Source organism: Lagopus leucura, unplaced genomic scaffold (assembly GCF_019238085.1).
Source record: "Lagopus leucura isolate 7727_CA_CO unplaced genomic scaffold, USGS_WTPT01 Super-Scaffold_100157, whole genome shotgun sequence".
Classification (NCBI taxonomy): Eukaryota; Metazoa; Chordata; class Aves; order Galliformes; family Phasianidae; genus Lagopus; species Lagopus leucura.
The window spans coordinates 33223806-33367984 of NW_024962334.1; the positions used below are offsets into that span (position 1 = coordinate 33223806).

General features: G+C 39.9%; 2 protein-coding genes and 1 long non-coding RNA gene across 4 annotated transcripts in view; 1 reads left to right on the top strand and 2 right to left on the bottom strand.

Moving 5' to 3' along the window:
• The window catches only part of MLLT10 (MLLT10 histone lysine methyltransferase DOT1L cofactor), a 112626-nt gene extending 104835 nt beyond the window's left edge, over positions 1-7791 (top strand). The window contains exons 18-20 of one of the 2 annotated variants that reach the window (XM_042889074.1): positions 2924-3026; positions 3761-3973; positions 6141-7791. In XM_042889074.1, the coding sequence (XP_042745008.1) occupies positions 2924-3026; positions 3761-3973; positions 6141-6209 (385 nt within the window). In that variant the 3' untranslated portion in view covers positions 6210-7791. The remainder of the gene's footprint in view (positions 1-2923; positions 3027-3760; positions 3974-6140) is intronic. The other variant, XM_042889073.1, reaches the window with a different exon arrangement.
• Positions 7792-10731: 2940 nt separating this feature from the next.
• DNAJC1 (DnaJ heat shock protein family (Hsp40) member C1) lies at positions 10732-104678 on the bottom strand. The gene is made up of 12 exons (XM_042889075.1): positions 104538-104678; positions 71604-71705; positions 71075-71121; positions 63849-64014; positions 62862-62956; positions 61685-61778; positions 52642-52732; positions 43490-43656; positions 25757-25876; positions 13746-13794; positions 11947-12428; positions 10732-10946 (listed from the first exon to the last, which is right to left on the bottom strand). The coding sequence occupies exons 1-12, from the start codon at positions 104676-104678 to the stop codon at positions 10878-10880; spliced, it is 1623 nt and encodes a 540-aa protein (XP_042745009.1). The 3' UTR covers positions 10732-10877.
• Positions 104679-123850: 19172 nt separating this feature from the next.
• On the bottom strand, positions 123851-140171 carry LOC122189879. The gene is made up of 3 exons (XR_006182004.1): positions 140125-140171; positions 138295-138411; positions 123851-123917 (listed from the first exon to the last, which is right to left on the bottom strand). It is a non-coding gene; the product is annotated as an uncharacterized LOC122189879 (long non-coding RNA).
• Between the last annotated feature and the right edge of the window lie 4008 nt (positions 140172-144179).

The window sequence follows — 144179 nt, forward strand, 5'->3', positions numbered from 1 at the left end:
TGATCAGAGACCTTTCAGTGAGGAGCAAAAGATGCAAAATTTACATTCCAGACCGATCTGATTTGGAGAAAGCTCTGTGGTGAAATGCAGTGAGCTGCCTCTTCCAGGATGCTCAGGAGCCACACAGCTATTCTTCAGCAACGAGGTTTTGTATCTGGATGTGTTTCGGCTGCTACTTGTGGGTAGTTCTCTTAGGTGCCTCTGTAGAGCAGGAAGGGAAGGCAGAATGGAGAAAGGATGACAGCAGCTGGGAAAAGATAAGTGCTGAGGTAAAACAGAAAAGGAAAAAAAAAAAAGTTTTTTTTTTGAACAGTGGGAGAAAAGAAAACCCAGCGGAAAAGACTCCAGTATAGAAAAAATGAGGTAAAAAGAGGAAAACAAAGATCATACTAGTCAAGCAGAAGATACTTATTTTTTGCTGCTGTTACAAACATTTTGGCTACAGTTGAATTTAAAACTGAATGATTTCTAATAATTGGTGTTGCCATTTGGAAGACAAATACATGTGGGGAAAAACAGTGGTACCTTATTCCTCTTAGATGGTGTGCTTTATTTTTTCCTGTCACACTCAGGAGGGAAATCTGAGAGTTTCCCTGGAGAGGTGAAAATAATCTAATAAACATAGCTTGAATTACTGGGAAACAAATAGAACACCAAATGGTCTCCACCATTATGTCACCTTAAATCCCTGGCATGACTGCAGCTTGAATGTTGTGTACACTTCTGATTGTGCAGTTTCTTGAAAGGATACAGTGCATCTGTGAAACCGAGGTTAATCAGAGGCAGAAGGCTCTACAGAGCACACGAGATCAGGAGAACTGATTTCTCAGCTTAGGGAGAAGACCATTGCAAGAAGAGCTTTGAGAACTTGGAGAGAGTAATGAATGTTGTGCTGGTGACTGTGGGAAATGTAGTGCAGCCCAGCGTTTCCCACAGCTCTGAGGTCATCCAGTGAAACGCGAAGCAAGGTTGATTTGTCACATGCCCTGTTCCAGCAATAGAGAAGGCTATGCTACTGCTAGTTAGCTGGTTAGCTCCAAGTAAAAGGCAGAAACGTCAAGGAACGGGGCTGCAGTGTGCTGATGCTGTGGAGAGTCAAGACAGAGAGTGTGCCCTGAAGACTTAGCAGCCTGACTGTGCAGATGCATGGCTGACTTAATTTCTTACTACTGATCACAGCCAGCAATCCTCTTGTCCTGCTGGTCATCCTGCACGCAGCTTCATGCTGGTACCAGTGCTTGTGCATTCACACAGTAACCTCCTCCACGTTAACGGATGATCTTGCAGTGCATTTTGTGTTGGCTTAGGTTTCAGCTCAATTCCCATGAGATGCAGCTCTTTGTGCGAGAGCAAGGGCAAGGGGAGGGACCACAACGGAGAGCTGAAAGGGAAATACTTAACCTTTCAGCAGCAGGATAAGCTTAGTAAGATCAGCTTAAACCAATCACAAAACTACACCTCCGTAATGTGGTGGGTGTTTTAACCTAGTAAAAACTAACGCTGGTACCAAAAGAATAAGTCCAGTGTCTCCCTGGTTGTCTGTTCCAAAACCACCCTCATGCTGCTGGTCCCACAGTGAACTGGCACAGCAGCAGAAACCCTTCGTTTCCAGAGCAGTTGTCAGCTGGATCAGTTCCCTACCTGATTTCCTAAATTGCTGCAGAAAGTTTTGTAGGGGCAGAGAGAGGAATGTCACAGCCAGGTGCAGATGCTGCCAGCTTGATTCCATGGCAGCATCAGTTGATCCACTTCAGGGCTGAATGTGCTTGCTACATTACAGACAAGGTGTAGGCAACAGTGATAGATTTGAATATGGTAAGAAATGAGAATTAAAAGGAAACCTGGACAAAGTAAATCTTAGCTTGTGTGCCTTTAAAAGCAAACAAGTGCATGTGCACACACAACTTTATTGACTATTTTGTGGGTATCTAATAATGCTTTCAAAGAGATTGGGGAGGTGATGAATTTGACGAGTGTCGGCTCGTATGAGGACGCACAGAAGTCTGAGAGGAAAAGGCAGCTTACACTAACTGAAACGTGTGCGTCCTAAGACAATCCTGTAGAACCTGTGGCTTTGGAGCAGGCATTTGGCAGTTCTGCACCAGAGTGGGACAACTTCAGAGCGAGGACAGCTCTGTACTGGCACTGCTTGGCTGTGGTCGTTTTCACTGCAGTTTAGGAGGTTACGAAGGCCAGCTGCCTGCTCTGCCTCTGCAGCACAGCAGCAACAGCAGGCTGAAGGAAATGCCTTCTGTGTCAGGCTGCCACTGGCAGCACTTAATGATTTGAGTACTAATCAAATCGTTGATACAGCTTGCTGTGTGGTAGACAGCGTGTTTAGAAAAAGTAGAAGATTGCATTAGAAGAGGCAGATTGAGAAGCGGCTTGAGGGATTTGAATTTGATGAGAGTAGGTCAAAGAACTAAGATAGGAGAAAGGGCTTTGCTCTAGCATGACAGATGGGTGTGAGCCCGGCAATCCTTCCTTCAGTTGGGAAACAAATACTAGTTTCAGTGGCAGACATACAGCTTCTGGTAACAGGTATGGAAGTAGTAAAGGCTGGCAGGAGCTGTCATAGGAAGGCTGTGTTCCAGGTGATTTGAAAAGTGGTAGTTAGTGTCCAAGTTTAAAATAATATGCACATAGCAGTGTTAGGCCTGCTACATCTACTGAGCTGCCTGACGTACAGGCAAGGTGTTGCTGTTGCTCAAAATAAATGAGAAGAAAAGGTGCATTAACTAGATTGATGGTGTCTGGGTATGTATCAGAAATGCAAATAATCACAATTGGACGTTACAGAGTCAAAATGCTAAATAGGAACTGTCTGTTTGTATAAAGATTTTCTTTGTTTCAATGAAATGCTCGAGTGAAAAATTCCCATGTTTTCATATGAGCTACAGTATCACTCTGTCATACCCTGCAGTGCCTCAGGACTAGGATTACTTCCTGACCAACAGAGACAACTTCTGCTCCATCAACAGCACCAGCAATTCCAGCAATTACTAAGTACTCAGCAACTCACATCAGTAAGTTTTCCAGTTAATTATAACTTATTCTTCTTGTATAGCCTAAGGCATGAATAGATTCCCTACTCCAAAACAAACATTAGGAATGTGTTTAACTTGATATTACAGCTTTTGAAAATTTTCAGTTGTTTCAGTCTTTTAGAATGTCAGTCACACTACAGCTGCTGGGCTCCATGTATTGCTGTCAGAATTGCTCCCTGACCCCTTCAGTCCCGTTTTGCCCCTTGTGGGCCTGGTGCTTTGTGTCTCTCAGCATTAGCTGTGGGCAGTGGGGTCTGAGACCATTTGGTGGTTCTAACAGTATGCAAAGTGAAGCTCTGTCGCCACTAGGGCTGCAGTGTGAAACATGTTGGGAATCACCACGAATCGTCTTTGCTCCCCTTTTCAGTAGAGGCACGTCATTGGTAACTGGTTTTGCTATTTGTGCTGTCAGTTGTGCACTCTTAGTACTGGTTTAATATTCTTCTCAGATTTGTTTCTTTTGATAGGGACTTGCTGAAGCCAGCAGGCTTAGCTGAACTTCTGCTGAGCAACTGATTTCAGGACGTTTATTAATAGACACTTTCTTCCCTTTCCTCCAGTCTTGTGGAACCTCGTTAGTGTAAAATAAATCAGCTGGGATTAGGTTAAGGGTTGTGCTGATGGAGGATACGTAAGAACCCAACGAGAAGCTGTTACTTAGTAACTAATTCTTGGTTATTCCCCCTCCCTCTTCCCCCATCTCATTCCTCAAGGAACAACATCAGGCCCTTCTGTATCAGCTAGTACAGCAACACCACCACCACCAACACCACCATCAGTCCGAAGTACAGCAACTGCAGATTACTGGAGGAGCACAGATTCCCATAAACAACTTACTTTCAGGCACGCAGGCATCACCACTTAATGCAGCTTCTACCAACCCATTCCTGTCAATTCACGGAGATAATGCAGCTCAGAAGGTGACAGTAAGTATATTTCTCACCTCGTTTTCAATGGAGTATCTCCATAACGTAACTAAGTGATAGGAAGCAAGTTATGTGCATGTTTCACAACTCAAGGATGTGGATTTTTTCATTATTTTTTGTTTTTCTGAAGCTTTGAGGTGCAGTTAATGAGCTTCAGAACTCATCCTGTAGGTGACAGACATCTTGTAGAGGCCTTGTTGCACGCTCCTGCTTTCTGAATTAGGACTCCAGTCCAGTGACTCCTGCCTTCCCCTTGTAACACCATAACCCAGTCCTCAGCCCTCCTCCTTCCCCAGCTTTGCATGTCGTCGTGTCGGTCCTCCCTGTTACCACTTCACTTGGAGAACTTTTCCTCACTGGGCTGCAGGGGTTGGCTGACAGCTTGAGAGATGAGGAGCCCATTGCTGGGACAGTGAAATATGTAATTGGAGAATGGTTATGTGTGTCTTGGATCTGGCATGGGAAAGTGAGTCTGTACACTGGCAGACTAGGCAACTCCTCCTTTGCTTGTTACAGCAATAAAACCTTTCCTGGACAGAAAAAAAGGCAAGACATTTTTTCCAGCAAAGATGTTCCATTTTTTCAACTTTTGCCCTGTAACCTCCATCCCCAAGGGACGAATTCTTTCTTTATTACTCTTCAAGGAGTGAAAGAATAGACTTCATTCTCTCAGGGTCATGCAATTAAGATAAGAGAGGATGAAGGGAAGGAGCATATGGAACTTGTAAAATCAAGAGGAGTAGAACAGGAAGACAAAGTTCCAGTATTTCTTGGAGGACTCATGAAGTGGCAACAGTAGCAAGAAAAAGGAAGCTTGTCTGCAACAGTAGGTGGGAAGAATTTGGGGCCGCATTGGCTGCCCCTCTGCTCCCTGCTCACAGAGCCTGAGAATACGTTAGGGGCACCGTGGGCAGCTGGGCCTCGGATGGTACTTACCCAGAAGGAGGAGAGAGACAAAAGATGATGAATTTTTGAGATGGTTTTCCTAAATTCAGCTCCCTTCTGTTCAGAAATAGGGGCCTTTGCTTTTATTAAGTTGTGTGGGTGTCATCATTATTGCTTTCCAGCCTGGTCCTTTACTGTGGTGCTGCAAACCATAGCGCAACCCACAGTATAGGTTAAGGTCATCTTTCCTGGTCACCAGCTGGAGGAGCAGAAGGGCTGTATCACAGGACTTTGCTCAGTGCTTTGGCTCCTCTTGGAAATGTAAGAGTTGGTTCTTGTATGTTTCAAATTTATCTCCATTTTATGCAAATGGGTAGTGAATGAGGTTGAGACCATCCATTTGCTTGGCACCAGAGCAAACCATTTGATGTGATGTACTTGCTTTGAATGGTTTGAAATGGCTCTTACTGGCTCTGGAGATGGTGGCCAGGCAGCAGTCATTTTACCAACATGCTGTTATATTTTTTTTCTTATAAGATTTAGCTGTAAACAGTTCAAGGAAATCTGACAACATCTTCTAACTGAAACCCTTAGAAATATATACGTATTTTCTGAAATTGCTTTTTTTTTTTTAATTTAAAGTTTAGGTTTGAGAGAGATTGCATCTGATTGTTGAAATATTTTAATCCAAGAATTTAAAGTAAACTTTCTGTCTGCAGAAAGTTTGGATGTTTGAACCTCATTTCAGATTGGAAGAGAGTTTTCAAACATCTCTGAGTGCTCAGAAGATGAAGTGAGGCTTTTGCTCAGTTGGGTTCAGTATTTACAGGAAATGTCTTTCCCACAATTTGTGAAAGAAACTCAACCGTGGCAGGGACAGAATGGAAACAGCATTTCTATGCTCTTGGAAAAGGATAGATTTTAACCCTCTAGGGGAACAGCGAAGGCCACCTGTTTTTCTTGACCATCATGGGGACACAAGGGCACACCAATAGCTGGGGCAGAAAGTCCTGTTGGAAATGAAAGTGCAAGCCAAACTTGAGCATTGCAGTGTGAGCTCCAGCTGTGAGTTTTGCAAGTGTAGAACTGTTCCTGTAATTATTCTTTCCCACTTCTTACTCGGATACATAATTAGTCTTTGCTGTGCAAAAGTTCCCAACCCACTATTTAGATAGCTGAATTCAGTTTACCTCATCTGCTTTGCGTGCTGTGTATTTCATTTCTGCTTTATTTGCAGTTTGGCTTTACTTAGCTCTGTATTTTATAATCTGATTTTTAGAAGTATTTTCTCTTACACAGAGGCTCAATGATAAAACTGGACCAGTTGCATCAGAGAAGAGTTGACATTTGAGTGATACTTGAGAACTGCACGTCCTGCTGTGATAGCACTTCATCTGCCTGCAGACTGCAGCTTTCCTTTCTGCAGATGCGAAGAAATGCAACAAGGAACTCTTACTGCACAGCAAAAGGTTAATAATTTTCATAAGGATATTTTTGGTAGGCTTTGATTTGCTTTCTTGTTGCACTAAAATGGATATAATTTTTAATGTTTGACTGTGAAATAGATAAAACTGCAAACCACAGTTATTTTGTCAGTCCAAAAATGGTAGTGAGTACAAGTTAAACCACAGGAAAACGTACACATGACTTATCAGTGCTAATGTTAAACTCTAGAGGCTAGAGAACTGTCTGCAGGCACACGTTACCTTGATTTTGGAGCAGGAGGGTTTCTTTGTTTTGTTAATTAAAAAGCTCCACAGAAGCCCAAACGTAGCGTCTGATCTCTGCCGCAGTTGCAATCTATCCTTCAGACTAAGCTGGCAATGGCAGTCTGGACTTGCTGTTTCTTGTTTCCTTTTACACACACACACTCATTTGGAAATCTGACTCACGAGGGAATCTATTCTGAACTTTTATTCCTTTAAATTCCTGTTGTTATATAGTGGGAGTTTTTCCTGAGTAAGAATTACAGTATGGAATCCAAAGTTGATTAATTTTGGCGTAGGTTGTAGAGTGCTGAGGTTTTTGAAGGAACTGGTTTGGTTCCAGCAACAAAGTTTTCTTACCAGATGAGAAGGCCACACTGGAAGAATTAGGAGTAGTGTTTGGCCTAAACCAAGTGCCTGTTGCTACCTCCCTTCGTTGGAATGGCTGCCAACAGCTGACGATGCACTAGCCGTGTCCTTGTGAGCAGCAGTAAGAGTCGGTGTTGCACCAGCAGCCTTGTCCTTCTGCCTTTACTCCAAGTGTTTATACCACTGTAGATAGCTCAGGCAGATTGTTACCTGGGTCCTTTTCACTAATGAACTACCAAAAAGTGAGTGAGGGTTTCCCACTACAATTATCAATGGTCGAAACGGACGGGCTCGCATTCAACGGTGGCTGATGCGATGGCGTGACTCGATGCAGGGTGGTGTTCAATTGGGGTAATGACCACTAATCAGTGCTACGGTGGGAATTATTAGGGGAAGAGACCCAGCTGTATTTAGACCTCCACTGTGTACTTATTTGGAAGAACATGTTAATTCTGCAATATGTTTCTTAGTTAAACATTGCACAGTTCTTACCTCATTTCTGTAAATAAAGTTTTGTGAATCTGTTTTGTATTGTGAAGAATTCATAAGAAAACATTGATATTTTGATTTGTAATATTTCTAATTAGTAGATTTAATTGAAGAAGTAAAAATAATTTATTTTTATATGTTTGGGGGAATTTTTTAAAAATGTCACAGATCACTTTTGTAGATACTTTACAAAAGTCAAACCGGTGGTTTATTTTACCCTCTCGCCCCACCGGTGAATATTCTGTAACAATTTGTACAAAAGGTAAGATGGAAATGTGGTGTTATTTTGACTAGGTGTAAAATTCCAAGTGTATGAAAAGATATGTACAAAGCTTTTGTTAATAAACTTTAATAATGTTTATAGTTGCACACTGGTTGTGTGAATGTGAGTCTTGCAGAAAACTCCTCCGCTGTGGCTGCAGTTGCACCGGCTGCTACAACTCCATCCAGCAACTCTGCAAAGACCTTTCTCAGTTTCAGCTTTCAGGAGCCACGGGTGGAGCTCCTTGCAGTGCTGCTTGGCTGCTGGCAGCCCTTTCTTCTTCGCTCTGCAGAGAGTAGCTGCTGTGAAACTGCACAAGGGGCGAGAGGTGAGCTGATGGCCTACGCTGATGCTAAGAGCTCCGTAGTGCCTGTGCTAAGATGATCAAGCGCTTTGGTCATTGCTGGAATTGCATTTTCTATACAATGAGCTCACTTCGTTCCAGAAATTTTGTGTGCTGTCCATGCAGGTGTTGGTAAACACAGCAGGAGCTGCACTGAAGTTCCTTACAATTGTTCTTTGTGGCCCAGGCCTCAAACTGACACAGCTTTTGGGACAAGCAGCTCTGAGCTGCTGCTGTAGGCTGTGCCACTTGTATGCTGCCTCCTCTGCTCCAGTTCTGAGGAGCAAACATTCCTATTTTCAAATGCAGAAAAGTGGAGTCCTGAAAGAAGGCTGGTAAGTGAACAAGCTCAGAATTAATAAAACATCTTTTTGTTACAGCTGGATCACCACTAACCTTTGCCCAGCTCAGTGGCTCTTTGGCAACAGAGCCTTCTAGGAAAGTTTCCCTTGTTGCTAACTGTTGATTGTGACTGTTCTGTGCAGTTGGGGCAGAGGCTGAGGAACAGTGGTTGTCACAAGCTCCACTGACTACAGACTGACAGCTCTAGAAGCAGGCACCATCTGCCCCCCTTGGGGAAGGGCACTGCCCTTGTGCTTCTGTTGGAGCAGTCGGTACTCAGTGAGAGTTGTGGCATGTAAACTCTGGGCCGCTACATTTATGCTTCTTACTGCCTGAGGGAGGGGGAGAACAGCCCAAGGTGCACCCACGTGCTTCCAAGTAATCCTGAGCACCCCTTCTACTGCAGTTGTGGAAGTGAGCATTAAGTACCCGTAGCTTTATGGATCCTTATGGCAGAGATAAGTATCAGCCCCACAGTATCTTTTCCCTGCATTTTCTTCTAGAGGGACATGGTCAGGAGGGCAGTGTCCTTGCCTAGAGCAGGGAGTTGGAACTAGGTGATCTTAGAGGTCTCTTCCAACCCAAACCATTCTATGATTCTTTAAGAGGGCCTACCTCATTTCTGCCATCTGTTTCCTGGTCGGATGCAGAGTAGCATGAAAACAACAAAGGTGGAGTGAAATTGCCAAATTCAGGGTAGTCTCAACTTCTCAATGTGTCAGAGGCTGGTGTCACAAGCCAAAGATGGTGGTGGATATTGTACAGTGCTTGTATTTCTGATGGACAGAAAATCAGCAGGAAAGTAATGAAAAGGACTGTTCTGACATTAAGCAAAACCGATTTGCTCGCCTTTATAGAAGGAGACCACATCAAAGCCAAGTTCACATGAAGGCCAGATGCAGTCAAAAACCAACCTTGTTTCAGTGACTTTGCAGATCCTGACATCAAAGATGCCGGTCTTTGGCAGCAGTTCAATAGGAACCATTCCCCATGCAGTGACACAAGAGCAGACCACGGGGCAGTTAGTTCTGCCAGCAGGATCGATGCACATCCCTTCCCCTGCCAGCTTGCTGCTACTTCTGCACCTCCATAGGCCTGTGCTGTGTGCAGGGTGTGCTTCTGGCCTGATGGCCACCATCCATCACTTCCATCCAGGAATGGCCAACACCATGTGTCAGCATTCCCACTCAGACCAGTGCCACGAATGCTGTGCCTCTATTGCTTCAGAGATTCAACCTGACAGGTGTGACACAAGGAGGGGCAGCTGGGCCACGCCATAAGGGATGTGCCTTCAGATAAACTGTGTTTGTCTGTCACACTGGCGCTAACAAAACAGTTTTTTGTCAGGCGCACTGCTTGAAGTATCCCAGTAAGAATGGGCTAACCAACAAAAATGTTTCTTACCCATAAGAGGCGTGCACTTCCTTGATGTGTGCCTCCCTATGCAGAAGCTCCAGGGCTCAGAGAAGCTGAAGGTGTTGGGCACTCAGTGTAATGCAGGCAAGTCTCACACAGAGCTTGTATGTGGGTTTTAAAGATTTCCACTGATAAAAGCATCAAGTTCTTTCCAAGTCCGTACTCCTTTCCCTGTTATTTATTGTTACGTTCCACTCTTTCCTTACAGTCTAAGCTTAATTTCCATCTATTACGAAAAAACATTCCACATGTTAAAGAAACAAATACAGAACACTGCCATCTTTCCTCATCATTTCTCCCTTACAGTTTTATGGAAGTGGGAACAAATGTGGTGAGATGCCCAGCATCTGTCAGCAGCAGCACAATGGGCAAACTGTCAGCAGGGACAGTATCAGCACAAAGGCTGGGACAGCAGTAAGGACTTCTGGCCATCAAGCTCCAAGTCCTGAGTTCTGATGTGCTCTTCTGATTTTTCATTTAATTTTAAGTTGAAACTCAAAGGCTCCTCAGAACCCTGGCTTAAATCAGAATGGGGGTGGTAAATAATTCTTTAAAGAATCTTTAATGTTTTCTGCAAAATACTATAATCAGTGTTCTGATTTGCTGATATTATTTTACAGCCCATTAAGTACCCACCGCCCCCATTTTTAAGGGTTAGCATAATTTTTTCAAAGTTAGTTATGAAATACAACATAGCAGATAATGGCAATTCTTACTGCCTGTGCTTCAAATGTGAAATCAAACCGAATGCAGCAGATATAAATACCAAATTACGAGGGATCTTTAATGTCCTTATATTCTGTACCCACACTGGCTGTAACCAATGTTGCAGTATGCAGTCAGTGGGTTACCTGAAGGCCCACTCCTCTTTTAGACATCAGCACCTGTCCACGTAAGCAGCTCCTACAAAAGTACGCCTCCGTTCTGCAACACACAAAAGAGTTGGTAAGATGGCAAAAGATTTATTGATACTTTCTTTTACTAAGGCACGTGACGTATAGAAATACCGAGGTACAAAAATGCAGTTTCCTGCATACAAGTTTTACAACCCCATTTTGACAAAGATGATGTAGATTCTTCTGCTCAGAGCACTCAGCTTTTGGCCATTTTTTTCTTTTGTACCAGTTCAACAAGCAACTTGTATCTTGCTATACACTCCTCCTAAAAGGAAAACAAACGTTAATTTGATAAGTTAGAGGAAAAGAAAGAAAACCAGAGTGTGGCACTTTTATAATGCAGGTAAAACTTAAAGCAATACCAAAGTTACTCATGCAGTGAATTTCAGAAGGATAATCTACATGTGTGAAAAGTGGATTAGAAAAACAAACTTTTGATTGACGTTTCTTACTGGGTAATTTCTCTCTTCCAAGAGCACACCACACCAAGAAAACCCCTGCCTGCTATTTCTATGCAATGCCTGTAAATGCAGCTGTACAGTTGTACTGTATGAGCCCTTCCAGAACAGTTACTCAGGTGTGAGCCGCACTGCAAGGCACTTCGCTCTACTAAAGATGAGTTTCTGCAACCATCTCGAGCAGCACCAGCTGCCATCCCTGCTGATGCACAGCTTCAGAGCCACAAAGTGCCTGCAGCCCCTGCCCACACCTCTTGCTTCCTCACGCTGTTTTTGGCACAAGTAAAATAAGGATTTTCTGCAGCTACAATGACTGAGCACACAAACGGAGCTAGCACAGCTCTATCAATCACAGCCAATCCTATTTTAAAAAGTACACTTGCAAGAAGAGAGCATTTACAACCTGCAGCTGGATTACTTAGTGTGCTGCTGAGATGGGACGAGAAGGGTACGGTAAAAACGCAAGCAAAGGGGGTCATCAACAACTGGTTACCAACTCTGAATCAAAATTTGTTTCAAAATGTAGTTTGTCTGCAACAGAAAATCTGGAAGGCATAGGAAAGGGAGGTGTTCTGAATGAAACAGGAGTTACTGCAACATTTCTGCAACATATTAAGCAGACTGATCTAATGGAAAATACCTTCAATAATCAGCAAATGTGACAGTAATGCTTTGACGTCTTGACTGATGGCTACAGGTGAAGTAATGCCCCCACTTTGCTGCACTGCCCTTCAGTCTTTAAGATATTCATAAGTGGGTAGAACAAACATTTCCTCTTTATTTACGTTCTAACAACAGCAACTGTACCTTGCTTTTTCCAGGAACGCATTTTGCTATTTTGTCCCAGCGGTCCGACGTTCCCTTTGGATACTGCTGCAAGGCCATTTCCAGAAGCTTCTGTTGGTTCTGAGTCCACAGTTCTTCTAAGGCACGGCTCTTCTCTCTTTTTCTGCCCTCGTCATCGCTTTCTTCCTCCTGTTCTGTGTTATCGAAATCCTTCTGGCGTCTTCCTCTGCCCTTCTCCTCCAATCCCTCTTTTGTTACTGCTGGCACCATTTCGGGTGCTTTGGGAACCTTCCGCCTGCGATGCCTGGTCTCACCAGCACTGCCCTCCTTGGGATCCGTTTGGGCATCTGTCTGTTCTGGGCTGTGACTGAAGTTCCCCTCCTCCTCCTCCTCTTCCTCCTCTCTTTCCCTCTGCGTGATGATGTGGTCTGGTAGATTCATGGAGACTTTGGCATTCTTGGAATTCTGGGCCAAGGTTTTAAGCTCGGAGAGCCTGGTGACACCTGTTAAAGCACTGCTGTTATATTTCTAAATAAATAAACCATAAACAAGAGGTTCTACAAATAGCAGGTACTTGCAACAGCGCAGAGAGCAAGTGAAGCCCTTACAGATCACGCTAAATTCCTCATGTTTATCCAGAAATCAAGGCATTTGTATGAAGCAACGAACTTAGTCAGTTAGGAGCTCATCTGGTACATGTGAAGTAACAAGTAAATTAGCACACTGACAAACAACAGAACAGCATCAACAAATGAACAAATCACAGAATCACACAATCACAGAATGGCCAGGGTTGGAAGGGACCTCAAGGATCATGAATCTCCAACCCCCCTGCCTCATGCAGGGCCACCAACCTGCACATTTAATACTAGACCAGGCTGCCCAGGGTCCCATCCAGTCCGGCCTTGAACACCTCCAGGGACGGGGCATCCACAACCTCTCTGGGCAGCCTGTTCCAGCACCTCACCACTCTCTCTGTAAAGAATTTCCCCAACATCCAACCTAAATCTTCCCTCCCTCAACTTAAAACTATCTCCCTATGTCCTACCGTTATCAATCCTTTCAGAGAGTTGATTCCCCTCCTGTTTCTAGGCTCCCTTTAGGTATTGAAAGGCTGCAATGAAGTCACCCTGCAGCCTTCTTTTCTCCAGGCTGAACAAGCCCAGCTCCCTCAGCCTGTCTTCGTAGGGAGTTGCTCCAGCTCCCAGATCACCTTTATGGCTCTTCTCTGGACCCTCTCCAACAGCTCCCTGTCCTTCTTGTACTGGGGGCTCCAGACCTGGACGCAGTGCTCCAGATGGGGCCTCACAAGAGCAGAGTAGAGGGGGACAATCACCTCCCTGTCCCTGCTGGCCACCCCTCTTCTGATGGAGCCCAGGATACCATTTGCTTTCCGAGCCGCAAGGGCACACTGCTGGCTCACGTTGTTTTTCATCCATCAGGACCCGCAGGTCCTTCTCTGCAGGGCTGCTCTCAAGGACCACTCCTTCCAGTCTGTATGGATGCCTGGGATTCCTCTGGCCCAAGTGCAAAACCTTGCACTTTGCTGTGTTGAACCTCATCAGGTTCACCTGGGCCCACCTTTCAAGTCTGTTGAGGTCCCTCTGAACAAAGCCCACACTAAACTGAATAAGGCTGGGAGGAGGTATCTACAAAGGCAGCATTCCCTCAGAGTATGTCAGGTCTTCTCCTTGTTTTTAGCAAGGCAGGCTGTAAGAGTCTCTGCACAACACATGCTGAAAGTGACCGAATGCACCCGTGTGCATGCAGTATCTAAACACAGTGCTCCCTACAAGTGGTGAGGAGTTGGCAGCACACACCTGGTGTATACGTCACAGAGTCCTTCACCTGTTTGGCTTTCATGGTGACCTGCACAGAAGACGGAGAAAAAATGGGACTATTAAAAAATTACATTTATCACACGAGAATCCATATATGCAGAATCCCTGCTTTGTCCTCTCTCTTAATATCTAAATCTGTGACTTGGGGAGAACTAACAGCACAATGAGTGTTTTCCTCACTGAATCACACAGAATCACAGAAAGGCCTGGGTTGCTGGAAGGGACCTCAAGGATCATGAATCTCCAGCCCTCTGCCACAGGCAGGCTCAACAACCTCCACATTTAATACCAGGCCAGGCTGCCCAGGGCCCCATCCAGCCTGGCCTTGAACACCTCCAGGGATGGGGCATCCACAACCTCTCTGGGCAGCCCCACCAAGAATGTGGAGCTTTGCCAATGTGCAGACCTCAGTGCAGATCACATAGAACACGGACTCAAATTAAAGTACTTGGATTCTTAATTGCTTAACAAGTGTGCTGTGTCAATGACCTGCAGGATTCAAGTCTCATGTAAAAACATTTTAAATGTCTTTTTTTTAAGAATGTGAGCGAAGCTATACACTGAAATTAAGCAGTCTGAGCCACCCAAACAAAAAATAAAACAGGGCACTTACAGAGGTAACAGAGCACACACGTGCAATGGGGACACCCCGCTGTCCGTAGCCAGGGCTGCAGATGTGAACAGCCCATTGGACTTCATTCTGCACTGAGCAGCACACTGCCACTTGAAGTCAGAAATCCCCACGCGTGTTCCCATTCAGCCTCGAATGAATCACTTCTGGAGCCCTGCACAGACCTCTGCTGTCCTGGCTGACCATGCTAAGGGCAGCAGACTCCTCTCCCTATGCAGAGCAGCGCTGGGGGAGAACAGCCCACACTGTGCAGCACTCCTCTAAAGAACAGGAAAGATCTCCCCCATAAATTAAACCACATTTTCAGGGATGATTAAATTTAAATGAGAACTCCACGGACAAAAAAAAAAAAATCCTTGCTCTAATTAACCAAAGTCTTTATCCAGAGATAGACATCTGGCATAAAAAAACCCAGTCCCTACTGCTGCAGTGTGATAAACTTTTAATCGTTTGAAGAGGAGAAGCCTAAGAACACCAAGATGAGCACATGATTCGAACCAGCACCAAGCCTTCTGTCATCTGCACGGTGCCGAAAACTGATGGACCCCCACTGAAAGGGACAACCCACTAACAGAGAAAAAGCAACTCTCCTCAAAGAGCTGAGAGTCTAAATTCATCCAAACCTAAATATCCGAGTTCCCCTTCCGCTGTTAGCAGAACAGCTCTGTGTGCCCGCACTGTAAAAGGCAAACTGGAGGGGAACCCATTGCTGATTGCTGAACACAACTCATCCTACGCAGTGGCCTGTTACGCATCTCCGAAATTATCTTCATCTAAAGCAGATTATAATGATTACTTTGAAAAGTGAGGAGAACTGGTCATGTGAGAGCGCAGTGGGTTGTTCAGAGCTGCAATGATGCAGGGGATTCACCACAAGTACAACGAAGCATTGTCTGTGCTCACATATTCCAGACAGCTGACACTAACCCAGTCTGCTATTTTTAAACTTCCTTCCAAGACTTGCAAACTGCTCAGATGACCAAGAAGAGAGGAAAAGAGACAGGACATTTCCCTGAGCCAAAGAGAGCCAAGCAAGCAGCCAGCAGCCTCAACGCCACCGTTCTGCCTTCTGCGTGCTGAAGCACCGATGTCGCAGCAGGCTGCCAATTACTGCCTCGTCCTTCAACCTGGGACTACACATGCAACAGAAACTTACATTGGAAGTGGTGCAAGTCAGTATCCTGGATTTGAGTGCCCTTTACAGGATGGATGTTCCCAAATTAGGCTAGTGCTGGTATCCAGCAATAGACACAAGTTTTGCTGCATGTTGCATCCAACTGAATTAGAATCTAAAATGGCTCTCTCCACTGGAGCAGTGAAGGCCTTCAGCTTACTCCAAGATCCTGACAGTATTTCACATTCCTCCATATGTGAGAAATACCAGCCTCACCTCAGCCTGTCCTTCTTTGAGTGACTCCAGCATCAGTATCTTTGCCGGCCCAGTTTTACAATCTGTAGTAAGTTACTGCATCTATTGCACAGGACTTTTGTAGGCATTACGATAATCGTTTATGGACTTTCAATTTGAACATTCAGCAGGCAGTCCAGAAACAACAGCTATGTGTAAGGTTTGGATATTGAGAATCTACGATACCAGGTCCTGAACAAGCTCTGTCAAACACCAACTGCTGACATAACTCCGACAGCTCACCAACAGCATCACTACCAGCATTCCCATATTCCATAAGATGATTTAGCTATTATCTATTATCCTTTCTTCCTCACTTTTTTTTTTTAAATCAGCTTTCTTCTTTTCTAGTTGTTATGCAAAATCCTTGTTTACTCCAGCTCCTCTCACTCAGAGCTCAGGTACCATGTATACAGACTTAGGACTTATTTGTCCATCAGCTCCAACTGTCACTGCTGTTACAGATGCTGACACAGGTAACATGTCAGCATTAACCTATTAAGGATTATGAGGAACCCATCCTATGGAATGTATGAAATCTGTATTTCACTTTGATCTGTTTGAGTTTAATCACTGCTCTTGCCACTCACATTTGCAGTCACCTCTGGTGCCAGCTCCTCCATACAGTGACAGCCCTAACATCAATCACTGCTTACCAGTGCTGAGCAGGGTTATCTACTGGGTAGCTCTTAGCAGTTATTTTGCAGAGCAGAAGTTGCTCTGTTGCATTCTCAACTCTACTTCTTATCATAACTTGCTTCGATTTATTACTTTCATTCAGCAGCAGATAACATACTCGGAAATACTATTATTCAAAGCATGAAGCAGTTGCAGCATTATGCTTCTAATTATTACTGACAATTGCAATGGATACTGCACTGTGAGTTTTATCATTACTGTAAAAAGTTGTGCTAAAAGCCCGCTGTTATTTGACAATGGCTTTCATCAAAGTATTAGTCAGCTCTGAAGAAAACCTGGCTCTGGGAACACCTTAAATAATAAACATCATGACTCTGAAATGGATTTAAAACAGAAGAGGGCAGTTCTCCTATTTTCACAAATAATTTTACTGCTGGAAAGGCATACTGCATTATCTTAGAGGAATCAGCTTCAATCTTTGCTGTTTCTACACCCAAACAAACCAGGCATCCTTGTAGTTCTCTGGGGATAACACAAGTCACAAATGAAGTCAGGTAATCAAAAACACAATGAAATATTTTCTTAGACAAAGGAAGATGAGAAAAAATGTTTGCTACAAGCAATCATTACTGAAGTAGACAGTGAACAGTCTGACTGTGGGACATACAGAAAGAAGCCACAGGAACAGTTTGCTTCTGTGAACTCCTGTCTGAATTCAGTTTCAATAGCACTCCAGCTACAGAAAGATCTTACTGAAAGCTCAGATTAGCGGGATGATTTTATGCAATGAAAGCCAGGCAGAGCTGGCTTCCTCTTGTACTCCTGACAATTAGTCTGGATCACAAGACCAGTTGCTACTCAACAAGACACCTAGCAGTAAAAACATTCCTCATCCTGACCAACCTGATGTTAAATCTCGTTACCCTGGACACCTGCCACCTCTTTCAGATGGGACAATCAATGCATCAGAGATGTATGGGAGAAAAAAGTATTATTCAGAGTCAGCTTAAAAGGCTTTTGGCAGCATAGGCAAAATTTAGGTTTGCTATCACATGGGTGAGAGGCTACACTTTTTGTCCTGCCGGGAAGGCAGGCATAAAAAAGCACAGAATTGTGACTGGCCTAGGGGGAAAACCCTGTAAAGTCAGGTACAGTGATCTTACCCACACTGAACAGCCAGAAACAGCCCATTTGCAGAAGGTGAAGATCAAATTCCCCATTCCCACAGCAGCAGCCACAAAATAAGCTGGTCCCTCCACAACCATGGTCAGCCCCCCTTTGCAGGGCTCTGCAGTGGCCAATGAGGCTTTGAGGCCTTTCCCACCCTGCTGCCCCCAGGCACTCCTCTTCTGGATACAATACTATTCTGATCAGGGCTGCCAGGTAAATACAGAAGTACAAGTCTCCTGCGTTCTGAAAACACTGAAAAACACGAGTAGACAAAGAGATAACTCATGTCACTTGGCTCCCAGATATATCTAACTTTGCAAAGCAGGACGACATGCTGGTGTGCTGCTGCCAACCCAACACACTGACAAAGCTGTTTACTACTCTTAGCATCTTCCTGAGCAAAAGCTATCTACGACGCTGCCTCAATTTCTCAGCATCATCTACCAGAGACCTGCTGTCTCCTAGCAGTGTTCTGCACAGCCAGTTGTTACCTTTCTGCTCTTCATCTATTTACGTTGAGCAAAAACATCCAAGATCTGTGGAATTACAGAAAAAAGGATAGGTACAGCCTGGAAGTAGTGAAGCTAATATGCAGCAAAGTGAAATTTTTTTGAATCTGTGAGGCTAATTTGAGCCAAAATCACATTGTTCTCAAAAAGGAAAGCCAGATACAGAAGGACATCAATTATTTCCTGCTCTTGTCCAAGAAACAGACTTTGCTGATCTTTACAAACAGTGCAGAAAAAGCTGCCAAATTCGAGGTTCACTCCTTATAGGCAAAGCATTACTTGTTGCACTGAATTGATATCCCAGTCTAGATCTAAACAGCTTATTCACAGCAACCATAATTGCATCAAGAATGGTTTGACCCAATTCAGCAAACAATAGTGACTCACTGTTTTATTTTCATGTGGCAGACTCAAAATTTGTCGCTTTATAAAATGCCTTCCCGTAAATTTACTAAAAGATTGCTAGAACTGTCTTCCAGCTTTAGCAGACTGGTGAAACATCAAGCCAAATCATTCTGCTGCTTTTCTTTTTAAACAACTTATTTCCAACTTAGTAGATCTCTAGAAATGAAGTAGTATAAATTAGAAGACGTACTTTTGCTCTGGCCCTGCTTCTAACCATTTGCTTAGTAGATTGTTACCACCTTTTCCAAAAGTGTGCAATATAACCAGTCAATGAGGCCAACAAGCTTTTGTTCTTGAAAGTACTAAGAGACAAATTACGAACTGGATTTGCTTAGATCAGCCACTGCCAGCCTGCAACAGTATGGCTTTCTTATGGTTACGACCTCTGAAGCTGTGTGTGATTGCAAACCTTGCCACAGCCAACAAGAGCAGGCAGCTACAGCAGAAACACCACAGCTGTGTGTTTAGTGATGAGGCAGTCTAAGATGCAGCCTAAAGCACCGCATTTAGAACATCAGTTGCTCTTTAGGTGCCCGAAGAGTTAATTTAAAACAGAAGAATAATTCCTCCCTTTTTTCAGGACTAAGAGGAAGAACTCAACGCCCAGAACTGTCATGACATTGGAGACTTCAAACTACACCTCTTTTTTCTTTGACAGTCAAAATCTACGTTTGCATTTTCTTCAGCTCAGTACTGTGGAAACTCAGGTAACACAGAGGAGCTGGGCTCAAACGCCCTTTGCAAGAATTGCTTGGGCATTTTATGACCTTTGGTGCAAAATGCATTACCTTTCCTAAGAGCTGGAAGATTTGAATTCTGCAAAGGAATTTAAACTCAGCTTCTCAGGATGTATATGGAATGTTTTGTTATTCAAGCTACACTGCAAAGTTATAGCAGCATTGTCCTGAACCGCTGTATAAGACATGTATTTGAATTAAAGTTGGTGTCCCACTGGCTTCTGCAAATAGCTTTCTCCTTTAAGTGACAGGAATGCTCTTGTCATGCCTAGCAAGAAGGAAATGAATCTGTTTTGTATTTGGGTATAAAGTGCTCCACGCTGCCTGATTCTACAAACACGGCCGGGTCAGTTGTGACAGTGCAGACAAAAACTGTGCAATCACAGAATTGTGAACAGCAGCCCTCGTGCAAAGCATCCCCAGGCATGTTGGTGTGCCTGCAGGATCACACAGCTGTTCTGAAGACTTCACTCTTAGACTGAAGGATCTCCACGACCTACATACCATCTAAATCCCATCTCAGATATTCATAAGTGCTTTCAGACCTTGATCCAGAGCTAGATCTTTATACTCCAATAAGCAACCAGAACAACTATTGATTACATAAATACACGCAAGCTGCTGAGAGGGACTGCTTCACAACAACCACAACTGGAGATCACAGTAACCAAGTTAACACACACACAGTATACCAAATGAAACACAAAACAGACTTAGGAAAAGCTTAATCTCCAGAAACAAAAAAGCCCTAATAAATTCATTAACTTCTGCATATTAATTACTTCTCATGTAGATGTTTTCTTGCTGGCAATGTAACAAGCTTGCACTTGCCAAAAATGAGAGGTGTATCATATAATGGCATATAAACATGCAATGAGTGTGAACTCACACAGTTAGACTTAAGGCTGAAACCGTTGCTTGGAGAGATGAGAAAACACAAAATAAGCACTCCCCCCCAGTCTTGTGCTTTCAGGTTTCACCATAATTCAGGATGTCTGCTCCAATACATACACCTGTCTATTGTTTTGCTGTCTGCCTTGTCCTTTTCTATACAAGCAGCAAATCCCTATCACTCTGTTTTTGCAACACAAATGCATGAGATTAGTGACTGCAGGAGCAAACAGAATCAGTTTAAATCCTGTAAGACAAGTGAATGATATTACTTCACAAGTATGAAATCTGAGATCTCTTTGCCTTTAATTTAAAAAACCTGTACCTAATAATCACATTAAAGTCTGTTTGGCATGCCAGACAGCTTTTACTTCCTCTGTTATTTTTACAATTTGAATGTCCTTTGTAGTTACTGAAATTAATTTATGCCTTTCAGCAAATATTTTATTTTTTTTAATCTGTAAGGGTAGGCATTGTCAAGTAAAATATGCTGCTATAATTCCACACGTAAGTGCTTTTCCTCAATCTGAGTTCAACAAAAGCCAGCCATCATTATAAATCTTCATAAAGCACAGCATTTGTCAAATCAAGGAATGTAATTTTTGCAGAAATAGTCACCTTGAAATTCTATTCGTAATTTATTCTATGTTTTAGGGTGTTCTCAGTATTTAGGAAATTCAAACCTAACTTTTTGTTTTGTTTTAAAAGGTCAATTATTTCCTTAAGTATTGGAGGACAGGAATGAGAACTAACCCTGGAGCAACAAATTCAGCAAGGAAAATGGGTCAAAGAACAGATGTTCAGGGGATGGCAGAGAGCAGTGGTACAGGTAACCAGGTCAGCCGGCAGGAACTCTGATTAGAGTTAACTGAACTCCATTTCCCTTTCATAATCAAAATACTTGAAAATCTAATTCATACCACCAGCCAACTGCAGTAAAAATGACTTAAAAAGCTGTAGCAGCTTTTGGTTGTGAAAGCAGTAAGATTTCATTATACTAAGCTGGCTGAAAGTCATCTTTATGGGAAAAGGTTGATAAATCCCCCATATGCACATATTAAAATGTCAATTAGCCATTTAAATAATGAAACATACTGATAAAATGAGCACAATTGCATCCATTTTGGGTTGACTATTAATTAGCTGTTGAAGGATGGTTTCCAGGAGAGAGACAAGATAAGAAATACCCTATAGTTGATATGACCAAAGTTAGAGCAACACCCTTCTCACAGCACGCCTACACCATGGTAGCAAGCCTAAAGTAGCTGAGCTGAAGGAATACGTTGCAAAGATATTTCTGCTGGTATCACAAGACAGCACAAACAGAAACAGTACAGCTGCATGAGTTCAGATGCACTACAGTATGGACACAGCTGTTTATTGTTGGATTTTGGCTGGCACTTTCCCACTGTCCTGAATCACATTGTGTAGAAGCATCTGTTTGGACAAGGCATCTGGTAGACAGATCCATATAATGAGTCTTATTCTTGTTTGTGAGATATTTTGGGAAATAACAAAATTAACAGACTTAAATGCCTACAAAATAAGAAAACAATCCAAACTCAACTGATTTTAGTAACTGTATAAAAGAAAAAGCATGTGAAAGATGACTTTGCAAGGAATTACTGAATGTAAGAACCATCAAGCTAAGGTACATGCAGTGATTAATAACCATCTTAGTGACTATCTGGGTTTAATTTTACATTTTTTAAAATGAGTTCACACATGCTTCCAATTGTAGGAACGTTTTGTTTCCTCCCCCTTTCCTCCTAGATAGCTTGCACTTGCTAGTCTAATCACAGACCATATGAAGAGAAGGACCTAACCTGAGGCAGAATCTTTATATCGATGTCGTTTCTTGCAGATGTTTCCCTAACCCGTTTTTTAAAGACTTTCAAAGGTGGATACTCCACAGCAGCTTATTCCACTGCTTTACTATGCCTTTTAAATCTTTGCCCCTTCATGGCTTACTCAGATGTGTATGTTCAAGTTCAGGTAACTACTTCTTGCCCTATAAAGCTTATATTGAGTGCAAACAACTTCCTTTTTGCAGTTCTCTCTTCAGATAGTTGAATGCCTACATCATATCTTCTTTCTGTTCACAGCCCATAAGAATTCCTTCACAATCTTTTCCATTAGATCTCTAAAGATCAGCCACTCTCCTTATTCTCTTCTGGACTTGTTACACTGAATCATGCTTAAATGTAATACTGAAAATTAGACACAAACTAGAGAAGTAGATGCAGGTTTACCATCCTCCTGTGTTTTCTCATTATGATGTTCCCCTTTATCACAAAAACTTGCTATTTGTTGACCTGTATTATCTCTTCTAGTCTCTGCATTTCTCCTGCACTTTAGCTGTTTGCCATCTTTTATTTGTGAACCCTGTCATTATCTTGCTGCATGTACTTGCATACTGTTTAATTTGTCTATTACAACCAATACTCCTACACTTGCATATTATTTCTCTAATTTGTTCTGATCACTTTGAATTCTACTCATCTTGCAACGTATTTGCAGTTCCCTCTTAGCTTTCTAAGAGTAGGTTAAGAAGTTAGGCTATTCCATCATCTTTCATCACTCAGGTCAGCAAAGGTGCAATGCAATGCAAAATGTAACTTGTTGCATTATTTGGTAATGCCCCTCAGTTGGACAGTGAGCCTGTAACAACTTCTACAGAACCAGTGGGACAGACACACTATGGTGGGAAGCACCACAGCACTGTCAGATCCAGGAGAGAAAGAAATGACAAACTAAAAAGGACAACTTATTGCCAAATTGATTTTTTTTTTTTGGTCATTAATTAATGCCTGTTTATCTTCAGATGAGAAACATCTTAAGGAAGTTCTGCTAACACGAAAGGTTCAAAAGCAAAGCCTCTACTCAGAAAACTGTTTCAGAAAGTGCAAAGTGGGTTTTGAGGTACCAAATTAAAAGAAAAAAAAAAAAAAGGAAAAAAAAAAAAAGGATGACTTCATATTATTCATATTATTCATATATATGACTTCATATTATTCTTTTAAAAGTACTGCAATATTTTTCTCACATTTTTGGTAAGGAAGAATGAAGTCACAAGCAGCAAAGGAAAGATAATTTTGGATTGCACCATGTTAAACTTTTTATTAACACCTACTTATCTATTCTACAGTCAAAAAGGGACACACTGCACTCTTTTATACAGTTCTCTAGCTGTGAAAGGAAAGCCAGCACTTACTGCTCCTCATACTTCACAGGACAAAAAACAAGCAGAAAACTGTCTGAAATTTTTAAAAAGTATTTCATATGTCCTCAAATTTGACCTTGAGTATATCAGTCCTTTTTCCTTGATAATACTTTAGCCAAGAGAGAGTCCAAGCCAAATGAGATGTAAAGAAGGGAACCCCAAACCGTGCTGCACGGGCCATTTCAAAACAGTCCCTCCAGCACAAAAAAAAACCCCTTCTCTCCCTGCTTCTCTTCAGTGGAAACAGGGAGCAGCTGTTTGGGCAGGAAACACTGACTGCACCTTTCTTCTGCATTACGTTCAACACTGAACTAATTCCTGTGGCTCTCACACAACATTTTTTTATTCACTTACAGTGATAAGTAAGCAAAAGAAACTTAGGAATCCCTACCACAAACATACGTCCTATTGTCTGTCTCCTGTAACAAGTATAAAGGATGCTGCAGATATTGTTCAGAAGTTGAAAGGATACTCCTGAAGTTTCACTGTCTCTGCTACTGATCTAATAACAGTTTGAGACAGAAAGTTCCCAGGAAAGTTTTGTTTAAGTGTTTAAGTGTTTCTTGGACCTTAACCACTGAAACTGTGCGATGTGATGATGAAGGGAAGAGAAACACTACTAAGTATTCTGTATTGGGAAAGCGGACCCAGCATTATCAGCAATGTGAAATTTTTAGAGAAATAAAAGATCGTGCAGAGCACACTCAAACTAATCACATAGCTGGAGGCCACAGGAAGTAAAAAGGATTACCCTCGGACTTTGCCTCACACCCCAAAATCCCTGAAATTTCCATTTTTCATACAAGAAAATTACAGCTCTTAGATCTTTCCTCAACGCCATTCACAGCGCTGAGGTCTTCTCGCCTCAAAGAAGGGAGTAAGCTTCATTTTTCTTCCCAGCCCTGCCAGCGCATACGCATGGTGTGCAAATTAGTTATTAAGCATCCTTCATGCAGTGTATGCTTTTATAATTGTTTCAAGGAATAAAGCAGAAAACGGCTGCAAGAAGTCTCAAGTCGATGTGCTAGTTTAGTGACGGGCAGAAGTGGAAGCTATCCACGTGTTTGTGCTGTCAGTAAGCAGCCAATTCACCCTTTCTGAAGACAATCTCAAAGATCCACCCCATGCGTACTGCCTATATCAAGTCATGCGAAATATTTTTGCTATTAAAGTCTGCTTAGTAAAGTAAATCAGCTTTTTAATATTCACCCCACCTCAGTATTATGATGAACAACACTGAACAGAAACTAGCCAGAGTAAACAAACAAAAAAAATCAATTACATTCACATAGCAGGTTTATAACTTCTTGTTTACATTCACTTATTGTTTGCAAATAGTATGGCTTGTTCTAAAATGACAGGAACGTAAACGGCTTGTTTTCCAGTACAAACGAGTAATTGAGCAAAATAACTCTACAGATAAAATCTTTAAAAAGCAACTTCTAAAAATATCTTTTTGCGATTCTATCAACGAGGATGGAAAACAAACCATTATCCAGACTGCCCAGAGGGTACAGCGGGTTACGCTGCGCTCTGGCTGGAGGCCGTGTTTCCCATTATTTAAGATAATTCCCGAAATACAATAAATGAAGAATATCTAATCTCAAAACATACATCAACAGCTTTAAACATTATTCTCATTAACCCCTCCAGAGCCTATAAAATAGGGTCAGCTGAAAGGGCTTTCAAAGGGTCCTCAGCAGACACTACATCATGTTCCAGTGATCTATTGCTTGAAAAGGAAAAGTCTTTTACGGCCTGGTCCCTGAGGGTTTTAAGATCATAACACTTAAAATCCATAAGTACAAGCTTTCTTTGATATGTGGTACAATACTATAAAATATGAATTAACAAGGATATTAATCATTTTGCACAGTGTTATTACCCAAGCTATAATCCAGAAAAATGGACTGAAATAGTATCACATGTATAACTTGTTCTAAAGTTTGCAGAGATACTTCAGTTTAATTAATGGAAACCATCTGTCTAAACACCATTAGCTCATCTATGTTTTGAAGGGCCGGCTTAGAACAGAAACGTAATCTTTAACCAAGTCCCACAAATATTCGCTCGCAGTTAAAAGGGTCCCTACAAAACCCAAGTGGCATTGTTTTTCAGTTATTGGGTTACAGTAGCGTGAGTCTCCCAGCACCAGAATCCCCCATACAGCTGATCAGTTACAGCTGCTAATTGCGGAGCGAGAAACGGGCTGACATCTGCTTCTTGCATAGTTAGTTAATGGTTCACTTCCAGGTCCTAAAAGGATTGTAGCCTCTCTCAAAAGACAATGTCGGCCCCCATATATGTCTGCCTTCTACACTGCCTGTCTTGCTCTGGTTTGTCACTCTCTCTACAATGCAAATCTGAGTGAACTCACATCTGCCACTGATCGACCCAATTCGTGAGCAATCTTTTCCCATCGACCTGGGGTCCCCCCTGGGAACTTAACCATACTTCTTGTCAGCTGGCTGAGGTCCTCTTCTGTCCATTCAGGTGCCTGTAAAACATTTGTAAAACATTCATTACTGCGGGGATATTGGACATATATCTGTGAGGTAATATACTGGAAAAATTCCTCACGTGAATTAATCAAGTCTTGGAAAAAAAAAAAAAAAAAAAAAAAGAAAGTAATAGTTGACATATCTGGGCACGATCTCCCTGCTTTATGGCAGAAAATGTGTAGGAACAATAGACCAACAGTGAGGTACTAGAAATTCCTAATAGGAGAAAAACATGTTTTGTACGTTACATACAGGCATCTGTTTAATTCACATTAGCACATCTATACAGTGTACGTAGCACCAGAAAATTGCAGTAAAGAGCAACAAGACTTTTATTAAAGATTAAGCTGCAGCTTAAGATACAGAATTTTAGACATTTCTGTCATTTCTCACACAAGATGGTGTCAGCAAAGATAAATATTACTTTTGTATTTAAAACATCCTCTGAGTAGAACAGAAAAGTCATTCCAGCTTTTGGTCACCGCAGCCATCACATGTTTTAGAATTCTTGTGCGACTCAGGAATGAAATCTGTTGATTCTAATATTCCACTAAGAGCACTGGCCACCACCCCACCCCTGCAACAACACACCAGTTATACCACGAACAGGATGCTTTGCAATCCAATAACCAAAATACATGACACCGCTGTACTCTAACAACACCAGACAATCTGATAGAAATGGCTGTCTTCATAATGGCCAAATAAAGTGAACAAAGCCGGGGAGCACACAATTACGGCAGCTTAAGCCATGAAATCCCGCTTGCCTCACAAGGCACAGTAACCATCCCTGACATTTGCAGCATCCTTGGCGACATCTGCAGAGCCCAACCTTTGTTACGACCACTAGTTTGCCATTTTATTTATTTTTAAGGAATTCCTTATGACATACCTCTTCTAATCACCATTTCCGATAATGAACAGCACATATCAAGCAGTTTGCATTACAGAGCCATCAGCACAGAACAACAGTCAGAGGTGAGTGACCCCAGGGACCATCTCCACAACTACAGCAAAGCTTCTCCCTGACACTAATCCTGCCTGTCATTCTCCCACTGTGCTCTAACCACACTGACATCCGCCTGCCGCACTGCGAGCTTAACGGGGCCCTTCCTGACTTTTTACTGTCTCCCCCAATCAATGGTTCAAGCGTGCTCTTTTCACCATGTCCAAATGGCAGCTTCACTCATAATCAAAGTGCATTGCTCCTGTTAAAGGGCTTCCCGAAAGGCTCCACCATTTGCATTCATTTGCAAAGCAAACTACTTTTATTCACTTTGTTCTGCTATCAAGAGTGTTCCCTGAAGCAGATAAATTGGCATAAATACAACCTGCCACTTAAAAGACAGTAAATAATAGCCAATAGTAGCAAGGATTTCATCAATCGTCCTGGTTTGGATCCATGTAGCCCTTTATTCAGTGCTGAAAGCCTCAGACATTCATATTCATATATTTTTAATACAAGTGTAATATATATTTGAGTCACTGCAGAGAATTCGAGATGTTTAAATAACGTGTGTACGTGAGAGTGATCTCATGCACATTACATGCACACCCATACAACTTGGCTGAAGGAAGACAGGACAAACACACAGCAGATCCCTACACTGCAAATAACCTTTTTGTTTTTATTTTATCGAGCAAGTTAATACATTCCATACCCTCTTTTATGCTAAGATCACCCTGAGATTTTTAGAAGGCAAGTTTAGGGGGCAATGTTCTACTTATGAAGTAGAAACTAACTTGCTATCATTTAAATAACAATTATTCCTATGTTTTAGTTTAAATAATTATGTTCAAAACATAGTCAAATTTCATACATTAAAATCAGACCTTGATATGCAGTTAACTGTAATTTCTTATTTAACTTATATCAAAACTGTTTTTTGGGTTGGTTTGTTTGTTTTTTTTTTGTTTGTTTTTTTTTTTTTTTTTACAGATCCACAGCTATTTTTCCTTACCACATCCAAAGCATATCTAAGCAATTACATACGGAAATCAAGATGATCTTCTCAGTGATGTAGATGCTGTGGAAGCCTTCCAGTAAGAGTCATTTTCAGACTTCTTTGTAAGCTCTGTATTTTCTCTGTGCCCAAGACTCTACTAAGCACTTGTAAATATTAGAATTAATTTTTTCTTCCTAAATAGAGGGTAAAACTATAATTATTTTGTAGATCTGAAACAAATTATATAGCTTATTCAGAGCACAGGAGTTCATTAGCTAAATTAAAACATCAACTGATTAATCTTATTTCAAGCTGGCAATTTTAGAATGTAAGATCTAAAACATCTATAAACTTGGGAAATCTTTGAAAAAGCTTTTAGGAAATCTACTCGGAACCCCTAAAGCTGTAAACAGCTTTTGTGAATTTGCAATTCCTCAGCAACAGTTAATTGTGCCTTCAGATGCAACAGCGCCTACTGTGATCCAACTACTACAAACAGCTACGAGGGTGGTCACGGCGTGAATGCGTTCTCCCTGTTCTAATCTGTAGCCAACTGTAACTGTGAGAGTCAAATAAATGCATAAACATACCGCCCCGTCACCTAGAACCACGTGTGTCCAATACTACTGAAACGCTGGGCCAAAATTCATCTCTACAGTAAAGCAGTGGAAGACACCACATGGTGAGGGGACAGCTGTTGTTACTACACAAGCATTCAGATTTTGCATCAAAAAAGCTGTGTTCTGGGATTACCTTTCCATATTGAATACAAAATTAGAAGTACAGAGTTACGGTCTGCAGTCTTGAAAATGAAAATAAACTGCAAGTGTAAACATAAAAATTCATAGCGTTCTCTTCAGTAATAATCCCTTAACATGGTTTATCACACTTAACTGGCAGTACTGGAGGATTAGTTCACCCAAACCACAACGGACCTTCCATTGCAAAGCAATAGGAATGTGGTTTATTGTTTACAGCATGACTCTTTTGCATGCATCCTCACTTCGCAATTCCATCCCACCTCTTTCATTACAACAGAGCTTACACTATAGGATATATATTTAAATTCAAAAAGCTCTAATTTCAGTGCTAAAAGCAAATTTTTAGACAACTAAGTATTTGTTATCAAGAAAACAGTGTAACACCTTTATACCTGTTAACATTAGTAAGTATAAAGTACGTATCATTTTACCAGTAAGGCTGGGAAGTGGTTAGTATTTGAGAGTTTATAAAGTGTAAAAGATATTTATATTGACAGTAAATTGTAATTTCATTTTCTAGATTAAATTTTAGCTTTAGGCACTGCTTTCCTGCCATCAGTAAACTGCACATTCTCCATTAAAAACAGAAGTTTGGGCAATGTTTTCAATCTGGTCAGAATTTTGTGCTATGCATCATCTAATTCTGGTAATTTATGGACTTAAGCAGGCTAGGCAATGATGGAAACCTCTGCAGTACAAGGGTCCTCGTGAACTCCCTAACAGTTCTGCAATTCAAGATAAAATTAACCTACAAGTAGTGCTTCTATCCAGTAACCATACGAATGGAACAAAAAACATTTCTGATTCACTTTCTTACCCACATTAGTCTGACTTTTCTTACATTTTCCTTCCATATTCTTAAAATTTTGTGATTTTCACTGTAAGAAGTCTGAAGTCATTCTTGTTATATCAAATCTCATACATGTCTGGCTTTGTGATCCAGCTTTTTGCTGAACACTAAAAATGTAGGATTCTGAAGACCTGTTCTGAAACTCTAAATATCTGCTAAATTTATCAACGATCTCAACTTTCTTGGTCCTTCAAAGCTCTTAGTCAAATCCAACTTCCAGCAGAATTTTTATTAAGTGAAACAATAAAAACAAAGGCAGCCATCAAGCCAGGCCAGTAACTGAATTAGTGCTCAGGGAGTGCAGCTGGACAGAACTTTAACATACACTCTGTGATAACTTTATTCACTGTTCATCCTTTCCAGTCCCACTCTAAAAAAAAACCAACAGGGTCATATACAGACACCACCATTAAGAGGAAAGTGAGTAAATATTTTACCCACACCTTACCTAACATTTTCCCAACCTCCAATGATTTTCATTCCAAGGAATTTCTCCAGCTTAATTTGTTTTATCTACTGAGTAACTCAACGAATCTCTTTTTCAATGGCTTGTCCAATCCTCCCTGAACTATGTAAACTTTCCATATTTGCAGTGTTTCCTTCATGAGGAGCTGCATACATATATTACCCATTATGCAAATAATTGCACTGCTGTGTCTGCTCCGAATGGCTCTTGCCTGATTTAACAACTAGCTCTCGGTTTTGAGTAAAGAACCAGCAGCTACTCTACTTCTATTCACCTCTACAGTACTCACTCGCCCATAAGTTGTTTCTTCCAAGCTCGAGTCCAGCCTACTCAGCTGGTTTTTCATGTAAAAGCCATTTCACACACAACACCGTTCTTCATGCCTTTTTCTAAAACTTCTCAAATTCCAGAATAATCTCTTTGAAATCAGATACCAAGCTGCACATCGTAGTCAAGCTGTGTGATTAATCATAAATCACAAATTCATGCAATAAGGATTCTTCTGTTTTATTTTCTATTCCCTTCTTAATAATTTCTTCTTCGTTGTTGTTGTTTTTCGGGGGAAAGAGGGGCAGTGGGATGAATTATAGCAAGCTGGTGTTTCCAACAAAATCGGTACTGATAAACATAAAGACGTTTCTTCTCAAGAATAACGGCCGACTCAGTTTAGAGCTCATCACCTTGTGCATGAAGTTAGGACTGTCATTAACTACATCAAGATTTGCATCACTCTACATTTACCTGCTGGGAAGCTTTTCTGCCATTTTGTTGTCCTATTCTACACTTCTTAATGCCTGTTTTCATTTTCACTATTCCAAATAATCCTGCTATTGATACACTCTCTAACCTCAGTGTTTACCCTTTGTATTACCATTCATTATACCCTAAGAATACACCAAGCAGGTTTTTGCTAGTTTTTCTGAAATGTGTATCAGATACACAGGCTTATAAAGGTCCCCAATTTCCACTGACAACTTAGAAAATAATTAGAATGACATATCTGTTGCTTTGGTCCTCAGACATGCATGAAAATAAAGAATTAATTCAATTATTTCTTCCTTAAATTTTCTTTAAATTTGTGGTTGGATATCTTCTGACTCCAGCAAATTAAAACATTAAAACAATATATTACATAGTTATAAAAGAACATTGGAAACACACATTACTAATTCCAGACTCGTTTAAAGCTACTCTCTGTAAATTCGGAGGTACAGTTTATTAGCTTTGGGTGGTGAGGCACTGGCACAGGCTGCCCAGAGAAGCATGGGTGCCCCATCACTGGAGGTGCACAAGGTCAGGCTGGATGGGGCCCTGCGCAGCTGGACTATGAGTGGCAGCCCTGACCCACGACAGGGGGCTGGAACTGGATGGGTTTTGAAGTCCCTTCCAACCTAAGTGATTCTATGCTCTTCATTTCTATCATAAGCTTGTCAAGGTAATATCCTAGCCATAATCATTTTTGCTTATACTGTTCCTCACACGATGGATATCTGAGACGCCGGTATTAAAAGCCTTGAAGTATTTAACAATATAAATTAGGTAAGTATTCAACAGCTCGCAAAGAAGGCTGAGAACCCAAGAGTAAAAGTACTCATCTCCCTCAATGCCAGGTTTTCTATTGAGCGCAGCAGCAAATGCTTCCTCAATGGCTGGCACCAACCAGGGATTTCCTAAGAAAAGTCAAGTTGAATCCATTTCTCTGTTATAAAGTCAACGATGAAGTCTTCTACTCTCCCTATCTCATCTTTGTTCTCATTCATCATCATAACTATTTCTACATATAAATATATTATTATGTTTATTGTGTTTTTAACCTCAGCAGAAAACCATGGATAGTTTACATGATACTGCCATGTTATTTACAGACATTTAATAAGCCATGCCTTAACACTGAAAAATTTGTATTCTCATAGACAAAAACAAGGGGGAGAAGGATGAGAAATCAAGCTAAGCAGCAGCTACATGAAGCAGGAAGACAATTTTTAAACTTCTTACTGCATGCAGCAAGTTGCAGATACTCCAAAAAGTAGTAATTAGTCATCTGACAAAAAAAATGCCTTAAAAATGACACACACAGGTGAGCTATTAAATCACAAGATGATTGCTATTCTTTTGTAGACTTTCATTTGTAGACATTAGCCCCACATTTCTTCCTTCTAGACTGACCATCCCTTTAACACTTTCAGTTTTCTCCCATGAAGCCAAAAACCAGTAAATACACCTTGCTAGAGATAGGTACTTTACAGCAATACACCGCTGACAAAAGGCAGCTGCTCTACAATTTGTTTTCACATGTGAGGTTCTACCAGGCTCAGATTCTAGATTTAATATGAAGCTCTTTTTTAAACACGGAGCACAAAATACACACAGGAACGTTTTCCAATACCTACCTGTATTTTCATAGTGCAATCTGAACATTCCCCCTATGCAACTGAGATTTCAAAAACATTAAAAATAATTCAAATTATGACATTTTATTGGCTTTGAAATTAAAATTTTCTGTAGTATTTATACAAAAACCAGCTTATTAGTGCAAGTTTTTTCCTATACATCATTACAGCAAACCATGGGGATAAAAGACTTTTTAAAAGGTTATTTCTTGCTATACTCTCAAAATCAAATCTACTTTTCCATCAAGCAAGCCAGAGGAAAAACGTCACAATTAAATGGTTCATAAATATAACACTAAAATTACTACTTAAGTCAATGTAATTGAACAGAAATTAAAATGTAGTTTTTAATTGCATATTACAACTTAAATGGTAGCACTTAGCAGAAAGTGTTAACTCATTTATTTTTTAATTGTTAGCTGCTTCAAGGCAATTGTTTTAATGCAGAAAAAAAGTGAGAAGCTCTTCAGTAAATTTGATTGTAGGACACTCAGGCATGCAGATCAAATAACGTATAGGCTGAATAGGTAATTAGGTTTGGCCTGTGATACATTAATCTGTGGACAAACTCCCAAGGAAAGGGAGCAAATGTTTTTAGTTTAATACCCTCTCTGAACACCACTCTACTTGGGTACTTAAATGTGGTTTTGAAAGTATTTCCATTTCATAGAGAAGATAGCACTGCACTGCAAGTCTTCCAGAACACATATGTCTATTAATTGTTGAGGAAAATAATTTTGCAGCGTTCACAAGCTTCAATAAATAAGTGTGTAAGGCAGTAAGTCCACAACAGACTGCTGGTGGCAACCTTTCTGTAACTGCTTGATGCAAGCAAGTCTTTGGTCATACTGTTAAATTTGCTAGGTAAGATGAACCCAAAGCCATGCAGATACACTGAAGCACATGATTAGTCCTTATTCCTACAGAGTGTTTTTCCTTGCAGGATTATTATTTGTCTCCCAAAATACCGGGCAGACTAAGCGAGTCCAGAACACTTAACAGCTTTGGGCAGTACAAAATACACTCTTACTTAAAGCACCTCGGTACACTGCATGGTACTGGGATTTTGAAACTATTAACAGATGAGATTAAAAAGCATTCAATATTTTAAACCATCCTCAATCTAACTTTTCTGACATGACACAAAACAACTCTGAATTCTGGTTATGGAGAATACACAGAAAGAAAAATAATCTACTGTCCCACCGGAATACGTCTGCAAGAATTAGAAACAGTACCTTAGGACCCCAGGGAAACTACCTGGAAAACATCACGAACATGGCCCACACTAAACTTTTTAGCTCATACAGTCATACAATAACATAGGAAACAAAAAATCTGTCAAGCTTTCATGAATTCACAGATCATCCATGTTTGATGACAACTTCATGCATCTGCATTTCCAAAAAAATCCAAATTTCAAAGTTGTTCTTAATTATCATGAAATAGTGTACAACTGAAAATAAGGGCAACAGCATTTCAGCTGCTTAACATGTACGTATTGAATCTGCCCGTCAAATTACCGGATATAAAAGCAAATTGGGCTAATTAAAAAAATCAAACTTAACCTCCCCTTTTCTCACACATGCAGATTTTCCCTCCCACAGTTTGTGGCCATTTCAATTCTTGTTGTTTTCTTAGTGTTTTATCACTAAGCAAATCTTCCAAACAAGGCAAGCAAAGAAAAAGCCCAATGCAGCAAAACCTGCCTGGATATCCATTAGTATCAGTCGAGACATGCATAGCTTAGTTTAAAAAAATAATAATACAGAAAAACCCACAACAAATATTACGTCAGTAACTTACTACCTAGACTCTCCACTGAAATTATTTCCTGTTATAATCCAAATTTCCAATGTGAATTAGCAGCACCACCTAAAAAAAAATCATAAAAATCGAAGCACTGTTGTTTTCTTTGTTGATGTGTGCATTTTAACAAACGAACCCAGGCCCCGTTTCTCTCACACTGAAGATGACAACACCACTGTAAGGATGCCGGATGGTCAGAATGCTGGCCATCCAGCATTCCAGTTAATTCCTTAACCAGCCCCACGTAAAAGAAAATCTGATGCTAAACACCACATAAAAATCTGCTGTTTTCATAAGTAAATGCATGCTGTGAATGCATGCTTACTTTGTGGAAGTTCGAGGGCTGCAGCAAAACACACATTTTCCTTTCACAGAACAGCACTCAGTTGCAAATGATGCACGAACCTTCTCTCCTTCACAACATGCATCTTGAGTACAGGCACCATATTTTTTACTGAAAATGTTGGAAGTGCCTCAGCTAACATGGAAAACAAACCTCTATCGCAGTGTGCAATTTCTCATAATCAGTAAAGAGTGCTCTCCTTTTTTGCAGGTTTGGGCATGTAATATACTACCCAGTAACATTTTATAAAGAATTGTTCAGGCCAACTCATTTGCATCCCAATTCAAAGAGCACCTAACTTCAAATATGGACACAATTCCTATTCATTTAAATAGAATACAATTGCATGCTTAAGTGTGCTCAATGGAGGGTTCAAAGACTAAAGGTGATATATTCAAGACTGTATCCTGCCTGTCAAAAGCTATACAGAAAATGGTTAATAACCAGATTGAGACTCTCTGAAAATCTCTAAGAGGCAGAATACTTATGACAGTAGCATTAAGTCATTCCTCAGCAAGGCAGGATTACTTATTTATCTTTACTAGATAAACAAAAGCCAAACAACTCGCATCGCTTATTTAGTTGCTGGAATTTACCCTAGATTATAATTTCTGAGCAATTTCTATGAATAAACGTGACAGAAGCCATTACAGTCATGATCTTCTAGAGAAGAGGAGAGAAGCATCACTGTACAAGAAAGTAAGATGCTGAATCTAATCAGATTTTTTTTTTAAACTGATTTGTTTGGAAAGGACAATACAAAAGTATTGGGAAATTAATACGTATTTTAAATTATAAATTAAAACTGGATTTATTTGAAGCTACCTTCTTTCTCCAATTTAAAAACAGCCAAGAACATACCAAGAAAAGTAACTATTTTGCAACAGTCTGAACACTTTAAATTTACATCAAAATGCTGAGAATAGAAGCAGTGAATTGCACTACAGAAATTAATGCCATAAACAGCAAATTCTTTCTGATCCCTAAGTTGTGGATCCTATGAAAATCCCATTTCAGAGATATTTATAGATTTACAGCCCCCGCCTCTCATTTTTCTGGTGAAATTTCAAGGATACAGTGTGTCACAGCTGAACTCCTCTCCCTGTTACATTGGAGGGGCAGGAGCAAACCAAGCACACATTTACTCAGGCTTCACCTCTTCCTGCAGTTTCTACCCCATATGGGCACAACTGTAACCTCCTTCTTACTCCTCCACTCTTCCTTTCTACATTAGAGACTGGAGTGACTGATCATCAAGGGAGATGACAAGGAGGGAGCACTGACAAGGAAAAACCAGGATTTCCAGTGCTCCTGGCCTCAAATGGGCCAAGCTGGGCAATGACGACTAACATTTACAAAATCAACAGCTTCTTGTGAATTTATGTAAAACGGATATAAGATTCAAATCAGAAGAGAGACTTCCAATGACAAGAGTCAGAATTTCAATGTCTAATTGGAAAAGATGAAATCCCAATCACTCACAGGTAGGTTCAAGGTTTCTCTTATGTCTGCTATCAAGTCTTTCTACAATAGACAATGACCATGTCAGCCTCAGAAAGGAAACAAGACTTGGGACGTGCAGCAAATCAAGACACCAAGTTCTAGAAGTTAATGTAACAGAACTCACATTAGCCCTAGAAATTACACAGCCCTCGTTTGGACACAAGCAGGTGTCTACACAGAGGTCATAGTGCAGCCTAGTGCTAAAACAGAGCTGCAATTGAAAAGCCCTACACATCTGTCTGCACAGATTAACCCTTTGAACAGCTAACTTCAACTTTTGGGTGCTTTTCAGGCTCAAAAAACTGAGGTCCAAATATATTTATATATATATTAAAAAAAAAAAAGCATGTGTATAACTGTGGTCAGATTGAATTATGGCTACAAGGCACATAAATCACCCCTGGAAGCTATAACTTGACACCACACAGCAACAGCATGTGGTGAAATCAGACTGTATTAGTCTGTACAGTACAAGCACCTACGTTGCTATATTTGATTAGACAAAAAGATTAAGAACTAAATCGAGATCAGGAAATATCAGAAAAAATCAATTGTATGGCCTTAATTTAGTACGTATGCATGGCTGATCATCTTATTAATATTTTTTTTTTAATAAAAAGGTTGCATGACAGTGTTTATATGTCATACTGTTACTACACATAATGAACATGTCCTTACAGAAATACGTATTTTGCCTGTTTGTTTCCTTTACACACACTACCAGAATTGTCTGGATTGTAAATAGGTACTGTTCACACAAGGTTTTTCCCTTTCATATCAAATAATTGATATTTTGATTTTCTATAATCTCCTAAATGGTTCACAGTGTAACTTTCCTGCCTGCATATGTTACAATAACTAGTTTGAGGCAGCATGAACGTGGTACATTTGAGAGAAGATTATTATTGACTTGCATGTAATCACACCAATGCATTCTATAAACGAATAAATACAGAAATAAAAAGTTTCCTATGCTTTGTTAATCTATCCAACCTAAAATAATAGGTCAAGGACAAGAAGACAGAAGGAAATGCATAAATTCCACATTCTTACATTAGCAGTGGCTCAGCAGGTATTTATTTCCAGTCTTTTTCTATTTCTGAAATATTTCCCAACTCTCCCAACTCTTTTGTAAGCCACTTCTGGCATTAATACCAGCCATAACAACTTCATTTTCTCTGAACCTACCACTGGCATAATTTCTGTTTTTTGTTTTGCATTCACAATTGCAGTTTGCTTTTTAATCTCTGTTACACCACTAAAGAAACCAACTTGAGATATTAGTCGTAGAATTTGTCAGAATCATCCTGCAACTTAATTCTTCCATAAAAAAAGCTGAGAAAATTAAAGGCACTGCACATTTAATATAGCAGATGAAATGTGGGACCTTGTACCCAAGGAAAACCCAAAAATTAATAAATACTATTTTAGGGAAAAAAAAATAAAATCACTCTTTGCTCTTCTTACAGGCATTCAAGTACAAAGTGAAGTCCATAGAGGCATAAATATTTAAGGTACAAGTCTGAAAGAAACACTATTTTCTGTATTAGGAGAAAGAAGATTCAAAAGGCAGAAAATTGTATTTCTTCTCAACAAAACTTTTAAAAATCCACTATTTGGCCAGATATTTGCAAAGTGTACTAATTTTGCCAGAAACAAACTGCTCTGTTTCAGCAGTCACAGAAATAAACAAAAAAGATCAGTCATAAAATCAACAAGCCATTGGCTTGAAAACTCTGAAGTTTTTCAAGTATTCTTTTGTCTATTACAACCGGGTAGCTTGTAATGAGGAACAAAAAAAGGAAGAGAATGAATGCTATGCGTGTCTGGGATGAATAAAACATACAATTTTTGAATAATTGAGGCGATCATCGACTGCATTGGTAAATAAAGTCCTATCACCTGCTCCGCAAACACAGTAACAGAGGAGTGCCTTCCCCTCACCATCTCAGTTGCTACCATGAATGTTTCACCAGTAGCTTTCTGCTCCACAGAAGAAAGATGTATATTTGGTTCTGCACTTGTTCACAGGGCTCAGGCAAGAGCCTCAGTATGTTCTATAGGTAGGCATAAATACCTACGTTCAGCAGTATGTGTTTGTAGGACACAAGTAGCTATTTCATTAGCTCTAAAGTAAATACGAAAATTGTAGGAGTTACCTATAGGACGGGCACTGAAGAATTCTTGTAAAATGTAAAAAACAATATTCTACTCAGGCTGAGTCTGCTTCCTCTGCAGAAACACAAAGCATAATAAACTATAGCCTAGAGTCTTCTGACTTAACACTTTCAGTACCGTGCTAATGCAGATTTTTCTTTTTTTTTTTTTTTTTTTTTTAAATGAAGTTATCTTTTCAGTGAAACTAGAATGCTTAAGGGTTTGGTAATAGAATACTGGGATTTTCACCTCAGGGTCACTAAATTCGATATGGCCCAGATCAATAGTGACTCAAAGTCATCACCATTTGATGAGAGTTTGGAGTTCAGGTTAAAATGTATTATGAGCTCAGGCTAGCTCCTAGTGAATAGCATCATAACTGACACTAACAGGTATGGTTGCTGGCAGTCTCAATATAGAGGCTTAAATTCAATGGGCATACAGAGTGATTTACTTTCTCAACCTACAGCAATCTCTCTGGGTCAGGGTCGAGGCACAGCAGCAGGACACCAGGAGCAACCTCAGACTGCCACTTGCTCACATTTATCTGTCCCATGAATAAAAGGGAGTTAGAATAGAAACATGCTTACCACATACTATATATGTTTCACTGCTTAGAAAAAGAAAACTGAGTATTTCAAAACTAGATGACCTCAGGTAGCACACAAAAACAGTATAACCCTTCCCCTAGAAGGCCAACTTATGAAAACATCTGGTTTATACAGCACCTTAATCCTGCTAAGATACAAACTACTTGCTTAAGGCATTAACATTTTTTAAAAGCCTGGAAACTGCATTCAGGTAATCCGTCATATGATGTCTGATTAGAACAAGCACCATGTTATTTGCTACTAAAGAAAAAGCATACTCAGATTTCAAAGCAGCACAGATGTGGGAAGATTCAAGGCAGAAGAGAGCAGGTGGCAGGCTGGCTGGCAATTACACAACGCGCAAGGTTATAAAATGACTAAAATTTAATTGTCAAAACCATAGTCTTAAAGCGAACAGAATGATAATTCAGCATTTGTACAGCAGTTTGCCTTATAAAGTTATGAAGCGGAGAGGTACTTCATGCAGGTAAAGTTTGGTTATTTTACAGCATTGTTCCACAGTCAGCTTTCAAGTAAAACTTTTCACACTCTTTATCAGCACCCCATCTATGAAGTACAGTGCATGAATGGTCCATAGGAAATAAAAGTACCAAGAGCATATTAACCAGAAAGAGTCTGGAAGTGTGGAAAATGCAGGAGATGCACCTTATCTAAGCTTCCCATCTTTGTGCACAAAAATAGTTGTTACTATTCTTACTTCAGTAAAATCAAGCCAGGTGCTCCAGCAATATCAAAAAAAACCCAAATGCCAAGAAGTGCTGCAGGATTACATGAAAAACAAAAATAATGAGAAACATGATTTTTTAATCGATACATCTGGCCCAGCTGGAAGGGATCAGGCACTGTCTTTCTCCACCTTTATTTCCCCTTAACAGAGCAAGCAAATATCAAAAGGTCAAAAGTATTCATCCCTCACCGAGGAAGAACTAGGAAACCTATGTTCAGAGATGAATAAAGAGTAGATTCCAGCGGGAGAAGATGAGGAATGTGTAAACCAAAAGGAATTATAATCCTGGCCCCACTCAGGACCATGATAAACCTCCCACTGATTTCTCAAGGGCCAAGATTTTCCTGCAGCATCAACACATTATTCACATAGACAATGGACTCTCATGAAAACGTGCATCACAAATCATGTAAAATCTGATCAGAATGAAGATTACGAGAGAAATCCCACTTGGAGAGAAATTATTTTGAAATGATTCATCAATAAAATGAGTCCAGAAATGATAAATACATATATTTTTGCATGAACATGTGCAGAAAGGACAGAACAAGTTCAAATGTAACATACCCAGATGCTCTTTTTAATTCCATCTCTACATCTACAAACCTCTGGTTGCTCCAGAGGAAAATGAAGGGTTAAGCAGCTGCAAAGTAATGCAATACTTAACAATACATGCAGGCCAACAAAATAACACAACCAAAAGGAAGACCTGGTGAAACTTCTCATTTTCCTTACCTCTTAACAAACATACACAGAACACTTTACTCTAGTCCATTTTGGGTGACAGATAAATAAAAATCAGAAGCTAAGAAGTAAATTTAACTACTTATATGCTCTTAATAACTTGGAAGAAGATCTAATCTGGAAGTATTAACATTCAACAACCAACGAAAATAGCTTTAGGAATAAAACTCTTAAAAGTACAGAAAGAATTTTCCACTGGTATGAGAATGAGCTTTTAGCAATTCCTCTCAGCTTTGAGTCATGCAGTCTGCACGAATAGTGTAAACACAGTTACATGAATTTGCAACTTAGCGCTAGCTAAGTACACGGTTTTTCTCATATAGAAGAAGTCTCAGGAGTCTCACTGCACCATTTCCATGCTCTCCAATACAATCAAGCCTGCTTGCACTACTTTCAACAGAAGAAGTTCAGGAATAGGTCAGGCAATCAAACAAAGGTTTCAAACGTGGTGAAGGTAACATGCTCTAGTTACACTTCTCCCCCTACATGTGCTTCCAGATCTGAATGTAAATTTGTTTGTTTCAAATAAATCTTTATATATATATTTGTGAAAGGCTGTTAGTAACAGGACGCGATAACCATTCTGCATAGAACAGCCTGGAATGGACTGGAACAGTCACTTAGCTTAGCTTTTCAGGGCTAGAACCCAACCTATTCAACTTTTCCTATTTAGTATATATTATTTTCAAAATTGACTTTTATTGCTGATCGATTCTTCCTGTTCGTTCATTCTTAGATGAGTACATCAGAGAAAAATCCAGACTACTGCTGAAGAAAGAACAATAAATATCTAAATTTTCCTGTTATACAGCTTCAATGCATCTAAATTCATAAACCTAGTTTTCCAAAGAGAGCAGATACAGTGTTTCAAACTGTGCATTTGTCATGATACAGTACTTTCCAAAGAAAGGAGTAAAGAAAGTAAAGTTCTCCTCGAAGGAACCAAGGACAACAGAGCAAAGAAGCTCATGGACAATGTAAAGCCAGACATAATCACCTAGACCTGCGATAGGAACATCAGGGACAACTCCAATACACTATTTATGGGTGGATGACATAGTAGCATACTATTTTATCTAGTCAGTTTGATCTTTTCACATGGGTAACCGCTCCCTGGCCTCGCGTACTCTACACAGTGCACATCCTTAAGCCAACGTAAGGAAAAAAAGCCCCGCAAACCCAGGAAGCTTTCCTATGAGTGAAGCATGATGATCCTAAGAAAAAGTCTGATGGCCAAACATTTTATGGAAGAGAAATTTATTCCTAAGACAAGCAAAACTTAGATACCAATGTTACACACACTTTGTTATCTGTCTATGAAAGAAGTGATAGGAGGTAGGAGGGGGATGCTCTTCATGCTCACATCCGTGACGTGTAGCAGAAGAAAACGTACCTTTCCACAGCAGAAAATCCACTGAATGACAGTCAGAAACAATTCACTTGTGGTACAGTCAGTTTCCCAGTCAGCTTATTACAAATAAAATGACACTAACATCCTTATATTGATATACAAATGACTCCTGCAAGCCACTACAGCCAGTGAACAGACATTCTCCAATTCTTTGTACGTTTCATGGATCTGCTGTTCAGTACTACTATACCAAATGTTGCATTGCAGTTTAGCTGTTAGCTGTCAACCACACCTCATCACAGCTTGCTCAGGCCAAATACCCTACCTACACAGTATACTTTCAAACTGCCCAACAGTCCCCAGAATTTTAACCCCATTTGCAACAGAATGCAATTCTGAAAGTAAACTCATGAGTCAACTTTATCAGCACTGAACCTCCGCAAATGAGCGTAGAAAAACAAGTTACTTACGTTCCAGTAAGAGTTCTTCAATATGTTTTCATTTCTTTGACTCTTATGTCTGAAAGGATGAACAAGGATACAACTTTTGTTCCCTTAGCAGTGTCTCTGAAGACACAACTTCTACTCACTCTGTGTGGAAGGTGCAAAATTATAGACGGAATAGGCTCAGTCTCATTCAATGAAAACCCAAAGAAAGACTTTCATGGAAATCCAAGGAAAGACTCCAGCCACAAAGACTGCTTGCATTAAGGAACACAAAGCAATGACTGTGAACATCAGTTCCTAACTCCCAGTCAGCTTATCTCAGAATTAAGGACAGGAGCTCTTGCTTAGAGAAACTGGGTGTGACTATGCTCCACTGTGTATGGATTCAAAGTTTCAATTCTTTACGCAGAAGTCAAAAGCTGAGCTTTCTGAGGAAAAAAATTGTAACAGAAATACAAAAGAAAACAATGTGTGTGTGTGTGTATAAATATATATACATATATAATAAATATAAATAAGACGGAAAAAGAGAATTAATAGGCACAAAAACACACAGCAAGAAACTTGGCAACTGAAAAGTCATGAAGCCTAGGAATACAATACTGGAAGATGATTAAATTTGACATGCAAATGTAAATTATTTTAGTAAAAAAAAATAACGTCTGCCTAAAAACAGAGATGGTGATTTTCACAGGCTTGAAAAAAAACCAAAGAGTAAGAAAATCTTCAGCACACAGTAAACAGGCAACAGCAGCAACTTCTTTCACTGTTTTTGACACTGAAGTCAACATGTTGCCCTAACTTCACCCTGAATACAATCCTTCTCACCTCAGTCTGTCAGGCAAGACAGATTTTCAAGTAAGGAGATCAGTTTACAACATCTTCGTTCTTGTCATCTGTATAATTCAGTACTAAGATGAAAACTACACATTCTCAAGCCAGTATGTTTTAATAACATTTACCAGAAGTTTATTACAGTAACTGCCAGTAAGAACCCCGACCTCTAAGCAGCAAGAGTCTTAACAATAGGCATATATCATATTCTAAGTCAGACCAAATATACAAAATACATAAGGAGTTTCATAGTCAAAATGTGATGCATACAGATATTAAGAGCATAATAAAACCCTTTTTTTTTTTTTTTTTTTTAAAGCATAGAAGTATCAGTTCTGGAAAGTAAAATGTTATTAACTGCAATTAAGAGAGAGAAACAAGCCTTAGGTAACCTGACAACAATATTTCTACTAATTTCTAGAGAAGGAAAAGAGTATTTATATTAGAAGCCATAGAGAGCTTTCATATGATTTAATCAACTACCTCCTATTTTAACATTTTCAGTGTCATTACACAAATTACACTGAACATAATCTCTACCCAACAACTAAAATTCCTCTAGATTTCACCTATACGCAAATATGGTTGCACCTATGACACCCCATTTTCTTAATAGGAAAGCAAATGAAAACAATTGAAATATATAACTACATTCAAGATTTTGAACTTGCCTTCTTTTTGTGTGTTCTGCTCCTGTTTCCCAACCAGTCATCCATCTGTTCCTCGATCTCTTCTATAGAAGCTCCATGGTCATAGGATGGCATGTATGCACTTGATTCCAGAACAGTGTATACAGGGAATTCAGATTTTGGTTTCTTGACTTTAGGCTTCTTCTCTTCTATACAGAAACAGAAAAGAAAAAAGTAATGCTTCAAATACTGCAGAGAAGTATAATTCTGAAGCAGGCTTAGCTCCTCAAATCTGAATGCTATATCCAGTTTTCATTTTGGAACTGTCTTCAGTTTCTTTGTGAAATAGATACCTTAGAAAGCTGCATAATCATTTTATTTGCTTTTTGTTTTGTTTGTTTTATTGCTTTAAATAGCAATGCATATACTTAGCACCTCTTCTACCTGCAGCTATGACTTAAAGAGTGCCAAATGTAGAATGCCTCAAAAACACAGCTAGCTCCTGTCCCTACTACAACATCTGATAATTAAGATTAGTAGAAGCAAAAGCACAGGGAGCAGTTACAATACCTCCAAAGTCTTGCTAGCTTTAAAACAAGAACAGCAAAGCCAGAAAAGTGAGTTTTAGACAGTTCTGTATTACTTTGTGGTTAGCTGTGTTGTGAAAAAACTCCCAAGCCAATAGATAGCTTCACTGTTCTCAGATTTCACTAACTACAAATAGGTTTGTTATCACACCTTTAGGAATATTTAAATGTTGCACCTCATTTCCCAAACTGACAACTCTTTTCTGCTTCTCACTGTCCTTCAAATAGTATTTGAAGTATTTGAGATTAGCAAACCAAGGGACACCAAGGAAGGAGGGACAACAAGAGCAATCTAAAATCCAATAACTGAAAACAGACATACTACACTACATGACCTACATGAAAGAAAGCCTCAAGATTGACTGAAAATTGCCAGAACTCTAGGAAATAAAAGAAGAGGATCAGAAACAAAAAGAAGCTAGAACACCCAGAAGCACCCAGAAGACTCAGGTATATCTGAGTGTTTGTTCTTTTTTTTCCTTCTTCTATTCCCATCTCCAGTTTTAGCAGTCCATGATGCTTCCATTTTTCCACTCCCTACTGCATGCCTGTGTGCTCCTCTTTTTTTTTCTGCTTTGACAACCATTCAAACATTTAATAAAGAAATTCAATTCACAAATCTAGCAGGAATTTACATTCACACTCTTAACAAAAAAAAAAAAAAAAATAGCCAAGTCAGTTAAAGATGGTGGGCAAGAAAGAGGAGAATCACATTTCTCATTAGGAGCGAGCCACAAGATCAGCATATCTACCTGCCTCTGCAACCATCTCCCAATCTTTTCCCAAGCAGATAAAAACAAAATCTATTTTTCATGAGCTTCTTTTTAAAAACAATTCCTAAAGAGGACAACTGCTCCCCTACAGACAGCCACAGAGAATTCCTTTTCTTAACACTCATGTATACAAGGACAGCACTGGGGGATGCGTTTCATGTTTCCAACACATTCCTGGGAATCAAATACTTACAAAAACAATGACTGGAGCATGAATAGTCTTGACAGTACTGGTGCAAAATTTTTTGCCTATTTCAAAAGATAATTTTTTTTACAGCCAAGTAATATAAATCAATTGTTATCTCATTTTTCTCCAAAGCCGCTACATGCAGTAGCTTCCGAAGTCAGTGCTCAGATTTACAAGGACAAGTAACAACGACTTCACAAACTATTCACTGCAAATGCATCAACAAAAATATTCTAAGGAGTTACCTTAAATGACAATTCCTATCACTGCAAAACCACAAGTGGTCATGTGGAATTACGTAACAGTAATTGGGGGTTGGACTCGATGATCTCTGGAGGTCCCTTCCAACCCCTACAATTCTGTGATTCTGTGATTTTGTGAACAGTGAGCACACTGATATAGTTGAATTTTCATGTATTTTGCACCTCATGAGTTACTTTTTGCTAATTTTCACTCTCAAAAGATGCAAATAGCTAATTTTAACATCAAAATTTAGAGCCCAGTCTCTAAATAGATTACCTATGCTCCTTCTTTACTTATAGAAGTAATTCTGTAACAGTATTTCCAGAGGGCACTGCATCCCACTTTAAAATCCAGTATTAAAGACAGCATGTGGTCCTTCTTCAGACAGATGAATGAGAGAAGAAGACATGAAGCAGATAAGACATCCTTCTGTTTTCAACTACCAAAGGAAAGAGAAATCTCACCTAGAGAAGATGGCTGTATATTCTCAAACAAGCACACAACTAGAACTAAAAAACCTGTCTCCGCTTTCTCCTATGCAGATACTAAAAGATGAAAGAGTTCAGCATATCCTTTACATATCCTTTACAACGTAAAGGCTGCCATACACACCAAATTTTAAAAAATAAGCAGAACTGAAATCACAGCACCTTACACACAGGACTTCCCAAAACTCACTGACAAGTTTCAACTCAGAATTTTCAAAAGCCTGGCGAATATTTAATGTTTGAAGATAGATGAGGAGTATTTATGATTTGAAAATAATGGCACATCAAGACTTCTGCTGGAATGGTAATGGGCTTCAAGCATTGCCAGTAAAAACTCGGTGTATGCACACTTCTAAAGAATGCTGTTCAGAAGTAATGACACACAGTACTAAGCTTCGACTTCAGGCAACTGAGCACTGTGCTTCTTTTCAGTGGAGAAAAGAAAACAGATCATTGAAATTTAATTCTGCTGAACATCAGAAGTCACAGCAGACACTGAGGAGGAAAATCTATCTGTTTCTATGCTATCTTTTTGTTATCAGTACTTCAGCTGGAAGACCAAAAGATACTCCTGACCTGACCTGCTGCTTTTCTCTGAAAATAATAAGGTTTGGGCTTTCTACGTATTAAATGATGCCTAGAGAGCTGAATCCTGTATCAGCTAAGGCCTGTGGACAATCAGGCCTGGTGCTGCTGCCACAACTAGCATCTTAAGATGTGACACAGAGTTTTGAAACACAAGGTATTCCCTTAATATAGCCATTTCCTAATGGTGCTGGGTTTAGAACATGCAGCTATCAGGCCTATTAGATGCCTATGTCCCATGTGGGAAACAATATCCAGTGGATCTGAATTATGATCAGAGTTACAGGTGCTCACATGACTAAATGCAGTGGAAATGGATGGTCTTGGTGAAACCAGAGCCAGATTTCAAGCTCAGCAGGGTAAACGAATATCTTACTCTCACTGCTATATTCTGTGAATATTATATACCTGAATTGTAAAGATACAGTGTACTAACTCTTCTAGTTTATGAGGTAGAATTAAAAAAGGTAGCAGCAAAAAGTAAATGGATAATCCCATATCATAAACACTATGGATACTGTTTGATTGCTGTATTCTCAGAACTGACTTCTATATACTACTGGTCATTCTGCAGTAGAAAAAATTAATTTCTCATTTGCTGAATTCATACCACAAGGATATTAAGTTTCCATATTTTCCACCAATACAACTATAAAGTTATTCACTAACAGATTAAATTTTACTGTGCATTTGTATCTTATGGTTAACAAAAAGAGATGTAATTTGTCTGCTGTGTTTAAAGAGTGTAGAAGATACCCATCAATGGGATCCTTAACACATAAAAATTAGCTAACTGTTTTACCCGTACAGTACTCACTATTTCTAAAGGCCTTCACCACTATTACAGAACTGGCTAAATGTTCTGTTGGTTTATGGCATAATGATTCAGGTACTGAAGTCTGATGAATGACTTGCAGATAATTTGGATTTGTTAGTCCTTCTGCCTTGTTAACACATTAATTTTACTGTATCAATGGCAGAATTAATAGTGTCCGGCTAATGGTCATTTGCTTTAGAATCTATCAGCTGTCATTTTCAGAAAATAAGGAATCACCCAGCATTTTGGACTGACCATGTAAGAATAGCACCTTTCTAATAAAAAGTATCAAGAATCTGTATTTTAAAGCTTTTTGAAAACTATACTCTAATTTTACCTGTCAGATGATGGAACTGCTAAAGAATTCTAAGAGCATTTAAAACCTTCAAAGAAAAAAGACTACTCCATATAGGAAAGAAGAAAGAGGAGAAAAAAGTGCTGAACTTCGGTGTATGAGAGATGAAGCTGGAGTTCCTTCTCTCAGCAAGGCCTGTAAGCCTCCCATTTCAGCATCAAGAAAAACTTGCTGAAAAAAAGACACCAACATCTTGAAAATCATAGAAAGCAAGGATATTGACTGTTATCCCATGCGTTGGTAAGGAAGAACAAACACAGGCAGACAGCAAGCTTTGTTGTAGCATGTCACTAAGATACTGCATCGCGATCTACTTCTCTTTCAACACTGTTCACTTACCAACCTAGCTATAAAAGATAAACAAGCACTTATAGCATTAAAATTCACTGAAACATGACACAAAAAAATTGCCATGTACAGCAACACAGTCAGATATACAACAGATCCAAAAGTCTGAAAAAATTGTTGGCCTAAAGTTTAGACTGTCTGTTGAAAAAAACAAAGCAAACAGATTCAATACTGAAATTATGGGGCAAATACTTCTGTTAAAAAATTCAAATTTTTGTTTTCACAATAAAATCAATGGGATTACATGAATGCATCAGAGTCACATAAATACACGTGCTGCACAGAGACTGAGAAGTTAGCTTATTTTTGAACATACAGACTAAAAGCTTCCTTAGTGATGGATATATCCTCAACTTCACAAAAATGCCCCACAAAGGCTTGATGCCTTTCACGTCTCCTCTGAACACTCACTGTTCCCCATGTTTCTTGCTCTCCTCAAATACCTCATCCGATACAAGAAAGGGCTAGGTTAAGAATCTAATACTTAAGAACTAACTAATCTGCCTTGGAACAAACAAAAAATGAAACGTGCCTTTTTTAAGCAAACCTCATAAAATTGTCTGTGAAGATGAACTTCTTTTTTTTGTGTGTGTGAAGTCTGAAGCAAGTTTTGCAGGGAGAGGCATCACACTGACTAGCTACAACTGATACAACTGGAAAAAGCACCTGAGCTGCAAGTTCAGAATCCCTTCAGCAGGCCTGCAAAAACAGTCAGTAAAACAAATGATACTTATTTTGCCTTAAATAGGCTTCAGAGGTAACAATTAAGTGATCAGAACATTCACATCCACACTAACAAAAAAAACCCCATGCATTATACGAAATAATTTTCTCCAAACCTGCTGTCAGCAACTTATTGCTTTTTGGCAGGGATTAATACTAAACACAATAATTCAACATGCTTATCAATTATTTGGAAATAAATGAAAAGTCACCTTAGGTCTATCGGTGGATTGCATAAACTTGGGCAAAATTGTTCACAGTGAAGAGGAAACTACAGTAAGATTTAGGAACATGGACTGGCTGACAGTCCGGGATTATTCAAATCAAAAGCATTTTGGATCACCAATAAAATAAATTACACAGCTTAGGACCTTAGGCCATATCTGCACTTAAACACAACGTGTGCAGGGAGCCTTTGATGTAAGAGCTTAAAGTTACGGTAGCACAAGTGATCAGAAATGAGCTACCAGAGCTGGAGAGCTAATGCAATCTGTGATTCTGTAAACAGAACACTGATAACACTAGAAACATGATTTTATAATCAGAAGATGGCAAATATTAGAACACTACGTACAAAGCCAGGGACATATCTGCAGCTATACTGAAAAACAATTTAGTACAGAAAAGCCGCAGTAATTAAGGGCTAAAGAAATGCTTTTATATAAAGAAAATCTGTAGATACACACAAGTTCTTATTCTAACCATGGACAAATGCTAATAATAAAAACCTGAAAGCTAGAGAAATCCACACTGAAATTAAGATACAACTATATAACACTAAAATTATTATTTAAACAAATCCCCTCGTGCAGAGCTGTAGGCCACAACAAGGCTTCCTCTCCTCTGGGCTGAACAAGCCAAGAGACCTCAGATCCTCTCAATTTAGCATCATTTGCAAGCTGCCTTAGTATGCATTCCAAAGTCCTGCATCCAAAACACTGATGAAAACCCTAAGGAGAACTAGTCCCAAAATGGAGCCCTGCAGAACCCCGCTACTGATTGGCTAACAGCCTGATACAGCTCCACTTACTAGAACACACTGAGTCCAACCCATCAGTCAATTGCTCACCCACTGCATTTGTCTAGCTATATGCTTGCTGGGTATCTTGTCAGTGTTGAAAGCTGTGCTGAAATCCAAAATGATTACATCAACTGGACTTCTTGGTCAACGAGGTGGGTAATACTGTGATACTGATAATCTTCCTACTGGGGGGGGGGGGGGGGGGCCGGGAAAAAAAAGTTAGAAAATAAAGAGCACTACCAGGGTTAAGCACAGAGAAATAAAAATAGATGTATTTTCCACCAAAATGGACGCAACTGAATGCACTTCATACTCCAAGAACAGCCAGTACAACTGCTAGAATTGGTCTTGATAGCTACTGAAACTTCGTGATTTAAGTTTAAAAACTGGCAGAGTCATCTGTCCTGATAATATACATTTACATCTTTAGTTTAACGATTAGCTGTTTCAGTTAATATATGTATATATATATATATTTTTTTTCTATTTCACATCCTATGACTACAAAAAACAAGACTATCATTGCTAGATGCAGAGATTATATGCAACTGTGACAGTACTGGAAAGGGAGAAAGTAATAGTTATATCAATTAAAGCACTTTCATTTTAAGAGAAATAATGTGTTCAGGTATACAAATACAAAAAGGACAAAAAAAAAAAATAGGCAAAGTATTTCTATTTTGGTGGCTAAAACAAAGATATCTGTAATTGCACACAAAAAATACATATATTTCCTAGGAATAAAGACTGTGCTATTAGTTGCTTTATTTTGCAAGTAAATTGTAGAGGTGCTATATGCAGGAGTAATGAGTATTCTGAATGGACTGAGAAGTGATAAAAAGCGCAGAAGTACTGACAAAATCAGTCAGAATTATGCACAGTTTTGATACACCAAGAAAATACTTTTTCACCCTCGTTCCCAAATATAGTACTTTAATGACATCTCAGTATCATCCTCTTTCTCCTACTTTGCAAATTATGTTTTCCTCCCCTGATACCCTTCTCTGGTTGTAGTTCAAGGTGCCTACAGATGACTGAACATTTTCAGTAGGAAAGCAGACAGACATGGAGGTAAACCAGCAATTAGATCATGAAAAAACAAGCACTGTAAAGCAGCTATTGCTAATCTGCATGAGATGCATTTACTCAATTAGATAGATGGAAGCGTTATTAGGAACTCACACTCCATGGACAGCCTCTAAAATTAAGAACGGGGACAAGTAACCACCAAATGCACATTTGACGATTTACAACCTTGTTATGCTATTCCAAGGAGGACAGTGAAGAACAATATAATGAAATAAACAATGTTAGCAGATGCTTTGCATGCAGGCTTTTGGAAAAAGAATATTTGCTCTTATTTTTTCCCCTACAGTGACATAGATGGATCTCTTGTTTTTCTCTTGTAAACATCATTTCTTCTAGAAAAAGCAACTGATGGCTGTTACCCAGCAATAGCACTGCTACAGTTGACCAAATTAATTCCATGTCCTATTTCAAACTCCACTAATTACAGGTGGTGACTACTAATCTCTCCTCTTGCTCCAGATGTGTGACATCAGGTCTCCTAACAGACAGAGGGGTCAGATGCCAGGTGACACCCTGGTGTGACAAAGGACAGGGTAGTGCTTCTGCAACAACTCATGGGAGATGTGGAGGGGGCAAGGGCACCAAACCTGCACCTCTCAGCATGAGTAGGCAGAGGCCCACGGAAGTCGAGATAAAAGCAGTAACTCTCACATGACACCTGGCAGATCTGCACAGAGAAGAAACACTGAAAAGTTCACAAATGGCAATTCAGCAAAACACAGGAGCACAAAGAGTACAGTTTTAATGACTTGACAATTTCATCTGCACTTCTGTTTTCAAAATTCATCCTTTTAAAACAATATACACAAAATAGCCCATGGACTTAAATGAAGAACGTGTCCCATTTATGCTGAACAATGCAAAACATCACTATCTGTCAATTTAACAAATTTTTAACATAACGGAAGTCAAGACCCATTTCAAGGGCCCATTTTTTGATTGGTGTCTCCAATATAGCTGCAGACCTCCCCAACGAGCACTAAATGCACTATCCTCCTAGATTGACTAGGATCCACAGTGTTCAATGGGATGCTAAATATTACCTGTATTCTTAAAAACAACAACAACAACAACAAGATTTAGCTACAGTTGAGTTAGGAATTACTGCTGAAGCTTGATCTTGTTTCTGGTTTTATAAAATCAAGCTATTTTGAAAATACAAATAATGCAGCTGTATTTTAAGTGCCCAAAGACTTATATGTATTTAAAGCTAGTAAATTATTACAGAGGACTCAACGCGCTTGGCAGAATAGAAGAACTTAAAAGCATGCACTTAAGTATAGAAAATAAAGCAAGCACATAAAAACACAAGCAAAAATCTTTTAAAATTGTCCTCAGAAGAGAGCAGGTTTAATCACTGTCTAAAGGAAATAACTGAAAGAAGAAAAGGAAGTCACATATAATTATTCTGAATATTTTATTACGGGAAATGCTAATTGCCTTCTCTGGTCTTCTATGAAAGTACAAAGACTTTTAAGACAGCAGTAAGAATCCCTCTCCTAAGACCGCACCCATGCATTTGGAAATTCAAATTATCTTCACTTTCAATTTGTAATATGAAAATAAACTGGATTTATATAAAAGAAGTCCAAAGAAAATTATTTTAAATGGTTATTTATAAAAATAAAAAAATAAAAATGCAGGAATGCTGAAAAAGCAGAGGTCACTTCTAAAAATTTATATTTCAAGATCTACGCTTTTGAGATTTCCCTCTCCTGTAAAGCAACACTTCTAGCAAAGCATGCTTTTCTGGATACTACCTAACTATAAACTGAGTTTATGCTTCTACAGAAGCAAGCCAGCAGCATACTGTGAAATTACAGTCACAAAATTAGAATCTCATTTAAATTTAACAGCAGCACAGAAATACATAAAGCACATATTGTAGAAGATTATAAAAACATTTGTTAACATACATCTCGCTGACTAGGTAGATTATATTATATCTTTGTTTATTAAGACAGTGGTAAAAACTCACTCTGCAGTGTTTCAAGTTCAGCCTTAGCCAGGGCATCTTCTTTCTCCTTCATTTTTGTTTCTTTATATTCTACATATAATTGTCTGGCATCCTTTAAGAAAATGTTGCAATGACATTAGCATCCTTATACAAACAAGTTATTGCAATGGCTCTGTTTTAATTTCTCATTTAACCTCCCCCAAAAAATATTAAGATACATTTACTTCCTTGAAATACAGGATTTTTCAGTACATAAACTATTTGCTTAGAATGTAGAACTTTTTGTGTGATAAAGGTTTTAATGTAATAGCGTTGATATTATAGGTTCCAATGCTTACTAACAACCTAAAAAGGAAAATGGTTAGGAAAACATTTCTGATCACTATCTACAGCTTTTTAAAAGTGCATGCACTCACTTCACTCACATCAGCAATCTGGAAGTTCAAGAAAGCAAGCAGTTTTTAATGAGAGCAGTGTGTGCAAGACAAACCAAGGCAATTGTCGGGCAGCAATCTTCTTGCCATGGACTCATTAAGGTAACACTAACTCTTTTTAACTCTTTTTTTTTTTTTTTTTTTTTAAAACATGTTTTAAACTGCTACTGAAGTGCTAAAAAATTGAAAACCAAGATTCCCTTTTCTCCCAAGAATTAGATTCTAATCTCAGATCTGTTTAGCATACTTACACATAAAATTAGAAGTCCTGTCACAAATCTTGCAACAAGCTTTACATTTCCAGTATCTGATCAGTTAGTAATTATAGATTTGTGCCCAAAGCTTTCTACATGCGAGCAACCAGATTACTGAATGAAGAGGTATGGAGTGCTTTCTTACTCTTGCTTAAACTAATAAGATACTTCTGTATTCATCCAGAACCAATGAAACTATAATACAAATACAGAAATAGGCAAATTATTTATCCCTTCCAGCCAGACAGAACATGTCTTGTATTACATCAAAATCAATTATAATGGTTAGAATAACTGAAATTCACTTCTTTAAAGTCATTCACTTATTCTTGTTATTACATCACAGACCCACCTTACGTATTAAAATGGTGACCTAAATTTAAATGTAGAAAGTACTGTAAATCTTGGAAAATATTTACTGAATTTCCACTACCATCCCATAAATCTGGATAAAACTTGCTCTCATTAAATCAAGTTTAAAACTAAGTTAAGCAGTCATTCCTGCTGTATCTAATTGCAGAAGTTATTTAGAGACATTGCTTACTGAAAAGATACTACAACACAACCGCTCTTTTAATTATACTGCACTATATAGCTACCTCTTCAAAGTCACATGTGAGATGTGGGGCAACAGGGAGCACAGAATTTTGTTCTGAGCAGAGCACTGTAATGCTTCAGAGAAACACCACTGATACAAGACAACACTCCACAATTAGGTTTTCTCTTCTTCCAAAATACTTTGTCTTACCACCTCGCTTTTTACATTTGGGTTTGGGAAACAAGAATTCATATTTCCCTGCCAGGATTATGTAGGAGAACACCCTTTGCACAGAAGAAAGTTTAGAAGTTCACATAACTTCTCACTTCTGGCACACAGCATCCCACGCGCTTATAACTTTGTTTTGGGGGATGGGGAAAAGGTGCTGTTTTTCAGTAGAAGCAGGGCTAAAAATGTGTGGACGCCATGCAGGAGGACTACCATTTACTATACTAGGTATTAAGGCCTGAAATAAATACATTCAGGTTGAATGTTTAAACACTGAATCACAGAAGTGCCCTCAGTTCTGGGTCTCCTTTTGGTTCACTTGACACATACAGAAACCTTGCTTGCATTCTCCAGATTTGGACTATTTTTCATTGCTAAAAAATAGAAACAGTCACAAATGTAATGGTTAACTTCTGCTGCAAGTTTGAGACATTTGGATTGTGCGGCCTACACAGAACTTAGACATGCTGATATCTAAAAAATGCTTTTTTGTATAAGGATACGATTTCAAAATGACTACAATTAGCCGGTATTTAAATTTAACCCATTTGACACTGAAAGCCAATATTTGACGCTAAATTCTGGAGTAAGATCCATTATTGCTTGTGGGATCTCCAGACAGCAGGCACTAGGGGGTAACTGTCAATCTCTCCAGCATGTCAATCACAGAACAATTGGAAATGTGGCTCAGACAAAAATGAGACACAATAGCTGAACAACAAAGAAAACTAGTCAGAAGCACGTAAATGAAATTTGCTAGTATTGCTGCTTTAAAGACACAAAATGGATTATCACTGAAATGATGTCATATGCAGGTAACAAATGCAACATTTGTTTTTTATCTTATTAATCATATATTTTATCTGATACTATAATGAGAAAAAAAAACAACCACAGGGATACTGAGCATTCTGAAGCACATATAATGATGTATACATATAAAGCAAATCAACAAAATGAATCAAAGTGGATTCTGGAGAATTGAAAATCAAAATCTTCCCACCAAAGCACAAGAAATAGCTCTACAGGTTGTGAAGAAAAACTGGAAGACATACCTGAAGAGAGTTTTTAGCCAGACATAAACTATATGAATACTACACGTGGTAAGTTACAACACAATAAACACTGGAGAACGTATAAAAATAGGAGTTTCTTTGGAGAAAACTTCTGTTTTTACATGAATAAGCACATTTTGAATAATACCAGTCTAAGAAAAGAGTAATGAACACTGGATTATTATGCTATGATTCAAATATTCACTTTTCAAGAAGGAATAGAATGAGAAAAGAATGTTTTAGAGTTTCAAAATTGCACAGCTAGTATATCCAAATCGTATGTCAACTGCTCTGTATACGAAGCTCTTGTCACTAGTCTTACATTTAATTAAAAATTTCAAAAAGTACTGCAGATGAAAAACAAAATTGACAGGTAAGCTATTCACTAACATATTTTCAATATTTTAATCACAAATAAGAATTAAGAATACAGTAAAATGGTTGTGTTTCACTTTTTCTCTATAGGAGTCAATAAATGTGAGTTTCCTGCCAACAAATTTGAGATTGCCAGGACAAAGCTGCACTTATTACTGAGTTATGTACAAGTACAGAAATTCTTGATACTGGACTTTTAAGGTTTTTGTTTGCTTGTTTGTTTTTCAAACATAGCTGAAATATAAATAAACTGCTCTAATCCCGTAACTAAAATCTTAAGTTTTGAATAAGACTCAGTGGCTCCAGCCTCTCCTTGACTTTTGGGGAAGGAAGGTGATGAGGTTTTGTTGGTTTGTTTGCTTTGGGGGAGGGGGAGGGCAGAGTTGTTGGTGGCAGCTTTCTTTCATCCAGTTGATCTTCCTGGCTTTCTGGTCTACCTCAGAAAGACAACAGATTAACAGAAATAAGGCAAACAATAGAAACAACTTGCATTGTTTAATCATACACGAATCTTCATTATAGATTCTGTGACAGAACCAACTTCACATTCTATTTCTCTGGAGTGAGGAATTAAAACAGAAAAACCCACACCTCCCTCTTTGAATTCACAGTTAACTGCAAACTCCGTTACAAGTACATTTTAAATTGGTGCACCTAAATCATTTTCTCTGCATTAATCTTAAATTAATCTATCAACTTCAATATTTGCATGAAGTTCGTGGACTAGTTTTTGTCTTTGAGCACAGCATTCTGGTACAGTTTTTACAAGAGTGACAAAAGTCACAGAACTATGTAACTACTGATGATAAAGTAGTCAAATTAAAATTGTTGCACCATCCGACCTTCAGCTGGCTACTTCTTGGCAATAAATATGCCCATTATAATGCCACAGAACTTTTTGATGGATTTATATACTGTAAGAATCAAATGTTATGGCAACAAATAGTGTAAAAAAAAAAAAAAAAAAAAAAAGCTGAACACTGTGATTGAGATTTATTTGTAATTTCTACATGTTTACTCAAAGGCAAAGCAGTAAATAAATGTTCTATTGAATCAGGAAATTATGCTTTGACCTTGGAATAGCACCAGGTGTGGGCAGGCTCTGCAGCTGTGTATAGCTTGTGGGCAGTCGAAGCAAGCGTCAGATGCACCAGGTGACCAGCAGCAGGCTGTGCTAATGCAGGATCTGATGGGTATTCCAGATCCACAGCGAGAAAACAAAGGCAGCCAGAAGGGGGAACTGCAAGGCCTCCCCAGGAACCCCATTCATGCCCAGTGAAGCCTCCTACCCCAACAGAACAGCCCAATTCACTGAGAGCCAACATCACCTAGCACTCACAAGCTACACTCCTCCAAAATGCTGAGATATGCAGGCATACACCAAGGGACTGTTTGAAGGAGCAGAACAAAACTGGCCACCACAGCACAATACACAAAGACAAGTTTATTTTGTGTCTTATGTTCACTTAAAATTTTTACTATGCAACAAAGCACATTTTTTCACTTGGGTATCAGACAGTAAGCACCCTTTTAGAGGTAGATTATTTTTGCTCACTTGCATACACCCAGAATACTTGTTTTATCATCCACTCTCCTCTGACCTTTATCTAAGCTTCTAATTGACCTCAGGGTCAAGAGCTTCATCCCCACTTTGGTTCTCCCAACCGCTGCAAAACAGAAAGAAACAGAGCAAATGGGCAATCGCTCGTGCCACACATCCTGCATCTGCTCACTCCCCTCAACTTATACCAACATCAGTGCTGTACATTAGGCTGCAACAACTCAAAACTGTGTATCCTACAAATTATGGAGATATTTAAACCTTGGCACTTGAATAAATCCTTTCAAAATTCTGTTTTTTTAAAGACTTAACTAAACTCAATAAATTTTATTTTAATCTCACCTTCTGATTTTATACAAAAGTCATATGTGATGACAAAACCAACCCACTTAAATGTTTGCTGACCTAATCAAATCCTGCTTAAAAGCTAACTTTGCCAAAGGAGATGCCCTGCTGGCAAAGCCTCTTGAGTTTAATGACACATTGCCAATCCGTTTAAGGCCAGAGTCTGAACCATCTCTAAGCAGGTGTTGAAATGTAATCACGGATTAAAAGAAAACCTGAGGAAAAAATGCCAAGAAATTAAACACCTCTGGGTCACTAGTTTGAATCTATTCCAGGCTACTAAATCAGCTACAGTAATTACCATCTGGTAGTCTACATAAAAATAAATTACTAGCCTTTTTGTTTTAATTCACTTCATACTACGCAAAGGTCTTTACAAACAAAAGTTTCAATCGTAACTAACTGAAAGCTTTGTTCATAATCTTGCTAGGTTGTACCCTCTGCAGCTACATGTGAGCATGAACTGCCTTCTCACTGCTGGAGAGCACCAGAAGCTCTTCCAACAGCAAACCGAAAGGGTCTGCAATACACCTACCTTATTACTGACAGAAGATAAAAGGGAAGTTTATTTTCTTAATAAGAATCAATGTCTGTATGAGACAAACAAACATACTTCCTGCTTCATCACTCTCCTAACAACAGTAGGAACATAATTCAACTAATAAAAACCATATCCTAGTGCTGAAGTTGGTGTAAAAATAAGCACATTTGTAACTAGGCTTCACCACAAAAAGCTGGAAGAAATGTAGCTGTCAGCAACGCAAACAAACATGCTTATCTTCACTTTTTGGAATAAAATATTTTGTGAAGAACAATTAAGAACGTTTTTAAGAAATGCCACCTCTTAAGTTGTATGTCTGCACATCCAAGAAAAAAACCTCTCATCAGCTATTTTGGGAACAAACTGCATTTCACTTGACTCTTCTGCCACAAAGAAAAAAGATAATTAGCAAAACTGTCTATTCTGTATTACATGCACCATTTGAACTGAAATTCTTGCACACTATATTTAGCTGCGTTATTTCTTTGTGAGACCAATGTTCAGTTCCAACAAGCATTTTTATTGAGTTTTTTGGTTTTTAAGTAAATAGCCTTCTTCCAGGTCATTCTCATGACCCTAGAAATAACTTGCATTCTTTGTTCTATCTTTTTCTTGTGTCTTCATTAGAAGAATTAAAATCTGTAATAGCCAGTGTAATTTACTCTCAGCTTAATACTTCTTTCCCATCACAGATATTTGATTGATGATACATTTATGTTTTCTTTTCCCTTCACTTCTTGAAATAAGCTTTAAAATGTTGTTTTCACCCTGAAATTGAACCACACTAAATGCAGGGATATAAAAACCTACATAGTTTTCCTCAAAATACAATTTTCAATAGTTAAAAAACCAATCATTTCTGAGTTTCTCTCATTCTCCTCTCACTCATTTTTCTTCCAGTTTCTTGACATAAAATGCAGACTACAATAAAATGGCATAGGCCATCACAGGGGCATGCAAACAAAGCATTTTTCTTCAGTAAAGGCCTACCTTAATTATTTTAAGTGCCTCCTTCTGAAATTTGACATTTTGAAGGAGGAGGGGAAGTAGGAGAAAGACACTCAATTGGATAAATGAGAGTCAGGCATGGGCAGAAGCTCAGCAACCTGAATCCTCAGAGCTGTACTAAGAAGAATATTCACGCTAATTGGGGGGGAGGGAAAGGGGGGTGGATGCTAAGTAAAATGAACCAATTTGAAAAACGGTAAAAAGTTTGAATTGACTTCTTTACTTACAGAGAAAAAAAGTTTCCTCTGAGGAAGATTTTTGTGTACACGGACAGGTAGTTTTGTTTTCTTCATCTCAGGAAACAGTTCAGCTATTCCACTGAAAGACTTCAGGGATATGAAACTGAGTGGCAGAAACTACATCTAATTATAAGCACTGCTAAAACTCAGCCTTTTAACTCCCAATCGTGGTATATTTAAATGTGGATGATATTTTTAGAACTTATTCTATGACTGAATTAGTTGTGTATGAACGAAACCAACTTTGAAAATAACTTATTGGCTCTTAAATTAGAGAAAAATCATTTAGATTAACCCAATAAAGATCTAGAATCTGCAGCAGATATCCTTATGTCAACTTCATAACAGTTTGTTAATAAATAATTAGCATGTGTAACTAACACTGAGTATCTGTTGGTATCTCACCTTCTAGCTAACCTGCCCTAGTGACTCTACTTACCCTAAAAGCCTAAATACTCTGAAGTCTCAAATCTACATTAGTGTACTACTGAAAGTAATGGCACTTGCATTCAAAGAGGATCTCAGTACAAAGGAATACAGTTGTTTTATTGCTAAAACCTTAAATAGAACCCAATAGCCCAGAAGTCTCCCTGACCAGCCAGGCAGAACATAAACATTTTCTTTTGCACTGTTCTTCTCATACCCAACACGAGGTCACAGCTATCATGGTTCTTCAGAAGAGGTGATACTCAGGTAAGTATTTGTAACTAATTAACTGCAATAACTCAGTTATCTGAAATCCTGAAAATTCTTAACATTGAAGCTTACTTGTACTTTACTGCACTTACATATGTGGCAGGTCATGTTAAAGAACAAGCAAAGCCCTGGAATTACGCAGCAGCATCACTTAAGTATGGGACGACTCACTCTAGAACCCCGTATCCTTACAAACTCCTTGCTCTGAAACCTTCCTGCACTGAATTCCTGTAAATCGTGCTTCCCCTGCTACCATATCCCTGGCTTTCTGGTCTCCCATTTTCCATGAGTTATTGGATGCCTAATTTTCCACTATCGTGAATTTAATGGATTTAAAATACAAAGCAGAAGTGATCAGCTAAGTGCCCACAAAGTTCAAAATATCCCTTTTCTGGCCAGTCTAGCAGAAATGCTGTTTGAACAGAAAATCTGAAACCCCTACTGCTGACTTGCTAACGGACTATGTCAAGATGAGGAAACAGACAAAATGACAGCTTAGAAACATTATGAGACATCTTAGTTTAAAAATCCTTACAATTACTACTATATTCTGTAAGCCTGAGGCTATTTTGCAATTAAAGGAAAAGTACTAGAATTATAAAGTAAGTTTCGAAAATGCAGCTGCAACAATTGGTGAAATTTTTTTTTTTCTAACTCATCTCAATCAAGAATGAACACTGAAGCTTAACAGTTGATTTAATTATGCAGTCATTTTTACTTTAAAATCATGCAAAGAGATTAAGAAAGATTGTTTTAATAAAACAACCACATAGTCCTGATGAAACATTTAAAAGATGAAGGAATATTAATTTTGCATCTCTTTGTAGAAAAGTTATAGGCTATAAAAACAGAAGCTGAAACACCAGACTTTTCCTTATTGCACAAGTTTTACAAGCCTTTTGGCTAACAGATTAGGGGTTATGAATTACATGAAAGAATTCCAGTTTGTACTCAGACAAATTGAATATTTATGCTAGTTATGATTCAGCATTAATAGTATATTAATAGTACAAACCAAATGAAATCCACCCTTATTTCCTGATCTATACCCATTAGTCAGCAGCGAATTGAAAACAAATGGATGTGATCACGGGAAATCAAGAGCTTCTGAGATTTAAAAGGTTATTCTGATAACTGACATTTTTACAATACCTGGCTGAACATCAGCTGAATTTTACAATTACAATTCATACAATTTTACAATTAACAGTATTCATATTTAAAAAAAGAGAAAAAAAAAAATCTAAACCAAAGCTGTGGCCAGCTTTCCCATGTTTAAGTATCTAAATTACAAACACAAATTTGTTACTTTACCTTGCTAATTTCAGGCATAAATTTCTATCATTATCCTGTGCCTCAAAATGAAAGCTCACTCACATAGAAGTAAATGCAATGTTCTTTCAAATTTAAATACATAGTGTTTGCCTATTTGAGATAAAAAATATCTTCTTAACAGATTGCTTAAAAGATGTTGCGACTTGTAACATAGGTGTCTGCATATATTTTCCTCCTCTTAACGTTCCTGTATTTGTGTTCAGCAAAAACTGCTGCTGAACTTCCTAATATAAACTTTTATATACTCACATTTGTATACATTTATGACATTAAAATTATCTCCAAATAATGTTATGTGTGTATTTTATATAATGTAGACAAGCGTGCATATGTTTTATATATATATTATATAAGAGATATAAACTTGAACCAGGAAAATAATATAAACAAGTGCAGTACGTGATTATGCATAACACCATCAAGAAATTTAATAGTTTAAAGTTACAGCACTTTACCTGGAATAGCTGAGGCAAAGCTTTCACAGTGAGACAGAACCATATTCCCAGCTTGCATGGAAGTAAGTCATGCCACTGTGGTTTGTCCAGTGCTCTACAGTCAAACAAAATCACAAGGTTTTTCCACTATTACTACACAATTTCAGAACTCTCCCAAAAATTTCAGAACCCTTCCACTACCCTTTAAAATGATTAGCACTTGTCAATTCATAAGAAAATGCTTAACTACATAACACAAAAGATATGTTCTGAATATTTATTTCAAAATACTTAACACAACGACCAATTCTAATCATCTCTGTATTTCAGTATCTTGAATGGCTTTTCTTCCAAGAAAATAAATTCATAAGCCACATAATCACTTGAGTTTAAAAAAAAAAAAAAAAGAAAGCAAAAAAAAAGCTCAAGCCTCAATCAAGTGTTCACAAGTGCTGACAACCAGATATGAAGACCGTAGCATAAACAAAACAATACATAAAAATTAATGCCATTTGCAGTTCACTGAAGCATTACTCACTGATGTCATCAGGAAAGACGACAGGCAGAATGGTCTCTGATCTCCATCCTGCATTGATCCAGTTCATGCCCCTGCTGTGTGAACTATTTAAACCCTTTATTTCTTTCTATGAATCAATAGAAGAAATAGTGGTATCTTTTGGAGTATCCTGAAAGTCACTATTTCCCTATGCGTTTCTTGACTGAAAAATAGCATTATAAGCCTTCACCAACATGCTTGTTTTCAATTTAATCAGACAAAGGCATTAAATCAGACATGCATTAAAAAAACCCATAAAAACTCCTGATTTGTTGTGGTGATAAATTAAAGCTTAAATAAATTAAAATTAAGAAATTTTAATCAGAAGCAAAAACCTTCAAAGACGGAAGAAGCTGTAAAATCTTCTAAAAAAACCAACTTGGAGGAACAGCACCTTTCTACATACAAGACATCATTAATTCAGCCTTAGTATTTCCCTTACTGTTCATCTGTTGAATAAATACCACGTATTTGTTTACGGTATTAAAAACTGCATACACGATGACACCGGGACACTTTATAGCAGAGATGAATGTTATAGATTTGTCTCCTGTACAAATACTTCAAAAATGCAAGGAGAAAATAAACAAAACTAGTAGCTGACAAAACGTTTTAAAATGCAGAAAACAAGTTTCTTCCCACCTTTCATTTTTTTCAGGAGCAGCAAGTTTTGCTTCATCACTTCTGCCTCCCGTTTTTTTCTTCTTCTCCCTCTTTTTTCTGCTAAGCAGTTCATCCTTGATGTAGAAAGAACTACAGTTACAGGTTATCATTAACATGTAAACCACAAATGTTACTGGGACTCTTCTGTGAAGGGTAAACATTAGAGTAGCATTTATGCAAATGTATCTAGGGGTCCTACATGATTAAGTAAAATGATCTATCTTAACAATAACTGTTGCCATGGCATCCAGTCTTTAAACACACATGAAGTCCAGTTCTGTCACTCATGTGTATCTCCATAGCAATCAAAGTTTTCTAAGAGGAGAAAGCATTCAACTTGCCTCCTTTCTCATTCATCAACTTCAATAATGCAATGGAAAATAAAAAAGTAAATAGATGCTAATGTATGAGTATTTTTCAAGTTATGCTTAGTTGTTTTTTTTTTCTAGTTTGATAAGTGCAATAGACTTTTATACGTAAAACCCCAAAATAATCCAACAGAAATTTGTTTGCGCTGCTGATCAATGTTAACAAAAACCCAAAACAAAACCAAAAAAAAGCATTTAGCTAAGAACAAAGGCAAAGCAAGGATGACTTCTAAATGAATAAAAACTGGTTATTTTTAAGTAACGTTTAGGAAAGTCATAAAGATGACTACAGGAGCTTATGCCTGCATCAATAAATGACAGAAGAGCTTTTATTTTCCTCCTTTCTGCCAACCATAAACCTAAGAACCATCTCTGATCTACTACCAATTCTTTGTAATTCTTGGGTTTGGATTACTATTTCTGACACGTTGAATATCTCATTCTATATTTATTACCATTTTAAATGTAATAATTTTAAAATACAAAAAAATTCAAATTCAAAACAGGGGAAGTGGTAGGGATCCCTATAATATGCAAACTTTAGCAGAGAACTCAACGCTAATAATTGAAGCAAGTTTGATTTATTACCAATACTTACCAGCTGTTTTTCCAGGTAGATTGACCAAACCACAGCATAATGACCCACTGTGAGTATAATGAACAAGAGTAATGCCAGCTCAGCATTGCTCATTTTTCTCACCCGCCTGTAGTAGAATACAGGCTGTCGCCAATCTGGTAGTCCATTGATCAGAATATCATCATACCTACAGTAGCAAATATAACAGGCTTTCATGGAGAGCTACAAACGAGACCAGCCCAACCATCCCATCATAAAGCAAAACAAACGGTAATGCACAGACTGCTCGAGCAAAGCGCGCACAAAAGCTCATTTAGCGGTTTCTTTCTGTAGTACAGCGGCGTGCCCTCAGCCGAGCGCCGGGCGCGGGGCCGGGCACAAACTGAACCCACGCGGAAACGCGCTTTTTTTCACAGCCGGACGTAACCGCGCCGGCAGCGCAGCAGCCCCGCTCGGCCCGCCGCAGAAACGGCGCCGCGGGAAAGGCTAACAGCGCGGGCGGGAGGGGCGAGGAGAAACGCCTCGACCACCATCGCCCCGTCCTCCTTTCCCAAATTAAAAGCACAAGTGGTGGGGGATGGGAGGATCGCCTGCGCTTTTGTTCCGCTCTGCGGCAGCGCCGCAGCCGCGGGCCGCGCTGGCAGCGCGCGGTCAGGAAAGCGCGGCCTGGGCGCGGGGCCACCCAGCTACGAGCTACGCGCACCGCGGCCCCGCCTCGCTCGCTGCTCGAAAAGCCGCCTCCGAAATCAGTCTGTTCTAACGCCGCTTAATTTCGCCAACCCCGCCGTCTCTGCGGGAACCCTTTTTACGACGACTCGTCGGCTTTCCTCCTAACGAAATTCTCCAGGCATCTCTGTATGCCGGCAGCATCTTTTAATTACGGCGCGCCGACGCCATGGATCTGCCGAAGATGGAGCGCGGCCGTTCACGACCGCCCTCGTGCCACTCCGTACCTCCTCAGAGCAAAGTTTCCAACACAGAGCCCTACGGTAAACCCACAACCTGAATGCGCTGGCGATGCACAACCTGTTCATCTGGAACCGAGTGCAACTCATTACACATTCTGATCACACCGTTTCCAGAATTAAATCTGCGCTGAAAGGCCTAATTTGGTGCAACACATTGACCAAAATATTTTAATTAAAAATATTCTGAGTTAGTTGCGGGCCTAATTACAGGAATAGAAATAGGGCCTATATTGTCATGCAGGTCAGTAGAACTCAGTAGTAGGTTTTTCTCAAGTAAATTGACCGATCCAGGAATAATAGCGCAGCTGCTAAACTGCCAGTCTTGACATGTAAATCAATTTAAATGCAACAACTGCACTAGCTACTTTGATAGTTATTAAATTGATACCTTGGAGATGTACTAAAAAAAAAAAATCCACTGCCAAATTCTTTTTTTTTTTTTTTTTTTTTTAGGCAGAAAAAGAAGCAGTGGTTCTAAATAAAAAATACCCTTTAATTCGGCGCATCCAGAAAAGCTGACTTTGGATACAACATTTGCTCAAGCTGCCGAGCGTTGCTAGGCTCCTTCTGTGCAAAAGATTTAACGCTGCGAGATTCCGCAGTGCTTTAAGTACGTAAAACATGTATTGCAAAACTGTACCTTCCTTGGCAATGACGAGAGTACTAGGATTAATATCTGTTAGCACAAATTTTGTTGTAACAACATTTTTGCTTTCCCAATAAGTTAGGAAGAGTTCATTAGTGCTGCCTTAACACAAACTCTCTGCTCAGATAAACTGCTTAGCAAGCAGTTTCAAAACTAAAACTTATTTTTGAAGAATATAGTAATGTTTTAGCATTTAAAAACAATAATGTATTTGCTAAAACATTCCACACTTTTATTCTAGAATAAAAACCAAATATTTTAGAATCAAAACCTCTTTTTAAAATTAGACTGATAAGACTCTGCAAAATATGTTCTGCCGTTGACAGCTTCAGAGAAATAAATATACAAAAATCAAGAAAAAACAAATTGCTTTAATACTACTATAAATTTATTAAGCATTTGTTTCCTTGTACAATAGGAAATGTTAATTGAGGCACTGAAAATTTGTCCACAGATTTAAATAGGGTCCATATACGCTAATGGTTACAATCTCGTAATACTCAAACAGGGCTGGGAGAAAATGTTTGACAACCGCATTCTATTATAAACTATCTGTTAAGAAAAATAAATTAAGACAGCAGAGTCTCTTGCATTAAACACTTTAAACAGCACTCTGTATTTACTAGGCTATGTCCGCTGTTCGGAACAACAGTCTCCAAGGATTAAGTCTCAGAATCAATGCTCTATTGATTTTACTATCAATGAGCATTATGGCTCACACGACTGGCCATTTTAAGGGAAGATCGCTTCTATTATAACCCACTTTTTATAATATATACTGTTAAAAGATAAATCACTGCTTTCAATAGTAATTAAGCTCTGTATTTGAAAAATAAGGATACCAATGATATTTAGGTTTTCAACTGGAAAATGATCCTACTGAAAGTCAGAAGTTTCCCTTAATTTTTAAATCTTCCCTTCCAAATTTAGGATGTGGTTTAATTAAAAGCAGGTTTCTCAATAAATGATTTATGTATGGAAATCTATATTAACTGTGGAGGATAGTCAGCTAATCCGTGTGTAGAACTACACTCATAATTGAATTACAAAGCATTCTTCTTTTGGTGACGTATATTAATTGCTACTCTCGGCAAGAAAAATCAAACTGAAAAGAAAAACTGTATGTGCAGTACTTTTTCTCAGACCAATGCACGCAGAACACAACAAATGTTCTGCACCGGATGTGCTTATCCGTTATCTCTGACACGTAGCGGTCAGCAAACTGAAAAACCACAGAGCACCAGTACATGAACAAGACGACAAAAATACATTTATTAATATTTATTTATATAATACATGTTTATAGCTTACGTTGAGTCTTTGCTTAAAAACTCAGGACTCTGTGTTTGTACAGGAATCCAAGTCTTACAAGCAACCAACTGCACGAGTATTAAAATTCCATTCTGTTGTAAAGTTTCATTTTAGAGCTCTTTGTGGAATCAATTACATTGCAAGAAATATCCATTACCTGTTGTAGCTAATTACAGTATCATCTATTTTAATATAATTATAATTTACTCCTCCCTTTAACACAGCCACTGCATTTCATATTTCAAATTATTTCAGAGATCTGATATATTTCATATACTGTAACCTTGAATTGATGAGATCTGCTCTGAGCTACAGGAATACTTCACTGATGTTTTTTTATTTGGGGGTTTTTCTCCTTGTTCTGTCAAAGACACCCAGTGCAACATCAGCCAGAACAATTTACACCTATGCATGCACACATATAATTATGATGAGAGCAAAGACAAACACCTTTCTTACTCTAAACAAGCATATCTTGATTCCTTTACAAATGCTTCTTCTAATCAAGTCCACATTGTTACAGAGAATAGGCCTTGTAGGTAAAAAGCTCCTTAAAATGGCAACAAACAAAGAAATTAAAATCTAGATTTTTGCCTAATTACAACTAATAACAACTAATGAGCCGTGCAAACTTCTTTGTGAATTAAAAATAATCCAAAAGGTAATAAAATATCATCATCGATTCTATTTACCAATAAGTGACTTAAAATATATTTCAGGAAATGAACCCACTTCTACATATCCTAAAGAAACTTTTCTGTAGAGATTCATATACTCTGCAATGTGCAGAAGGCATAAAACATTAAACAATGCTACATGAAACAATCTGCATGCATGTCTCATGTTAGAACATCAGGATGTTTTAATTATGCAGCAGTTAAAATGTGTAAGTGAAAAGCACTAGCATGGCAATATTATTATTGTATACTATAGTACAGCTAATAGCATTAGAATACATCACAAACAGCTACGAACCTTTCTCAAAAAAAGCAAACTAAATTATAAAGTTCTATTAGCTACTCTTTTTTTTAATAGAAGAACAGCAATATTTTAAGAAAGGCTTCTGTCATCAGCTACAGCAAAAATCCACCGATAAACATAAAAACAGAAAGGCTCTAGAACAACGATTACATTTAGCTGGCCAACAGATCTGCCTTTCTGAACACCCTTTCTGTACACACACAAACAATTAACGTCTCTGACATTCACAGAGACATGGAGGAAGGGTTTCATTAGACAGAGTTCTATTGTTTAAAAACGGGTTTGTCGCTCGCTCACACAGGGCAGGTCCTTTTACTCCTATTTGTACCGTTTCTGCCCTCTGCGTACACACCAAGATCAGTGCTGGATTACATCACTTCTGAGACGAACAGCCAGAGGCAGGCAGGTACTGCGGGCATCCCCAAAAGGGGTCTGCAACTCACTCTTCTCAAGGCGATGTAATCTTGTGCTCCAAACCATTTACACATCCCATTCCAAAGGGGTTCCCAGCTAAACAGCCAGAACGTGCCACCAACTAACTTGCAAGACCAACTCCCATCTCACTCCAGCAGGTCTTTGAGTTACTTTAGAAATAAAAACTAGCATGCTGGAAAGGGGGAAAAAAAAAAATCAGGCAGAAAGCCTTGTTGCAGCAGACCCAAATAGCTGTCTCTGCAATTAGGATAAAAGTGAGTTGATAAGCCCTGAGACAAATGCTGCAGCATCCTGTGCGTGGGTATGAAGGTAAACTTCAAGCCTCTTCCCTTACAACAGATAACCAAATAACATTCCAAGTAGGAAAATGCCCAGAAGCAACCACTCTCTCCTTTCCTTTGCCATATGGCTGCAAGAAACAGATGAATTACCTTACAAGAGAAAGGCAGCTCTTAGCAAAATTACTTGAGGCTTGTTTTAAGGATATGAGGCAACAATTCCTTAAAGGAAAAAGGAGAAAATACTCTTCTCACAAGCTCAATGAGAGTTTACCATTAGACTAAAATAAAGCTAAGGAACAAATGCTTTCTGAAAGTAAAGAAACCATACACTATTGTTCACAGAATCACCAAGGTTGGAAAAGACCTCTAAGATCATCTAGTTCACATTATTCCTAAATCACAGAAGCACAAAACTGAAGGGACTTCTGGACTTCACCTCGTCCAACTTCCCGCTAAAGCGGATTCCCTACAGCAGGTCACACAGGAACGCATCCAGACAATTTCTGAAGATCTCAAGAGAAGGAGACTCCACAACCTTTTTCAGCAGCCTGCTCCACTGCTCTGTCACCTTCACAGTAAATAAGTTTTTCCTCACATTTGTATGGAACTTTGTATGTTCCAGTTTGCCTTTCCTATGCCTACTGCCCCTTGTTTTGTCACTGAGCACCACTGAAAAGAGCCTGGCTGCATCCACTTGACTCCTGCCCATCAGGTATTTATTTACATGCATTGATAACCCCTCCTGCAGTCTTCTCCAGGCTGAACAGCCCCAGGTCTGTATTTTCACATAAGGGAGATGCTCCTGGCTTCCAATAATCCTTGTCACCCTCTGTTGGGATCTCTCCAGAAGATCCCCATCTTTCTTGAACATAGGAGCCCAAACTGGACACAGCACTCCAGATGTAGCCTTACTAGGGCAGAGCAGAGGGAGGAGGATCACCTCCCCCTGGACCTGCTGGCCACATTATTTTTTAACGCACTCCAGGATACCACTGGCCTTCTTGGCCACAGAGGCACACTGCTGCTCAAAGCCAACCTGCTGCCCACCAGGACATGCTGGTCCTTCTCTACAGAGCTCCACTCCAGCAGGTCAGCTCCTAACCTGTACTGATGCATGCAGTTATTCCTCCCACGTGTAGGACTCTGTGTTTGTTCTTGTTCAAAGTCATTCACTTCCTCTCCACCCAACTCTTCAGCTTATCCTGCATATCATTTCCAAGAAATCTGACAGTAAATGCTATTTTATTCAACTATATTTATACTTAATCAGTGACAGAAGCAGGATCAACCACATGTCTGCACTGCAAACAAAAATACAACAGATATTGCTCCCTATGTGCAAAAGTTACTGATGATTAAATCAATATAAGCTGGAGCAATCCATTTCTGCTTTAACTTTTCATTATCTATTACTGTGCTATACTAATTAATAACATTTGCCCAAACAAGCTGGTTAAATTAGTAACTTTCATAATGTATACAAGGCTTAAAAACAATTTTCATAAGCTACTTCACTCCTGTTCCATGAAAAAAGACACCATAACATCTGCAAGGTAATCCCAGTAGTTTCAGGCTGGAAACAAGATCCAGGTAAGTTCCAAAATATCACAAAGCAGACATATGCAAAGTTGCAAACAAAAAAGTGAGAAAATGTTTGGGACAACCAACTTTTCAACTACTCTGAAACCACTTAGCTAAAGACTATTTATTTTAACATTTCCTTGATTAGGACTTCACAAGAACAATCTCTGGTGAGAGGAGAAATGAAAAACTACCAATTTTCAAAAGTACTCCTCTGAAGTACATTTTCATGACACTTGATGAAAGGATCAAAGACTGTACTATGTGTACTATCAAACCAGGAGTCATGACAAGAAACCAAACACCCTTCAAGAAATGCCTCACAATCCTCAGCTTACACTTGTAAACCAGAAGATGGTTCACTAGAACGCCAACCTAAATGTACTTCTACAATGGCTCAATTTCCCTTATGATGATGAGCTCATTTGGACAGCCTCTTAAGAAGACAACAACAACAAAATCTTCCAGAAAAGCATAGCTTTTCAGTTTTCAGTCCTATCCCCTTCTCATACTTCTGGACCTGCTTCCAAAGCTGCAGGGACAATTATCAATTGTCAATAAAATACTGTATTCACATCAAAGTTTCAAATACCATAGACAACACATCTGAAAGAAAAGCAATACATTAAAGAGCAGAAAAAACGTTAAAGAAGGTATAAATTGAAGACAACCCCAAATATCACACAAAGAAACTTTTCCTGGAACACTTGAGTGATGACTGACAGCTTAATCAAGAACTGTAAGTTCAACCACAGCTTTAATAAAACAGACAACAACATTTAACACAATCCAAAAAAGTGATACAGTTGAGAAATGTTAAAACAATGATTTGTCCCAAATACTGGGTGGTTCTTAAAGCTTTTAAAGGAGGATAATGAACATATCACACAAAAATACCTATCAGCTTTCCCTTTCAGCCCACAATCAGAAGAATCAGAAACTGAAATTATGCAAAAATCATCCAAATAGTTACATTTAAGACAAACAGGACTTCAGTTTATCACTGGCAGGAATAAATATTTAGGAAACTGCAGACTAACTCACCTCTTCCTTCTTTCTTCGTCCTTTAAAATCTCATAGATAGCCACCAACTACAACAAAAACACAAAAAGAAATACTTAATATTACTTTAGAATAGAGTTTGTAAAATATTAATAATAGTATCACGTTACATTTGCAAGAAAAAAAAAAGCTCTTTATTAGTTTTGTTTTCTCCTTACAGCACTATGAATGAGATTCCATGTGCAAATGAAACAGTGACATAATCATATATAAGCTGCCATCAGAGACACAAACAAGCAACTGAGACTTATGTCTCAGTTACAAACAAGGAAACAAACAACAACAAGCTATGTATCATTTGTTTCATCCAAGTTCTTCAAATTACGTAGCCATATTTAGCCATCAGCGTATTTTAAAGGCTGAACTAATGACAACAGTCCCATGGTTTTGGTCTGTAAAGATTTAAAAAAAGAAAAAAAAAAAAGATTCATTTTTCTTACTAAGACAGCATTATTCTATAAAAATCTGATCCTATTTCCACAAAACTTATATAAGAAAACATTGCACTTACTTGCCTAAACTGTGTTTCTGCATTTTCATCTTTGTTCTTGTCTGGGTGTAAAATCAGTGAAAGCTTCCTATATGCTTTCCGAATATCTGCTGATGAAGCATCCTGCAACACGTAAAGAGAGCAAACTGTCAGAAACAATTCCCAGAACTTTGTTAGGAAACAAAGGCAGTCAAGACAGTGTAGGACATGAGGCAGTAACATTGGAGGAATCTAACCACCAAACCACACGACCAGCGAAACGATCACCGACTCCACGCCATCTTTCATCTCTACTTCCTTTGTTATTGGACGTTCATTACAACAATATTTGTCAAAATTTTCTAATGCTTTCTTGCTTAATATCATATAATCACAGAATGGCCTGGGCTGAAAAGGACCACAGTGATCATGTAGTTTCAACCTCCCTGCTATGTGCAGGGTTGCCAACCAGCAGACCAGGCTGCTCAGAGCCACATCCAGCCTGGCCTTGAATGGCTCCAGGGATGGGTATCCAGTGTACCACCTGGAAGTTCAAATAAAAGCTGAAAATTATCGCAACCAATATACCTTCGAGTCATCACTTCTGCAAACTACTATGCTCAGCTTCCCAAACTTGGGACTTGCTATGAGCTCTTTCCTTACTAACATTTACATGAAATTCACCAATGGGATTTGTATTCAACTATAGCTTCACCACCTGTAAAAACGTGCATTTTGCTAAAGGAGCTTCAAATTGCAATCCTGAGGCTGTTTTGTGGCACCGACATCATTCTGTATCTCGATGATAAACTGGCACACGTTTTGGGAGAAAAAATAAAATTCAGAACATAAAATGCATCAAATTAGCTGCACAATGCACAAATTTCTAAATTAATGACTGCCATGCAGTACACGCTATGAAGATATCCAGAAAAGGAAGATTCTGAGGGTTGTGATGCATGGTGTGTAAGTGTTACACTCATCAGAAGATCCACAAAGCTCCAAATAGAAACAGAACTATTTGTATTCTATTACAAACATGTCAAAGGCAACATTTTAGAAATATTCTTCTGACAATTTTAATTTCTTGACTTTATACATATGTTGTTCCCAATATAGTCTCTCTCAAAATTACAGTGTCAACTGGGATTAAAAAAACACCAAAAAGACAGATCTGAATTGGCTGAGAGAGGAACAGAGCTGAAATAAGATAATAATTAATGCAATACTGTAATTAGCCTGTCAGGCTTTTTATTATAAATCATTATTTTCATTTTAAAAATTTCAGTTTTGTAGCACAAAGGTATAATAATGCCATACACCACTTTGGGCCAGGAGTGAACATTAAAGAAAGATTTGGGAGAAGAGAAGGGGAAAAGGAGAAAGTGGGGAAAAGTGCAGCATTTGAGAAAAATCAGCTATGAAATGATGCTTTGAGGAAATTGGTATTATCCCCTTATGTAAGACCAAAATTTTCATATTCCCTTCTCTATCCAAAGAAGGTGCTTTGATTACTCATAGGGAAGATTTCTCCTGAAATGACTGCATCTGCATTTCTTCATTTTCATATTTTCCAGCAGCTATTCCTATGGCACACAAAAGCTGAATTTGAGTGGGTTAAGTACCAGCTTGCTTCCTTCTTGATTACTGCAAACGAGTTGTTTCCAACTGATGCTATACGATAGGTTTATTTTTAACCATTGAAGGAAGACATGGTGATGAAATATATGTTCTAAACACAAACTCACAAAACGCAGGTTAAACAGAATACATGAAATAAAGACAAAAACAAAACAGAAACAAATCTTTTAAAAATTTGAGATTGAGACCATGAAAACCTCAAGAAATGAGTCCCTCCAGACTGCGTGTTAGAGACAGACCACAGCTTATTCCTTCTCTAGTACATTCTTTGATGCACTTGGTATTATTTTTGGAACACGCTTGATAAACTGTGTAAAACCTGATGGAAGCATATTTTTAAGAGCTGTCTGGCAGTGTTCTTCCAACTACTTCAAACAACAGACAAGCAAAAAAATTATGATATTTTCAGTTTTATCAGGACAATTTAAACTTGAATTTCATATAGGAGCAGCAAAATTTTCATGTTTTTATGCTTAAAGAAAGCAAGAGATCCCAAATCAACTTCGAAAAAGTAAAGTTGCTTAAACATGTATGTTGCTTCATCCTGAGGACAAGTATTTCTAGATTTACAGAAACAGATTATTCGTCTTATTTACCAGAAATAACTGAAAGATTGTTTTGTTTGCCCTATCCTACCAACTCAATCAGCCACCCCATAAAGCACATGGGCTCATCCTTAATACAAATATTAATACAAAATACAGTATTTCAATACTACTACAGCAAATAAACAAATCAGGAAATAGTTTACTGGTATAGTCTTAGCTAGGCTATGAAAGTGATCTTTATTAACATACCAGCTAATTGTAATTAAACCCTCAAAAGGTCAAAAAGGGGACAATAATAGCAATAAATGACTACACTGTTGCTATAAATGATTTAATCACTATTGGCCCACATAAGTTTCAGAAGTGGCAGTAAGACTGCTAGTTAACTGACTCTTTACAACATAAAGAAGGAAAATGTGTGTTTTGAAAATCAAGTTCCAAATGTGTTGTCAAAGAGTGCTACCTATGGGTAAGGTTACCATCTCCAGAGAGGTTCCAGACCCATGAGGAGCTGTCCTGAACAGTCTTAGAGGTGCAAAGTGGAGTAATTTAATGAAAAGCCTCTCATCTCCACAGAGCTTCCTAGCAGTGTACAGCCCTAAATAGAATACAAAGAACAATTATTTTCAAGCTAATAAAGAAACATCTACCATATTGAAGTCAGCTGTTCTAACAGACTTTCACTTATAGCTGACTCTGTTGGCCACTTTCCGTAATGGCTGTGCAGCAAAACAGCAAATTAAAGAGTCAGCGCTTTCTAAGAGTAAGGTATTATTTCATATACTAGGCAAAAATCCAAAGACTAGGGAGAGAAAGCCAGGACCACACTGGTTTTGCTTGTTTTAAAGATAAAGCTGAGAAAAGAAGCAGAATGGCCTCATGTATATTTCTGATACCTCAATCTCAGTTACACCTAAGGAGAGAAAAGTAAGATCTGCATAGGCATATCATTTAATAGCAGTAGGAGCTGGTATTATTACAGATGGACAGAGACAGCATTAATCAGTTTCTCCGACTCTGTGCTTCAAGTTGGCATGTCATGCCACTGATACAGCCAGATGAGTCTGCCACACTGCCTCTCTCACATGGAAACAAACATCAGAAGCACAGCCCTATTCCTCAATAACTATCCCGTGACAGCAGCATTGCCCCGTAAGACTCCCAGGGCTGATCACCTCTTTATGATCCTGCTTCTGCTTAATGGATCTTACCCCACAACTTTTCCACAACACATAATTTCACTTCAGGAGGAAAAAAGCAACACTCTACCATGCATACATACTTTGGGGGGAAAAAAAGAAAAAAAAAAGAAGAAGAAAGAAAAGATAATGCAAAATGAATGCTCTAACCTGAACCAAAAGCCACTGTAGTTGCCAGCTGAGCAGCTGGAAAGCACACAGACAAATCAAAACAGAAAGGATGTTTTATGCTAGAATTAGTTCTCAGAAATACAAAACAAATCTATATTTTGTTAGGTTACAGACTGGCCTCATATGTGTGGAAATACATGCAAGTATTCTTGAGGGAAGGTTTTAGTTGCTAGTGCTATACTGAACAAGTAGAGTTAATCAGGTGTTTAGGTACAAGACTTCTAGGATGAATTTGAAAGTTCACCTTTCAAACATTTTAGCATAAGCCTTTCACTACAACCAAGTATTTTAACCCAGAAACAAGCGAAGCATTTGAAGGAATCAACAGTATGCCAAAAAAGTTGAAGACATATTGAAGGAATTCTGTTGGAATTCACACACCTTTTTAAAAGGTGATATACATCAGATTCCTAGGGTAGGGGAGAAGAGGAAATATTCTTCTCCCCTACTTATGCCATTTACTTTTAGCAGCTTCTTCTGTTCAGACAATTAAAACACATATTACTAAATTTTTTTCACTCTGCATCATTTCCAGATTACCCAGTATTATCAGAAAAAGTACATAATTAGACTACAAATAAGATACGGGGAAATTAAGAATGAATTTTTTTTTATCATAACTGATAACAGATCAAAAATAATGGAAATTTGCTTTCTGTATTTTGTATTATGTATTATGTAAGATACATAAAAGTTAGAAGATATAAATCTGATCTCAACAGTCTATGTTAATTTAATTCGGAGCCTCACCTGCAGAGTTCACTTCCACCTTCATGTGTAGAAAAACTGGTGTAGAGCTCTGCAGCTTTGTATTACCCCCCACTGCCTTCCATGCCTAATGTAACTATGATTACTAATGAAGCTTCAAAGAAAAAAAAAAGCCTCATTGTGGTCCCAAGACAATTCTTGAACACATAACGTATCAGATATTGCCATAGGCAAACAATGATTGGGTCAAGGGGAAAAAAATAATCAATGTCTACATAGTTTTCACTTACTAACATATACAATTCAAAACCTAAATTGTTCCCTTGAGTGCAATGCAGTTACTGAACAAGACTTAGTTACTTACAATTTAGCAACTGCCTCTAACACAGCAAACATGCTCATTTCATCTTAGGTTTTAAATATGCCCGCTGATGCCTTCAAATAGTTGGCATTACCTTTGTGAGCGATGGGGAGGCAGTGGTCCAGAGGACAAGCATGCTGGCAGGAGTCACTTTGCTACTTACCTGCTGTTTGCCCACTCACTTAATGAGTGTTAACGGTTTACGGGCTGGTTCGGCCCAGTTCTGTGACTAGCAGGGCAGAGGGATTTGCAAAAATCTGCGCCTCTGGGAAAGGGAAACAGGGGACCCCAAAATAATTAAAAACAGCAGCGACGATCTGAGGAGAAACAAGCTAATTTACTAAATATGGTATCAGAATGCAAGATAACACACTATAATACAATATAATTAGAATTGAAGCTAATAAATCAAATGTAATGAGAATGTCCGAAAGGTGGATAGGCCTCACCATAACACTGAGGTGAGACGCGCAGTCTGGTTGAGCAGCAGGGAGAAGAGCCTGACGAAGAAGAGCAGTCAGATGACCTACCAAGGCCTTATATCTGTTCCCCACAAGCAGAAATGGTAACAACACAGCGAACAGTCTTCTGGGGAATGCAGGTCTCTTCTGGGACATTACTGGAGCATTAACACTTTAAATTTCAGTGCACTACATGATGTTATGATGTGGAATACCGGTAACCAAAAATCATAAACCCATGACAATGAGCTATTACAGAATGGCACCAGGGCATCTCCTTCATTGCCGTGCTGCTGAATAACTGTAGAATTTTCAGCAACATGAACTACCGGAGCTAGAAGGCAGTCCAAAATGATGACTGTACGGAGCACCACGTAAATGTATCTGTAACGTGAAATGCTGTACCTATAAATGCCCTCAGGAGAGGCAGGAATGAGACAAAACATATCTTTTTTAGGCTCCGTGAATTATAAATCTATTGATTCCTTGGTTTGTTTTATTTTAAATTAAAGAGCAATTAAAATGCATACAGCTCCTTCAGTACCATCTTCCATTCAGAATCTGCACGTAGAAGAAAGGGTGTAAGTCCCATTTGGTAACCATTAAGAATACAAGCTGAATGGCACAGAAAAAGAAACAAAAAGTAAGCCTAGTAAACACAACATTTAATTTTTTTTTTTAGTGAACCTGCAGGACACACAGACAGTCCCACCAAAACCCACAGCACAAACCAGAGCAGATGACCACACAGAAGCTACAGCTGACTGCTGAACATGAGATCACCACCACAGCCTTCCACCCAGTTTCCATGTGAGGCCTGCAGAAAGCTGCACAACCTTCCTTCAATTAGAAAGAAGCTCAATAAAAATAAAGGGTGAAGACACTCCTCTTTTTCAAGGATGTAAATTGAGTTCAACCCATGTTTGCTGCTTCGCTGCAGATGGCTGCTCCAAGCACACCCAGGGAGGAGGAGGTATTTGCTCTGCTGCAGAAGGGGCCATGCATCTCTCAACATTCCATTGATTTAAACAGAATAACAGCACAGCAGGGAAATATGTAAGAACCAAAAATAATGCTAAAATGGCGTTTTAATGCTTTTTTATTTTGCTAAGTTTTAAAGCAATTCATGAAATGAAAATGAATACAAACCAGCACAATGTATTCCTGTAGGCTTCTGATAACTGGCACAATCCCTTAACTGGCATGCTTGTTTCCAGGGGAGTGTGTCAGATGAAAGAAGACTCTGTTTTCAGCCTAGCATGCCAAATGAATGAAAATTCTGCTGCCTCATGCTTGAGAAACAGAAAAAAAGAATGTTCTCTTCAGCACATGTGCACAATTACACATGCTTAGCTTTTCTTGATCATTCTGAACAACATTGTTTATATGTCATTTCTTTTTCTGCTGCTGAAATTCTTTTAGCTTTCTAACTTTTTACTTAGGTTTTCAGCAATTGATTATTTAGATGTGAAAAATCAAGAGAACACTGTCCTGTATAGCTGTGCTGTAAGGTATGATTTAACATGAGCTTTGCATCTGAGATGCACAGAACACACACTAATTCTGTCAGAACATTTTTAGAATTATTCCTCCAAATTCAGAATGGAGAAAAAGCTCCCAAACAATAACTGAGGACATAATTCAGGCCAAAACAAACCAATCTGAAATCTTGATGTTGTTAGGGGTTATTTTCTTCTAGGTTTTCTTTCTGGGAGCTCAAAAGGAAGGAATAAGTAAGTACCCTTCATTTATTTCACTTTTTTTTTTCCTGGGAATGCTGTTATGTATTTATTGTTTTATATACTTATTGTTTATATATTGATGCAATGTTGTCTGTATGTTTGCACAGTAAGACTGCTGCTTTTACAGCCCAAGTGGGCAGGGAAAGCAAAGCACAGTGTCTCCTGCAGAGCATTTCTTGCTCAATGCCTTTTGCTACAGCAAAGACGCTGTGCTGTGCTCACACAGCTGTGGAGCACCGCTGTACAGCACTGAAAATTTTTGGGTATTGGATCTGACAAGTTCCAACCCCTCCTTCTATGTAATACCCAAAATATGCTGCCGCTTGATTGTTTATACAGTTTTCATGCTAAATTTCAGCTTTAGTATGTTTCTAAGTATGTAAGGAATTAAAGGAAATCAGAATCAGCAAAGCTACACCCATACATGGCCTTTCTCTCCTCTCTTCTCCTCTACTCACTTATCCCGTTCCCATCACGATCTGCCAGCAGAACTGGCACAACTGACTTGTACTCTCCTACACAACTCTACCCCTTCAAATGACAGCTTCCCAGACCTCAATTTAAGCATAAATTTTGAAGGGATATTACTAACAACCACGGACTTAAATGATTACGGTCTTATAGGAAAAAAAAAAGAAGACCAAAATAAATTAAAAAATAGCACATACGCACACAGCTCTGGCTACTTTCTCATTGCTGAACTCGCATGCCACCTGAGTTGCTGCTGTTACTTTTGTGCCTGTATCTTTAATTGACTTGTATGCTCGATAACAATGTAAAACCTTCTTGTAGTTTTGAAAAGTGATTATAAACAACTTCCGATTCTGATGACCAAAAAAATGAGGGGAGAAAGTCCACATGAGAAACAGGATATAGGATATGTGGCCAAAAAAATTATAAAGCCATACAAGAACCCATTCGAGAATGTTTATTTCTAACACAGAAGCTGTTAAAATCTGCCCTCTGCCTTACGCATCAGCACGGCACTGACATGGTGAGTAAATCCCCACAGACATCTACTTTCAAAATAAACGTCAGCTTTTTGTTAGTAACTTCCTCAGCTCCATCAGCTGGGAAGGACACTAATTCATATGCCCATACATCCATCATACATGTACTGTCACATCCATGCAAGGATGCCAATTTAAAAACTCACGTAAACAAACGTTCCTCCCCAGCTGTCCTCAATGTTTAAACAGTGCTCCAATTTATATTTTCCATTGTTGCTCAGTTCCACAATTCATTTTAAGAGCAGGTAAATAAAAGCTGCTACCCAAACTGGGAATGAATAGACAGTGATCATTTTCTTAATTTAGTAATGGTTTTAAACACATGACACTTTTTAACCAACTGACAAAAACACAGCTAACGTGAAACCAGGGTGCAAAGGAAGTTGGAAAGAAAAAACCATACCTTGCACAGTTAACTATCCTATCAAAAACAAAAAGATGTATCAAATAAGATGCTGGGAGCTCTATCCCAGATCCACCAATACTCAGTATTTCAACTGTCAAGCTGAGTTGCAGAATCACTGTTAAACCAGCTAACACCAGCCTTTGAAACCTGAAAAGATGCTGTTGAACAGAATTATGTTTTTTAAAGATCTTGACAAATTGCAGAATTGCTCTAGAAGTTTCCTAAGGGAAAGACTAACGGACCACATGTGGACAGAAATCACCAACCACACCAGGGCAGGACAGCACAAAGTGGCTGGGCAGAATGACGGCCCCTCACAGCCAGTGGCACACCGCTGCCTGCCCGAGCAGCCCAGCATAGCTGTGACACCAACTGCACGATGCCCAGCAGCTGCCCCATATCGTCTCTAAGCAGCAGCAGCTGAATAATGGCAAAAGCAGCTCAGGTTAGACGCGCTGCAAATCTCCCAGCAGCACTGTTAGCTCACTGCAGCTTGGGCCGACAAAGCCTCCATGGTGGGCCGATCTCGCACACATTCATCAGGCGTGACTCAGCTTTAATTGGTTCTGTCACAGCAGGGTACAGTAGATCACTAACATTCCTGTACTTTAGGATTCAAATATCCCTTTGATGATCAATTTAATCATTACACTGACAATATTCCAACTGGATTTATGGTATCTGTTTAAAGGGACTGAGCTGGCAGACAGCACTTTTGCCACACTGAAGGTGACAGCTCCTGCCAGAAGGTGCTGAGATTTTCACAGCACTTCAGAGGTCACTGAAAGGAGCAGCAGTACCAGGAGGTGCCAGGAAGCACTCCTGTCCGATGAGCGGGAACCCCGGTGAGCCCTGCTCCATGACTAGGCAGTACTCTTATTTTTCCTGTTACAGACCAGTTACTCTAAATTACTACAAGAATCATCCCGTAGAAGGTGTTCACTAATATGCCATCCTTACATCCTTACAGTTTAGAAGACTTTTTCCATCAGTTATCAACTGTAAGACTAGCAAAGCACCATGAACAGCCACCATCAGCACAGTTTCCTTGGGAAGGCCAAAAGGAAAGTAGTTCTAAGCCAGGTGAAGTTTAAAAAGCAGACAAGAAATTCAACAAACAGCATAAATATTTTAAGCCAAATGAAACTATTCATTTAAAATTGCTTTGTATTTGGCGTATTTCAAATACATGTTTAATTTCTGCAGCAAAAACATCTAAATGAGGATATGGTTGAGATACTGTAGCAAACCATATCCAAGCAAAGTGGACTTTGAGGGGCACCTCTCTCAAAATGCTTTATGTTTTAAAGTAATATTTTAAAACCCTGATTAAACTATTTCCTATTGTTTAGCCAGTTTCTGTACCATACTATCATACTGCTGTAGCAGCTATTTCACAGAAATTTCACAGCTATTTTTCTTAGTTTAGAAACAGCTAAAATGGTCCCCTGAACTTGAGTTTTGAGATCTCAGTGTAACTCTGTCTGCAGTCTTCTACTGGCATATTTGTCCTTCCAGAGCGTGGAGAAGACAGGAAGAATTTAAAAACCTTCTTGATCTCATTATCTGCTACAAAATACATATTTGGTTTGGGTAAATCCTTAATAACTTTTTCCAGAAAACAACGTTAGCTAAATGAAAGGCATAAGAAAGCGACCAGACTACGAAGGTCTCATGTGTGGTTACCTTTTCCTTAAGTAATATCATATTACTAGCATGTTTCCCTCCTCTCTCTCTCAGAAAAATAATTGTTTCACCATTTATTTTCGGCACACAGAACATGTCTACTGATTTCAAGACCACAAGTAAGTAAATAGAATAACAGAGGGTTTTTTCTCTTTTTCCTCATGAAACCAACTGATCAGAAAAGGCAAAATGCTGCGTATTTTCAAACAAAGGCGTCTCATCACAGACCGTGTTAAAGTAACTTTAAGATTACATAGAATATGAACACCTCTGAAAGCCCTAAAAGACATTCAGAAACAGGTATTAATTTACTCAAGATGTATTTGGGTGGGTTTTTTCCTTCTTCCTCCCCTCCCCCTTCCAAACACATTGCTTTAAATAGCCAGGTTTATAAATAACTACCAGCAGCATTTATCAATCTCCTTCCATCTTTATTTAGACTACTTACTACCAAACTAGTTAGGATTTAGCCCTACCCACCATGTAAAGGAGTCACATAATGATCCCTTTATACTCATTAACTACCATTTTAATGAGCTATTACTACCTCGGGACTCAGAAGACCTCAGGGAGGTTGTAACATGCCACTACCCATATAGTAATTCACTGCTGAGTTAGTACATGGCCTCCTTGAAAGAATACAGGAATGCCCTCCATCACTTGCTGTAGTACAGATGCCACTGTCAGCAAAATTCCTGTATGTAAGGCACAACCCAGACTAAAACCTAATGAAAAACGTCTCAGTTAAACTCCAATAAGCTTAACAGATTACCCATTACTACAGCCCACACTTTATTGGAAGTAACCACCCTCCTAACAGCAAGCTGAAAGCCGGAGTGCTGCCCCACAGCACCACCTCAGTCTGCTGAAAAGAGGAGCACACCTGATTAAGGCACAAGGCAGAGGACACGGGCATCCCAAATGACTATTCACTAAACCTGACAGAGGCTTGATGAGCCATAAATTAACCAACAGATATTCAAAGGAATCTGAATAAAGAAATCAAGTTTACCATCAGGAACTACCAATTAAAATTCATGCACAATGAAGTTATGTACAACTGAAAGGTACACTAAAATGGAATTGAAAAAAATCTCGCCTATATTAAAAAAAAAAAAAAAAAAAAAAAAAAAAAAAAGGCATACATACGCCATGATTTGTGAAGGAACTGACTTGAAGACAGCCCTTCCTGTTCAGTAGTAACTTAATACAGTAAAGTGGGACTATGGTCACTAAGAAAGCCTACCTGACATTATCTGTAGTGAGAAGGAGCCAAACCACTCTGAAGGAAGATGGTTGCCTCCTAGACGTTATGGCTGCGGTGGGCAGAAACTGCTACACAGCAGCATGCTGGTCCCTGACATGCCCTGCTTTTTTGGTTGAAGTGTTTGCCGTGAACCCAAATGAGAAGCAGAAAGTCGCACGTGCCCAAATGTGAAGCAGAACGATCACCTCTCTGCTTTCCATAAAACCACTCCTTGCAAGCAGTTACTGCTCTTTTCCTGCGCTACCTTGGAGGCACCCCGTTTGCTGCAGGAAAGGATCGCCAATCCATAAGCATCTCCCCTTCAGTCTGCAAGAGCCAGGAGAACAAAACAGAACCAAAGGCTCTCCTCATGCGGGGAGCCCCTTACAGCAGGCCAGTGCTGCTGTGACAGCAGCACTGTGAGGCTGCAGCTGAACCACGTGCTGACATCCCAGACAGGTCCGGAGGAGGCAGTGGGCAAGGATATATAAACGGCAGAAGCTGAGAGGATCAGTGCAGAGGAAACACTTCCTTGTCTATTTGAAAGTGTTTTCCAGCGCAACACACAACCTCAACGCTGCAGCACCTATATGAGCACACATGCACCAGCTCCTCTCATTCTTAAAAAATAATACCACCACAGCAAGCCTTCTGCTGAGAAGCACTGTCACAGGGATGAGAGACAAAACAATAGTTCTCACTCTCTGAAGTCACAAGCAATGGAGCAGACAGGGCTGTCTTTCAGCCAGTGACAGAGAAAGCCAGTGTTCACCCAGAGTCCCATCCTTGGGTCATGATGGGAGATACAAAGTTGGACAGCTGAAAGGAATAGATTTGTGTGCTCCATCTCCAGTTTCATCTCCTCACAATCAGAAGCAAGAAGCAGATAGGAAAAATTCTCCCCTGGCTCCTGTAGACTCTGGCTGGCTCCTCACCGTGCAACAGCTACAGCCAATGCAGGAACCACAGAGGGGGCTGACCCAAGCCAGCAGCAAGACAGACTGCAAAAGGAGGAAAGATCAAAATAAAAGGGAAAAGCATGCATTCTTCCATGCCTATGGAAAAGAGGAATTAACAGTTGAGTGAGTAGCAATAAAAACTTGGCACAGGTTGCATCTCATTAACTACGCTACCAGAAATCTCTTTCAGCCAACTGACTGCAGAAGATAGTGACTATTACTAATTCATTTACTTGCCTCTCAACATAGGATTACAGGATTATCAGCATTAAAGATAACAGTGAAAGTTGGGAGATAAAACTCTGATCCCACAGTCTCTGGTAGAAACACTGATAAACTGAGCATTTTGAAACCAAAAGCCATAGAAAAAGTTTTGCTTCATTTAAGTCCTGTGGCTATAAAGATACAGTACAACATCCCCTACATTTATAAACAGAAAGTCAAGACTTAAAGAAGGATCAGCAGACAAGCAAGAACATTTAGTGAGCAACTTCTGTCACGGGTGGGGAAGAAAAATGAAACTGCAGGTCTGCAAGCTGCTGCTGGAAAAAAAAAAAAAAAAAAAAAAAGGTGTGTTCCTGACAATCTTACGAATATAAGCCAAAGCCACATTCCCCTCTATCGCATAACCTCAGCGATTTGGATGGAGTTGAATCCAAGAAATTGCATCAGCCAGATGCAATTTCTTCCTTTGTAACTCGCTGGGGTGGGGAAGACCTTTTCAGATGTAAACAAAAATAGTAATAATTTCAAAAATAGCGGTGGCAGAAATACTGCAAAACTATTTCTGAAAGTCATAGTTAAGTACCACTGACCAAAATAAAAGAAACATCTGCTGTAGGGCAATGAAACAGCGGAAACAGGAAGAAAGGAAGGAGGGAACTAACATGAGTCTGTTTCCTTACTCAGCTTGCCTCTATCCACCAGTGCCAAACATACCCTGAAATCTCATATATGAGAGCGCATACATGACACAGACAGAAATGGGTATTGGAGGTCCCTTGCAGCTAGCTCCCTGCAGCCTCTCCTCTTGCCATACCCCAGTTCTGAGCACTGCACAGAAGATCAGCGCCTGCCCAGGGGGAACTATTCAGTGCTGTTCTGCACACATTTGCCCATGTGTGGCCTCATCTGCCTGTCACCACTGCTCTGAAGACGTGGTTATTTGTTTTGAAGCCCATCACAATGGTACCAGAGTTCATCAATAGTATCATTCACCTCTGTGGTATCTTTAAGATAAGCATGCATTACTGTCCTTTTTTTTTTTGTTTTTAGATTGCAAAATGAGGCACAGCTATCTCGGGTGCTAATTTTATCACAGACAGGATCCTTCCGAGTGCTTACTATCAAACAGCATTCCACACTTTCAGGACAGACTTTAATCGACTTCAGCAGCAAGCGCTCGCTATTTCTGCGCAGAAGCCCCCAGTATCTCAAATTATGCAATCAGAATTGCAGAGCACTCAAATCAATTAGTCACCACTTGGGAAAAGTTCCGTTTAAACGACTTGCCTGGCATCACATAGGAATTCTGTGGCAGAGAGAGGAACAGAATCCTGTCCTCAGGGGCACTTTCCAACTGACTGCTTTATCCATGGAACCCTTCTTCCCACAATCTTCTCCCCTGCCCTATCCACACCCTCAGCACCTACAGGTTACAGTTTTGCAGACAACGACCTCTTTCAGCACAGCCTGAAGCTGCAGCAGGGCCAGATCTCTCCCTGCGCCTGAATAAATAAAGACTGTAGGATATAATGTAGTGAATTTAAAATCATCACAATGAGCAAGTACAAAGAAACCAAATTATGACTGGAGACATTCTGAAAACCGACATTCTGTATTCCCAGAAATTTGTCAAAACCTTTAGAAGTGGCACTACAGTACAGGACTTTTTGTAAGGCTGTTGCAGGAAATAGTTGAAAAATAAATAGATTTAAAAAAAAAAAAAAAGTCCAACCTGTGCATAAGCAGCACGGACATGCTTTATAAAACCAACTTAAGTGCAACAGTGGTTTTTCTCCCCTGCAATAAGCCCATGCTCTCTGAAGAATCACTTTGACTCTAAAAGGCTCCACGCAACTCCAGGACAGCCTGGCTAGCCATCAGCATGACATTCCAAACTGCACATCTTCAGAAAAACCTAATGGAGACGGGCTTACTCCTGAGCACAACAGAGATGTGTGCTCAGGCAGCACCTGCACAGCACGTCTCAGGGGCAGTGAGCCACCAGCCAGCCTTTAGGGCAGCGCACACAGCAGATCAGCATCAGGTGAGGCCGGGTGTGGGTGGGTGATCCTCCTGCAGGGCTGGCTGTGCTCTGTCTCCAAAGCCCCAGAAGCATTTCCCGGGCACGTTCTGTGAGGCATATGTATTTTTATCGTCTCAGACAAAGAAGGACGAGACCCAGCACCTTGCAAAATCTCTCAAGTATAATGAAAGTAATGAGATTCTAAAAATAATGGCAGCCACATGAGAAACAGGCTCAGCTTTTTAATTACCAATTTCGTTAAGGTGCAACGGAGCTCTTTGTTAATAATTCAGTATTACTGCTCCACACGTGAGCGCACTCCAGAAGTACAAATGAAGACATCTACTTTCAGACCGCTATTTTTTATCAGAAGTACCAGGAATCTTGTCAAAATAGAAATGGAGGCACGCTGCATCGCACATAACCCTGCAGTGCTGCACTGCTGTGAAGGGCTGGGCAGCACGAAGCAGCAGAAGGCATACTGCTGTACCTTTGTATCACCTGCACCTCGTTTCATTGTCGCATTTGAAATAAAGCATCTGTGTAAGAATTAAAAAGCCTCACGTACTGAGAAGACAATCTCTGACAAGCCAAATATACATGAAAAATTTAAGTATTTGATTTAACAAAAAAAAAAAAAAAAAAAAAAAAAAAAGGAAAAAGGAAGAAAGAAAATGTTAAGAATGTACCATATTTGTAGTTGTGCTTCTGAAACATGATTTCACGGTGTTTATATTGGACGGAGTTTTCCTGTACTATACAGAAGAATAACTTAAAATAAAGACTGACGCTATTCCCACATGTATCAATCGAAATTTGCATGAAATTAATGCAGTATTTTACATATGAACATGGCAATTGTGCATTTTTCTAGGAATCCCAGGACTCACACCCATACTTACATACGGTCAGGTACGGCTGCTGCAGAACCACATGGACAATCATAGCCCCAGATTGATGGCAGGCACGGAGCTCTGATCCACCAGTATTTACAGACCTTGATTCAGACTGAAATACCCGTAAGATGGAAAATTCAAGGCATCTTTACTAGCAAGACAATTTTACATATGGAGAACAGTTTATTTTACCCAAGAAAAATCTTTCTGTCAATATTTGATCTCGAGCTGCAAAAGAGAGCTCCATTTGTAACGGATTCTTAACATAGCAAATATTCCCTGAAAAACTGCAATGAGGGCAATTTCCATAATCATCCCAGATGGACTTTACAAACATGTATACATATATCCTATAATGTTTTCTACCTGAGAGACCTTACACGAGTACCCTTTTTCCAAACAAGTCTGCGTTGCCACTCGTCTCTTTTCAACTAATAACCCTCAATGACACCAAGCAGGGGGAGGGGGGCAACTCTCAGAAATGGGGGAATGACCAAAGGGATATTGTCCATCAGGATGCGTGACAACTGGAACATTTCTTATTTCTCTATCAGTGTTTGTACCAACTGAGTGAAAATGAAAACATCTTTCGAAGACAAATATTCAGTTTAATCTTCCAGTAAAACCTGATACGAAAAAAAGAAAAAGCTTTAGTGGTAAGAAAAAAAAAAAAAAAAAAAAGGAAATTTCTTCCTTGCTTTCTTCACTGAAAAGGTCTCTGGAATTCTTTAATTGGTCTGAAATTTAGGGAAACAACAAATAAAGGCACACAAACAGAATGTGGCTGCTGGCTGCATTAATGTGCTGCAGCACAATGAAATTAAAATTCTGAAGTGCTCTCACGGTAAACCAAAACAAAAACCTGTAGAGTTAATTCTACCAGCAATTCTAAGTTCTTTCTTCAAGCTTATTTATTCTGCCCTCATTAAACACTACAGCAAGAGATGCTACTGCACAGCTTTATATAATTAGATTTTCATGAAGTAAAATAAAATCATTTTGACGATCCTTCCACAGAAGGGGAACTTCAGATTATTTCCACCCATTCACAATCAGTATTAATTAGTGTATCTTTTCCAGCACTATGAAAGAGTCAAAACGAACTCCATGTTAGTGCCCAGCCTTTAGCTGCGGCACAGCATTTCCCTTATCAGCTACGGGGCTCAGTATTGCCCACAGATGCGGAATTGATTCTTTGTTCAAAACCCAGTAACGTTCAGGACAATTTAGCCCACGCACCAGTTGCTACTTTTTGCCATTTTACGCCTTTTCCAAGAACTCACTTTGTTCCTTCAACCGAAACAGGAAGTAACAGTTTGAGCTCTGCTCAGCACACAAAGAAAAATAAAAATGCCACCAAAAGCTTGTGGCTCTTAAAGCCAGGGAGCAGCCTCACAGTGATGGTAACGTTAGTACAGGAACATATGCAAGAGAAAATTTAAAAGTGAGAAGTTGTACAAGCAAAGGAAGAAGCTAAGGGATTTTTAGAAGATGAAAATGGATGTGCTGTCTTTCAGAGATGGAACCTTTACCATTACCTGCAGCTCTCCACCAGGCAGGGAGACACAACAGCAACACCCTGCTTCTGGGGCACTGCCACCTCGGCACTATCTGCAGAGTTACACCTGCTTAAGTTCTTGACAATCGCCTAGAAAAACAAAGCTTAATCTGCACATCCACACGTATTCTTTCCGTATCTGATTGTTGGCAATTATGTCATTCAATCTGGCAAGGAGACAGAGCAAGATTAACACCAACTTCCTAAAACAAATTAAATTCATGTTCCAAATGCTCTGATCATGTTGGTAGTACCTTTCAAACTTCAAATTCCCCAAAATCAAATAGCAGCAGCTGGAAAAGCATGCACTACCACAGCAGCTTAATGCTTCCACAAACATGAAAAATACAGCCAACTTACACCACATGATGAAGGAAAAGTTCCAACAAATTTTACTCAGAACACACTGATAAGAAACTCGTTTTAATACTATTGATGAAGAAATGCCTCAATTTCACAAGGCTTTCAGCCAGGCTTACAGACACCAGCTAATACACAAAATGATGCACTCAAGTGCTTTTTGAAAAATAAGAATGCTTTTTAAAAATAGGAATGGCAACTGAAATGAAAGTAAATGTTTGATAACTCCTGTGAATTTTTCTTCTATTTTCAAGCACGAGTTTACATAGCATTGTCTTCAACAGAACAAGAACAATCCCACTAATGATTAAGATATTTAGTAAACGTGCAGTCCTCATTTGGTTTTCCACTCCTTTCTATGATTAGTAACAGTCTGCACTTCCACAAAACTCAACCAGCCAACTTCTTCCTCCAGTATTCAAGCAAAAACCATAACTGCAAAATATCAGCAACGTGGATTTTAAATGAATGACTTCCATCAATTTGCTTCCTATTATCTGTATGGATGTTTTTGATACTCATTCAAAATCACTTACATGTCAAAGACACTGCATGAAATTGAAACCTTAACTAATGCCAAGGTTTGACCCAGGATCCAAAATAAATCTGCATGTACAGACCCTTGTACCTACACAAAGCACCAATTACTTCAAATAAGGTTTTGTCTGTGTACTGGAGTCCACCCATGTGGAGCCAATTACTATAGCGGGGCCATTATATGGTTCATTTCCCCATACCAGCTTGGCAAGAGGTGTACATGGGTGTAGGAAGTGCGAAAGAGCCTTCGCTAATAAGGCGCCTCAAACACACATACACACATTGCAGTATCTGATGTTACAGCACACACTTCTTCACTGCGACTGCACTGTGCACGCAGGAAATACTGCAGGGCAGTTTGTAATTTGAACACTACTTTTTGTGTTTCACTTTCTGGCCCAACAGTAAAATAAATAAATACACAGATAAACAATCAAACTAACCTTACAAAAAAAAACAAACGTCTTGAATAATTACTCCAATACTTAATGTGCAGAGCATATTTCTACCAATACCCAAATATTCCAAAGAATGTGGAGAGACAGCAGGATTTGAAGAGTGAGAGAAATATCAGAATTTCATGCTCTTCCAGAAGGACAGTATGTTTATAATAACAGAAGCACTGATATTACTTATCGATCATGTCTGGTATCATTCCATTCCTAAAGGAGAAAGTTGCTGTTTGAAATAATTATTATAAATAGGAGCAAATCTCAAGCATAAAAATCTCTTCCCCACTGGAAGAACTGAAGCTCCATCTAGAGGCACTTCTTCCTCTACTGTCATTTGTGGTATATGCAATATCACCTAGAAATGTGAACAATATTAAATGTCAGAGGCTTCCTTTGTACCTCCTCTTTTGTTATTCATATTGGGTCTTGCCCTGAACCTTTGCCTGGCAACACTAGCTCCTTCACTGCCATCAAGTGGTAAGAAGCCAAAACTGAGCTTAAACATGTAAAATCTCAATAATCAGATTACACGATCACTGCAGCACAGAGACAACCATAAATACAGAGTACTGAAAAGCTTTATGGTGTGCATCACTGAAGTTCTGGTACCTCTGCTCTACAGCATACAGAAGCCTCACACAGCAATTTCAGTCTTATTTCCAAATATCTTCTGTGGATTCCATTTTTGTCTTGAATTGCACATAATAAAGATCTATGTCCATGTTCCTCATCATTATATTTAGAACAAAAAGGTCTCACTGTAAAAAGAAATTTTAAGCAATAACATATGTCATACTTTACATTGGAAAAATACCAAATCTGGCTACGAGAAGGAAGACCACAATATAATTAGAGGGAATAGCACAACCATCTTCCCAGCCTCAGCGCTGTCTACTGGCAGCATCTCAAAAGAAAGGGCAAAACGGCAGCAGCACACCGCTCCAGCAGTGTCTCCTGCAGCAAGTATGCAGCTATGGAGCCTCTTTGTGCTCCACAGCTGACATCAACTGCTGACAGTCGCTGCGTTGGAAGTCTTAGTGCTCCACAATCAACAGCGTCCTGCAGGGAAACGGACACGGACCGCACCAGAAAACTGGAAGGGTTTGTCCAAATGAAATAAATAAGAAACAGAGCTAATAAAGCAACAGCAGAACGTAGCCATACTTTAAGAGCTTGATAACTTCCGTATCAGCCTGTGCGTGACTTAGGGCATGGCTACTCCCACGGTCACCCATCACTGTTTGAAATTACGGCAGTCCCACAAGGACTTCTCACCACTAGAAATATCTCTGAAAAAAACTTCCTAGCCTACAGGCTCTCCTTCTCCTAAAGGAGAGCCTCCTTTCGTTGCCTCTCCCTATCTGCTGTCCCACACACTGCCTTATTTCACTGGACTTTCCCTCCAGCAGTTAGCCAACTGGCTATGCTGTACATGACAAAAGCTGACAGACAAAGACTGCTTCGGGTTGTCCTATTAGAGAGGACTGTGGCTGGCATACACAACAGAGCTTAACAATGCAATCTCTGCTACAGAACTGTAAAAATGGATAAAGCAATATTTACTTGACTAAAATATACTGAAAAAAATATATATTCTCTATACTGGAGGTATTTTATCCTTACCTGTACTTCCTTAGGGCAGAGAGAACTACTGACACACTCCCCTCAGACAGTGTGCCTTGCAGGGCTCAGACAAACCCTTGCTGTGCAAGAATCAAGCCAGCTCTACCAAGGTCCACTCGCACGGAGCGGTCTGCCACAGCTATGCCATGGGGAAAGCAGCCCCCAAGGACCCCATTATCCATGTGGGAAAGGGTGAGCTAAATATGTGGCCTGCATGCTGGCTTGGCCCAGGAGCCCAGCTGCACAGTGATGCTGCTGACATTACTGCAATCCTCAGTCCCAGCTATGAAAAATTCTCTTTCCAAATAACCTTTGGTACAACACCTATATATCAAAGCTGGGACCACATCAAATATTTGTTCAAGAATGACTGTGGAAAGCCACAAAAAATAAAAAGCATACATTACAGAACCTGGGGTAATTATTTCATCTGCAATGATGAGAAGGAAGGATAGGACTGTCACTGACATGGAGAAGAGAAAAAGGATCTTCAATAAATAACACAAATTAAGACAAAAAAAAATGAAAAATATAAGAGAGTTTAAAAAAAAAAACAACAAAAAAAAAAACCAACAGTATAAAAATGGGAACATAGAGGAGAAAGATTGTTGCATGCAGCCTAAAGCCACAGGCAGCATGAAGCTTGAGGCAATGCAAACCACCTGCTGCTTGGCAATTCGGTCTCAAGGCTCAACTGAAAAGCCAACACCAATTTCAGACAGAAACTTTAGTTACAGAAAGTACAAAGATTAGACAAAGGGTCTGTGTGAAGTAATTAAAATGTAAGTCAACCAGGGGGCATACAACCACTTTAGCTCCTGAGCTGGAAGAAAGGACTGAATTTATGATGGGCAGTGAAAGCCACAGTAAAACATGACGGCTGCAGGAATACATTTAAAAACCAACAAACCAACCACACAGTCAAGAGGAAAGATGACCTCCAAGATCAAGAGTGACAAACAGAAGGCACTGGAGACTTAAAAAATACCAATGAAAATAAAAATCCTTAAGTTTTTCTTCCTGAACGACACAGTGCTTACGCTAATTGCAGATCTCTCAAAAGGATGTACGCACTGAATACGATAGGAAAAAGTACCCAGAGACAGCATGCTCTACCAGTTATGGTATCTCTGATTGACAGCTGTAGTTCTCAATGATGGAATGGGAGAAAAAAAATAGGAATGAGAAGACAAGGCGCAGTATATACGCAAGCAGGACTGAGAGTACTATCAGACTGTTCACTGTTTCTACCTCTGAAAAACACAATAGAAGGAAAAAGAAAAATCTAGCGCAAAAGCCACGGAACTTGTCTTCAAAGATGAGAAGCTCCAGGGGGTTGCATGGACAGCCACCATGAAATGCAACGCAGGAGGCTCCTAAGGTATTTACAAAGCCTTGACAACACAGTATCAGCTGGTTAGGCAATGCTCAGCTCTGGCCATCAGGACCACATCCACTGTACACACTGAAAACCAGCACCCACAGCCCCAGCAACAGTCTGTCTTGGTGGACACTAAAGGTTAGGCACAGCAAAAGAGAAAACATCTAGATAACTGTCTCATTTTCTATCACTATTCTGGGATTGAGAATTTGAAGTGAGGAATTTAATTTGGAGGATGAGGAGGAAAAAAAATTGAAATTCTGTGACATCCAGTGAAGACTAAAGCTTTGGGCAAGTACTGGATCACTCTAGAAAGCGCAGGCGTGGTGGGCAGGTCTAAGCTGATCTGCTAAGAAGTCTAGAGAGGAAGGAAGGAACTGTGCTTTCTGGCCATGGCATCAATCTGTTGAGGTGCAGCCAACTGGCACGTAGGGCCCTCATCCATCGCTCCTGACAGCAGACAGGATAACCAGCACCTGGTATAAATTCACTGAAACTTCAGAAGCTATGCGAACACATATGACATAATTCAGAAGTGAAGAAACTCAAGTTTTGCAGCCTTCTGTTTTCTTTAGGACAGAATGTGAGACGATATCATACTCCCAACTAAATATCAGATTTTCTTTTTTGAAAAGTACTTTATTTCTTTTCGTTGTTAAAGAGTTGATCTTTAAGGATAGCAAACACAAAGAAGATGAATGAAATTCTGTCTTAGAAAGAAAACAAGGCATCTGTATTCAAAGTTAAGCAATGTTTATATTCACAAATGAGAAGCTGACAAGCTGCAGTGCAAAATGGCGATCAGTGAGAGAGCACTTCAAAACAAAAAGCTGCCCGACTGATGTTCTATTGCTTATTTCTATTCTATTTCTTATTTTCAGGAACAAATTAAAACAAATACGAAGAAATATTTCGCCCTGCAATCTTTAAAACATCATGGTTCAGGATCAAAGCCTCCTTATTATTAAGGCAGGATTTTTACTTCGAGTGCATTTCTCTCTAAATCTATTCCTTTTATAGGGAGAATGCAGCATTACTCAAACTTTTTGTATTTAAATACGCTTGACCCCAGCTTACAATTTCAAAACCTGATTGAATTCAACATTGTAGTCTTACCACAAAATTGAGATAAAGCTAATGCATGTGTGATAAAGATCAGCTGCAATACTAAATAATGTTTAATTGCACTTACATATTTCAATTTGCTGTCACACTGTGACAAATTGGAGCCTGCTAAGGACAATCCTAGGTCTAACTATTATCATAGCTCAAACTAGAGAACATTCACCATCAACCCTTCTCCTCTGAATCTGTCTGACCTTAAGGCCTTTTAAAGAACTCTGCACCGAATACGTAGCACCTACAAAACTGGACTTCCCACAAAATGTGGCCCAATTTAGTCTTTCATTACCCAATACTAATTATTGTTCTTTAGGGTTCTCAAACAATCTCTCAGTGCACCAAAGCAGATGATAACAAAGAGCCAAGTCTCCCCCAGATTTGCATCTCTTGATATTAGTCAAGGTAAACTAACATAAACAGAATGGAAGCAAAGGGCAGGACTACATCCAGGGTGTAATTATTTTAGGTAATACCAGCAAGATGAGTTTATCCTACGTTATAATCAACTCCCTGAACAATACACTGTTTAACCCTTTTTGGCAGAAAGAGGAAACTGACTGTTTACTGCAGAACTGTCCCAAACCCCTGAAATACTTTACCCAGTACATCTGTTAGCTTCAATACGCTAACTTAAAGTTCATGCACTTCAACCAATTGCCTGGAGCAAGGCTTATCTTGGTAAGTATTAAAAACTTGCAGAAATGATAGTACACCATAAAATTGTCTTGTGCCTTTTTCTTAAACAGTTCAGTCGTTGCATTTGATAAAAAACACAAAAATTGACGCTTTCACAGTGATTTGTAACATCAAAAAATAAAAGTAAAATCAGGTTCTTACTTAAGCCAGCAACAAGAAGCAACAACACTGCTAGTAAGTGGCAGTATCACAGTTAGTAGAAACTAAGTAAAGTAAGTAATCTCATTGCATCCAAACAGATAAAGTTCAGCATACCACAATAAGGAGCTTGCTGAGGACTAAGTTGATAAAACCACAGAATTAGCCAAGTATAAAGGTACCATCACTGAAAAGGGAGTGAGGAGGAGAACAACTCTACGCAATCCTGAAACTAAACATTACAAAGCCAAGGCCTCCGTTTTACCTTCTAAAAAGAGGGCTACTGTCCAAGACTGATGTTAGAGAGGCAGTGCTAGTTACTGAAGCTAAGAAAATTAACAGAAACAGATGATATCTTTCGGGAGTCCTTCAGAATACCTTAGTTAAAGGCCTGTGTCTCTGAGAGAAAACGCTTAATCACAAATGAGTATCAGCAGAACAAGAAAACCACACATTCTTCAAGTGAACAATGACTGAACCAGCACTTTGGTGGCTTACATGCCAGTTCCCATAGAATCAGTTGAATACACAGCCAAAAAAACTGTAGAGCCCTACAGAACCTTGCGCATACAACAGTGAAAGGATGGGGAGAAGGTCCAGCAGGCATGGGATGGACCAATTTTGAGAATGGTTCTGACAATGTTGCACACTACAGATCATCCAAGAAACTTGCTTCAGGATGTGAGGAATTCATCTTAGAAATAGAAGATTAATGAACAGAATAGAAAAAGCAAGGCTCAATGGCCTTCAGGGTAGATATAAAGACAGCTGAAAGGTGTTCTGTTGGGGATGGGTGCTGGGATGGGCTGTACTCAATACGTTAAGTGATGACATGAAGAGGGGAGCACACAGTTCAATCTCAGAGTCCATAGGTGACATGTGCATTTTGGGTGGGCGCTGGTGAGGGAATGCCAGACTGAGTGCGCTGGTTCCACTGGAAGTACTACTAAGCCATGCTTACAGAGCAGAACTTGGAGCTGGCAGCTCTACCTGTCTAGAAGGAAAGCGGGTTTTGTGTGCAGAATTAACACAGCTTTCTGGTTAAGCACCGAGTATTAACACAGCAGCCAGTAAGATTTACTAAACGGATTACAGCATGGAACTCTGTTCTGTGTATCTGAACCTGAACACAAGCCAGTTATATCCTGCACTTAAAAGTGAAGTATAGCTTACGTATGCAAGAGGTTTGTTCTCTCCTCACCGCTGTAAACAGCAGAACAACTGACTGACACCTTCCAGCTGCATTTCAACTGATACAGTCCAGCATTTGAGTTTTTTTGTTTTGAATGTTGCTCTGTTTGTTCGTAGTGTTGAAAAAGTACTGTGGTACAAAAAAGAACAAAAGGAACAAACAACAAACAACACACATTACAAACTCACAAATATTTTGTCCTCAACAAACAGATAGGTTTGTATTGGTAAACTATTTTATTCAGAATTTTTAAACAACTTACAGAAGAGCTTGAGATTTTCTATTCCCACTGAAGAAAATTTTGAATAATTCGTAGAAATGAGAAGAAGCTCCTACACAGCCAGATTTTTTTTTTCTTTTTGCTGCAACATTACAATTAGACACAAGGCACAATAAAACAATTACTAATAAACTGTCACAAAGCTTTAAATGGCATACAGCTCTTTGCTCTGCTGTCGGAGCATATATGTTCCATATGATAACGCTATATGAATTAATCACTGACTATGAAGTGGTGATTATTAGTCTAAATCAGTTTGAAACACACTAGAACACTGATTAGGCTGCAAACTCATTCATAAAATGTGCCAGGGCTAAGTGAGACATGGATGTGCACTAAGGGACACGCTTTTGTGGTGGACAGGTAGCGTTAAATGACAGCTGGACTTGATCGTAGGAGTCCCTTTCAATTTAATGATTCTACAATAACAATTACTGCCCCTTAAAGAAGGACTACTCATCTCAGTGCAGTAAGGCTACTCCACAGCTTTCTCATCTGCTTACCAGCACTGAATGCTTCTTCAACAAGCAAAAGCACTTCATGTTGAGACAGCAGCATTCCAGAATTATAGCCCATAGATAAAGCCAGACTCCATTAGTTCTTCCTTCACTCTTTAGTCAGAGAAAGACTGAAGAGTGACATTATTTCAGCAGCTTCTATGTGTCTTCTGATTTTTTTTCCAGCACCAGATTAACACTGAGAAGAAAGAACTTCAGATTTAACAGAGATGAGAGACTACATTAATTCTCTTCTACTCTCATTCCACCACTCATCTGCTTGACACTAAGACAAGACGCTTCTAAGGCCTGGGAGCCAAGTCATTCAAGAAATTTACACCTAAGCAATCTGTTGGATGAGAGCCCAGTAACTTCCAACATCCTGCTACAAATCCTACTGTAAAGTGCTACGTTCAGACCACTGATTGCAGAACTGTATTGCTACATGCATTAGGATTGTTTACAAGTCGCTTTTATACAGAGCTGTAACATCCAAACAGGGCTGACAGTCAAGCAAACAGAACTGAGGGGAGAAAAAAAAACCACAAAAAAGCAATCTCCTTGTAATTTATGAAAAAAATTTCAAGCTTCAGAGAATACACATATATACATACACACATACACACACATAACTGTTCAGGGATCCAACGCTGAAAGAACAAAAAAACCAAGCTTTTAACCGGCACAGCATATTGCTACATAAAAGCAAGAACACTCACAAATAAATCAAAAGCAAAACTGAAGGCTTTCAAATGCTGCATGAATTTCACAGTCCACTGCAGGACCATGGAAAACAAGCAACATTTCAGGTATACACTAATTTCAGGTATACACTAATTTCCTCCATTTGTTTCTTTTCACATCAGACCTGTTCTCACAGAAGAAAACCCCTTTGTCATTGCTCATGCTCCCATTCCCTCTGCTCAGCTGCGCGGCAGCATCGGTGCTCTTTGTTAGCAGCTCTGCTGACAGTGTTAGGAGCATGGATTCATTCAAAGGACATTTTTAAATGCTGAATGATCGTTTAAAATTTGGCCAGGTGCTGCAGTTGAAGTGGAATCACATATACCTCTAACCACCCCCCTTAAAAACTGTACTTTTCTCTAGAGTCAATCAGAAAAACATGTTCGCTGTTTTCACTGCAAAATGGCTCTGGTTTAGATGCCAACATAGGCACATACAGGAGAACTCCAGCAAAGGAGCAGAATTCAGAACAAGCATAAAACGTTCTACAAGCAGCAGAGGCCTCCACAGGTTACCCTCAACAAGAAATAGGTTGTTCCCTTCAATGAATTGCTAATAAAATGCAGAACTTTGAGGAGCTAAACTAGCCTGCTTTTTATTCCTGCAGTTTGAAAACCAAGTTATTATGGCTACACGCTAAAGGACAAGAAAAGCAGAAAGTACAGAGAGTTAGAGAAGCAGCTCCAACATTACTGCTATTGCAGACAAAATTAATAAGCAAATAAGCTCTCCTTATTTCACCCCCCTCACAGCACCCTGCATACTGTTAGCTCCCTTGGCTCCCAAGCACAGCGGTTTGCTGCTGTAATGCATCCGTTTCTCTACAGAGCCAAAAAGAAAATGAGTTGCCAGGGAAAGACAAGAGTAAATGTTTAAAACTACCTCCAATGGTAAATTCTGAAACACTTTGGTGTCTTTAAGAAAGCAGCCAACAAGCAGCAATCAAAGCCAAAATAATAATAATAATACAACAGAACAGATTTCCTTCAGCAACACTCAAGCAGAAAGTTAGAAAACAATACAGCAAGTGCATTTACTGGAAACAACAAGTTCCATAAGCGTAGATGTCTGAATCATTTTTATGTATTTCGATTGTGAACAACAAACATCAGTGAATGTTACTCACAAAACCGTGTGAATGCACTCACAGAATGCATGGCATCAAGCAGCAGCAGCTTACCTGGGAGTTTAGTGCTGTTTAAACATTAATAAATACAAAACCCCATATCCTACATCATCCCCAATTACAAGTCTTAGCACAGTTGTCACAACTGGTTCTCTAGGGCAGTTCTTCCAAGTAGAAGTTATTTCTGACAGTCCAGAGCAATAGGGATGACAAAATATATCTTTCTTTTCTTCTTTTGGACACAGAATTCCAATTCCATGATGAAAAGTGCATTAAAGTCTAAGCCTTCCAAAGTCTTTAGGCCTCCCTAATATAAATTTTGAACACAGAATAGAAAATAAGATAATCTTAACAGGTTTCTGAATGAAGAATCTGGCCCATTAGACATGTTTCATCTGCCCAACAATTTTCATTCCTCAAGTACAGTAGTGAAACATCAAGCTGCCCCATGGCACATTGTGGCACAAGACTTGCAGAAGTCACAGTGCTGTCATGCAAAGACAAATTAGTCTTACAAAACAAAGTAAGAAAACCCTAAAGCTCATAGTTTTGACGTAGTTATCACAAAAATTCACACCATAATTGTAGGAGTGTAAAGTTCTATCTTACTAGATCAAATACTTCCACTACTTGGAAGACTGAATCAATACTGCAAATTTAGGTTTGCTCTAAAACATGACTTTATTAATAGATGACTTTATTAACACCACAACCACATTTGTTATCCTTAAAAAGCATCAGGGAAGGGAACAGCCTTGAGTGATAGGAAAGAAGCCAAAATAAATCTCTGGAGTGTGGTGCATCTTCTCACTAGAAAGAAGTACACTGCTCAGTTTCTGGGCTGCCCCTCCTCATTCCCCTCCCCTGTCCTGCTGGTGTGCGCCTTACAAGCATGGGGAGACAGAAGGCTGTGCAGATAGGCTGGTTTTGCTGAGGGATTGAGAGCATTCCTTGAATAGATACAACACTCTATCGTGTGCCTGGTAATATGATAAAAGCCATGTAATTTGTCATGGGGCCCATTTCTGGTAAGGTTCTTAGAAACCAGTGCCAAGAGTGAAACACAAGCCATAGATGATAGTCTAAAAGTTGCATCTACCTCAATTTCTTAGCACATAAAGCTAACTTTTTTTTATTGCTCCCACTGACTGTGCATCAGGAAGCAGTCCTGGAGCAGATGACGTGATTTCCTTTCAGCTAGAACTGAACTGTGAGATGCATACTAGGAGCACAACCAGCACACTTCAATACAAACAGGCACCAAGTCCACACAGCCAGTCTGGAATGAGCTCAACAACAGAACTCCCTGCAATGCAAACAGTATGGGCATCAGCTCCTTGGCAGCAGGCGGGCATTCTGCAGACACAGCTCTGCCAGACTGCACTGCTTGCTGAGGTAACACAGCTCCTCTGTTCCAGGTCTTTGCAGGGCCTACAAGCCCAGAGCCACCAGCTTGTCTGGAGACACTGTGGCTTCCCACAGCCAAAGACACCCGAGGCCTCACTCCCCACATCTAGCACTTTCTGGAGCCAGTTGCATACTTGCAGCTCACAGACGAGAGGACCACAGTTGGGTTCTATACTGTGCCTGTGCCACGCTGGCATTTAGCAGATCCACAGTCTGGGCACTGACGTGGATACGCTTTCAGCTTTTCCAGTAAAGCCACAAGAATAGCTTAGATTTGTCAAAATAAATTCAAAACAAATCTCACAAGAAAGATAAGAACATTAAAGAAAAGGCCTCTCAACATTTTAAGGGGTTATGCATTTATCTGTTGGCTGGCAAGTCACATGTTAGCTCTTCCTCAGGAATCTGAGGTGCCAGGGCCTTCCCTTCTGCATCAAAGGACGCCTGGAGGAGCACTGTGTTTGCTTTCACACTGGCCCTGCACACTTCCAATACAAATCTGCTCCCTTACCTGATTCCCAGCAGCCGCCATAGCCTTATTCAGAAATTCCTTGGTCCTAGCTAAGACAGAACACACTGCTCTGCACTGGCCAATCCTAGCAACACAGCTCATGTATTTTTAACACATCTTCATTGAATCAGCATGCTGCAGTATTGTTAACACAAACAAGTAACATTTCCCAAAAACTTTTTGATCAGAACTCTTGTACTGTAGAACTGTACCACAAACTTTCACAAGGTTTCAGAGGCCTGTAGTGCCTTCCTTACTGCAAGCCAAAACCAGTAAAGGAGAAGATAATTCCCTTGAAGCCATATAAACAGTTCTAATTAACAGCACACTTCAGCACGAAGTTGAGAGGCTCAGCTGACACCAAACTGGTTCACCACAAGCATACCATATTTATGCAAGCACCGGCCAGCAAAAGCTGCAAGAGATGACAGAATTAACTTGATCTGTGCTTATAGCTCCATACAAGTTCATAGTTCCTCAGATTTCCTGGAATTCCTCCCAAAAAGTTGACATCATCTTTGTATGTTCTCATTCTCAGGTAACAAGGTGATTTTGTTACCAAGTCTGCACAGTCTCTGGTTAATTCAGCAACTTCCTCTGAGTTTTAGTATGAATACTTCTCTGGTCCTCATCCTTTTGTCAGTGTGAAACTGGCCATGCTGAAGTGATTACTGAAGTGTTTATTATATCTGGTCTGTCAAGAGTTTGATTCTCTTTTCCCCATTTGGACACAAATTCAGTAACCAAGTGGGAGACATGGAAATGTAAGCTTCTCTCTAAGTCAAAGGTTAACTTGATCTCCACATTTTACTAGGTCAAATTTCTTTACAAGGGTAACATTTTAAATGTGCCACTCAAGTAAATCACATCATGGATTTTAGAACAACTGAAGAAATACAAAGGTGAAACAACTCAAGAATTGTTCAAAACAGAGGTAATAAAAGTGTAACAATTTAACTCTTTGCTACATATTATGTTATTATTAGACACAGTGGCTTAACAGATAGACTGAGTCCTTGTATAATAATCAGATACTTCATAATCCAGGTACTCAGCCTGGGGCCTGGCCAGTGCCTTCTCCAGATGTTCATTCCAATTTCACCATCCTTTGAGCACCTGTAGACTTCTCAGCCAAACTCAGCTTGAGGTCAAGCACTAACAGAAGTTAATGGAATAACTGAGACAGTTAAAGCCTTACTCTTCCTCTGTCACTCCACTTTCAGAATAAAAATTATTTTCATCAGATGATCTTCCATCTCAGCCACTGATGTTGGAAAACACACCAGCAGCATTTGGACCTAACGCTGTCAATGCTGGATAGCAGTTACCCATCAATGCCGTGAGGCTTCCACTTAATTTGGCAACATGCAGAACTCTTAGTTCAGTGAGCAGAGACTTGCAACAGAAGTCATTACTTCTCTTCAATTCCAGAGGAAAATCCAGCAGCCAGAGGCAAGAGAGCTGCAGTGCTTTCCTTACCTTGTCAGATGAGGTCAACATCAGCTTCAGACACAGCATGGGATGTATAAGACATGAAGTACAAGAAATGCCAGCACCACAATTCCCCTATCAAGAGCTAAACTGCTTTAATGCCTTACAGATGTATTAGAGTCATTCCTTAAATTTTCTTCCGAGCCAGAAGGTGACACATCTAGAGAAATGCAGCACCCTGATACACTGCTATTAGTAAGCATGGTCCAATATCTGCAACTTAGACACAGAGTTTATATGCTGCTTAGAGCCTCCCTCTCCCATGAATACATGAAGGTAGAAAGGATTACCAAGACAGTACAAGGCAAAGAACACAAGGAGAAGGAAATAATAATAAAATAATTGATGAATGAGAGATTATGAAACAATCCAAAGACCCAGTCACAAAGGCTATATTCACAGTCTCTGTCCTCCCTGTGCTGAGTCCCAAGATGAACACCTGAGCGTATGGGAACACAGCCACCAACACCAGAACTACAAAATATTCAGGGTACCGTACCCAGTGGCATACCAACTCCTAACAGAGACACATAAAATAACCAGTAAGGTCCACTAAATCACATTTAAAAAACAGCAGAGAACCTCAAGGAACATGCAGACAGCACACAGAGACATTATGGTAAAGGATGCTCTGTTTTAAGGCATCCAAGGCAGGATACCTAAGATTTGTGCGCTCCCGGACCCCACTACAGGACCAGCCACCTTCCCCATACCACAACTCCAACCACTGCAGTGTTCCAACACATCAATGCAAAACAGAGCAGACAGAGCCTGGCTTCAAGTCCTTGTCTGAAGCACTGGGACCCAGCAGCACTGGAGAAGCAAGCAACAGGAGAAGAAGATAAAACTTGCAAGGACCTGTAAACCTATCCAGCTCCTTTCAGCACTCACCAATTTCTATCAAAGCTCAGCTTTGACAGGGCATACTCTATTACAGTAACCACAGGGGTATTCAACAACACCCACAAAACATAGTGTGTCATGAGCTCAGGATGCCATGACACACGGCCAAACAGCCCATTCTTGTGACTAACAAAACCACCCTTCAGTTCGGCTTGCACATTCACAACTTTTTTCCTGCTTATACACGGCAGGAGATTCAAATTCTTCATTAAGATCTTCTACCATCCTATAAAGCCTGAGAAAAAGTGCAAAGTAGCACAGAATCCTCTTACTAAAAGTAACGTTATATTTTGTCAATCTTACTGTGCCCGGTACCTTTTCAGCCCCTGACAAAATTCTGTATACCTACATTACCTAAACACTAAAAATGCCTTTCATAGAATCACAGAATCACTCGGGTTGGAAAAGACCTTAAAGATCGAGTCCAACCACGACCTAACCATACTACACTAACAACCCTCCACTAAATCATGTCCCTGAGCACCACATCCAAATGGTTTTTAAACACATCCAGGCTCCTCGGGGAGCCTATTCCAGTGCTTCACAACCCTTTCTGTAAAGGAGTTTTTCCTGATATCCAACCTAAACTTACCCTGGCACAACTTAAGCCCATTTCCCCTCATCCTGTCACCTGTCACCAGTCAGAAATTAAACCCCACATTTTTAGGCCCATGAAAGCAAGCCTTGTGCAGCAATGTTTGCTGTGCCATACAAACGATGATATTCCACAGTATTTAACGCCAGATGCTTAAGAAGAAAAAAGAGATGGAAGTGTCTCCTGACAACCACAGCCGACAGCTCCCAGAACACGACCCCTACATGATGCAAACCCCACCCTCTCCTTGCAGGCACAGCCCTGAAGAAACACACCTGAAGACACCGTTATTTTCCTCAATAACTACAAGGACTGCATCAGACCGGGCCGTAAGCTGCCAAGGAAGCTATTTGACCAGCAGCGTCACTCACAAGATACAGAGATATAGGTGAGATACCAGGCACGAAATGCCTCTTGGGGACCGGTGAAGTAACGTTCTAAAGAATCCATATTTAACTCTTGAGGAGATGCATGCTGACTGGAGGACAGGTCACTGCGGTGAGATCCAGTGAGATGCACACAGAGAGGAGGACCCAGAAGATGAGGGAGGGCATCAAGTGAGGTCCAAGACAAAGGACACGACTTGGGGATGTCAAGGGGCAGCAAAACTGGGAAACCCGGGATAGGAATGCTGGAACAGGCGTTCCTGTCGAGACCGCTTGAGCATGGAAACTAACTGGAGGAACGAGCCGCCACCAAGGGAAAGGGCCGCAGCCCTCCGCAGGGACCCGTGAAGAAAAGCGGGAGCTGCAGCCCGTGACGATGCGCAGCGTCAGAGAAGCGGCAGCCGTGCAGAGCGGCGAGAAGCGAGGAACGGCGGTGCGCAGGGTGCGCGGAGCCGGGAGTCCGAGAGCCGGCCGGCCCGCAGGCACGAGCGGCGGCGGAGCAACAGGCGGCGCGGGCACGGCTGGGGCGGCCGGAGGCGACGGGGCCGGGCCGGGCAGCGGCGCACCGTGACAGCGCCGGAGGCGGCGCGGGAGTCCGGAGCGGGCGGTGGGGGAGGGGAGCCGGCCGCGTTCGAGCCGCGCGGAGCGCCCGGGTCGCGCTCCAGGAGCGCTGCGGGCCGCGGGGCCGCGCTCACCTGCTGCACCCCCAGGAAGTCGTAGAAGTTGCGCGGCACCTCCTCCACCAGGTCGAACAGCTCCAGGTCGCCGCTGTCCCAGGCACGGCCGCGGGGCGCCAGCAGCACCAGCAGCGCCAGCCGCAGCAGCGGGCAGCCCATGGCCCCGGCGCGGACGTGGCCGGGCGGGCGCAGCTGAGGCGGCGCGGCGCCGGCAGCCGCTGGGCGCCGAGGAAAGCGGGCGGGCTCGGCCCCGTCGGGAGCGCCTCACCCGAGCCAATCGCCGCCTCGGCTGCGCCTGACGTCGGCTGCCCCGGCAACGGCGGTGCTGGCGCAGGCCAGGCGGTGGGGGCTGGGCGTCGCGGCCCTTCCCCCTCCCCTTCCTGCCTCGGCCTCTTTCCTCGTCCTATTTCTGTTTCTCCGGCGGGCCCGCGAGAAGCAGAGAGCGCTGCCGCGGCGGGAGCCGAGAGGCGGGAGAGCGCGGTGCCGCCCCGGCCCGCCGCCCCTCGGGACGTTGCGCTGCGCGTCCGCGGGCCGGGTCCGAGCCCTCGGTGCGTGCGTTTTCCGCGCTCCGAAATCGCTGCAGTGCACGCTGCTAGCGGCCGCCCCTCCCCCCTCCGGGCTTCTCGTGCTTTCCTTGCTTAAACTGATCGTGGACGAGGGCTTCGTGGCTCCGCGATGGCCGTTGGCCGCGTTGAATGTCTTGTTCCGTTATCGCACACACAGGCGGGCTTCTCAGGACACGCGTATTCCCCTCAGATCCAGGCCTCCTTCGTGACCAGTTGAGAAAAGGCACCAGTTTCAATCATCCTGGAAACATCTTCCGTTTTCTGAATCAAGTTCAGAAAATACTCTTCTGGTTTACAGAAACCCTAACTGCAAATCTGACCATTGTCTAAACTCGCGCAAGAGGAGGCGGGCACCACTTAAACCTCTATATGGTATAGCACTGCTCTGAGCACTCTGGGAATAGTGAGGCAGCTTTAGAAATACAGCCTGCCTAACTCAGAATAAGGGCTTGAATCTGTGGAACCATAGAAAATATACATGCTCACATCCTATCGTATGTATCATAACCCTTACCATGTTCTCTGACTATCATTTTCCAACCCGTACAGTCTCAAACATTGTCTTCTATTGAAACCATTCCCCTTTGAATAAACTACTTAAATATTAATTAGATTGATATTTAAACTAGTGTTTCCATATCCCATATGCACGCCCTCTGGGCTGTTAGCATCATGATTCTGCCTGCGGCTCTGTTTTCTGAAGCGACACCTAAACCTGCTTGCCAGGAAACAATAATTTAACCAACATCCGATGGAGGCTCTTTTTTAAATTCACTCTTCTTGAAAAGGAGCACTTAACTGTTAATTCTGACCATCTTAAAAAAAAGCTTCTTTCAACTAATCACAGAGCCAAAAAAAAGTCCTTTTGCAGAGAATCACGGAGTCATGAGAAAGTCATGGGCAAATTAATTTACTAGTTGTTTTGCTTTGCAGGAGTAACTGAATCTGTTGTTGATTGATTTCTTTCCTGTTAATTATTTTCTTCATCTGCTCATTTTTTGCACACAACATAGCTTAAATTCCCTTTGCTGCATAGTTTGCCTATGTTCTTCTTGCTTTCAAGCCTCAAGCTTTATTGCACGAAAATACTGGCTTTTGCTTAAAAAGTTATCCTGAGGATGTAGCACAAAGCTTAAAGATGCAAAGTACCTCTGAAACCGACAAATGAAGAGCACAAAGTGGTATGTTTTTTAAATGAGGTTGAAGATATTTTTTTTAATGTGAGATGAACAATACTCTATACCCTTAGTATTTTCTTTCTAAACTCTCCTTCCTTTCTGCTCCATTCTCTACCTCCATTAGCTGCATTTTGCCTGTTAAGCTTCTAAGCCTCCTCAGTGAAGCGTATCTGGTACGATACTTGAAGTACCACCATACTGGTGTCAGTCTCTCCTCATTTTTCTGTTTTCTTGTTTCAGCCATAAGTGGTCAGTTTTGTCTCGATGACTCACTGGGACCTTCCCCCTTCTCCAGAACTTCAGTTAATCCAAGTCACACCAGACTTCCACAACACAAACTAATGTGGTTAAATTAGAAGTCAGTTCTCTCTCCTGGTTTCAAAGAGAGGCTTGAAATGCCAAGCAACATATACCAATTCAGCAATGGTTGCCTTCTCTGCAAGCCTAAAACAACGTATGTCAGAAATTTCCAGTGACACGGGCCAAGACTTCCAAGTGCAATGACCAAGCTAAATCTTGGTATTGTGAACTGACACATATAGGCAAGAATGTAGAAAATTACATACAACTTTTTCATTGTGGTCCCAAACTATTCATGCTGGGAGGTATTATTACGTTTTTTTCCCAATACATATCTGACATTTAAATGGCTGGAGGATCAGAAGAAGGTTTGTTATTGCACACCATGTTCTGCATGCAGTCTTCCCAGCTAGGCAGCTTCTTTGTTTTAACAATGCTGGGAGCTGTGGAGGTGAGTGCAGTGTTTGTGTTCTCTGCCATGACGTTTCTCTGCCTGCACACACAAGTAGGTATCACCATATTGGTTCTCCTTTGTTTAAATAAATCTGTGTTCTGATGCTAATTGACAGCAAGACACAAGGCCTGAGGCATGAAGCAATTATGACTATTTTTAACACCACTGAAAGACCAACATACTTTAAAGCTCAGCAGGATTCATACAACCATATTCTGCATGGCCAAACAGCTGCTGTTTTGGTGTCTCCAATGAGCAGAAGACAACTCATGGAAAGAGCTTATCATCCTTTTTTTTTTTTTTTTTTTTTTTTTTTTTTTCTAAAGATACAGGTTATCTCCAGCAGTTCAAAAATTTGACTGCTCTGTGGTCTATTCCAGTTTTCTCTCCTGGCTGTTTAATTTAGGTGCTCTGTAGGTTCTGTACAGTGCCAGTAGTTTCTATGCTAACAAAGCTGGCTGAAGGGTTTCCTGCACACCCCCCCAGCCCTGCTGCTGGTTCCCACCTCTGTGCTGTGCTAATTCACCTCTTTGTGGGCCACATTATAAATCAAATGGCTGAAATGATCCAGGTTCAAAAAAAAATAAAAACCTGTTCACACACATGTATATACACACACGCACACAAAAACTCAGATTTATTTCAGTGATCCAATTTACAGCACAGCCCAGAAACAGCTGCATCGGCACAATCAAGGGCACAGTGAGCTGTGATGAAGGAGCCAGAACAAGAGGGCATAGCAGGCAGGAAACTGCCTGGCTTAAACTGGCTTTCCCACTGGAAATAAAACCTTTGTATAACTCTACTGTGAGAGCTCAACACAAGCTGTTCCCCAAGCAGTGGGCTAAGTGGAGTGGGGGCAGGAATGTTCCTTCGCAGCTGGCAGGAGAGCTGGAGGACTTGCACTGGAAGATAGGGTTCTGCAAGAGCAGAGTAATTGCTCTACAAGAGCAGAGAGATGGCTGTAAACCTTGTTCTGAGGCGTTTCTGAGTGCTCTGCCCTGCCAGACCAGCAATCTGCTGGTGGGCTTCTTACAGGATGTAATTTTTAAAGCCAGATCATTTCTCAAATCCAGTCTGGAGTGCAACCACAGAGACATGAGTCAGAATAGGGTGGAGAATGAGGAAAGGTAACATCCAGCATGGAAGTGGGAAAAAGGGGGGGAGTAGAATCACTTTATAGCAATACTGCCCACTGAAATATTTGTAAGGAATATGCCATTTGTGTGGACCAGCTGTTACCTTAGGCCAGACATAAGTCAAAGTAATGAGAAAGAAATGTGGGAATGGAAACAGAAACAAAAGCAACACAGCTAAAAGCTGAAAGCTGACTCTATTACGGTCCATCAGACATGAAAGAATATTATTTAGGAAATAGCTATTTAATGCCTGGTCTGGGCAGCTCAGCCCTCTCTTTTAACTATATTACTCTTTTTTTTTTTTTTCTCTCCCCCCTCTCCCCTTATATTACATCATTAGTGCCTGTACCAAAACAGTCCCTGCCTGAGTGTGCAATTCTTGTCATGATGTTTTCCAAATCAAAAAGCTACCTGAAGGCACATTAACATTATACAAGGTAATCACAGACTGTGAGACAGAAAAAAAGCTTCACCTTCCGAATGCCAGCGTATCCTAGTAATGTAAGCCAACATATGGAAAGTTGGATCATTATAAATGGCCTTTTTCCACCACAAATACATTATGTCTTGCTGTATGACTTAGCAGTAGTACATCATTGTGTTTTAATACATATTTTCCAGAAGAACTTCAACCTGGAGAAACACTGTCTTGAGAAGAAGTTCAGGAGCCACAAGAATTAGAGGACCAAACAAAATCAGTGACTAGAAGGCTTGTACCATCTTTTTAAATAAGATATTCTCAGCATCTTTCAAAATGATTTGTGGCTTAAACTCAAAGTGGATGACTTCCATGTCAATTTTGTTATTACTCTTCCAAGAACAATATCCTGGTGCTCTATTCATGTATGGAAATACTCAAGCTGAAAACCCCAAGACAATTTTTAGAGGAAGATACAGGTCCTTTAATATTTCTTTTGAGGGAATGTTATTACCGGTCTCCCAGAATGAGAGCTGTGACTGTACAGATGATACTTCTAATCTCCAGCATGTGGTATATCCAAAAATACATCCAAGATATTAATATTAATACAATATTCTCAGACCATAATTAAGAATGCTGAAGATCAGGTATTCTCAGTATTCTCATTTCAGTAAGTTTTCAAGGCATTTGTGTTAAACCCAGAAACTAAAAAAAAATAAGAAAAATATATTGAAATACAGAGGATCTCATGCCATTCTTGGATAGCAATATTGATTCCTTTTGTTCTATTCTGCAGTAGCTATCAAAGATCAACAAAGCTTGTTCATAACAGGATTTTCCTTAATTATGCTGTAGACATTTATAATCATTTAGCAATTTACTTTTACTTGTATTTGCCAAAGCAACTAAGATCTCTTTTTAATTTCAAATAAACTTCCTAAAAGTGCCTTTTATTATTTTTAAAAATTAATTCACCACCAGGGGGCAAATAACTGTTTCTCCAGAGAGAACATTTTTGTCGGTTTTATAGATGCATGACCTTTCCAAGGTCCTTTTCTATTTCACAGTAATTGCAGAAGTGGTAAGTAGATTTTTTTTAGGTGTGCAGCCCTAGAAATATGTCAGAGGAACATCTCTGATTTTTTTTTTCCAACTCTGACTGCCTTAACTTTAAGACAAAAGCTGAGAAAGCAAATTGGATGACCATGAAGAGGTGGAACAAAATGGCTGCTATGCAAGAGCAGCTTCTATCCTGTACATGTGGTCTTAGCACCCTTCTGCCAGGGCTCCTAAATATTTTGTTATTTAAAGCTTTATCTTCTTTACAAGAAGAACTATCTAGGCACTAAGGGTGGTAACAATACCTTCCCTGTAATAATTTAGTCATACCTGCAATCTTAATGGTTGGTTTTAATTCCCTGCACTGGTCTCTCCTTGTATTCTTTACTTCTTTATCACAGAGAACTTGCTATTAGGGACAACAAAAAAAAGGAATTTTCTTTTACAAATGAAAAAGGATGAGTTTAACTTTCCATATTATCAGAGAATCTGCTTATTGCCACAAAGGGATATTGAATCCCAGATGATACAGTTCTGTTTGTCATTATGTAGCATTCATCTCCCATTTATTAAAATGGTTGGAATATATTCTTATGGCATTTCCTAATATATCCTTCCCAAGAAAGGAAGAGAGAGCACCAAAAAGTGTTAGAGAAGTGAAGCACAAGACAAAAATCCATCACTTTAAATAAATTTCAGCATCAAATTCTGACCGCACACAGACTGTCCAACCATGAGAACAACATGCCAAAAACAGAAGGGGAGGGCTTGTTACAAATGTTTGTATGAGTTAGCCATGGACAGCACCTGGTTTTGGGGAGATATGTTGCAAAACATATCACAGCATCTTATTTCTGGTAGCTTATATTTGACTTCAGATTGTAACAAAAATGGCCCAACTCCTTCCTCTGTCTGTATAGCTGTGACTTCCACTTGCTTTCAAGGAATCTGTATCAGAAAATAGAGCAAAGTATTACTTTAATTACAAGTACAAACCATTATTTTCAGGAAAAAAAATACTGAACAAATATCAAAATTCTGCAACATAATTTCTCACAAAATCCTGCTGCCCAGTACAATTTCTCCATAATCAAATTCTCCAGTAAGTAATCCTGAGAGCTTTAACAGCTTGCGAGATTGTCAGCATTTTGTTGTTGTTATTAGGCTTTGTTGCAGTGTGAATTTTGCTCATTACAGCTACATTGCACAAAAGCAACAGAAAAATAAAGATTTCTCAGACTAAGAACCTGTCAGTGAAGATAAAAAGTGCCCCAGACATGAAGAGCCTGAATGGTCCTGGTCTTACTGGACCAGGTCATTTACAGTCCTCCTTAAGTATTATCTGTTACCTAAAATATTGAATTTTAAAAACCTAAAATCCTAATTCCTGAACCTGTCTTGCTGTTTATTTTTCCCAGAATCGCTGTCGTCATATAGAAATATTTTGTGCTCTGTCCATTTCTTTTAGTCACTTTTCCTTCCTCCTGTTTTTGCGTTCTCTCTCACCTCCTCTGTGCCTATTGTGTTGTGCTACCAAATAAATATTAAATATGTTGTACTCATTTGATTCTTCTTAACCAGGTATTCAATTCATACAACAAATACTTCTTCTGTGGGCAAATATTAGTCAAAGAATATGTAATATAGAGTGCTATTTAGCAAAATATATTTAATGAATTCTATCAAGTGTGCCATATAAATATTGACTTCTCCCTGTGGCATGTACAGAAAGCGATCACTTAGTTTATGGATGCTCCTGATATGTGTTCTCAGGCACTGGCGTGCAGAGAAGCAGCTAACAGGGCACACAGAAGGAACTTGCCCAGTGCCATTACCTGTGGACCCACATTTCTTTCCATCATATTAATGAATCACACTTTCAGCAGAAAGCAAGAAAAAGTTACAACGCAAGAATTACTATATTTAATAGCATAGCAACCATCCCAAAATGAAGACTGTACGTGAAAACTGGAGAAAGCAATCACCTTGTAATAATAGTGCAAACGGACACAATAACTAATTACAGATCCCCAGATGTTTGACCTGTGTTTCAGAGGGCAAACAAGTACTCTCTTTTTGGCCCAAAATGCAGTAATATCCTGGAAATATTACAGAATTTGATGTCAAAGTCCCTTGCATGCCTTTAGGATATCTTTGAATACAAATGCCAAAGAACTGCCCTATCGTCCTTACTCCATTTATCCCAGATGTGATTGCAAAGCCAAATTCTAGTTTTCAACTTTATTTTTGTAGTAACAAATTTATTTTGTACCAGTAAACAAACATCAGTCCAGCAGTTTTAATCAGTTCTGGATCAAAGTGGCGTTATCTCCGTCTGCAGGCCAGCGAGGGACTCCGTTATATCACTTCAGCTCCATTAAAGCCAGTACGGTAGGTGATCTATTCTTGCAGCGCGTTGGAGGGAAGGGCAGAAGGAATTCTCTCTGCGGCACCTCCTGCTGCGTGCAGGCTGTCCTCCCACAACTCCCGTGTCAGTGACAGATAATTTATGTGCCACCAGCCATCAGTGACAGCACTCGTGCCAACCACAGCCCAGAGATCGTGCCTACAGACCAGGCGGGCCCTGCTTAATGACTGCACGCGTGGCAAATCACACACCTGGAGGTGAAGCGGGCAAATCGGTGTGTCCAAATGAGCTACAGCTGTGCAGCTAATTGCCACCAAAGTACAGGCAAGCTTGTGTCCTGCACAAGTCACACAAGGTGCACAATTTCTGTGCTGGATGTAGGGGGGTTAGAACTAGATGAGCTTTAAGGTCCCTTCCAAACAAAGCCATTCCATAATTCAATGATTCTATGCTGTGTTACAGGAATGGCAATTCCAGTCAAGGAGAGGCATGATGCCTGCTCTCCCTGCCCTGAGTGGAGTGAGATTGGCCTACCCACGCAGCGGCAAAGTCACCCCATTCTGTCACCATAGGCAGTGGGCCGAGCACTCTGGCCAGCCCCTGAGGAACTGACAGAGAAAAGGAGGAACCCTCAGGACAGGGAAGCTCCAGCAGGCACAGAAATGATCTGTTCTAATACTGTGACAAAGATTTATACTGAAGAATGCAATACATTCAAACACGGAGTAAAAAATAATGAGGTTTGCTGCTGAAAAGATTAACTGTGGTTTTTTGGTCTCTGTTTTGATTCTGAATGATTTTTAGTTATCCCTTGGGTACACGTGACTGGTTTCCCAGCAATATTAAAAAAATGTAACCTATGCTTTTCTGCAATTGAAAGAGAGCCAGCTTGCATACCTGCTCCCCACATTCTGGCCCAGTAACAGCTTCTGCCTCACATTCCACACAACTTCTCCTGTTCCTGCTGGTTGCAGCAATTTTACTTCCCCACCACCAGCTCTACCTTTGTCATTTCTGCATGACAACACCAAGAGCTGGCAGTTTTCATCTCTCCTCTTCTCCACTCACACGTCCACCCAACCGCACCCCATCTGCGTAGCTTCAGGCATTTCTTGGAGGATCAGGGTAGCGGGGCAGCTCCTGCAGGAGATGTTGCCCCCAATTCTACTTTTAGGGAGGGGAGGGTTGCTTTGGGTGTCTGCACTGCCGTATCTAAATCCAACATTCTTTTTCCTTGGCTCTTCATGCTTCTGAATAGAAGGTGAGTAATTGGATGAGGCTCTTACTTAGCAGTCAGCCTCCAGGCATGACTAAAACTCATCAAAATGATTACTCCTTCAGTCTGTGCCAAAATCCTATCACCTGTGCAGAGTTTTTAGAGTGCAGAAATCCTGAAAACAAAATTGATCTGGAAAGAAGCATGGGTGAAGGAATGAGTCCCTCCTGAGCTGCAAGTTCTACTTGTCTTTACAGAAAATGTTAAATACTGCTGTAGTTTGCTTTCTAAGACCATAATTTCGCTCCATGGCTTGCTGCTGAAGATAATCATTTGATAATTTACATGAAAATTCTATTTGCCTCATTGAAAAGAATACTCAGAAAACATTTTGCAAAAATATTTCCAAGACAACTAGATACACTGTCTCCCTCATAGCAAGTACTACAAAATAGCAACTCTAAATGGTGGTCACAGCAGTCTTCTAGCTATCGCTTAAATACACATTTCCCTATGCACAAGATTATCTTACGGGTGATTCCGTCACATTTCTATCTGTATTTTCGAAGGCTGTCTCCTGAACGTGTGCCTCACTCCAAAAAATTTTGCTTGCACAATCAATAAACATGCCTGTTAATGGAGCACTCTAGATCTAAAATTAAACTGGTCAGTTTGAACATCTAAATTGCCTTCAGCTATCAGCTCTCTCAGCCAGAGCGCTATAATTTCTCTGAAGTACCCTGTGAGGCACTTACTGTTGTTGCTTTCTTTTTGTACTTCTGTTATATTTGGAGTTATTGCAGATTACACTAGAGTTACTATAATGTATTATTTCCCATGTGGGAAAATCCATCTAGAACTGTTATCTTACTTTCTTGTCTTCGTTTTCTCCAGCAATTTACTAAAATGTTTGCTGGAAGGACAGCAAAGCAGCATAAAGATTTTGGGGAAAAGATTTTGCAGTTGATAAATGAACAAATTGGATCTTGTTGCTTTCTGTTTCCATTTTGCTCTCTTGCTGAACAATAAGTGAAACAAAATGGGGATTTCTCAGCTATGTTGATTTTAGAAATAGATTATTTAATTAAATCTTCTTTGTATGAAAGTATTTACCTGTGTTCTGCGCTGTATTACATCTGAGGCTTGCCAAGTTTCTCTCCATTGGAACGAGATCGGTCATTTCAGAACTGAAAGCAGTTTTCTGGAATACCTCCATAAAAACCACATTAAATAATTCAAAAGAGCGTAAGGACTCCAAACAGTAAGGCATTATAAGCTAATTTTTAATCTCTGTCTTTTAAATTTGGTGTATAAATATTTCATTTATTTCCTTCCTCATTTAATTTCAGAGATCATTTTAAGTACATAACACCTATGAACACTAAATAACACTCCTGTTAAAAAGCACTCTAAGCATTCAAAAGCAGCTTTTGCTTCATTCAGTCAGTGCTACCCACCTGATGAAGGAGGACACACAGATCTTTCCCAACATCAGCTTATCTGTGGGTATAATAGTGATTTCTTGTACTTATAAATCCCAATTTTCAGTTCATTTTCACTGCCAGCACAGAAAAAACACGTAGTGCTGGCAACAGAATAGATACAGAAGTAGCAGACGAGATAGCAAGTAAAGGAAATTTTAGAGGAACCATTAGCAACTACAGCATGTCTCTAACTTCAAGGAAGCACACTAAAAAATGGAGGCAAAACAAGTCAAGTCTTTCTTATATTCCTAAGAATATTTCTTATATTCCTAAATAAATAAACAGTATTCTTCAGTTACAGAAATGCAAAGTTGGAGATATATCAGTTTCATACAAGAATTCAAAAAGGAGATGTGTGCTGCTTTATGCGTATTAAACTGTATATCCGTAAAAAGATGCAATTGCAAAACAAAACAGAAGACTCTACAGAAGTCTACGAAATGCAACCACAGAATCACAGAATCACAGAATCACCCGGGTTGGAAGGGACCCCAAGGATCATGTAGTTCCAACCCCCCTGCCTAGCAGGGCCACCAAACATACACATTCAGATCAGGTTGCCCAGGACCCCGTCCAACCTGGCCTTAAACACGTCCAAACCTGGCCTTAAACACGTCCAAACCTGGCCTTAAACACGTCCACCAGAGTGGATTTGCAAGGAAACACATAAAAGATTGCACAAAGATTTGAAATAAAATGTAAATCAGAGGAGCCTTTGGGCAAATTCATTGTGCTTGTAAGAAACAAAATAATTCTGCAAAAGTTTGCAGACCAGAGCTGAAGATAAACAAAGAGCTAAAAAGAATAAATCATGGCAAAAATTGTTAGAGAAATGAAAATGCAAAGACTAGATAATCACTTTGAGTTTGAAAAGACTGCAGCCTATTAGTTGGACACAGCACCCAAGTATTATTCTATTTGCAGTTACAGCAAGAATTTTGAAATTAAAATCAATTGAAATGAAAATTCAGCTCATGGAACAGTGTGCTGTGGTGAGTGTGGTAACCTGCAAGCAAAGGCAAGACAGGATTAGGAAAGGCTAACTCTTGCAGCTGTTTCAGAAATTGTGTTGTTTCTATTCTAGGATTGGAAATGTCAGATATTAGACAAAAAAAAAAAAAAAAAAGCAGGTACTGAAGATAAGTTGTTTTGTTTTGTTTTTAAATTATAAAATAATTAAGTAGAAAACAGACCATAATGAAATGGATAATTGAATAGAAAAGTAGCATAGGAGAGGTAGCTTATCTGTAACTCTTTTTCTTTGAGATATGTGGTCAAGTGTCACTCATACTGTCAGAGTAACTACACCCAAGCACATTTATCCAAATAATTTTTGTCTTAGTGCGAGAGACATATCATAGGTATGCCAGACAGCTCACACCTGAAATAATCTAGCATAGAAACAGCTGATAGAAATTGTTCTTCCAACTGAAACAATTCTGACACTACTTAGGAAGGTATTTGGAATGAAGGGTAAACTCTAAAAGATACAGTAAGCAAGATTCTGTCCATAAGGGCTACCATCTCCTTCTAGTTTCCTGACTGAGATGACTGCAAGGCTGATTCCACTGAGAGAAGAATGGAACAAGAAGTCATTGATTTGAAAAGTATCCCAGCAAAGCTAAAAGGACAAGCTTACAACATAATGAGAACAAGCCCATGATGGGAAGAAACTCTGGGATCCTCAAAAACATTCCACAAACATCAGTAGAAAACCCTTCACATGATGATAGAACATGGATGTGATTGACAAGGGCACTTCAAACAAGGTGGTCAAAAGTCCTATCGTATCCTATAAATCATCATCATATTTCAACATACCTTCTATGTGTGGCCACTGGCATTTTTTCTGTTGTTTACCAGGATGTCACCAACCAGGATAAGTGGGTAAATTGTAATCCAGGGAGCCATTGCCTACTGCCAAATGAAGTCAAGTTCAGCACAGGGAGGATTTGGCACTGAAAAGCAGCACTTTAGTTCACCATACCACGAGCAGCACAGGGGCAAAAATTGGAAAGATAGGCATTTTTTTCTGCAGACACTGAAGAGATAGGGGACAAACTCTGGCTGGTAGTAAAGGATATCCACCAAGTTGATTCAGTGGAATTATATGAAGTGACATAAAATATCCCTTTAAATAAAATTAAAATGAATCATGGATTGAAGGGTCTTGATTTATACAAGAAACAAGTAAATCTAAGTCCACAAAAAATTACTCTGTCTATACTAACGTGCAGGAGTAATGTGATAACACAGTTTCATAATCATAAAAAAGAATGAGAGATTTTAGTCTGCTCTTGTGTCTTGAAGAACACTCCAGAAGAAGAACTTGCTCAAAGATGGTTCTTCTAATCTACCCTGTTTCAAAGGAGAAGGGCAGCGTTCCAGGAGCCCCTGTTGATATCACTTACTGATTCTGCTCATGGTGTTAGGAGTTCCTACAGGGATATTTAACAAAAGAGAGGAAAGCTTGCCCAACTCTCAGAAAAAAACGAAGAGAAGCTCATGAGTCTTGTGCTTCCCCTTCTGGTAGACATTTGGGGTAAAGGAATGTTCAAGTTAAAAAGGTGTATGCCTTTCACTCATGGCAGTCACATAATGGCACAAAGGGAGCTGGTAAACCCTAGGATATAAAGAGAAACAATTTGAAGATTAAATCAATGTCAGTTCTCTATTAATCAGCCTGGGCAGCAACAAAGTGAGTATCATTAAAGGTTGTGTATCTCAACAAAGTCAGACACAGCTGTTTTGGAGAGTCTCAAGGGTCATGATTTCAAAACACAAGGTCTTGGGGGGAATGTTTGGAAATAAAGGTGAACAATCAACCTTTGTAGACCTACCTCTGACCAAAATCAGCCAACAGTCTTAGTCAAAATCTTATTGGTGTAGAAACATGAACCAACCCAGTAGGTGGACAGATTGTTCTCCAGGCTCTTTGACTTTGAAGAACCCACTGATCTCCTCATTAGGTTCTCAGAGATAGCACCAATGATCCCGACATACCCAGGATTTGAATCCAACTTTGAACATCTTCCCAAGGATGTACATTTCCCTCAAGCAGTGAAGACAACAGCTGCAGTCATCTGAAGTGGAAGAACAGGTTCCCCAGGGAAAGTTTAGCATCCTACGCCAAGTGAGAGAAGCAAGTAACTCTAAAGACAGCTAGTGAAGTTTCTGCCAAAAAGAAACTAAAAATTTGAGAAAAGATCACTGTTTTTATACTTGTTTGTTTGTTCATATTGCTATGGAATCTAAAAGTTTATACTTTATATTACTTGCCTATGTACATATACACATTCCATCGAAATGCTATAGTTATAAATCGTTATATCTCTATAGAATTTTAAACAAGGACATGGGGACTTGCTCCAAATCAGATGGACTGTGAAGATGGGGCCATAAGATTCCTCAATGCTGAATGCCCACAATGAGGACAGAGCTGAGTCTGCACATCTCCCACATGGATAATTTTGCTTGCTCACCCGTACATGACAGCGTGAAGACTTAGGTAGATAAATACTCGAGAGAAAGCCAAATTCAGAGCAAATTACCAAAAAACATCAACACAACAATGACATAAAACAACGGTAGACCATGCCAAAGAAAAAGAAAAGGAAATGTAATAACCTGATGTGGGAGGCCAAAATGCTGTTCATAGCATCTTCACAGTGTGAATTGGGATCAAAATTGTTAAGAGGTTGTTTAAAACAAAACCTTGGAGTTGCAACTTCTACTTAACTCAGCTAAATTACAGAGCAGAATTCCTGAAACTAAGATTGTCATCTGATGAAATATTGAATAGAAATCAATAGGGATACCTGGTAATGCAACCATCTCTGCTAAAGCCCGCAGAACTAAAGCACACAGGAACTAAAACCAGATGGATGCCTGCTTGCTCTACGCGAATTCCAGTGCCGGCTCCAGAAGACAGGGAAGACCGAACTGACGCTGACTGAGAACTGTTGAAATACACATTCTTCTTCCAGGAGGAAAAGACATATGGGTGACTGGCCTTTTAAAAAGCTTTCAGCATCCTGCTTTCAACCAGCTCCTGTTAGGGTCACTAATCATTAGCTGCCTGACAGACTGGGGGTCTTTCTTTCTTCATTGCAAATATCTCCCTCCTTTACATGACAGTTTAATTTTTACTTTGCAATAAGGACTCAATTCTGAGTCCTCTTTCACTAACACGTAAGGACACGACACTCAGATGAGTAAATACGGATTAAGTTGCAAAATTTTATGCACCAAAAATATTGGTCTTCATTTTCATATTTCTTATCTGTAAACTGAGGATAGTAAATTTAACAATACAGCTTATATGAGTCATTAGGCTTCATTAAGATTTCTACAGATTATATTTTTTAGCTACAGAGTGTTATTATTTTTATCTCTTTCCCTCTGATGAAGGGATTTATAATGTCTTTCAACATTCCTTATCACGTTTGCCACTTTTTTTTTTAAACTCAGACATTCAGAGTCCTGTTTCTTGAAAGCTCTGTCTGATATCTGGGTTGATAGCACATTTTAGGTCTCTTCTACTATAGCCCCACGTTCTTCATGCATACTCTAAAACTAACATTCTTCGGTTTTCAATACAACCCAAAATCTTTGCTATTCAGCTGAGAAACATGAAAGCATGCACTTTTACGGTGTGTGTGTGGAAGAACCTGGAATTTATGACTCTGATTGCCTTGAATTATGCAAAAAGAACACCGTTAAGGCTACAAAGGAAAATACTCAAAAGTTAAGCACCAGAATTAAGGTCACCAACTTACTACCCGTTCTTCTATTCTTATTTTGACTTTAATTTCCAGGTAGAAAAGTAAGAGTTCTGCAGTGGGTGCTTAAATGTTGCTCTGTAGGACTTGCTCACCTGAATATTGCCATACCTTCATGTGTCAGCACAAATTTTCTGTTCTTTGTGAACTACACTTCTGCATAATTCAGCACACACATACCAGTTCACAAAAGCCATGACTAGACTACCGTACTCCCTACGTGTGCCTTTCTTCAAGTAATTGAGTTTATTATTTTGATGCCAAATTGAAAAGGTACCACGGAATTTATGCAGTGTAGTTTTCTTTTGTGCCTGATAATATTCTAGACTATGCTGACAATTTTAGGGCTTTAAATCACCAGAAGAGCAACTAACAACCATTTATGATACCACAAAATGGCTGTATTGTATTCTGACTGTTAAAGGCTGATGTGAAAATTATAGCTGAGGTTTTACCTCTGTTTTCTTTTCTTCATTTCATTTGTCTGTTTTCAGGCTACTTAGGGACAGATTTTCACCATGACGTAACAAGCAGCAGTGGCAGCTGAATTAAACCTCTCTGTGCAATGAAAGTTAATATCCTTCAGCTTTGCCTAATTCTGAACGCAAGGAGATTCCTTAGCAAAATAGAAATTACGACATTCTTTAGTAAGACACATAAAAGATAAGAAAAATTTAAAATAATAAACATCTTTATAAACATTTTGAGCTCTGTTTTCCTGCTAGCACTGATTTCTTTACAAGTTTTGATCTGGTAAAAGCTTGCATGAAGGTAGCCTGAGCAGGTTGTAGGAATGAAAAATTCCTCCTACTTCCTGGTTTCTTGCTCAGTTCCAGACTGCTTTATCAGTCACAGCTTCTGTGCCCTCATGTTTTTTAACCCTAAAATTCTCCTAAGACAGAGCATCCAGCAATGGTCTATGAATCACTCAAATTCCCAGTTATGCTGTACTTCACATACCTGACTGGATCTTAAATGACATACAGATGCTAGCTCGACCTTTTGCCCATTCTGCGGGAGCATGCGGTGATGAATTGTTCAAAACATCACACTGTGCCACAGTGCAGAGCACCTCTCTCACTCTTCCCCCAGCCCTGGCAGGAAGACCCTGAGCAGGCTCCTGTATCCTGCCTTGGCATCCTCCCAAAGGCATGAGGAGTGGGAAAGTAAAGATTTATGAAATGGCTGTAAAAAACATGATCCAAGGTGAAAGTTGGAAGCTAATGCTCAAATCCATATGCCATTTTATTTTCTTAAATAAAAAAAAAATCAAATTGCCCACATCTGGATTGCTGTGTAAAAGCACCTTTTTAGTCATCTTGAATTTATATTAGATTTTTTCAAAACTGTTTTTCATCTCTAAATCTATAGGGCAAAATAGTTACTTCATTTAGATAAGCAGCTTTTGGGCATGAATTACAACAACTTTTCATATGGATTTTTATTATGTGGATTAAATACTCTCTAATTACACATAGTGGAATACTTCATAACAGTCTGCTGTGTTATGTCAATAATCCATTACGATATGAATAGATGCTTGGTAAAACTGCTACAAGCATGAGTGCTTACAATTTCACTAGGGAAAGCACAGCAATCCCATTGAGGAGAGCCCAGTTGGACAGCAAAGATACAAAGACAGCAAAGTGTCATGAAGTGCACAGAAAGATCACATTGTGATAATGAGATGGAAACACCCTTGAAAGTACAGAGCTTCAAAACTAACATCAAATTTTGTCCAGACTCATTCCTTGTGCCAGTTGAAGCAGCTCCACAAAACTTCACGGTAATTTAACACTTCTTCCCATTAAAAAATAAGCCAAAATCAATTTTCTTGCATTCTTCCTTGCGTAGTCAATCGCACAGGGATAACTCACAAGTACCCCTCATGACAGATCTGAAACAAGAGCACCTTGAGAAGGGAACTAATTCTGAAGGGAACTGGAAGCTACTGAAAGGTCCCCCAGTTCTGTCTCACCACACGCTGCCTCCTGCGGTTAGTGCTGCTGCTGCTGCTGCCCAGGGATGGAGCCAGGCAGCAGGGACAGCCAGCTGAAAAGGGACAGAAAGACTGGAAGCAAAAAATGTTGGGGGGTGTAAGAAAACCACAACAGGCAGAAATAAAGAAGCACTTTAGAACTTTGCCCTGACTTCAATATTAACTACATAGAAAACATTTTAAAATCAAATATAAAGTTATATCCAGTTTATATTGGTTGACCCAAGACCAACAAGAGTTATTAACTTGAACTAATACAATTCACCAGCTGCTAGTATAAATATCCTGTAGGTCACTGCAAGGTCATTACTGTGCCCTCACCTGTACCTCTCTCTTTGTCCATCTGAACAGGAAGATTCCTTAGACAAGTTTCAGTAGCTTTGTGCACTGTGGTCGTAAGGATCAAGGGACGTAGGCCTAGAAACAGTATTACCATCAGCAGTTCCCTTAGTACTGGCATAGGCACAGCTCTCCAAAGGCAATTTTACATTGCAGACACCCTCACCTTAATTAGCATTATCCAAGAGGAAAAATTTCAGCATAGAAACCTGAGTTAGCTTTGTTGTAAAGGGCTGTGAATGCACCCAGTGTGAGCTTGAAGCAGATAATTGCAGCCTAAGGCAATATGCAGTGAATTCCCTCCAGGGACAAGATGTCTGGGGATGAAAAAAGCAGGGGGAGCAGTCCAGGAAGGACCTACTTCAGGTGGCATTTTACAGTATTTCATGTGCGTTTGCATTTCATGAAACTCTGTGTCTGGGAACTGGACAGATCTCCAAAACTCAAATGACAAAACAACTGAAATATCTAAGGGAGCAATGAAACGCTCAAGGAAATAACGTCATATCCATCTCAGTTGGTTTATTATATCTGCTCAAATATCAGAAAGGTTTTGTTTTCAGTTAGAATAGGAAAAAACATTGTTCTGCATTAAGACATTCCTGTGATTTTCAGTTTGAGTGGATTCAGCACTCACAGAGCTCTGCAACAAGGATTCTGACACAAACCCCTGCCTTGGAAAGCAAAAATTGAAAAGTAGCCTCTTTGTAAAGGATGCTGTCAATTGCAAGAGGTCAGAAAATATAAATCAACTTCTCTTGAGAATTCAAAAATGCAGACATCAGCCCCCCAGATTAGAAGCTCAAAAATGTCTTTTTGACATCTTTCACATCCTTTCACTTTTTTTTTTTTTTTTTTGCCAGTATCTACATAACCGCTTCAAGTTGGAAAGCCATTCTTCAATGCAGATGAAAGTGCCTGCTTCCTCTGGCTGTTTAGACAAGATGCTTTGCTTACCCTGAAAAGCCCTTTCTTCTGCTGCTTTTCCTGTAACATTTGTGACTCTTCCCTTTTTTCTACTGAGTCCTTTATTCCCCTCTTATATAAGACTATAAGCAGGGCTGAAAAGTTATAAAGACATTTAAGAAAAATAATCACCTCTTTTTGTGCCAAGTTTCCAGGTTATTTTTTGTAAGTACTCACAGAAGGTGCAACTATCTTTGTGGTTTTCACAACATCAGTTACCATTGGCTGGTTTTTTTTAAAAAAAAAAAACAAAAAAACAAAAAACTCCAGCAGAGCTTTCTGTAACCCAGTGACTGGAGGTTCAGACACTCCTTTCACCTGTAGGGAACACAGTGATACCTGCTGGAGGGTGTCTGAAGAGGAGAGACTGAGTACTGCTTGTGGTTGCTCTCTTAAAGAGATAGCATGTCACTGATTAAAAGCTGCATCAGAGATGCTTCTGAAGCAAGATTTGCAGTCACATGTAGCATCTTCTATGAAATCAACTTCTATCAGCATGAAGAGAAATGGATTCCTTAGGCTTCCACCTTGTACAAGCGCTAAGATTTACCAGCCTCATTAGTAGACTCAAGCTCATAAAACAATGGAGTTACACAAAACCTTGATTATGGCCCTTCCTAATTTCGGGGTACTTAATCCTGCAAATTCAGTAATGTTGTTTATGTGTTATCAGCTACTCTGGTCCCAGGTGCTGACGACAGTGAACACTGAAAGGACATCCCAGAGTTTCAAAGGGGAAAATTCGCTGTAATTCTTGGAACAAAGCCTTCTTGTTCTTCGGTTATGTCAGCGAGTTTATTACCCAAAAGTAACAGTGGGGAAAAGCGACAGTTTGTCTGCCCATTCACCCTTTACTGGGTTCTTTACACACAACTGGTAATGAATGTCAGTTGTATCTTGGGTACACACTGCAGCTGGGTGGATCTTCTCTCTGCCAGTAAGGTAGATTACATTTTTGCTCATTAACCTCATTAACCTTTATTGCAAGAGCTTTCATTTACCAAGACAGAGTTTGTCACTTTGCAATCCCATATTAAATTAAAGACTGCTGTGCAGGCTTTCATTTCATTGTGTTCCTGTCTTCAGCTCAGTATTGTGGATTGTTACTCATTTTGAATAAAGCAGTCTCTAGACAAAACAAATAAAATTTATTTACAATCTAAAAGTAATAAAAGTCTACACAAACAAATTTACAGGTTGCTTTTACCTGCCTTTTGATTTCTAAGTCTTTAGAGTATTCATGAACGTGTCTTGTAGCTCTGTTGTGAAGGCAGGGACTTACTCCAATTTAATTAAAGTTGGAATTCCTGCTGTAATCATATGAATTTAAGAGTTGGAGCTTTGGAAAAAATACTAAATATTCTGAGACTCTCAGCAGAGCCATGAGTTATCAACATTCAGCTGTAAAGCTGCATGATTTACTGTGAAGTTGATTATAATCACAAATTTCCACAAAACATCATTGTTGGGATTTTTTTGTTTTTGTTTTTCTTTCAGTTTTTCATGCATTTTTAATATGCTGGCTACTCTTTGGGTACAAATTCTTTTCCTTTCATCAAACTCTAACTTTCTAAGCAGCTGAGCAGTTTCAAACACCTGCTATTTAATTTTTATCAGCCTCTTTCAGGGAAATATATTTTTCCTCTCAAATGTGGATGTTTTTCTACTGAAAATGTACATGTCTGAGGTATGTTATTCAGCCTCAAAATATGAGTAGTTGGGGGGCTAGAAATTAGATCTCTATCATCATTTAAAAAAAAAAAAAGTTCCTTATAGGACTCATTGCTTGCTTCTATCACTGGAAAGTTGATAACAGGTATCTACTCTTTAAATATTCACAATTTTATTATGAGAAAAATCTACCTAATATTACTTTAGAATTGATTTAACTTCAAGTCTGAAGCTCAAACTTACTAAAAAGATCTTCCAAGCATCTCTTTAGGCACCTTAATTCTTTTGGCAGTGTAATTCCATGCTGTCACACACACAAATATTTTGCATAATTAAGGCCCTCTAAATATGGCCATACAGGTGAAGAATCCCAAAACATGTTAGCCCTAATACAGCCACAATTCTATTACAAAGTAAAAGCATGAATCTATCTATACATATTTGTGTGTCTATACACATCTATATACATATGTTTTTATTGTTACTTGCTTGGAAGGATATACGTGACTATCTACTGTCCTACCACACAGCTGCCAAAGCACAACTGTTTTTCAGTGGACAGAATATCCCCACTCCCTCTTTATGGAGTTAATTGCCTCAATGACATAATTCAACTTCATATTTCTTTTAAAAATGAGGGATCTGTATTAAATAATTTGAGATAAATCATGGACAGCTTGAAAGACTGTAAACAATTAATATTGACAAATAGCCTGCAATTTGTTGAAATAGATGCAAAGAGGTGTCTAGGGAGATGCTGAAGATGTCATTGTTGAAACGATTTCACTACAATAAGAAATGTTCTAGAAGGAACAGTTGATTAAAGGAGGTACATGATGCTGTCTAAAAGTTCAAATGTAAGCAAAAAAAGAAAATAAAGGTAGTTAAAAGAAAGTTACTTCAACTGAAATATAAAGTAATAATATAAGAAGACTAATTAAAATCATAATTATCTTCCCCTCACACAGATTGGTTAAGGTACAGTTATGGTTTAAAGACAGTAATAGAAACCCATCAAGGAATACTGAATAAGGATAAAGCAACCAAATACTGGCACATTCTCTGCATAGTGATAAAACAGCTGTACAACAATAATGAGGTCATGTTGGTTTTTGGGGACACAGATTAGGGTAAAATCCCTAAAGTAACATTACACTGTTTTGTCTTTTTCTTCTGCCCCAGCAGAAGCATACACAGAACAGTGACAGATCTGGAATTATTCTCTGACATTCAGAATGCAGGAAACAGTCATTTGTTTTTTAGGGATTTTCTTCAGGTTTTAGGACAGGGCAATAGGAAGTCAAACAGCTGAAGTGAGGTCTGCGTTAACGCACAAATGTATGAAATTGAATTTTCAAATGATATAATCTTCCCGAGTCTGATGTGCTATGCATAATAAATGAACAAATGCACCATGCTTTGTGCATAAGCAGAAATAAATCAGCGTAAAGTCCCCATAATTCACCTGGTCAAAAAGACTTACTAGACAAGGTCAAATTATGTGGAAATCAATCTTCATAAACTGAATCTGATTTGCATTTGTAGATAAATGTTTACCATAATTCCAAATCAAATACAAGAATATATGTTAACTTCTCCATCTGCACTCATGCATCCAATCCCCAGGACATGCCCTCAATTCGGTCAGCTGTGCTTGTGCCTAGCTCAGCTAAGAAGAGTTGCACAGAAATGCCACTCCAGACAGGGGCAGGGAAGTCACTGTTGTCTGGCTTTGGGATAAAATGTTCATCAGAAGCTGACTTTTAATCATTTATAAACAGGTCTAACAAAACATTATTTTCCTTCCAGCTCCTCTTGTATCTCCAACATGGATCTCAAACCTTTAGTCTCCCTTGACCAGATGAATTTGACCTGATCTCCTGGTTCAGAGAACTGCCCTGGATGCGGACTTCAGCTCATAGGTATATTACCCTGACCTACTCTTCCCAGTAATACAGGTGTGTTAATGAATCTGGTTTGATAAAGCAAAGCATTTGGTTTAGGAAACGCCAAACTAAATTATTCCCCCTTCTTTTTTTCTTCATTTTTTATAAATGCAAAACTGTCACATTCAACCTGTGCTTGCAAATAACTTCAGTTGTCCCCCATTTCTTTTGCAAGACTAATAAATCATAGACACACTGAATCCCAGTCTTAGATCTGAGTTTCCTTTCACCCCCCCCCTTCTGTCCTGGTTCAGGTGAAGGCCAGAGCAGCTTGCAGGGCACGTCAGAGCACATTAGCATCCTACAGGCCTACACTGCTCCAAATCATGCTGAGGCAAAAGGCCACTTTGTTCCAAAAAGTATTTCGCATTTCACAGAGAAATGAAAGAGTGTTTGGTGAGAGATTGTCATTGAGGGAACCCTTGGGTAACTTGTAAGACAGCTTCAGTGCCCAGAGCTGCGAGGCACAAAGTACAGAATGAAACCTCCACACCTCAAGTGAAACTTCAGTAAGATCTATGACCCCTTTACACTTTCTTCTAAGTGCCTCACACTGATGGGAAATGGGAGTTGCTCTGGATTTCACCTGGCATCAGACCTGTCTGAATATGGTGATCTGTGGGCTGGGGCAGCTTGGATCAGACTTCTGCTCGACAAGATGCTGTCAGATTGGAGGTCTGTACTAGAAATTGATTGCCAAAAAACAGTCCTCACATACACACTGCAAAGTACGCCTGGCCATAAAAACATCTGTGTGGAAAGGCCTCAAATTACACTTCCTGTGAGAGACTGAACCCTCAGCACCCCTGACCAAAACCACATGGGGAGCCACCGGAAGGAAATCCATACTACCACATCCCATGTCATGTCCACCCCAGCCACAGGACTTCAGGGCATCATCAGCCTCCAGGACACTGGCCACCCAGACCTCACCAACAGAGCCCAAGCTGTTGAGGAACATCCTCACCTTTACAGAACCACACTGGAAGATTTTCACGGCAAGGAACCCAACATTCACAGCTATCCTGACTTCAACACCTGATGCCCCCCCTTGTTTCATTCTGGCTATAATGCACTTCTCAAAGTAATAAATGCAGCAGTGCTGCCATCATCTTTATGTCTAGAGCACACATCTTACTATGAACAGGACATCACATAGGACATTGGCACTGGCCAACCTTTTCTTAAATAAACTTGCTGGCATTTTCCAGTTATTTTCTAGCAGCCTGAGAAAGTACTTGGATATCTTTTACTTCTCTTACTTAAACACACCCCACAAAAACTGACACAACTTCAATCACAGAACTCCCTCTTTGTAAAATTAAGAGCCTTTTCCATTAGCTGTGTCAGAGACCTTTCCCAAAGCAGAAGAATCAATGCAATTCACCTGTAAGAACAGCCATCTCATCTGAAAAACATTCTGTCTGGCAAGGAATCTTAAAAAAAAAAATATGGAGTATCTGTGCTGTTTTGCTAACAGCTTTTTCACCTCATCTTCCTCATCCTAAAAGAGGGAACTGGCACAGGCAGCATTAGAGCAGAAGAGTGACAACAAGCCATCAACAGGGCTAATCTGGAGTTTCCATCCACCTGTCACTGGATGCAGTCCTTCTGGATGCAGCCACAGAGTTCAGTAACCAGAGCTGCATTCTGGCTGTGTCAAACAGTACAGATCAGACACCTGCAAACTGTCACCTCAGTTTGCCTTTGCTTACTTTGCTGTATTCCAGGCAGGAACAAATGTGGGCTTTACAGTCAGCACACCCTTCAATGCTCACAGCATTCTGAAAGTATTGCCAGTACTGCTCTGGGGTGGCTAAAAGAGGCACAACTCCTCCAGGTGCCTCCTTGAAAAGGTAAATGCACAGATGGAATGTCTTAACAGCTGATCTCCTGGAAATCCTCACAGCATAGAGTACATCCCACATGCTCCAATTGGTCTATTTTGGGTCCTAGGCAACTTAAAGAAATCATTAAAAACCTGATTATTTACACTATCTGGACATCCTGTGGAAACTGTGCATGCTAACAACAATGAAATGACAACCTTGAAAACTCATCCTGCAAAGAACCTTCCAGCTAATGACAGTCTTTCCTCTCTTCCACACTCCATATTTGCACCTACTGGAGAATTAGCACAATTCCTAGAGGGAATCTCCAGAAGAGATAAAGGAAGTCACTAAAGAGCCCACCACCAGTAAACATGGTAGTGAGATGCCAAGGGCAGCTCTGGGAGGTGGGAGCATTCATGGTGCTTTTGGGGGCAGGGGAGTACCAGGCCCCAGCAATCAGAGGGCTCTCTATAAAGGCTGAGCTGTGGTCTGGGAGCATTCAGCCCATGCCAGAGTTTCTTGGCCACACTCCACTGAGGTCTACCCCCTTGGGCCAGAAGACCAGCCAGCATCCAGGTACCAGGTCAGCTCTCAGTTATCTGCCCATACAGTCCCCCATATTTCAGACACCGTTCTTCTACATCCCAAGTTCCTTCAGAAAATACCAAAATATTGAGGTGATGAGAGGATCCAGGATCCTACAGGACTGCTGCCTTAAACCATGACGTGGTTCTACAGCTACTCCATCTAGGCAGAAGCAGGTCAGATCTCCTAACATTGCCCACTTCTTTCCTCACCATCCTCCCCCCACCACTCTACTTTCCAGTTAGCTTATGTGGGAAGAAAGCCCCTTGGGAACTCACCTTTAATAGTGCAGCTGTAATCTGCTTTGCAGCCAGGTTGGAGAATCTTACCCAGGGATTTGATGCCTGCAGAGCTGGGCGTATTTCTCTCAGGCTTTATGTTGCCTTTATAATTCTTGGAGTTATTTTATATCGTCTTTCTCTTGTCAGTAAATAAATATAAGACAAGAGGGAAACTTTTTTTTTAATAAAGAAAAACATTGATCTTAATAAGAGAGGAATAGAAAATTTAATCACAGATTAAATTTCTGATTCACAGAAGGGGAATGATCCATTTGCTTCAGACAGAAAGGCAGGAAATTTTCTGACGAATTGAAAATTGGAATTAATGATTTGCTATGGTTCCTATCATTTCCTATGGAGCACAGGAAGAAATCAAAGGATTTTTCCCAGATTTAAACATTTGAAAAGCTGCAATTCTACTGCTGAAACATTTGTTGTTCAGTCTCACTGCTTTCATTCTACAAATCACTGACTGAGCCCACCAATAAGTGTTTAAAACAGAAATACTTTTTAATTTATTTTTTTTTCCAGCTAATAGAGATCATTCTGGTTAAAGCTCCATGTACCTCTCAAACAGTAAAAGTTCTGTTCAGATGCCTTGAGCGCCTGCCATATCCTCCAGATTTTCTGCACGGCTTGAGTGGTGGGCTGTATATTCAAACCATGTACAACAGTATTTCTTACAGATGTCAAACACATGTAGTAGGAAAAGGAACTGTATGGCAGGCTTAGTGGCTGTGTAAGAGTGACTTTTATGCTAAAGGGATTCTCTTTAAAGGGAATAGGAAGGTCCAGAGTTCTGGAACAGTAGGGAAAAGCTCTGCTCCACTGGCAGATGTGCTCGAGGACCAGGCCTGTCTGTGCAGTCTATGAAAGGAATTGTAACAGCATCAAAAGACTATCTGATTCCACTAGCAGTTTCTTGTTGTAACAAAATATTCTTATGAGGCTGATTTTTAGCTAATCCATTCAAGTCAGGTACATGATATTTTTTTTTTTTTTTTTTTTTTTAGCTCTCATCTTGTTAGATCCCAGGATGTGTTATCCTATTGCTCCCTTTCACCGTAGGTAAGCTTCTTTCTGTCCTAATTTTTGTGATAAATGGCCTTGCTTGCATTTCTTCATCAGATTGAAGTAAGACTGGAAAAGTGCAGCTAACAGAGGCAGCCAACAGTGCAGCCATTGATAATGGCTAATTCAAAGTTGCACTATAACCTGGGAAGTAAAAACAAGCCACAACCCTTTTGCAAATAACAAGAAACCATTCTAGAAGATCCCATGTGAAAATATAGTGTTTGCCCTAATAGAGTAGGCAGGAAGACAGCACTTAATGTTCTCTGCTTCTGCCTTAAGTGTATGAATTCTCATTCAGGCAAGGAACATAAACAAAAACCTTAATCGCATGAGCCTAAACCATCACACCTAATCAATGTGACACAACTCCCAAGCACGGATTATGGAACACTTACAGAGACCTCAAGTCACTTCATACTGATTACACAAGTTACACAAATGCAGACGAAAATGAGAAATTTATCAATGTTTAAAAAATACAGAACAGCACACGAGTGCAGTGCAAAGGCCAGATCAAAGCAGCAGCTCATGAGTCAGATTAGGCTGCCAGGGCTGCATCACCTGGCATATTACCTTCCTAAGCACTTCTGCATGCCCAAGCACCCTATAATCTGTCAGACCACCTGTGTCAGAGAAGAACACTGCTTTGATGGAGCTCCAGAGACAAGCTTACACAGGCGCCCCAAAGCTGACCAAAAAGCAGCCCCAAAAAGCTTGGGCTAGCCTAGGTTGGATTTTTATAAATACTTTTTGCACCTCTGTCACCTCCAGTCCAAGAATTACTGTAATCTTTTAAGATTGTTGAATATTAATGCAGCTAGAACTCTTGCTCAAAGACAAAGCTACCTGGCATTAACACAGAATAACTCCACAAGTCTATAAGCTAAGTATATTCCCTGGAACAGGACTGCAACTGGATGAGTATTCAATAAGTTGACCTGCCTTTCTCTGTGTAAATCACATTCCCAAAAGAAGAAAGTGTAACACATAAGTGATCTGTATTCTACTCCATGTTACCCTGATGCAAATCAGTAGAGGAATCTGCTTCTACACCATGCAATCGAGATCTGAATCCAATCTGCTGTCAGAATGCTGCATGCCTGCAGAACTAGAAAATATTAAAAAAGCAGAACCTGGCCAATTTTTTTTTTTTTTTTGTTTACACTCTTCAGCTCTTTATTTCTCTGAGATGGCAAAGAACATATGGTCAACCAGCATAAAAATTAGCTCTTTATGTGCTAACTATTCATTTTTTATTTTCATTTGCCAATTTAGTAGGAGTTTAGTAGAATCACAGTTGACAGCAAGTGAGTCAGCTTGGTTTGATGCTTGGAAACATGTTAGAATCACACTAACAGTACTACATTTTATCCCAGCATTACCACTTGGACAAATAACAGTTAAGTGTTTTACTCTTCCCAGACTCTCTTCTTCTCTCCTCTGACCCCATCCCCACTCAGGTAGCTGCTGCAATCTACAGTGAGCTGCTCTTTCTTCCTCTTCACTGCTAAGACCTAACATCAAGTCTTCTCTCTCACTTTTCCTCTCTCTTGTTAAGTCCCTTTCTCACTCTCCTTAGAAGTGTGAGAGTTCTTAGACTGCAACTAAGTTGATAGAGATGCTTTCTTAACTCAATACCAGTATGAAATTAACTTCTGTTTGTTTCAGATTCTAGTGAGCTAAGCATAATTGAGATGTCTGCACTATTTTTTCCTCAGAGCTTGGAGTTTTCTGAAGTTTTCACTTCCTAACAACTGAGTATGCAATAAACAGAGCTATTACTGTGGAACTACAACGTTATCTGCACATCAGTAGACTGCAACTCCAGCACTGAACAATGCAGGCTATGGTGGAAGTGTTATGTTGAAGTCAGTTGCAAATAAGACTGGTTGTATATTTTTATCCTGTTGTCCAATGTCTGATAGCACTGAAGAAAAAAACCCACAATGGAGCACTATTGCATGAATTTATTTCCACCCTTCAGCTGGATCTACTAACAGCTCCTATTGTAAACAGTCCACACTCTGCTTCCTCCAGAAACAATGCTTGGGCTTACAGTCTTAAATCTGATTGTAGGTAAAGTTATAAATCAAGAAAGTTGTCCAAATGGAAAAACATTTTTTTTTTTTAACTTTGAGGAGTTATCTCTGATTTTAAACAATATAGCTCTTGAGTTTCTATGTGTTAGCTACACAGAACTGTGCAGCCCTCAGCTGGAGCTCTGGCCATGCAATTGAGTATCTGGGCATGCTATCAGGGAGAGCCACTGCTAACCCAGCACACCTCCTCCACAGTCTGAAACAAGAGAGCAAGAATGTCCACCATCCTAAACAAGAAAACAAGCAATATAATCAACACAGGAAAACTATTCCCCCTCCCAATATAAAGTGAAATGTATTTACCTTCATTTTAAATTTCCTACATGCCAATGAATGCTGACAACTGAGAGAGACACCTGAAGTTAACAAGATAGAAGCTGAGAATTATCTTTTAGATGTAGTTGCCTACCAGTTCAATAGAGACTCATTGCTCAAATGTTTTGCTAAAATGATCAGGTCCTGAAATTGTTAAGAATGCAAACCAACTGTAATTGAGTTTCTAGTTTTAGCATTCTGTTAAGACAAAAGATCGCCATTTAAACACCGTCTGCAGGCTGAGGAAGACAGTGTAGCAGCTCCCTACTGCCTGCCTGTACTTTGATAGTTTTGATCCCAAGAGCGTGGAGACAGCATCCAGCTCCCTGGAGCTGCACCACAAGTGGCAGCAGCTCCATCAGCAAGCTAACAGCATTCAGCTGAAATCTGTTGAATGCTCAGAGGTGAAAAGCAGCCAGTGGAGGAAGCATGCTGTGGTCAGAGAGGAATCAGGGGTCAGAGCTCTGCTCACAAGGAGGAGGAGAGAAACGCGTTCTCATGCTGGATGGGTTACGAACTGCACTGCCAGGAACACTGCCATGTGCTCCTGCTGGGACCTGGCCATCCATTTTGTGCGATGCAGGAGCCAGAGGGAAGGCAGCTCTCCCCCTCAGCTATGCTAGACCTCCAGCTGGAGCAAAAGCTGCAAAACCTGGCCACTATCTCTGCCCTGAATATTCTTGACTTTAGGACAGACACACAAAGCAAATCTAGGAAATAAAAATTACTCCCACCTTATCCTGTTGTTTTTCAGCATGCCTTGTACTGAATATCCACACACACACCCTGTGCTCACAGCCTGATTTAAAGCCTCCTTGGCCAGACATCTCTCTCCAGCCCTAACCTTTCTCACTCCACTTCACCGTCTTTCTTCTCTCCCAGCCCTCACCAAGGACCCATCCCTCACTGTTTGCCATCAGGCTTCATCATGCATCCCTGTGTCTTTAGGGTGTCCTCTTTTTCCTCTGTTCCAATAGCTTCAAGGTCATTCACTGCTCATAAGGGAACCCAGCTTTTTTCTTCGCTCCCCAGACACCAGACATCTCTGGACCCCTCTGTCTATCTTCCTTCATGGTTCTCTCTTTCAATTTGCAAAACCTTCAGTCTATCAAATTTTAAGCAGCAATATTTCAAGGGAATGGACAGGAAATTCCCATGCCCATAATTAAATTTCACATGTAGAGTTGTGCGTGCCTCAGCGTCCTCACTGACAAATACTTCTCATAATGAGCCACAGCTACTACAAATCAAGTAACTCAAAAACTGAAACGATTGCAAAGAAAAGAACGTGACTCAAATACGTAGGACCTTTCTTTTAACACAGAAAGCTTTTCATTGTTAAAAATACGCTTGAATACAGCGTTCAAAACCTGAACAAACTGATTAACCAGGGACCAAGTCAGTAAAGGAGCAGCAGTGCTCTGTGTTATCATATGAGGGGCCACAGATCAGGGATGACAGAGGCTGATGATATATGGCCACATCACTGCTACAATGCCACAGGTCTCTGTGGAACAATCCTGGCTCCACTGCCCTTACTTGGCAGCTGCACTAAAACCTCTGCAAACAGGAATTACTCCAGAAGGCTTTCCGCTCCCCTTCTGTTGAAAAAAATAATTTGGGGAATACACATAGCCACCAGCCACACTGCTGCACTGGAAGGATCTCTTGTGCACAACCTCTCTCTGTGCATTCCATCCCCTTCCGTAGTGCATAAGAGCCTCTGTAACACAGAATGGTACAGATATCACTTTGCCACAGGAAAACATTTCTAGTGGGAGATTTAGGAAGCAGTTTGCTTCTGCCAGCAAAAGCAGTACATCTCCCTGTGCCTCTCTTTAAGAAAAGGAAAGGTCACAATGATCAGCTAAAGCGCTGGAAGCAAAAGGGCAGAATATTACTCAAAACAACAAAGGTCTTCATTTTAAATTACTCTGAGTAATACTTGGTGTTTGAACTCTTTGTGCAAAGAGACAAGAGAAGGAGGGAGTAAGTGCCAAAGCCACTTATGTGCCACACCATCTGTATGTGCCATGAATTCCAACACACCGAGCTGAACAGGAACAATCTTGTTTAAAAAAAAAAAAAAGTCACAAAAGTTTCTGATTTCAAATTCTGAAAATCTGCTTTATTCCCTTCTGCCTGGGTTTTGAATAGGTGGGATTTCAGGCGAGTCTTAGGCTCTCCAGTGTCACAGAGGAGCATTGTGGAACCAACTGGGTTTGCTCTCTTTACAGAGTGATGTGTTTGAGTTCAAATCTCTGTCCAGTCTCTGTACTACCAAGTTAAAGCCTTAACTAAGCCGCAGTAGGAACACAGTCTCCACTCCTTCAGGTTCTCAAAGTTGTCACCCTATACAGGGATTAAACTGTCAGTTTCTGAGGCCTAGCCAGTATCCCTGTTCATCGCAGGGCAGCTGGACTAGATGATCCTTAAGAGTCCCCTCCAACTCAAATGGCTCTATGATTTAAGTGGGCATTTATGACGTTCTTACTAGCAGGAGGCAATATGTGAAAAAGCAATCTGCAGCACTAGGCATACAGACAAGGAATGGAGAAGGGCTGTAAACCAAACCCTGCTCTGTTGTTCTGTTACTCAAAGAGCTTCAAATTATTACCATTATTTATACCATCATAGAATTTAGAGGTCTTGATCAGGTTTCTGTTTCCATGGTGCCAGGTTTTGTCCACACTCAGAATGAAAACATTTGGGAGAATTTAACAGAATTCATATCAAATTATTTTCAGGCATGTATTTAACATGAGAAAGAAATGAAACAAACCAAGAGCATCACTGCCTTTGAGTAAACACCTCAGACTGCCTCACATACCTTCCTCCAAGAGAACAGTGCAGGATGGACAGCCAACCTACTGTGGCAGTCTTCTGCACACTTAGGTTTCATGTGTGCCAACGCTTTTCTTAAACAAAATCTCAGAGCCAAAGATACAACTATTGATGATTATGAACCAGCAGCTTGGCATGCTTAGATTCTTCATGAAATATAAGCAAGAGGATATATCTTAAAAAAAAAAAAAAAAAAAAAAAAGGCAAATATCACAAGCACAGTTAATGCCTTCTTTGGGCATCAGGGGAAAAAAAAAAAAAACAACAGTGCTCACATTTTTTTTTTTCTTTTCCAGATTATTTTAAATGATTATTTTTCACTTAGGGGGAATATCTTTAGCTACAAACAGCACTGAGTTAGTAGACTCATAGAAGAATCATAGAATCATCCAGGTTGGAAAAGATCACTAAGATCATCTAGTGCAGCCACCCACTGACCACCAATGCTGCATCATCTCCAGGGATGGTGACTTGGTGACTCCACCACTTCCCTGGGCAGCCTGTTCTGATGCCTCATGGTTCTTTCTGAGAAGAAATTCTTCTTAATAACCAATCTGAATCTCCCCTTATTGTTACAAAACTGTACTTGGTGTTATCTCAATGTTGGAATATGAAGAAAATGTGAGGAAAAGCATGGGGAAAATATTTCACAACATGAGAGAGCAGGTCAGACAGAGAACTCCCTGGCCTGCCTTGCACCTTCTGGCAAGTGTAGCTCTCCCACGGCATCCTGAGAGGTGCTGCATCTTCACACAGTCTGACACATCCTCTGGCCAGCTCAGGGCTTAACTGACACACCATCAATTAAGGGTGAAGCACAAGTGAGGTCACTGAGACTGCTATTAAGAAAGAGGAATAACAAGCCAAAGAACTGCATTCTCATTATCTGTCCCTATGGCAGCCTTGGCCCAGCAGCAGCACAAAGCAATAGCATGGCATGAGTTTCCCTGGCTCCTGCAGAAGGTGAAAGGCTAGATTAAATTTAAACAAACAAGAAAAACCAAATGCAACACTAAGTACATACAGGTCTAGATTCCATCATGTAGATCCCATCCTGAAAAGACTTCAGGATCATTGAGTCCAACCGTCAATCTGCTCTACTAGTCCCATCATCCAACTATGTACCTTCATGTCACACTTCTGGCAAACACAACAAAGGCACAGCAGCCACTCTGGCTTCCAGGGCTGTTACTTTCAACTAATTGTCCGGCACTAATCTTCAATAACTTCCAATTTGGAACATTCATTGATTGAAATTGTATTAGAAAACTTGTGTCTATTAAGATGTAGAAGCCTGCAAGTAGAATTAACTGCTCCTACAGCCGCATGTACCAGTCATGTCTATCTCAGTGTTGGGCAGGTATGAAAACTTCTATCAGCTGGTGTAAGAAGGGAATAAGGAAGTGAGTAAGATCACAGATTGCTCTACTAACACAGACTTTACTGCATTGTGAGGAATAAAATATGAGCAATAGGCCCCAAAAATGGCTGAGACTCTATGCCAGGAGATACAATTTGCAGATGATGGATGTGCAGGAGAATGCAGCAGATGAGATGAAACTTTGTTTTGAATCATAATGCAGTCTCTATATTCTCAGCCTTTTTTGCATTCTGTCTGTCTAAGGGAATAACCCAATTCCTTATACAGCTTTTCAAACCATGAGTTCCCATTGCAGGGACCTTCCCATCATCAGTTTATGAAAATAACCTCATTTCTCCAGAATACGTCTGGAAAGCAGCTAAGTAAACAATCAAAAATGTAACACATTTCTGCCTGAAAATACACCACAGTCAGTGATTGCACAAGAAAATTCTTATGTGCTGCAAATATTCCTCCACTTGCTGCAGCAGTTGTACCCCCCTGTTATTGCACCACCCTGCCATTGGAGCATTATTGGCAGTGGCAGCGTGCACTGGAGTTTTATTCCCTGTCTCTAGGCCAGTCCTTTAATCTTTTTTTTCTTTCCTCTCTGAAGGTTATTTATGCAAGTGTGACAAGCAGTTACAGTAAAGTTCCCTGCAATGAAAGGAGTGCAGGGCAGCAGTAGATTCCATTCCAAAATCATTTTGAATTCTAAAGGCTCCATTTAAGGGATGATGATGGGAGCAAAGGGCATTTCTTCAGGATTAATCACTGGCTGGGTGAGATGATAGCCCAAGGCAAAGCCACGGGCCATTAACCCCTGCGGGTCACCTTATCCCTACAGGAAATGCGCTGGGTCAAGTTCACTGTTGCTATTATAAAATCTTATTGGAGAAAGAGGTTACACTTCTCTGTTTATATATGTCCTCCATTCCCATGTTTGTAATGATAGCAGATAGCTTTTGGCAATGCCTCTATATTGTACCACGGAGAGATGTAAGAACAAGTTCTATTGTTATATTTGATGCTAAAGATACAAGTGGATTTTTTAATGTTTACAGGGAAGCATTTAAGGTTCTCAGTAAAAGAATGTAAATGAAACAGAGAAACACCACGTGAAAGAAACCCAATGAAATAATATTAGGAAGGGAGACCTCTCCTTAAACAGTGTAAAACATCATATTTCCCCTAAAGCAAAAGGAGCAGCACAAACCATCTGAAGAACTCATCCAGAAGTTTTGTTTGAAACACTGAAGGAGAAGCTGTAGGCTTGCATCAGATACCATTACACATGGCACACGGCATAAAATAGCAGTTTGACAATATTGCCGAGTGGGATTTATGTGCTCACAGAAACAGCATTTAAAAGCAACGCACAAACTCTCAATGATTTCAATAAGCCTCAATCTCACAAACTTTAGTTGGACCCTGCTGTTTCCAACCAGGACACTGGGTTACAGTTTTCCAAGCAGCCCACTGCAAAGGGAGAGATTACCTGTGCAGCTGTGTGCTCACTGCAGATCCTTTGTACGCCAACACCAACCTCAGCCTCAGAACTGAAGCCAGGATCCAGAACGGAAGAGCCTCAGGATATTCAAATCTGAAGCTACACCTGAACATAAAAGAGAAAAGAGTGAGCTTAGATCAAAGCAGGCCTCGTGCCTCCCGAGCCTCTCTTGAAATGTAAAAAAAGATCTCAACTTTTGTTAAATAGAAAACAGTCCTTAGCACTCTGCTAGAGAAGCACCCATCTCTTATTCCTAGCACAACTGCTACCTTTATCTCCTGCGCTTGTAACCAAGGCAAAATGCACTAGCAGCTTTGTAGCAGCCAGCGCATCACACTGCCCATAGAAACAGAAATGTCACTGCAGTACAGAATAGTGGAGCTTTTCCCAGCAATATACCTTAGTCTCAGAGATTCTCCTGCTGCCCCATGGGGAAAGGAGCTGAACCCAGCACAGCTGCTAATTACATGCTGCAGATCCCACTTGAACCAAGGAACATAGTGAGGTGCTTCTCTTCTGCAAGGAGCCCAGAGGTCCCTCGCCCCCCATTGCTGGCACCCTCACTTATGAGCAGAGAGGCTCCCTGACCATTGCCACATCGGCTGGTATCCTACTCTGGGGCGCTCGCCTCTCCTCTGTGCTGCATTCTGAGCCTAACCAGCTAGCAAGCCATTCTGATTTCCCTACAGAGTGTTAAAGTTGCGAAGGAAAACAGACTTCCATCATTTCCTTAGTTTCAGAATGCCAGACTTTGCAGTTTTAATGTTCTTTTAATGAAGTTTTTAGGTGTAATACAAACATACAATCACTTTAAGCATATGGCAATAAACTGCAAAGTAAATATAATTACAGTAGCTCTCACCAAATGTAAAGCTTTACGTTTTGCTGTTAATTGACTGAAAGGATTTCCAAATGCAGAAAAGAAAACTTTGGCATCAATTTTTAATAAAATACAGCAATAAGAACTAATATCTTGAGGGATGAAATAGCAGATTTTAGATCTTACAATATGATGATGTAGAAGTGTGTAACTGCTGATTGTTGATTGCTGATGCTACACTCCAACTAAATTCTAACCTAACATTAAAATAACAAAAAAGGTCTGGGTTAAGCCAAAAAGAAAAGCCATTATCTTCATTCCTTTTTCTAATAATCATTGTGAAGAAAGACCCATGGCATAGAATCAGGTTGGAAAGGACCCAAAGATCATCTAGTTTCAACCCCCCTGCCTATGGCAGGGTAGCCAACCACTAAAGCAGGCTGCCCAGAGCCACATCCAGCCTGGGATAATACATAAACGAAAAAGAACATTTCCTCACAGTGCTGACCCCTGTGAGGATGGGGGCTGGTGAAAGCCAACCCTTCAATAGAAAACCCAACATTTCCCATGGCAGAGAGCCCTGCAGGATGGACAGGAAGAGCCAACTGCCTGCTACCTGCACATGCAGTCCCTATATGCTGTGACATAAATCACCATACTTACAAGATGAAAAAGAGGCTGAAAAAATGTCCCCTTTACTGCTAATAGTCATAAAATTTAATAGAAAACAATGAAAGTAGATCATGCTTTGTTGTATGTTTGGATGGCCAACACTTGGAATGTTCACATCAATTACTCCCATGAATTTTGTGCCTATATCTGTAAATACTGCTGATTACTAACTCATACGTTATATATATTATTATGAATGCCAAAAAAATCTGTAACTTCTTTTTTTTAACAGTTAACATCAATTGCCACATTTGGTGTCACAGCTGGAAAGATTATCACTGGAAAGTGATAATAGGAAAAGAAACAAACAGGGAAGAAGTGCTCACCTAGATCCAGAGACATGGGTTCAGAGGAAATACTCCATAAGGGAAGGATCTCGAGAAAGAAATCCTTCCTGAGTAGCAGTCAACCCTTAAATGGGGTCTAGGAGAGGCGCAGCCAGGCTCCCTCCTTCCAATCACAAGCTGAATCACCTTCACCTGTGCTCCCAGGGCTGACTCAGTGCTTGCCTCAGGTGATCAATCAGTGGTTCAGGCCATGAATCAACAGTTCCCATATGTTAATTTTTATAAAAAAAGACTACTCTGGCCGGTTTTCTTTCACGTCTGTGCTGAGAGACACACTGTGCCTTTGAAGTTCAAGCCAGGTTTTATCTCACGATTTTTTTGTTCAGAATAGACAGCAAGAAAGAACGATTCATCTTGCTTCTCTGCATTTTTAAGGAATGAAATGGGCTGCCCTATTGAGCAAAGCTGAATAGTTTGGTCCTTCTGTGCTTTGTCGAGGTACTGCTGCAGCAAGTGGAATTCAGATCTCCGCACAAACCACCATCTAATGCTGCAGTGCTACAGCCCAGCCCCTGTGGCTGGAAACCTCCAGGTTGGTGTGTTTAACCTAGGCTGTAATTCTTTCAGGAATGAAATCGGAAGTTATGACAGTCTGAATCTCTGCCCCCTTGCCCCAGTTTTTTGCCTATTTAATGGTGTTGGACTACATAAACTGCACCACACCACAGGAATGGGGAATTGGGACCAAGTTGATTTTTGGGTGCCTCTGTTTTGTGTTGTATTTGTTCAGCATGCAAGCCTTGGCCACATTCAGAACACTAGTTTTGTAATACCCATCATCTTCTCAGATTTACTGGTTTACTATTTTAACCTGCAAATAATACAGTAAGAAATGTCATACATGTATTATATTATATATATTCAAGCACAGAAGAAGAAACTCTGTGAAGAATAGGCATCACCAGTTATAGTATATATAGAATAACATTGTAGACTTGAACAAGGAAGAATTTTCTCTCCTTCCTCTTCTGGGGCTTCTAAAACCCTCACTATAACTGTGAGATCCCACCCTCCTCTTGTGGACATGGGTACAACCTGGTGATGGGCAGTGGAAGTCAGGTCAGATTAAAGCAGCCCTGAATCTGGCAATGAGAAATGGTTTCCTTTCATACTGCAGACAATAGCTTAGACACAAATCTGTAGCTAACCATTAACATAAAATACCGAAGAAAAAAATCCCCTTAAATGAAATGTTGCTTGTTACCTTAGTGTGTTGTCAAATTATGTCAAACTAAAATAGCCCCAAATGTATTTGTTTGACAAACATTTTCTGCCTTTCATTTGTGGCATCTTGTCCACAAATACGTAGCATATTTATTCTGTTCAGATAAATAGCGTGAGAGATCTGACTCACACTAATACAGCCAATGCCAATGGAATCCTGCTGCTATTACATGGTTCTTCAAGGTGATCGGTAGTTTTGCTTTTAAAATGATGGAGAAAAATTCAGCAGCGACACAGAATCACAATTACAATAGGGGCTTTGAAAATTGTTTCTTAAATCAACATACCGTTTAATGTATACAGCATACCTACCTTACCTAAAGTAATGACATACAAATATTATATATCATCCAACAATGTGAGAAAATGTCACTACATTCATTTAAAATGACTGTTTGTGATAATGTGCTTTACCATATTTTGCTCAGGGCAACATATTTCCACGCTTTATGAAATTATTAATTCTCATTAAATTTTAATGTTCCTGCCTGAAAAGAGCGGAGCTAATTAACTGCCCCATTAAAATTATTACTTAGCCGTGATGAGTCCTGTAAATGTTTCTACTTTGTTAGGCAAGTAGAAGCTTTCTGAACCAAAGCACCTACCAGCAGCACTGCACGCGCACATAGCGTGATGTAGGCTGGTCTGAGAAGTGACAGGAATTAAGGCAGAAACAAGAGATCCAGTTTAGCACTCTTTCTCTTGTGCGATTCTCCTACAAGAGGAATTATCAAAGAAGTTATGTCCTCACGTTCAAGACATGAGTGAAACATCAAACTGCATGGCACTACAAAGACATTTCCCCATTGGCAACTTATTCCATAAGAGTAAAATTAACCAGATCCTAACAGGTCCCAGGTAGTCATTGAGACCAAGTGTTACAGCCTGATATAATTATTTTCCTTCTTTCACAAAGAAAAAGATGAAGCTCACACTGGTGCAGAGTTGCTGCACAGCCCACAGCAGACGCAGGGTAGGCATCCAGCTGGGGCCATCATCAGTACAGCAGCTGTCCCCGAGCTCCTTCCCTGCTGCAGGGACCTTGTGGGCAGGTTTCCTCCAGGTTATCCAGGTGTATTGGCAGAGTATTCCATCAAAACCATGTGCGTTTGGTCGTGTGATCCTTCACAGCAGGTAAAGTACCAAGAATCCATAGCAGGATTGGATGAGCTTTTGGCAGCCTCTGTGGGATTTAGGAGACCAGCACTCAAAGTCCTATTTTGACCCACCTTTCCAATATGGCCTTAGATACGGTTCCCAGATGGTAACATATTTAAATATATCATTTGCAGTTAAATACGCATCATTTAAATAGAAATGAACTATTTAAGTATAAGTATCTTTGGAGATTTGCATTGCAGTGACTCTGTACCACTGTTGTCATCCTTGAAGCTGAAATACCAGCACGTGCTACCTGGCCAGATGGCAGTGCAGAGAGAACCCATGATGGCTGCCCACACACTGTGCTTACTGGGGTCTCACACACGTACCCCAACATGTGCATGTAGGATTTCACCCCGCTAACAAAAAGTTTGCACATGGGCCTCACGTTTTTGAAAGCCACATCTGAGCATCTCAGTAACCAAAAATGGTGTATGCTTGGAGGTATCCTGCCTGTGGGATATCTTGTGTTTGCAACTGAGTAGTGCTGAACGTATGTGGTTTTAAGGTTTTAAATCACACACGTAGAAATCTCTGGTGATATGCCTGCATGCCCATCTGCCAAAGAAACGGAGCAGAGCTGATTGCTGCTCTTCAACTCAGACCAAGAGCTACTGCAGGCAAGCATCAAACATTCTAATCAGATAATAATTCAAATATAGATATTAATTAAAGAAATTTAAAAATGTATGACTCTTGTGAGCTGAGATCAGAGTTATTATATTATTTACATTCCCTGAGTAAATTATTTTTAAAATGATTTGCTCCGCTTCATTATTAGAACATTTTTCAAAGCCTTAATGTTTTTTCAGTTTTGATTTTTAAATCAAAGGTAAAGGTTGGGGCTTTTCACAAAAAAAGAATTACTGCTTAACAGTGCTCTGCAGATAGGAAACATTATTCTTTTTAAACAGTCACCTCCTATTACTCCCAAAGAAACACCTCAGTTTGGGCAGGATTCTGCCACAGCGTTTTTGGTACAGAATAGAACAGAATAGAATATCCCAAGCTGGAAGAGATCCCAAGGATCAAGAGCAACTCCTGGCTTCACACAGGAATCAATTGCTCATTTATGTTGGAAATGATTGAAATTAAATTTGCACCCTAAATTGGCAAATATACACTGTACATCTACAGTGTCACTTACTTAAACATTTAGCATTGCCAGAGAGTTTTGAATGTTTATCTGTAATAAACTATAGTCTCAAACACTGGCTGCTGTGGAAATGCCAACACATTTTCTTTTACCATGTCACCACTTTCAGCTGCAGCTAATAACTGGAGATCAATTATTAAAATTAAGCAGTCATTCCAGCCCCATAGAAAAGCTTTGCCAAATGTTTGCAATGGCAATGTTCAATAGCATGTGCTTCCTTCCAATACCTCACCCCAGCACTTTCCTTGAGTCTCCATGCACGCTGCATCCCTCTGGAAAAGCAGCTGACTTGTTTGTATGAGATGGATCCATATGTGAGTGGTCCAGTGCACATCACTAAGCGATGTGCAGGAGAGAAAGTCCATAGTGAGATCCACAATGCTATTTTAGACCACAAGGTGACTCAAAGGGAAGAAGTGTCTCAAAGTGAGGACGCACAAATGACTTGATTTGATTGAAGCAGCAGATGACAGTTAAAACACATTCAGTTGCA

Excerpts from the sequence above, each read along its gene's own strand:
- DNAJC1 (XM_042889075.1), bottom strand. The coding sequence starts at position 104,678 with ATGGGCTGCCCGCTGCTGCGGCTGGCGCTGCTGGTGCTGCTGGCGCCC. Across the intron at positions 52,733-61,684 it reads CTTTGCCTCAGCTATTCCAG|GATGCCAGACAATTATATGT; the intron begins GTAAAGTGCTGT and ends ATTTTCTTAAAG. Across the intron at positions 10,947-11,946 it reads GCGTTCCTGGAAAAAGCAAG|GAGGAGTGTATAGCAAGATA; the intron begins GTACAGTTGCTG and ends TTTTCCTTTTAG.